The 144,179-nt window shown below is 40.2% G+C and overlaps 1 protein-coding gene, 3 long non-coding RNA genes and 1 pseudogene across 6 annotated transcripts in view; 2 read left to right on the plus strand and 3 right to left on the minus strand.

Annotated features, from left to right (window-relative positions):
• Positions 1-382: 382 nt before the first annotated feature.
• RAB2A (RAB2A, member RAS oncogene family) lies at positions 383-94,777 on the plus strand. Of its 2 annotated transcripts, none has more exons than XM_035011210.1 (8): positions 383-725; positions 35,527-35,598; positions 44,611-44,678; positions 54,015-54,097; positions 54,574-54,666; positions 64,392-64,503; positions 91,316-91,384; positions 93,450-94,777. In XM_035011210.1, the coding sequence occupies exons 1-8, from the start codon at positions 680-682 to the stop codon at positions 93,543-93,545; spliced, it is 639 nt and encodes a 212-aa protein (XP_034867101.1). In that variant the 5' UTR covers positions 383-679; the 3' UTR covers positions 93,546-94,777. The 2 variants fall into 2 exon arrangements, with proteins under 2 accessions (XP_034867101.1, XP_034867102.1); XM_035011211.1 differs by lacking the exon at positions 383-725 and adding an exon at positions 1,285-1,355.
• Positions 68,889-91,086, plus strand: LOC118015350 (annotated as a pseudogene). Its single transcript, XR_004680617.1, has 3 exons — positions 68,889-69,619; positions 86,824-86,876; positions 91,007-91,086. The product of XR_004680617.1 is annotated as a high mobility group protein B1-like (transcript).
• A 1,699-nt stretch (positions 94,778-96,476) lies between the features above and the next one.
• Positions 96,477-100,842, minus strand: LOC118014855. The gene is made up of 3 exons (XR_004680393.1): positions 100,245-100,842; positions 96,894-97,005; positions 96,477-96,786 (listed from the first exon to the last, which is right to left on the minus strand). It is a non-coding gene; the product is annotated as an uncharacterized LOC118014855 (long non-coding RNA).
• Positions 100,843-103,363: 2,521 nt separating this feature from the next.
• LOC118014854 lies at positions 103,364-115,875 on the minus strand. The gene is made up of 4 exons (XR_004680392.1): positions 115,834-115,875; positions 113,666-113,852; positions 111,699-113,331; positions 103,364-103,818 (listed from the first exon to the last, which is right to left on the minus strand). It is a non-coding gene; the product is annotated as an uncharacterized LOC118014854 (long non-coding RNA).
• A 26,258-nt stretch (positions 115,876-142,133) lies between these two features.
• LOC118014857 overlaps positions 142,134-144,179 on the minus strand; it is a 7,819-nt gene continuing 5,773 nt past the window's right edge. The window contains exons 2-3 of the long non-coding RNA XR_004680394.1: positions 144,158-144,179; positions 142,134-143,455 (exon numbers count right to left, since the gene is read on the minus strand). The exon at positions 144,158-144,179 is cut by the window's right edge and continues 218 nt beyond it. This is a non-coding gene — a long non-coding RNA (uncharacterized LOC118014857). The remainder of the gene's footprint in view (positions 143,456-144,157) is intronic.

Genomic DNA, 144,179 nt, shown 5'->3' on the forward strand with positions numbered 1-144,179 from the left:
CACGGAGATACCATCGCCCTCCCACCCACCATTTTCCAACACCTTTTCATAAGCCCAGGGCGGGGCCCCGCACCGAACGCGACCTCCGCCTTCCCACACGTGCCCCGCGCCCCCACTGCAAGGCGGAAAGACGCGGCGCCCATGCGCGTCGCGGCGACGGAACCGAACGTTCCACTTCCCTGCCCTCCCCCGGCGTCTCCCGGCCGCCGGCGTCGCCCGCTCAAACGTGCCGGAACGACCGGCGCCGGGCCTCGCCCCGGCTCGGGGTGGACGGGGCGCGGCCGGGGCGCGGCCGGCTCGGCGCTGGGCGGGGCTCCGGCGGGGCGGGGCGGGGCTCTGGCTGGGCGGGGCTCCGGCCGGCGTGCGGGGTTCCTCCCCTTTCCTCCGCGGCGCCGACGGCCGCAGCACTTCCGGGTCGACGCGGAGGCGGGGCGGAGGCGCCGCGGCGGCTGTTATTGTTCGACTGAGCTCGGCCGGGAGCTGTCTCCATCGGCTCTGCGGGTGTCAGTTTGTCCGGCATCGTCTCGGCCCCTCACTCCCGGCGGCTGACGGCGACGGCTGCGGCGGGCGGGGCCTGGCGTTTCGAGGCCGAGCGGCGCCGGGGTGAGGGGCGCGGAGGAGGAGGAGGAGCAGTAGCAGGAGGAGGAGCCGTGTGCCCTGGCACCGAGCGGCCGCGGCCATGGCGTACGCTTATCTCTTCAAGTACATCATCATTGGCGACACAGGTGAGGGCCCGGGGTGCGGCCAGGCGGGCGTCGGCGGCCTCCGGGCCCGGGCCGAGGGGCAAACGGCGTCTGGCAGGGGTGCGGGCGCCAACGCCGCCCGGCGCCTCCCTGCCGGCCGCGCCGCTCCATTTCCGCAGTGCTGGAGCTGGTGACGTGGGCACTGCGAGCGGCCGCGGCCTGGCCAGGCCCTGTCCGCGGCCCCCGCCCCGGGCAGCCCTGCAGCTGGGGGTCGCGGCAGCCGTTTGCGGCTTAAGATCTAGGAACTGTGTGACAGGAGGAGCGGCCCAGCCGAGGGCGGTCAGGGCCTGACTTAGATGATTGCACCCGCTCGCCAGGGCCCCTTACCTCACCTTGGGCCTCTTCGCCGCCCTCGGGAAAGAAAAAGGCAGGCAGAAGAGAGCAGGAGGTGATGGGAGGAGGGTCTTGGATTTCCTGATCAGTCCCACCTTTTCCGTCCCACACGCATCTGTCAGGGGCTGGGCAAAGTGCTCCTGGTGGGGACAGCCAGCTGAGAAGGAGAGCAGGGAACCTTTAAAAAATTTTTGTTTAACACCCTCAGATCCCAAGTCAGAATAAGTCATATCCCATCGCTTGGCGGCTGGGGAGTCCCTTTCGAGGTCATTAAAGCGTGTAAGTTCTGTCGATTTTGCCACGTGTAAACTGGGGTTATTTGGTAGTAATGCAAGGCCGTTCAGTGCTCTGGGTGTGTGCTTGCGGGTACTGTGCCTGTGCGTGTGTTGGGGGCACTGTGATTTCTTGGATGTATCAGATTGAGGGTCGCAACTGCCAATTTTCAGGTGACCCGATGTACATTGGAAGCAGAAAGAAATTCAGCTGTTCTCACTTGAAATAACATCTGAGTATATTTCACAGATAAGTAAACAAACTCATTGTAAAATATTTAATACCTGTGATTTTGGCATTATTTTGAATCTAATAATAAAACTAAGGCTTGTTCAGGTGTTATAACTATTTATATACCAGAGTCTGATTTCAGTGAGGGCTCTTGCACAACTTTGGGCCCTTTGCACAACTTTGGAAACGTAAGCAGCAGCTTGTGGTTGCACTAGTGATGTAGCAGATTCAATAAGTAACACAGGAAGCATGTTGATTGCAGCCTAAAAAACTTGCTGCTGTAAACATGTCTTTTTAGCAAGGTTTTTTTGATGTGTGTCTGTACAGAGTCTGGATGGTTTTCTATGTAATGTCTTGGGTAGAGGAATGTTTTGCAAATGTTTATTAGCAAATGTATGTACTTTTTTAAAAAAAAGCTGTGGCATGTTTTGAAGGAGAAGGAATTGGGTCCAAAGCCTATTAGAAAAGTTTTATTTAAGCTGTAAACCCGAGTTGGAGAGGGACTTTATGTTAATTATGATATGAATGTGTTTGAGAGGTAGAAAGAAGAGTGAATGTAGACATTTAGCAGTGGTGAAGATGCAAATTATCCTTTGCAGGTTGCCTTCTTTCAGCTTATTAATTGAGCATCTACTGTGGGTAGAGTATTGTTCTGGGAGTAGTGGAGCTACAAACTGTAGCAAGCTGGTGCTCTGTGCTCTTGGAATTTGCCCTCGTTCAAAAATAACCCCCAGGCAGTTTAAAGGGAAGACACTCCTTTCTTGCCATTGCTATTCAGCACTGAATACTTGACAGCCGTATTTTCTCCCCACCCCAGCCAGTCTAGTTTACTGTCAGATTAATCTTCGTGAAACCTGGCTGTTAGGAGACTGTTCCTCTGCTCACATTCTTTAGTTTGACCTTCCAGGAACTCCATTATTTTAGCCTCTGTTTTCTTTGCTAGCCTTCTTTCCCACTATTCCCTGCCTTCTGCCAGTGAGGCCCAGTGGCTGATTTCTGTGCTTTTTCCTGGTTCTTTCTGCTCCCTCTGCTTGGAGTGCCTTCTCTGTGGAAATTCTATCAGTCCTTCAAAGTCTAACCCAGGTCTTCCATAATGCTTTCAGAGTCAGCATACATTAAGCTCTTTTGATGTGTCAGGCTTTTTCTGGTATCCTGGCTGGCAGTGACTACTACTCCTTTATCTGGATGTTTCACACTTTGTATTTTTCTGATATTAATGCCAGACTGTTTTACAGATACTTGTGTAGACATCTGTATTTGATTATGTACCTCTGGAGAGCAGAAAAGATGTTTAGTATAGCTTTGCATTTCAGGAAGAGCCTAGTAGAAGGCCCTGTACATTTAGTTAAATTGATGAAAGAATAGCCAAACAGGCCACTATGTTCATGTTAATATACATTAATAACTTGACTGTAGGATTTTTTAGCCCGATTCTGCCACTTTTTTAACCGACTTTGGCTAAAATCCTTTACCGTGTTTCCTTAATTCCAAATATATGCACAGTTGTAAGGTACACTTAATGTGGCCCTCCCCACAAAAAAGATGATATTAAATCAGTAGTGTGATACCTATCCTGATGTCTTCAAAAGTCATAGTATGAAAAATATGTGTCTTAGAATGAGGAAAATTTCTACTTTTCCTGTTTCTCACTTTCCCTAGTTTATAATCGCTCATTTTTAACTTTTCCTTTTCTCTCAGTAATGAGATAAAATGAGGACAAATGTGAAAGTACCATGCACATTTTGTTTTTCAGAGTTCCAGCTTCATAGAAGAGATTTTTAAAAAAACTTTTCACATGATCATGATGATACTGTTGAAATATTTGTTTTCTTAACTCTGGGGCCAAATGCAGTTAAATGTAGCTTTAAAATTTTTCATTGGAAGTGTCTTGTTCCTGAAAAATCGTTTAGGTAAACGTGTCATTTAAATCTAGATATAAAGTGGAAATTGGTTTTTAACAAGCCTGGCCTAATAGCATAACCAGATAATTATCAAATATGGAAAGAGAAAAATTGTAATAAACCTGTAATTGTTGCTCCTAAAATTCTGGCAACTGCCTACCATTTTAACCAGATTACTAACCGTCCCTTCTCTTCTGTGCCACTCAACTAGGCACACAAAAGCTCAAACCCAGTTGTATTCTATCTGAAATGACCCTCTTGCCTTGCCCCCCCCACCCAAAAAAGAAGAAAAGGAAGGTTAGGTCAAAACTTTTTCACCTGACCAACTCTTGTTCATCCATTCTTTTAAGATTGTTAACAAACCCCACTACTCCCTATTGTGTCATACTCATCCCTTCCACTCTTCCTTCATTCTTTGTTTCCCCTTCTCCCCACTCCCACACGCTTTTATTTTTTTTTATTTTTCTTAAAATCTTTAGAGGACAAGTGCTATATAAGAAAATAAGTAAAATTTATAATAGATAAGTAGCTGGGTCCTTGGAGGAGGTGCTGCAAGGCTTTATTTGGGAGGTGATACTTGAGCTGAAATTAGAAGGATGCGAAAGGATTTGCCAGGTGGGCATGGGGGAAATGTCTGGTAGGTAGTTGGAAGTGCATGTTAGTTGGAAGTGCATGTTTACTGCTTGATCAGTCAATCTCACATATACTACTTACTGGTGATTTTAGAAAATTAAAAATAGAGCCATAGTGTAAGCCATTTTATTGAAGACTGTGAAAGAGAGGGAAAGAGTGAGAAGTGAAGAGTTGACTGCAAGATCAGGCTGGCAGGAATGTGAGAGGGTGTTGAGTGTGTATGTGTATGAAGATAGGGCAGACCTGAAGTTGAAAGGTCAAAAAAAATGCAACATAGAGGCAAAATCCTAGAGGACTTGGGGAAAGATGGCATCAGATTCTCTAGAGCTTTAGAGCTGTGACAGAAGGAAGAACTGTCCTGTGGGAGACTCAAACTTGAGTTTCTTTAGGTTCTTGTGAATCACCTAGGGTGTTTTTTTCTTTTTTTAAAATAAAGATTCAGTGGCCCAAACCCCAGAGATTTTGATTCACTAGGTCTGAAGTGAAGCTCGTTGTTGCAAAACCTGAGGCCAGAAACACCAACAATTTTATTTAATTATATGAACAAGTTTGTTAGATTATCTTCTAAAAACAAACGGGGAAAAACTAAGAAATTCGAAGGTAGAAAAATTCCACTTATTTTATGATGAAATATAGCATGCATATAAAAAGCATATATATGTATATATTATGTATGTATAGTTTAATAGTTTTAAAGAACAGTAATGAATTATTACACACCCATGCTAAAGAAACACAGATCCCCGTCACCTATGTCTTCCTTTCCCAGGCTTCCACCAGCTTGAATTCTGTATTAATCCTTCCCTTGCTTTTCTTCATAGTTGTGGAACTTTTGCATCTCTATATTGTTTCATTTTGTCTGTTTTTAGATGTGTTTGTTTTATTCAGTGAGAGAGCTATAACATGTCTGAAGCATACCTTTTAACATCATCTAGAATTTAGACAGTATATATATTTTTTAAAGATTTTATTTATTTGGGGTGCGTGGGTGGCTCAGTCGTTAAGCGTCTGCCTTCGGCTCAGGTGATGATCCCTGGCTCCTGGGATCGAGCCCCTCATCGGGCTCCCTGCTCGGCGGGAGGCCTGCTTCTCCCTCTCCCACTCCCGCTGCTTGTGTTCTCTCTCCCACTGTGTCTCTCTCTGTCAAATAGATAAATAAAATCTTTAAAAAATAAATAAATAAAATAAAGATTTTATTTATTTATTTTAGAGAGAGACAGCACAGGTGGGAGGGGCAGAGAGAGAGAGAATCTGATGCAGACTCCACGCTGAGCATGGAGCCCAACGCGGGGCTCGATCCCAGGACCCTGAGATCATGACCTCAGCCAAACTCAAGAGTCGGCTACTTAACTGACTGCATCACCCGGGCGGCCCTAGACAGTATATTCTGGTCTACTTAAATTGTTGCTTTATGCATATTATTTGTAGTCTTTCAAGATCTTTGACTAGCCCTTTCCTTTTCTCTTTCTCTTCTAACCAGTTTGTTTGCTGCTTGCTTCCCCTAACATGTATATTGCTACTGAGACTTCTGTTGAATCATAGATGCCATGGTCCTGTTCTTGCCTTTTTTTCCCTCATCTCTCCTGGTGAACCTGCCTCCTCATCTCAAATAATGCCCCTCTCTTCTTCCTCGGTGCTCTTGTCCCTTTTGTTCTCATTCTGTTCCTGCTCCACCATGAAATGAATTTTCTCCTCTATCTGCAGCTCTGATCCCTCTCTCCCATTTTATCTCCCCAGCTCATTGCCTCTTGCAATAGCCAGTAATTTTGCTGTTTTTTTTTTTTTTGAGCAGATCCTAATTTTGCCAGCTCAGCTGTTTTTCCCTCTCACTCTGGCCCAGCTGTGCTTGCTCCATTTTGTTATTCTTTGCTCATCCTGATCTCTGAGGCTGTGTCCTTTGCTACAAAAGCTGCAGCCGAATACTGACCTCCCTTGTCCCCCTTTCTAGCTTTTCTTTGCTTTCTATGTGAAACTTTCCCATTTGGTTCATTTATTTTCAAGTTTTAGAATACATTCTAGCTGCTGTTCTTCACTTAAAAATAAAAGACACCTGGCAAAAAGATGCTAGATTCCCTCTGCTATTATTCACATGTAGTCACCTCCCTTTTAATTCTTACAGAATTTCTCAATGCAAACAGCTTGGGTATTATCCTTGGAGATGCTGTTTAAGACGACCTGCAGTGAATCCTGGACATCTATATTTTTTAAAAGCACTATTTTTAATTTTTTTTAAAGACTTCATTTATTTATTTGAGAGAGAGAGCACAAGCAGGGGGAGAGGCAGAGGGAGAGAGAGAAGCAGGCTCTCCCCTGAGCAGGGAGCCCGATGCGGAACTCGAACCCAGGACCCTGGGATCATGACCTGAGCCGAAGGCAGACGCTTAACGACTGAGCCACCCAGGTGCCCCTACAAGCACTATTTTTAGTGGGAGTACTATGGCATTCCTCTGCAGGTCCGTCATGGGCCTTTGTATATATTTTTCTAGAATTTATCTTTTTTTTCCTATTGTCAAATTTTCTGCTCTCTGGAATTTTAAATTAATCCCTAAAGTATATCCAGGCTGAATCTATATGGAATTCTTCATCACATTAGTTTTGGGTACTGTCTATGTAGTAGATTCTTATGAGCCATTCTTCACACTTCTTCTAGTTTGTACACAGTATCAAAAGCCTTTCATTTTTTTTTTTAAAGATTTTTTATTTATTTATTTATTTGAGACAGAATGAGAGAGACAGAGAGCACATGAGGGGGGGAGGGTCAGAGGGAGAAGCAGGCTCCCCGCCGAGCAGGGAGTCCGATGCGGGACTCGATCCCGGGACTCCAGGATCATGACCTGAGCCGAAGGCAGTCGCTTAACCAACTGAGCCACCCAGGCGCCCAAGCCTTTCATTTTTTATTGCTTCAAAAGATATATGAGGTTACCATTTTGTAGATGAAGAAACTGAGCGTCATTTGGGGCAAGTTATTTATGTACTTCTTCCCTTGTAAGTTTTTACTCTTCACAGCTATGATGTAGCTCTTTAAGTTTCTCCCAGTTTGCTCTTCAAAATGTTCCTATTTTCAGGTGTGGCTGACAGTGTGTTTCTGGTCAAATCCGAGGGAGAAAGGAAGAAAATGAATATTGGTGATGCACACTGTAGTGAAGCTCTTGGAGCAAGACAGTGCCTGGCGCAGAGCTGGTGCTTCAGAAAATCATGAGTGTGTGCTGGGTAGCCTACTGGGTAGGCTACATGCATTGGCCAATTTGTTTCTTTTTGTTTCAAAAAGGATTTAAGGACATTTATATAAAAACTTATGATTGTTTTTATTCAAATGGGAGGAAGAAGGTACATTAGTTTTGCTACCATAACAAACCCCCATACACTAAAGCAGCTCAGAGAACACAAATTTATTATCTTACAGTTCTAAAGTTCTGTATAAGTTCATGTACCATATCAGCATATGTCGGAAGTCTGACATGTTTCTCAGCAGGCTGACATCAAGGTTTCAGCAGGACTGGTTCCCTCTTTGAGGGATTCAGGTTGCTCTTTCAGGTTGTTGGTAGAATATACTTTCTTGCAGCTGTGGGGCTAAGATCTCCATTTTCTTGCTGGCTGTCGTCTTGAGGACTGCTCTCCGCTTCTAGAGCCCCCCGCATACCCACATTCCTTGGCTTCCGGTCCCCTTCCTCCATCTTCAGGCACAGCAACAGTAGGTCAGGTCATCCCATCTCTCTAACCGAAGTTGGGGAAGGTTCTCTGCGAGTAAAGACTTGTGTGATTAAATTGGCTTTATCTGGATAATCCAGGATAATCTCATCTCAAAGTCTGTAATTTTAATCACATCTGCAAAGTGGCTTTTGCCATGTAGAGTAACATAGTCACAGGTTCTAGGGATTAGGGTGTACATTTCTTTGTGGGGAGTGGCATTCTGCCTACAGCTGAGGGGCAAAGGAGAAACCGTAAATAGAAACAGTAAAGTCAGAAGCAACATTAATACTTGACTTTTTGTGTACACCTTTTTGAAGTGGGCACTTAAGCTATGCAGAGAACCCTGCTCATTTACTTTAATTATAGTATGCATTATTTTTTTTTTCAAAGCATGTATGCATATACTTAATTATTCCTGATCATGGGTCTTGAAAGGCATTTTTCCTCTGATTCGTCTTTAAAAGGCTACAGGGTAGTGTAGTAAAGAATGTAAATATACAGCCAGTATATTTAAATATTTATAGGGCCTTTTCTACTGGTACAACTCATTGAATCTGAACAGTAATATCCATGATGAAGGCTCCATTTTATAGGTGAGGAAAGGGAGGCTGTCAGTCACACCACAGAGCTAGTAACTGACTAAGCTGGAATTTGGAATTTGAACCCAGGTCTTTCTGACTCCAAAGTCCATGCTCTACCATATCATGCGTATTTCTTGATTCCCACAAATTCCGTTCAGACCTCTTTTGTTGGCTTACCAACAGCTGCTTGGTTTGTTGAGTTGTTATGGGAGTACATAGTCCCTCAGTCCCGTTTACTAAAACAGACACCACATCCAGTCATGCAAAATGGGGATAAAGGATAAAACAACAATGAAGTCCTATATAAAACAAGAATAAAGTCCTTTCTCTGCTCCTTATCAGCTGTATGAGCTTGGGCAACATCTTTAATCTGCCTTGGTGTCCTCATCTATAAAATGGAATGAATAAATGAGATAAGATACATAATAGTGACTTGAATGAGAAATGGTTACTATTTTGTCTTAACTTTATATCCTGCTTCTTTGAATGTTACCGTAATTTCCCCCATGTGTGTTGAAAGAGTAACATGAACTTGACCAGTGCTGTATAGGTTTGCGTAATGCTGTTCATAGCAAAAATAATTTCTTTTGTCCTCTGTGTATCCTAATATGTTGATCTTTTCCCCCCCACATCCCTGCTTAGCTTGCTAGTTTGTGGCCAGCTGATACTTTGAGGAGTCTAACATCCTTGACTCTTAATCGTTTCATTCCTAATTATATTGGTGTTTTCTTGCACTTACTATATTTTTACTATATTTGTTTGCATGTAGCAGAAAGTTTTTATGGAAAGTTCCTTATTTTATCAACATTGTTTTAACAAGATCCAAAATTATTCATCAAGATTCATTCTATTCCAGATATATATATATATATTTAGCACCTTTGCTTAATTTAGTCTACATGACCATTCAAGTCCACTAATGATTTAGAAAGATTGTAGGGTTTTGTTCTGGAAGGACCTTTTTGATTATAAAGAATGGAAATCTACTCCACCTAGCTCAAGAAAACAAGTTTTGCTAATAATTTAAAGCGTGCCCGTAGGAAACTAAGAAAAATTATAAAGTGTTAGGGAACTGGCCACTCTGAAATGTTTTCCTGTCATGGCTTTTCTTTCGACCCTTGAGATAATTAGGGATGTGTGTTTTTTGGAGGTTTTTTTTGTTTTTGTTTCCAAAGATTCTATTTATTTGAGAGAGAGAAAGAGAGAGCCAGCACGAGCGTGCGAGCAGGGAAGAGGGGCAGAGGGTCAGGGAGAAGCAGACTCTCTGCTGAGCAGGAAGCCCGACCACACGGGGCTCTATCCTAGGACCCTGGGATCATGACCTGAGCTGTAGGCAGACGCTTAACTGACGGAGCCACCAAGGTGCTTTGTGTGTTTTTTGTTTTGGGGGGTTTTGTTTTTTTTTAAGATTTTATTTTAAGTAATCTTTATACCTAATGTGGGGCTCAAACTCACAACCCTGAGATCAAGAGTTACATGCTCTACCAACTGAGCCAGCCATGCACCCCATGTGTTTTTTGTTTTAAACATGTTTTTTTTTTCTTTTTAACAATGTTTTTATTATTGATTTCTGACTTTATTTCACATAGATAAGAGCATGTAGATTGTGTTTATTGATTCTTCAGTTTTTGAAGCTAATTTTGTAGCCAGCTACTTGGTCAGTGTATGTACATATTCTGTGTGTGCTTGAAAAGTGTATTGTGTACATGGTTGGTTCAGGGTTCCATACATGTTCATGAGATCAGACTTGCTATCTGTATATTCTTGATAGTCTCTTGAGTTTTGGGGTAAGATGTTAGCATCTATTATGACAATGGTTTTGTTTTGTTTTAGTTTTAGTTTTGTCAGAGTGATTTTTTACCCCCCCTAAATTTGAGGGCTAATTTGTAAGGTGTATATGGGGCTCAGGTCTTTACATCTCACTGAAGAGTTCTTCTTTGTCATTAAGTTACCCTCCACTTTTTACATACTGTGGAGTTGTTTGTTTTTTACATATTATTTATTTGGTAGTGTAGTTGTGGGTACTCAAGTGTTTGATATTAATTTGGAATCTTATTTTTTGGTTCATATTTGCCTAGTGTATACTTTTTCATCATTTCTCCTTTTTTCTTTGGAAAAGAAAGAAGGGTTTATTTTCTTGTACTTTGTTTAGAAAACAAATATTACAGATACAGTTGAAGCCCCTGTATACCCTTCACTGCCCTTTGTCCCTGGAGGTAACTACTCTCCTGAATTTGGTGTTTATTATTTCTATGAAAGTTTCCAAATGATTACTACATATGTATGTGTGTATTTGTAAACAGTGAACAATCGTTTATGTATTTTTTTCAACTTTATATTAATGGAATTTTACTGTACTTGCTCCCAAACTTTTTTGTTCAACATTATTTTGGGAGATTTATCAGTATTAATATATTTTGTTCTATTTTATTGGTATTAATTGCTAGGTTGGTTTAATTTTAATTACATTCTGTTGGTTTAATTTTAATTATATCCTGTTGTTTGACTATACCACACTTTTCCCATTCTTTTCCCCTAAGGAAATTTTTGGCTGAGTTGTCTGTCATGTTACAAAAGACAGTATAGGGGTGCCTGGGTGGCTCAGTTGGTCAAGCAGCTACCTTTGGCTCAGGTTGTGATCCCAGGGTCCTGGGATGGAGCCCCATATTGGCTCCCTGCTCAGCGGGGAGCCTGCTTCTCCCTCTGCTATTCACCCTGCTTGTGCTCGCTCTCTGTCAAATAAATAAAATCTAAAAAAAAAAAAAAAAAAGGCAGTATACTACATGGATTATTTTTGTGTGTGCCTCCTTGAACATGTATGCTAGAATTCTGGAGATAGACCTTGAAGTGGAATTGTGGGTGCGGGGTGTGCACATGTGCTTTATCTGTGAATCTAAATCATTCTTGGGAGTAGTTATCAGTTAACTCTCATTCTTGTTCTTTCAGCCCTATTGTCATTTTTCTTTTTTTTTTTTTAAGGCCTTTAAGACCTTTTTCTTTTTTATAAAGCCCATTGCTATTTTATTAAAAGATTCAGTCTGAGAGGCTTTTACTAGGAGAATTTAATCATTGGTGAATTTATTTATTTATTTTTAAGTGGAATCCATCTCGGGGCTTGAACTCAGGATGCTGAGATCAAGACCTGAGCTGAGATCCAGAGTTGGACACCTAACCCCCTGAGCCACTCAGGTGCCCAGTCATTGATGAATTTGAATTAATTTTTGCCATCAGGTCCCACCTTTGTTCAGTCACATGGGCAGGGATCAAGGCATAGATCACAAGCATGCCCATTTGCCATGGGCTTTCGGATAAGGCAGGCACTATGTCCTGTTATGTCCTACTGTGTCCCACATAGGAAGCAATATGGTGGTCAGATTTCCCAAGCATGTATAACGTCACCTCTTCTTTTTAGGACAATGTAGAAAGAGTCTAATGGAAAGAGGATACCTGTCACTAAATCTTATTTGCCCAAATGAACAATTAATTAAAATTCCTGAGTTTCCTGTTTATGAAACGAATATAGTACCTGCCAAGTACACCCTGTAGGCTTGTTCACCAATGCTGTGGGTTTTTGTTTTTGTTTTTTTTCAAACTTTATAGCTGTCTTTGAAATTCAAATGTCATTAATTTGTTTCCCTTCATTTATTTACAGTTGATATGTCAGTGTAAGTGGTGTATTCACGCTTGTTCTGCTGCCCCCAGTGTTATTAATGTCGATGAATGACTCCTTTAACATTTGTCCACCTTTAGCAATAATTACTATGCATCTAGGAGGCAAATACAGTTGACCCTTGAATAACATGGAGATTAGGGGCACCAACCCCCACACAGTCAAATCCACATACGACTTTGACTCCTCAAAAATTTAACTACTAATTGTATACTGTTGATCAGAAGCCTTACCAATAATATAAACAGCCAATTAGCAAATACTTTGTATGTTATATATACTGTATTCTTATGATAAAGTAAGCTAAAGATAAAATGTTATGAAGAAAACCATAAGGAAGAGAAAATACATTTACAGTACTTTATTTATTGAAAAAATCCACATATAAGTGGACTCATGCAGTTCAAACCCATGTTGTTCCAAGGTTGACTGAAATATGTTATTCTAAGTTCTCTCTGGTTATTTTAGCTTAGACAGCACTCTTGAAAATTTTCGAAGAGCCTAATACTTGTAATTACAATATCTTGATTTGTTCAGAGGCTCCTCTGCTTGTTACCTTGGTGAAGTTCAAACCTCTTCAAATTCTGCTTTCTCATTCCAGAAAAAGACAGCAGGAATGCCTGGCTTGTATCTACCCCACAGGATTTTTGTATTTGAAGTTAAAAAAAAAAGTGTGCAGGTGCCTTGTAAGCTGCAAAGTGCTTTATTAATAGTAATATCTTAGAGATAATTTTTTTAATCTGTTGAGCATCCTAAAATTAAGTTAGTTGGGGGAGGGGGGAGATCTCGTCTGTAGAAAAAGCTATTCATTGTGCTGACTTCAAACTGTAAATTACTTGAGTTGAAGGAAATAAAATCACGTGTTAATATGCAAAATGGCGATTCTTTGATCCTGAAGTTTTCTTTGGACTCCATAAAGGAAAGTCATTTCCTATCTCAGATATCCTTATAGGCCACTTGAGATTGAGAATAATATCAAATAGGAGGTGCTCTTTCTCAGTAGTCTTCAGGGAAGGGATGTTAAGATCAATTGTTTCCTCGATTTCTTCTACATCCACTCTTGGTACCCTGATACACCTCTTGGATGAGTTCTCTCGATTTTGAACCCCTTTGGAAAGAGGCAGTTTTTTTAAGTCTACAGAAGTCTTCAGTATAATGAATCTGTTGATCAGAGGTTATCTTTTTATCTCCTTGGACAAAGTATTGTTAGTTCAGTTGTAGTCTTAACCATTTCAAAGGTCAAAGTAAATGTACACATTTCCAAAATCACTGTGCTCAAAGCTTTACTTAACTTGATTCAAAAATTAATAAATAGGGAAATAAGTTATTAATTATAAATTAAAGCAATAATTGTATACTTGGTGAATTGATTCACCTGTCTTCAGAGTAAAAGTATGTGTCAGTATAACCCTTGGTATAAGGTGAAGAAATTCTGGTTTCACAGCTAGGTGGGTTTTTTTTTTTTTAAGATTTTATTTATTTGACAGAGAGACAGCGAGAGAAGGAACACAAGCAGGGGGAGTGGGAGAGGGAGAAGCAGGCTTCTCGCTGAGCCCGATGTGGGGCTCGATCCCAGGACCCTGGGATCATGACCCAAACCGGAGACAGATGCTTAACCTACTGAGCCACCCAGGCGCCCCAAGCTAGGTGGATTTTTCAGTGGTTGAATAACTGTGTCCATAAAGGGCTGCCATTGTAGGCAAGCTGGAGGGAGCATGCTGCTGCATTCAGTCCTGATTTTTTTACATTTCATATTAGTAACAACTTGGATAAAATCCAGTTTGGTTAAAAGAGCTAATGTGTGGATTATACCAGATAGAATCCAAAATTACCTTAACAGGCAGAACAATTGGCTAAATTTAGCAAAATGGAAATTAATGAAATTAAAGCCTTATATTTACTTTAAAAACAACTGTACAGGGGCACCTGAGTGTCTCAATCAGTTGAGCACGCGGCTCTTGATTTTGGCTCAGGTCATGGGATGGAGGCCTGCATTGGGCTCAGTGCGAAGTCTGCTTGGGATGCGCATGCGTGCTCTCTCTTTCTCTCTGAAATAAAAAATATATATAAAATCTTTTTAAAAAAATAAAAACAACCATACAAATACAAGATGGAGGTCAGCTGGTAAATAGCACATGTCTAAACACTTAAAGTTTTACATGACTTCATTCAGTATGAGTCAGATGAGTAATAAAACCAACAAAGGAATATATGTGATGCTGGGTTAATAAAAGTATAATGTACAGACAAGGTAGATGATAATTCTCTACAATTCAATTATGGAAACTTGTTTCAGAGGGATATCTGAACATTGGAGTCTATGCTGAAGAGACCAATCAGGGTAGTATGAAGACTGTATCAACCATGACATTGTAGGAACCAACTAATGGAAACATTTTTTTAAAAATTTTTATTTATTTGAGAGAGAGCAGGGGTGGGGGGGGAGAAAGCTCACATGAGCAGGAGGGGGGGCAGAGGGAATGGGAGAAGCAGACTCCCTGCTGAGCAGGGAGCCCCATGCGAGAGTCTGTCTTAGGACCCTGGGATCATGACCTGAGCAGAAGGCAGACACTTAACCAACTGAGCCACCCAGGCATGGGAAACATTTTTGTTTTTAATTTTCCCTCCCCCTGCTCCGAAATAATGGAAACATTCTAACTTAAAAAAAGAGAAGATTTAAAGGAACATATAATAACGACTTTTAATACTTAGGTATTCAAATAAAAGAGATTTAAACCTACCCTTTGTAGGTTTTCATGGGCAGAACCAGGACCATGAGTAAAAGAGATACTTGGACTCCCTATGAAATGGAAAGGGGAGGGGGTGCCTGGCTGGCTCAGCTGGAAGAGCATGCAACTCTTGATCTTGGGGTTGTGAATTCAAGCCCACATTGGGTATAGAGATTACTTAAAAACAAAAACTTAAAAAAAAAAAAAAAAAGAGGGAAAGAATTTGTTAAGTGGTGAGTTGGTTTGATACTGGAGTTGTTCAGATAGAGGTTTGATTGACACATATTAGGGCTTGGAGGATGGAATTTATGCAAAGATTAGAGGATTTGATTAGTTTTTATTTTTTAGTATTGTTTTTTGGGTTTTTTAGAGAGTGTGGGTGCACACACGAGTGGTAGGGGATGGGGAGGAGCTTAGGGAGAGAAAATCCCAGGCAGGCTCCGTGCCCAGTGCGGAGCATGATGCAGGGCTCAATCCCACAACCCTAAGATCACAACCTGAACTGAAATCAAGAGTTGGACACTCAACCAACTGAGGCACCCAGGCACCCCTCATTTTGTTTTTATTTTTTTAATTTTTATTTACTTTTTAAAAAATTTATTTGAGGGGCACCTGGGTGGCTCAGTCGTTAAGCATCTGCCTTCGGCTCAGGTCATGATCCCAGGGTCCTGGGATGAGCCCCGCATCAGGCTCCCTGCTCAGCGGGAAGCCTGCTTCTCCCTTTCTCACTCCCCTTGCTTGTGTTCCTTCTCTTGCTCTGTCTCTCTCTGTCAAATAAATAAAATCTTAAAAAAAAAAAAAAGATTTCTTTATTTGAGAAAGAGAGCATGAGCGGGAGGGGCAGAAGGAGAGGGAGAGAGAATCCCAAGCAGACTCCATGCTGAGCACAGAGCCCCACTTGGGGCTTGATCCCGTGACCCTGAGATCACTACCTGAGCCAAACCCAAGAGTCAGACGCTTAACCAACTGTGCCACCCAGGCCCCCCCCACCTCGTTTTTGTTTTAAAAGAAATTTAAGGTACTATGTGGGCAGTCCTTGTGCTAGAGTTAGAAAAATGGACAGGACTATCTCATCCTATTCGGAAGACCAATTTGCCACAGAAATTACAAGATAATGTAATAGCACTGGGCACAAAGTACTGAAGGAGCATGGAGAGGATTCATTCTAATTGCAGTGAATGGCTTGTAACATACTCAGATTTTCAGCAAACATTGAGCACCAGCTGTGTGCTGAGTGCTGTGCTTTGGCTTTCATATTTGTTCTCACAGTAATCCTAGGTGCCTATTGACTTCATTTTACAAATTATATATCAGGTATGATACCATCAGACATGGTCTCATTTGTTTGAATAATTCCCCCACCTAACAATCCTGTAGAATCAGTTTGTACTTTTGCTCCCACTTTTATATTTGTTATGTGGAGAACAGAAAATTGAGCTGAGCTCCTCGAAGTTAGGTTATACAGAGTGCGGCAGGATAGGGTTTTTTTCAGGATTTTGTGGAGGCTTAACACTAAAGGAGATCTGGGGACCATACTGTGAAGAATACTGTGTGGCATAGTTTAAAGAGTTGGTTTGTTTCTCCTCTGGATAGCTTTACAGAAGCCTTATTCCCTATCTCTAAATGGTATAAATTTCTGCCCTTCACTCAGATTTCTGGCAGGAATTAGTGATCCCTTTCCACCTTTTAATCTTTTTTTTTCTTTTTTGACCTTTTCCCCCCATTCTTTCTGGCTTCAGGTTTCCTTTCTTGGAGAATTTACCTTAGAAATGGAAAAACCATGTTGGATTTGAGCATGAATATGTGAATTTTCAGTCTTAGCTATGAGTAAATCTTGTTAAAAAGTACTACTGATTAGTATTCTTTAGCGGCTTTTAGGAGTTTAAAAAAAGGAAATCAAAATCTTTTCATAGCACATTATTTTACTCACAGGCTCTCATGATTTTCTCCTCAGACCAACATTTAATGTAACTATTTTTGGTCACGCGGAAGTTTGCTAATTATTTAAAAGCCACATCAATATGGAGGTTGTTAGATGAGGCCCGTAAAAGTATTGCTTATGTAGTGTTTGATGCTAAAATAGATCCTTTGAAAAACTTATATATATTTTTAATGGTGCAAGTGATAAATGCTCATGATAAAAAATGAAAATACTCTACCACCTTATGTAAGTATGGTAAAAGATGGTTTTGTGTATCCTTCCAGAAATTTTCTATCCATCTCTAAGCTTGCGTGTATGGGTGTGTCCCAATTTTACCAATAGCATTATACACTTAGTACTGTTCTACGTCTGTATTTTTTTCTCTTGAGGGTACATCTTAGGTGTCTTAACATATCACATATATAAATCTATCTCATTCTTTCTAAACACCTGCATAGCTCAACCATAATTTATTCAGTTCCTGATTCTGTTATTCCTTGTCTGTGGTAGCAAACAGCAGAAACCTACTGTGGTTAATTTAAGCAGAAGCTTTTATTAGAAAGATTGAATATTCATAGATTGATAGGAAAGCAATATAATCCAGCTTGAAAATGGCAAAACCAAGGAAGGCAAGGCACAGTCAAATTCCTGCTGTCGGTGCAACCTGCTGAAGAAGATGCTGGGGACATATCAGTGGTCTCTCATCTCCACTGTAGCCACCATAGATTCTCTCTTTAGGTCCCTGATACTGGAGCACTCCTTCAAGATTCCAGATTCTGGACAAGAGCATCTGTTTGGCTAGTCACGTGTTTATACCCTACCTTGCTGGGGAGTTCAAAGAAAAGTGCTCTGATACTAGGTTGCCCAGAAATAACAAATGTTCACTTACGACCTGTTGATGAATATTGTTTTACACAGTATAACATGATTCTTGTGGATTTGTGTAAGAAGTAAAATCTGTGGCCAACTAGGATTTATATTTGTATTTTGATAGATACTGCCAAATCACCTTTCATTAAAAATAATGGACTTAGAAAGAATATCTAATTTTGAGTGTGGTGTATATTTTGTGTACTTAATTCAATCAACAGGCTAATCTCAACATTGTCTGTGTTGACTGATGCCTAGTCTTTGTTTAGGAATTTAGCAGTTTGATTTAGTTACTCTTATGTCCTTCCTTGGGCTCTTGCGAGTTTCATCTAGCAACTGCATGAAATAGTTCTTTCTGCTTACAGTCTTTAACTTTGATATCATTTATAGCATAGCATACTACTTAGAGATCATGTACAGTAAATTTATTATATAATATAGTGTACAATAATATCACAAAACACCTTCCTTCCTTCCATTACATCATGGAAAAGTATCCTCTGCAAGCTACTTGATTGAAATGTGATTTTGAGATGCTGCAGTTCTTATTTGGAATCTTTGCTTATGAAAGGATTAGGAAAATGGTCAGATTAAAGTGTAATATACCTGGTATATTAACTGAAATGTTGTTTGTTGGGATAAAGTTAGCATCAAGGAAGTCGTATTTTTTTTAAACCTTTTTACATTTCTGCTCTATGAGTCATTTAATTACAGAGTATTTCCTTCTTTCTCTTAGTATTGCTACTAATAATACTTGGAAAGTGAGATAACATAATTTTTCGTTAGGAAAGGTTTTGGTTGCCATCTATCTGAAAAGAATAAATTAAGGAGGTTGGGTGGTAGAGTGGAAAAATATGATTTAAGGGGCGCCTGGGTGGCTCAGTCAGTTGGGCACCAAACTTGATTTCGGCTCAGGTCATGATCTGAGGGTTGTGAGAACGAGCCCGCATTGAGCTCTGTGCTTAGCACAGAGTCCGCTTACGATTCTCTTATCTCCCTCTGCCCCTCCCCCCACTCACATTCTCTCTCTCTCTCTGTCTCTCTCTCTCTCAAATAAACATAATAAAAAGAAAACCCGATTTGGAATTTCAATTCTGCCTTTTACTTGAGGCATATCACTTAAACCTCAGTTTCTTCGTCTTTAAAAGGAGGTTATCATTTCTGCTTTACTAACCTCCTAGGCTTACTATTATGGTCAAATAAGATTGTGTGCGAGGAAGGAGCATATTTAGACCTTCAAACTGTCAAAAGCCTTGCAGATATTTTAAATAAGACAGAAGTATATTAGCATAACTTGATAACAGGACTCCTTAGATGCAATAAAAAAGAAAGGAAAAATATCTGTATTGAAGTGAGTCCTTTGGGTATTTGGCAGGTAGCATGTAGCCCAGCTATTCTAAGCCAGGTAATTGCCAAAGATACTAAGTGGAAACCAGGATAACTATGTTTTGAACTTTACCCCGTACTGTGGGGAAAACGTATCTCCAGTATTTTTAGTTGTGCCCTACCAACCATGTAGGGGTTTCACGTTAGTTATAGCTGAAAAACTAAACTGAAGAGGATTGGTCACTGAAACCAGCATTTTTGTTGGCTATATCTTGGGCACTGCTTCTCAAACTTCAGTGCACATCAGCAGCACCTGGACAGCTTGATAAAACACAGATTGCAGGGCTTCACCCCAGTTTCTGATTCAGTAGATCTGGGGTGGGACTGATTATTTGCATTCTAACAAGTTTCCAGGTACTGCATAAGCTTCTGGTGTGAGGACCATATTTTGAGAATCAGTGCTTTAGGGAAACCGTATAATTTATCATCCAAGCTGATCCATAATTTATTAGGAAAACAGGAGTTACTGAGCCTTCCCTGGCAAACCAGAGTGTAGGGTCATCCTAATTTCACCTAATGGAAAAATCTTTTTACAAAGAGGTTTCTGTAATAGAATTATCACCTGCTGGGTGACTCATGATACTTAAGTTCCTCTATTTGTGTAGGTATGTACATTAAATTGCCAACAGACGATTCAGTCAGATTTTTCCCTTGATCTCTGTCCTTTTAAATGTTAATTAAAAGAGAATATAGGTATTCTGGATTCTTCAGCTGATTTATTTTGCCATGAATGCTAGCAAAAGTATTGGAGATGAGTTCTTTCATTGGATGTGTGGTTGGATTAGACACTGGAGAGTAATTTCCAAGTTTGGTTTTGTAAGTCACGGTAATAGGTACATATTTGATTGCAGCCCAGGGTTAAGATATGTGTGTAAGTGCATATATGTCTTTAAAATAGAAGTCTCCAAATAGTACTCATCCTTGTATAGTACATACAGTCTCATATTTGCTATTTTCTAGGTCTTTTTTAATGCTGGTTGTGATCCACTAAATTGATTTCATGACCTAACTGGTACAGTCTACTACTGTTTAAAAAACACAGCCCAGAGGACCTCTATGGTTCCAGCAAATTGTGACACTCTTTAAGATTCTGAGAGGTAGTTGTACTTCAGCTTTCTTCATTCTGGTTCTTCTCAAACACTCCAGCCTTTTTCCACCATTAAAACAAGTGGGAGAAAGTCCCAGGAGTTGGGGAGAAGAAAGGAAAGGTATGTTATTTTTACCACAGGGTGCTATCTTACTTGCTATTAGATTTAATATTTTATCAATTATTTCCTGTGGAAATTAGCAAATGCTCCATTTTACTTTACAATTTTTAACAATTTAAATTGCATCTGGCTTTGTAGTTTTTGAAAATATTACACTAGAAAACAAAAACAAAAAAAAACCACCTGGACCTTCCCTAAGAAAATCTAAACTTGCTTAGATTCAAAAACCTTCTACTTCACCAAATTAAATTTGGTTTGTCTTAATGAAGGATCTATTAACCATACTGGTTGGATCAGTCAGAGCCGAGCTAAGAGACTGAAACCACACAGGAATCTGCATAGGGAAAATCTAATGTAAAGAATCATTAACTATACCATGGGAATAGAGTAACAGGGAATTGGCTCAGAGGTAAAGAGAACTCTTAAAGAGTACAGTAACAGCAGATAGAGGGCACAGTCACTCCCCCAAGTCCCAGGCAGAGCCTGGAAGGAAGGAGCCAGTCTGGCATCCAGAGCTTTTTGGAGGGGCACGGCTGAGGCCCGATGGGTGGCGGAGAATTTCACTGAGGGGCTGTGATGGATTGGAAGACTGCCGTCTTTGTGCTGTGGGAAGCCTTCCATGAGGAGGAGCTGTGTTGGGACCTTCGTGGGAAGCAGCCCGAAGGAGTGCCGGGGAAGTTGGCTGCGGAGAGGTGTGGAGGGCTGCCTTCTGCGGGTGACACTTGCTGTCTTGCCAGCTGGCCAGGGGGAAATGTTCTGGCCTCTCCGGCAGGGCAGTGAAGGTTTGGAGCTGGGAGGCCCTTGATTGGTAACTCCTGTACACACTGAAACGCTGAACTCCTCAAAGGAAAATCACACGTAAGTTAGGGGCCGATGATAATCAGAGATGGAATTCTAATTCAGCACAGTAAGGTTTTCATTCTCTGGCCTCATTTTCGTCTCTGAAAAATTCACTGTTGAGGAAAAAATTTTTATTTATTATTATTTTTTGAGAAATTGAATTTTTTTAAATGTAGACTAGAGTTTGTCATTACGTAGAAAAGGCTAGTTTCACTTTGTGACCTTTTCAGTGAGCATGCGGTACATTAAGCTAGTATTCACTGAGCATCTGCCTTCTAAATTGGGCCACAGTGCATCGTGGTTTTCAAAATACAAAAAGGTGAATGTTACTGCTCCTGAAGGAAGAAGGTAGATGTGTAAACTGATAATAAAAGTATTTGTGATAAGTGCTTAATAAAGTATGTATAGAGTACTATGGCCTTAGCATGGGATAAAGTGTCAGCCTGCCTTTCAGCACTGGCGAAGGAAAAAGCAGCACAGACATGTGATCTGTGTGCTATCTCTTGTATTCCTCAAATAGCCTTATGAATAAAGTAGGTGGTATGATTACCATTACACAAAGAAGCAAATAAGGTCTAGAGACCTGAAACAGCTGTTCCTTCCAGTGTCACACACAGGATCCTAATCTAGTCCAGAAGATTTGTTATCTCTTAAATTAGTGGTGTACTTTGAAATGCAGAAGGCTTTACAGTAAAAGTTTCCAAATGTAAAGCACGGGACTACTACTGTGAAGGATTTAAAAAGTGAATTACATATGCCTCTGCTTTTAAGGGGTGTATAGTCTAGCCGGGCTGATTGAATACAAGAAGGGCTCTGATGGAGGTAATGGAGAAAGCTTGGGATTTCATGAGAAATTCCACAATCCAGAACGCCTGTCTTCCTTCTTGGAAACCTTATGGTAAGATGACATTTGAAAGAAAAAAATTTGAGCATTGAAAGAAAAGAGAAAAAAAAAAAAAGATGGCATTTGACCTGGTCCTTGAAAAATGGGTAGAGTTTAGACAAGTAGAAATGGTAAATAAGCAAAATGTAAAAATAGGGGGAAAAAAGTTGTCGTTTATCATGTATCTGTTAAGTGCCACACCTTGCACATTCCTCAGTATAAACCATCCAGTTTAACTATAGTAGAGTCTCATATCAAACAATTACTGGAAATAAGACTGGAAAGATAAATTCATTAAACATACTGGACATAGGTTGTGATAGAGCGTGGTTGAATTTGAACTTTATTCTGTAGGCAGTAGAAAAGGTAGAAGTTTTTTAAAAGAAGAGAGTACCAGACTGGAGTTATGATTCCATTAGAAACTAAATACACATATGTGTATATTCAGATTCTAATACAGTAGCAGAGACATTCTAGATGTTAAATGCAATCCTTTCCTTCTGTCTTCTTTTCTCATCCATCCCTGGTACAGTCATATGTAGGATAGATTAGGAAGCTGGAGTGTATATAGTTAGTTGGTTATTACACTGGTCCAGGTAGGAGGTAATAAAGGTCTTAATGTAAGGCAGTGGTAGTGAAAATGAAGAGGTGGTTACTGGTGAGAGTTGGAATTAACAAGGTTTAGGGAAGGACATTGTAGGGAGTGAAAATAAAGATGAAAGTAATTTTCAGGCATTTTTCCATTTTAGAAGAGTACTTCAAATACAGGCTATTTTTCATTTATTTTTAAATATAAAAGTAATAAGTACACATGATAACGTTAAAGCACTGTGAAAGGGCAGAAGATTTGCTAGGGGCAGCAGGACATGGTGGTGAAAGATGACAACATAGAAAGAGAAACAGGTCAGTGGTTAAAACTTTGGTAAAGTCCACTCCCCAAAGGAGTGGGCTATGGAAAGAGTGTAGTGTGGAAAGAGAAGGAAACAGTTACTTTACAGTGGAGAAACCTGTCAGACTACCTCAGGCAGGTGATCAAAGTTAATGTCAACAATAGTCATGTCGATGGTATGTACCCTTGTTATGATAGTGGGTCCACCTTTGTACAGGTGAGAAAATCTACTTACCTCTGTGGTCTTCCCCCCAAATGTCAGTAACTCCAGTCAGTCATGGGGGAAAAGTCCAACAGATCCCAATTGAGGGACACTCTATGATGCCTTGACCAGTACTCCTCAGTAATCCTCAAAACTGTTATGGTCATCCCAAGTGGGATTTATCCCTGGGCTGCAAGGTTGGTTCAACATCCGCAAATCAATCAATGTGATACAGTACATTAACAAAGGAAAGAACAAGAATCATATGATCCTCTCAATAGATGCAGAAAAAGCTTTTGACAAAGTACAGCATCCTTTCTTGATCAAAACTCTTCAGAGTATAGGGATAGAGGGTACATACCTCAATATCATAAAAGCCATCTATGAAAAACCTACAGCAAATATTATTCTCAATGGGGAAAAACTGAGAGCTTTCCCCCTAAGGTCAGGAACGCGGCAGGGATGTCCACTATCACCACTGCTATTCAACATAGTATTGGAAGTCCTAGCCACAGCAATCAGACAACAAAAAGAAATCAAAGGCATCCAAATTGGCAAAGAAGAAGTGAAACTCTCACTCTTTGCAGATGATATGATACTTTATGTGGAAAACCCAAAAGACTTCACCCCAAAACTGCTAGAACTCATACAGGAATTCAGTAAAGTGGCAGGATATAAAATCAATGCACAGAAGTCAGTGGCATTCCTATACACCAACAACAAGACAGAAGAAAGAGAAATTAAGGAGTCGATCCCATTTACAATTGCACCCAAAACCATAAGATACCTAGGAATAAATCTAACCAAAGAGACAAAGGATCTGTACTCAGAAAACTATAAAATACTCATGAAAGAAATTGAGGAAGACACAAAGAAATGGAAAAACGTTCCATGCTCATGGATTGGAAGAACAAATATTGTGAAGATGTCAATGCTACCTAGAGCAATCTACACATTCAATGCAATCCCCATCAAAATACCATCCACTTTTTTCAAAGAAATGGAACAAATAATCCTAAAATTTGTATGGAACCAGAAAAGACCCCGCATAGCCAGAGGAATATTGAAAAAGAAAAGCAAAGCCGGTGGCATCACAATTCCGGACTTCAAGCTCTATTACAAAGCTGTCATCATCAAGACAGCATGGTACTGGCACAAAAACAGACACATAGATCAATGGAACAGAATAGAGAGCCCAGAAATGGACCCTCAACTCTATGGTCAACTAATCTTCGACAAAGCAGGAAAGAATGTCCAATGGAACAAAGACAGTCTCTTCAACAAATGGTGTTGGGAAAATTGGATAGACACATGCAGAAGAATGAAACTGGACCACTTCCTTACACCACACACAAAAATAGACTCCAAATGGCTGAAAGACCTCAGTGTGAGACAGGAGTCCATCAAAATCCTAAAGGAGAACACAGGCAACAACCTCTTTGACCTCAGCCGAAGCAACTTCTTCCTAGAAACATCGCCAAAGGCAAGGGAAGCAAGGGCAAAAATGAACTATTGGGACTTCATCAAGATAAAAAGCTTTTGCAAAGCAAAGGAAACAGTTAAGAAAACCAAAAGACAACCGACAGAATGGGAGAAGATATTTGCAAATGACATATCAGATAAAGGGCTAGTATCCAAAATCTATAAAGAACTCATCAAACTCAACACCCAAAGAACAAAGAATCCAATTAAGAAATGGGCAGAAGACATGAACAGACATTTTTCCAAAGAAGACATCCAAATGGCCAACAGACACATGAAAAAGTGCTCAATATCGCTCGGCATCAGGGAAATCCAAATCAAAACCTCAATGAGATATCACCTCACACCAGTCAGAATGGCTAAAATTAACAAGTCAGGAAACGACAGATGTTGGCGGGGATGCGGAGAAAGGGGAACCCTCCTACACTGTTGGTGGGAATGCAAACTGGTGCAGCCACTCTGGAAAACTGTATGGAGGTTCCTCAAAAAGTTGAAAATAGAGCTACCATATGATCCAGCAATTGCACTACTGGGTATTTACCCCAAAGATACAAAAGTAGGGATCCGAAGGGGTACGTGCACCCCGATGTTTATAGCAGCAATGTCCACAATAGCCAAACTGTGGAAAGAGCCAAGATGTCCATCGACAGATGAATGGATAAAGAAGATGTGGTATATATATACAATGGAATATTATGCAGCCATCAAAAGGAATGAGATCTTGCCATTTGCAACGACGTGGATGGAACTGGAGGGTATTATGTTGAGTGAAATAAGTCAAACAGAGAAAGACGTATCATATGATCTCACTGATATGAGGAACTCTTAATCGCAGGAAACAAACTGAGTGTTGTTGGAGTGGGGGGTGGGGTGGGAGGGATGGGGGGACTGGGTGATAGACACTGGGGAGTGTATGTGCTCTGGTAAGAGCTGTGAATTGTGCAAGACTGTTGAATCTCAGATCTGTACCTCTGAAACAAATAATGCAATATATGTTAAGAAAAAAAAAAAGAAGAAGAAGAAGAAGGTAGCGGGAGGGGAAGAATGAAGCGGGGGAAATCGGAGGGGTAGACGAACCATGAGAGACGATGGACTCTGAAAAACAAACAGGGTTCTAGAGGGGAGGGGGGTGGGAGGATGGGTTAGCCTGGTGGTGGGTATTTAGGAGGGCACATTCTGCATGGAGCACTGGGTGTTGTGCACAAACAATGAATCATGGAACACTTCATCTAAAACTAATGTTGTAATGTAAGGGGATTAACATAAGAATAAAAAAATTAAAAAAAAAAAACTGTTATGGTCATCAAAAACAAGGAAAGTCTGAGAAACTGTCATAGCCAAGAGACGCCTAAGGAGACATCACCAAATGTAATATGGTGTCCTCTATGGGATCCTGGGACAGAAAAAGGACAGTAGGTGAAAAACAAGTGAAAAAAAAATCAAAACTTGGGGAGAGGTAAAAGCAAAGAGGTTCCATAAAGAATGCAGGGTAAGGAATAAGCTATGAAGATAAGGCTTCTTCACTCACTATTATGTGTCCGTCATAGGTTCTCAGCAAATAGTGGCTGAATAAATAGTAGGGTTGGAGCTCTTCCTAAGCCTGTTTTTAAAAATGAATTGTGCTCCTCAGTGAGGCCTGACTTCATCTTTTGGTCTTGAGCTCAGGTCTAGATTTGGTTTCCTAGAGTCCATGCCACACCCAGGGCAAGTGAGGTCATCATAGAAGGCCATCAGTGTTCTTCCTCCCCAGCATTTACAGCAGAGGATATTGTTTTTTTCCCCTGAAACCAGACAGTTATATTATTGATTTTATACACACAGCCGGAAAGTCTCCATATTTTAAAGTTAGAAGAATACCTAGCTCACTTTGTGAAGGTAGGTTATGTATTACGGAAGCTTCCTAGGGGTTATGGCACTTGAGTTAAGTTGTAAAGATAAGTAGCTATTAGCTAAGTGGAGCAGTCACTGAGTATTGGGGAAAGAACACTTAAAGTATGCTAAATAAATATGTGCAAACAGCCAGATGTGTAAGAAATACTGGCATTATCTGCTTTAGTCATTTTCATGGTTTTGGTCTCATCCCAGGGGTGTTTAAAGTACTTAGTGTACTTTAATATTTTAACACCAAAGATAACAGAAATGCGAGTAGATAATTTGCTTCAAGGGAAGGAGGACTGTATCCTGACAACTTCCTATTTCCTTTTCACTTTATCAGTTCTTTTCTTTCTTTAAAGCTTTATTTATTTATTTATTTATTTATTTATTTATTTATTTATTTATTTATTTATTTATTTATTTATTTAAGAGTGAGTGAGAGCATGTGCCTGTGTTTGTGTGCTAGCAGAGGGAAGGGCAGAGGGAGAAGGAGAGAAGCAGACTCCCCGCTGAACACGGAGCCCCATGCAGGGCTTGATCCCGCGACCCTGAGATCATGACCTGAGCTGAAATCAAGAGTCCCGACACTCAACCGACTGAGCCATCCCCCCTCACTTGATTGATTCTTTAGCAACTCTTTCAGCCTTGTCAGCATACTTGTTTCCAAACCTTCCATTTTCAGGGAAAAGATACCTTGTGTTTTGAAAGCTACATGCTCTTGGAAACTTTCTTTAATTTCTTTATTTTAATTACTAATTTATTTTTACTAGTGCCTGGAATATAGTAAGTACTCCATAAATGTTGAGTATCTCTAACCTTTGCTCCTAGCCTTCACTGACGGATTTCTCAAATAAATGTTCTATATTTCCTGTTTCCTCTTCCCTTACTGCTCTTAATATTTCTGGTGTTTGAGGCACTTTACTGATTACAGTAGGAATTATTACAGATGACGTCAACAAGCCTGGAAGACTAACAACATAAAAGTCCCAGGAGGAGGAGGAATGAAAGATGACTCTTGATGAGTGTATTGGTTTCCTAGGGCTGCTGTAACAGATTATCACAAACTTGTTTTAGGGCTTAACACAACAAAAACCTCTTCTCTTATAGTTCTGGATGCCAGAAGTCCAGAATCCAGGCATCTGCAGGGCTACTGTCGTTCTGAAGGCTCCAGGGAAAATCCTTTCTTGCCTCTTGCAGCTTCTGGTGGCTCCGGGTGTTCCTTGGCTTGTCATAGCCTGACTCAGTCTCTGCCTCTGTCTTCATGTAGCCTGTCACCTGTGTATCTGTCTTTGTCTCCCCCTGCCTTTCTCTTATGAGTACGTTTGTCATTGGATTAGCCAAATCCAGACTGAAATTATCTCAGAATCCTTAATTATATATGCAAAGATCCTTTTCCTAAATAAGGTCACATTCACAGGTTCTAGGGGTTAGTGCTTGGACATATCTCTTTGGGGCCACTCTTCAGCCTACTATAGTAAGGAACCAGATCAGTATCTAATTGAAGTAGTTGAGAGGACTGCTGTCTTAGATGTGAGGGAGGACGATGTAAGGAGAACCAATAGCATAAGAACAACTCTGAAATCATTTTATTTAAAAGAAACTTAGAGATATGTGAATATTTTCTTCAGTTCATTTTAGAAAATATGTATTTAAAATTTTGAACTCAAGATCAGATGGGTTTGGTGGGAGATTTGCTCCCTAGCTGTATTCATCTTGAAGAATCCTTAGCATTTCTATTAAAACTTCTGAATTTGCAAAATTTGAAATTTTCACATTTGAGCTTTATAGTATTCCTTTGAAGTAGGAATACTATATTTTCTTTTTCCATTTTATAGATGTGGAAATGGAGCATAGTTTCTGTATCTAATTTGTCCCAGTTCACAGGTTATGAAATGATACAGGTGGACTTGAACACTGGTGTTTCCACTGTAAAGCTTAGGTTCTTTCTAATACACTGCTGAGTTTATTAATTTTCTGTTTAAAAAAAGCAGACTTTAGGGCGCCTGGGTGGCTCAGTTGGTTGGGCGACTGCCTTCGGCTCAGGTCATGATCCTGGAGTCCCTGGATCGAGTCCCGCATCGGGCTCCCTGCTCGGCAGGGAGTCTGCTTTGCCCTCTGACCCTATCCCCTCTCATGTGTTCTCTCTCATTCTCTCTCTCTCAAATTAAAAAAAAAAAAAAAATCTTTAAAAAAAGCAGACTTTATTGTTTTTTCATTACGTGTTTCTCCATTTGGAATGTTAGTGCAAAGAAGAATAAAATTTTCTTTTATTTTGCAAAATAATCTAATATTTCAGCCAGCTCACCACATTTCTGAATGATCTGTGTTGGAGGTCTATCAGTTTTTTGGTATGACTTTAAAACATACAGTTCTTAAAACAAAAAACCAAACATAACACCCCACAAAAAACAAAGAACGGTAGAACAGATCAGTGAAACAAAGCTGGTTCTTTGGAAAGATCAGCAAAATTGATAAACCTTTAGCCAGACTCATCAAAAGAGAGGCCTCACATAAACAAAATCAGAAAAATAAAATATACAGTTCTTCAGTGGGTTACTTTTAGTCATTCATTCATGGAACTTTTGTCACATTTTGTTTTTGAGAGCCAAATGTGGTAGATGAAAATATGCAGCCATGATTTCAGAATGATAGTTGGACAAAATTTTTCTTGAGTGGTTAGGAATTGGCTCTGGGAGGGTGCCTGGGTGGCTCAGTTGTTAAGCGGCTGCCTTTGGCTCAGGTCATGATCCCAGGACCCTGGGATCAAGTCCCGCGTTGGGCTCCCTGCTCTACAGGAAGCCTGCTTCTCCCTCACCCACTCCCCCGCTTGTGTTCCCTCTCTTGCTGTGTCTCTTGCTGTCAAATAAATAAGTAAAATCTTTAATTAAAAAAAAAAAAAAAAGGAATTGACTTTGGCTCTGGTACTTTTCATATGAACCTCGGTAGACTACCTGGCACTTGAACTGCAGTAGAATACCTGGCACTTACGCCATTGTTTCTTATGGAGAAGAACACCTTGCCTAAAAACCCCTGGAGGGCTTATTAATTCGATTTTTGGTCCAAGCAAAGAGTTCCTGAGTCAGAAGCTCTGGGGTGGGGCTTTAGGAATGCAGTTTAATGAATATTACTTGTAATTGTTTGGCATTCACGTGGTACTTAGGTACTCAGTTCTCACCACAGTACTGTCCTACTGAGTGGATGGCAATGTGGACCTAAAGTAAAAGAAAAAGTTAAGGTGACTTCATGGTAGGAACTCTGACAGTGGCATTATTAAGTATATTTGTATTAATCAAAGAATGAATAGCCAAAGCGATCTTGAGAAAAAACAAAGCTGGAGGCTTCACCATGCTTCCTGATTTCAAACTATATTACAAAGCCGTAGTAAATCAAAACAGTATAGTATTGGCATAAAAACATAGACAACGGTCAATAGCATAGAGAGCCCACATAAACCACACATATATGGTAAACTCACTCATGACAAAGGAGCCAAGCATATACAATGAGGAAAGGGCAATCTCTTGAATAAATGGTGTTAGGAAAACTGGACAGCCACATACAAAAGCATGAAACTGGACCACCAACTTACATCATACACAAAAATGAACTCAAAATAGATTAAAGACCTCCTCAATGTAAGACCTGAAACCATAAAATTTATAGAAGGAAACATAGGCAATAAGCTCCTGGACATTGGTCTTGGTGATGATTTTTGGATGTGACACCAAAAGCAAAGCAATGAAAGCAAAAATAAACAAGTGGGCCTACATCTAACTCAAAAGCTTCTGCATAGCAAAAAAACCACAGAGGTCAGTGGTTCATCCAGGGCCACCCAGCTAGTGCTTTTAACCACTACATAGTGCTGGCAATTCATTCAGAACCTCTGGGGTTGAGACCTGTTTTGGATTTGGTGATTTTTTGGGTAAAGATCAAAAACTTCAAATGGGTAGAAAGTGGGAGCTACTTTACATAGAATGGTCAGGGAAGGAAGGCATCTGTGGTGGTGAAAAACCAGCCATGGGAGTCTGTCTGCGTGGAAAGAGAGAGAAGAGGATGTTTGAAGGCCTTGCAGGTTCTAGATACAGAATGAAAACCAGGAGTAGAAGGATTGGGAGAGGACACTTTTATTTTGTTTCTGTTTAATTCTGCTATTACATAAAACAAACGTGTTTTTATAAAACATGTCTTTTTGCTGGTTCCTCTCTTTCTGTGGCTTTAAATACCATCTTATGCTGACAATTCTAATTTATATCTCCAACCTCAATATCTTTCCTGAAGTCTAAACTCATATATTCTATTGCCTACCCAGTTTTACCACTGGGATGTCTAATATCTCAACTCAAAATAACTGAACTGGAATTGATAGTCCTTCCTGCTCCACTTAAAATTTTCCCCATCTTCATTGATTCTTCCATTTGATCAGGCAAAAATATTGGAACCATTCTTAATGCCGTTCTCCTTCTCTCAAAACCCAAGTCCACACTGTCAACATATTCTCTTGCCTCTGCTTTAGAATGTTTATAGAATTCAGCCTCTTCAAACCCCTCCACTGCTACCACCCTTGTCCAAGACACCATTTCTTGCCTCATTGAGAAGCCTCCTTAACCAATCTCTGCTTCTCTCATCTGCATATACTTAACAGATCATTCTCAGTGTAGCAGCCACAATGATTATTTTAGAATTAAGGTCAAATTATATTACTCTTCTGCTTAAAACCCCCCAAAAAATCACCCATTTTATCACAAGTATTTTTTAAAATTCCTATGGAGTCTGCAAGATCAGGCCCTATGATGCCTGCAACCTCACGTCTTAGGGACAGGGCTCTCCCTTGCCTTCTGAGCTGTAGCCATATTTGGCTTCATGGCAGTTTCTCCAACACATTCCACATACAGCTTTTTCTCTAGCCCCCCCCCCCTTTTTTTTTAAGATTTTATTTCAGAGAGCCCACGTGTGAGAGAGAGCACAGAGGGAGGGAGAAGCAGGCCCGATGCTGGACTCGATCCCAGGCCCTGGGATCACAACCCGAGCTGAAGGCAGACACTTAACCGACTGAACCCCGCTTTAGCCCTTTCCTTAGCCTAAAGTGCTCTTCTCTCAGTAATCCACCTGCCTGTTTCCTCACCTCCTCGAGTCTTGACTTCAATCTCACCTTCCCAGTGAGAGACCACCTCATTTAAATACCTTTTTCCTTTCCCCCAGTATTCCAGGTCTCATATATTTGCTCAGCTTTTTCTCCGTACCATAACACATAACACTCTGCACTACCACGTCCACTTCATCCATCCATCCATCCATCCATCCATCCATCCATCCATCCACACTCCCCACCTCCCCAGTATATACACATACATACAAACATGCACACACACATTTTTAAAAAAAAGTTTTTTCATAGTCTCTTCTCACTCCAGAAGGGCAGACACCTTTATCTTATTGTTTACTGATATTCCAGTTGCTTAGCCTTAGAACATAGTACATACTTAAATATTTCTAGAAAGTTTGAATTTTGGCATGCATTGGAAGTACATGTTGTGAAACTAAAAATGAATAAAATGTGCTTCTTGCTTTTAGGGAGCTTGAAGTATACATAGACATAGTAATAAGTAATAGCATTAATAGTAACAAACATTTATTGAATTCTTTATTGAATTTTATTATGTGCCAGATACTGTTTTAAGCACCTAATGCATGAACTCATTTAATAATCCCAATAAACATCTGGGATAAGTATTATTAGCCTACTTTTTACAGATTAGGAAAGTGAGGCCCTGAGAAGATAACTAATTTGAGGTTCTGTTGATAGTGATTGGCAAGGCTGGGGTTGGAACCCGAGGAGTGTGGTACGGCTTTGGAGTCAGAAATGATAACTGCTATGTTATGCTGTTCTTAAGCATTAAATGAGCTGACATATGTAAATTGCTTAAAACAATATCTGGCATGAGAGAAGCTTTATATAAGTTTATTTGTTGTTGGGAATCATAAATTTTAAATATTTCAAAGTTCTTGACAGTACAGTTAAAATAACATGAAAATATTCATTGGCCACTTAAACTATTCTTCATTCTGTATCTTTTCTAAGTGTCTCCCCTCAGGAAAATCAACATATTTGACTATCATTCTCTATGAAAATGAAGGACGAATCAGTTACAAGTCCCGCAAAATATATAGGATTTCATGAAGTATGTAAAAATGTTGGAGCACTGCTTGAATTCCATATAATGCCATTGATGAATGGGGATCTGATATTTAGACTAATAAATAGCTGAAGAAGAGGAAAGATATGGAGGATGCTTTTAAAGAACTATCTGAATATCAAGGATTAAGAGAGGTTCTTAGGAAAATTGGTGAAAGAAGCCTTGGAGATTTTTGCCAATTTTATATTATAAAAAGGACAGGTATTAAATCAAAGATGTCCTGCAAAGGATGCAAATTACCCAAACCCTCTAACATGAAAGATACTTGATTACCTGAAGAAGGAATATGGAGTTTTTAAAGTGAAGAACCAATCACCAAGCCTTTTCTATATTTAACTAGCACTTGGTCAGAATAAGTGGTATCACTTAAAGTATCACTAAAGCAATACATGTTCTGTTGTGAGGTAAGAAAGATTTTTAGGCTCTTGTATTACTTAAATAATTGCCAGTCTGTTAGATTGTATTACTTAAATAATTGCCAGTCTGTTAGATGATTCTTGAGGTTTCACAATAAAATCAATAAATCACAATAAAATGTGATTTCTAATTGTAATTTTTTTGTATACCACATGGGAAAATTTGGATGTTTAAAAATAGAAATGAAGAAAAGACACAGGAATCTTAAATACATGGTACTGAGTGAAAGAAGCCAATCTGAAAAGGCTACATATACTGCTGATTCCAGCTATATGATGTTCTGGAAGAGGCAAACTATGGAGACAGTAAAAAGATTAGCATTTCCCAGGGGTTGGGGGTGAGAGAGGGACTAATAAGCAGAGCATAGAGGATTTTTAGGTCAGTGAAACTATTCTGTATGATACCATAGTGGTAAATACATTATATATTTGTCAAAACCCGTAGAATAGACAACACCAAGAGTGAACCCTAATGTAAACTATGGACTTTGATAGTTATATGTCAGTGTAGGCTCATGGATTGTAGCAAGTGTGATGGCTCTGGTATAGATAGTATTGGTGGAAAAGGCTGTGTTCCTGTGGGGCAGAAAGTATATGGGAACTTTGTACTTTCTGCCCAGTTTTTAGTTTTAGTGAACCTAAAATTGCTCTTCAAAATAAAAAGTCTAAAAAAAAAAAAAGTCTACTTAAAAGGGGTGTGGGGCTGCCTAGGTGGCTCAGTCAATTAAGCGTCCAGCTCTTGATTTGGGCTCAGGTCATGACCTCAGGGTTGTGGAGCCTGCTGAAGATTCTGTCTCTCCCTCTCCTTCTGCCCCCTCCCCCTCCCAATCTGGAAAAACAACAGCAAACCCTTGGGGCACCTGACTGGCTCAGTCCTAGAGCCTGTGGCTCTTGATCTTGGGATCGTGAGTTCAAACCCCATGTTTGTACTTAAAAATATTTTTTTTAAATCTTAAAAAAAGAAAACCTGAAGATTCGTATCTCAGATGTTCACTTATTTTGTACCTTCACACTTAAAAAATTATTTCCTTTCTATCCTAGATCTGAAAGGCTATTCAGAGGAGCTAGAAATCTGATAAAATGAGTTTGGCTTTACCCCTTTTGTAATGTAAAAAAGAAATCATGGATAAAAGAAAAGAGAAGAAAATTAAGGTCAAATATGTTTATTTTTAGTTAAAACATTCAGAAAACTTTGAACAAATAAAGTATTTCCCGAAGCATAACCATATACACACACATTTCTTTGAGTTGTTTACTGGGCATTTTGACAATCTTTGTAACATTTGACACTAGGGCCAATCATTCAGCAAAATCATTAATTGCCTTATCTCTGCCATAAGACAGCAAGGTATTCATTATCTTCTCTCATTGAGTTTATAATCTAGAAGACCTTGAACAGCTTAGTTTAAGTGTCACTTCTTCAGAAAGACCTCCAGCCCTTCAGTCTAAATTGATCTTGTTACTCTTCCTCATAGTCCTCTCTTCTTTCAAATGGCAGTTATAATTATTTCAAATTACAGTTCATATAGGTTATTTGTCATTCGTAATGTTTAATTTTTCTACCTGTACTTGACTGTAAGGAAGGAAACATTCCACATGATTGTATCTTCAGGTCCCAAGTGCAAAGCACAGTTAGCATTTCAGTAAAGTCTTTTGAGTGCAAGAATGAAGGAAGCACAGGATGCTCTCAAGTAAGCAGAGTTAGTTGAGTGTGAAGATAAGGGCCTGCAAATGAGTAGGAAGATGGTGTGGTATTCAGTTACCAGTTCTCAGAGGATGAGTAGGATGAATACAGAAAATTTATCTTTAATTAGGGCTGTGGAAGTTATTCATGACCTTAGGGAAGTGAAATTTGGTGATAGAGTGAAGGGATGCAATTCAGATTAGAGTTGATCCTGGGGGCGCCTGGGTGGCTCAGTTGGTTAAGCATCTGCCTTTGGCTCAGGTCTTGATCCCAAGGTCCTGCCAACATTGGGCTCCCTGCTCAGCAGGGAGCCTGCTTATCCCTCTGCCCCTCTCCCTGCTCCTGCTCTCTCTCTCTCTCTCTCTCTCTCAGATAAATAAAATCTTAAAAAAAAAAAAAACAGAGTTGATCCTGAAATGAATTAGCCAGAAGATAGAGCAAAGTAGATCCCCCACATTTAACTGCCAATTTGGTTGGTTGGTTGGTTGTAGGAAGGTAAGATAAACTACAAAAAGAGATTACTTTGTTTTTAAATATTTTCACTACTACACAAAAAAACAAAGGCATTAACCCTTAATTGCTAGAGTACTGTGGTAGGGGCTACTAGGGGGACCTGCCTGGTTGTCTCCTAAGAGTTCTTGCCAGTTTTATCTTTCAGATTAAAATGTCGAATGAATAACGAAGGATGAAAAGGTGTTTTGGATTGGTTAACACCTTCCACCTGAATCATCAATCCCATAATTTCCCAGGAAATCAGAGCACCGAGAATTTCTGGTTAGATTGTTCACAGAGCACCAGAAACCCTAGCTGCCTCTTTTCTATGTGCTTTCGTAAAGTGTTTCTTAATTTTTGTGAGTTTTGTCTCATAATATATATTTTTTTTAACTTTCAGGTGTTGGTAAATCATGCTTATTGCTACAGTTTACAGACAAGAGGTTTCAGCCAGTGCATGACCTGACTATCGGTAAGTTTTATACAAGAGATGAGAAACATTCAGAAGTTTTGGGTAGTAGAAATGGAATGTGCTAAAGGGGGTCCATTCTATTGATGATGAATCAAAAAGAATCCATGAACTAGATTTGTTGCTGTGCAGTTTCATCCCATCACTTTTTAAAAATATGTGAGTATGGTAAAAATATTATCCAACTTTGTAAAAGTGGTCAGAAAACAGGAAGACATAAATATTTTAAGATTTTGATTGTATTTAACAAACAAATGATTGCAAAACAATATAGCATAGGGGTATGATCAGAGACTAGACCAGCTTGCCAGGATTCAAATCAAGGCTGTGCAACTAACTAGCTGGGTAAGCCACATTACCACTCCATGCCTCAGTTTCTTTTATCTGTAAAATGAGAATAATAGTGGTACCAATTTCACAAAGTTATTGTGAGCAATAAATGAGTTAATAAATGTGAAGCATTGGAACAGTGCCGGGTAACATGGTAGATGCTTTAGGTTTACCTATAATTACTAATTGAGAAAAACTGCCAGCAGGCATTTTTAGTGTCCTAAGTTGCAAAGAATAAATGAGACAGTTACCAGTAACTGTTAGACTGAAATCTACTTTGATTTTATAACTGATAGCTTGGTGTGTCTTCTCAGCCGGTGACTGCTTATTTTCTACAGATATCTTTAAATCATCCTTAAAAGCAAGTTGAGTCTCATGCCCTGTGTATTTTTAGAATATCAAATCAAACATAGTTTGTTAATCACATTATTAGATGAATTAATAATTTTCAGCCAAACCACATGTACTTTGTGGATATATGGAAATCTTTTCCCAAGTGGCTACTATCAATGAGAGTATTCAGATTCCATTTTAATTTTACTACTTTTAAGTATATACAGTAATGAAGGGTAAAACAGGTACTATTGTTTCATGCTGGTCCTTATTTCATTTCATAGTTTAACTTCTGTGAGCTCAGTTTTGTGTAGAATCTGCTCTTTGCCCAGATGGTCTAAACCTGGGTAGCTGTCTCTTAGGCCTGACTCCGTTGGTTTTAATATAGGGAACTAACCGAAAGTGTCTCCCTTTTCGTGAAGTTTCCGTATACATTTCTAAGGCACCTTAGAGGGAGAGGGTGGGCTTAAGCCTGCTGTCAGAAATCGGCAAGGCCTGTACTTGTGGAGAGAGAGGAGGTGGACCAAAGGGGGTTGTTTGGAACTGTAAGTCCTGCAGCCGTACCAGCTGGCTTCCCTCTGGGTTTGCTGGTGGGTGGCTTTGGGAGGTCGGAGGCTAAAAGCAAAGGGAATCCAAGCGTCTTCTTTTCTCTGTCTGCCTGGATTAACTTTATGTCCTCCAAGACTCTAGCCCCAACCTCTGGTGGTGACAGGCCCACTGATGGTCTGGCTTCTTAGGTCTGCCAACCCCAGATTCTCTGTTCTCCCAGCCTCGGGATGGTAGCACTTTCCCGCTGGTGTTAATCTCTCGGCTTCTTCACCATCCCTTCTTTGAGCTTCTTAGCTCTTTCTTTCCTGTAACTAACTCCCTACATTAAATTCCCTCTGTTTTAAATATTTAAATATGGTTTCTGTTTTTCTGGTTGGACCCTGACTGCTATACCTTATGACACCCATCATGGCAATTTATTTTTCAGGTTAGTGGCATGTATTTGTTTTAAAGGAACATTGGAGTGTTTGCTGAAATAGGCATAAGACATTATCTTGATTCTGCTGCATACTTTCCTTTGTGTGATGAATAGAAGAAGGTGAAAAAGCTAAGGTCGGGTCATGACTAAGAAGTATTAAACAGGGGAGCAGAGAAAGTAAAACACAAGGATGAGTCTATGAAATACCCCTTACCCTTTGACTACTGTCTCAGTGAGAATTGTTAACGTAGGAATCAAAGAAGCAGTTTACAAATAGCATCCTGGATCCAGTTACACTGAAGGTCTAGACTAGAGCCTTGCTACTCAGAAGGTGTGTTCAAGCGCTATTGCACTGACCAGCAGCATCAGTATCCTGTGGGAGCTTGTTAAAGAGTCTACGGAGTCAGATTTTGCATTTGAGCAGGATCTCCAAGTGATTCATATGAAAAGTTTGAGAAGCACTGGAGCAGTGGCTTTTAAATATTGATTACCCAGCTAGGAATTTGTTTTATATTATTGACTTATGCATACATGTGAGTGCACCCCCTCATGCCCCCCCGCCACACACACACACATCCTGGCCTCTCAGTTGCTTTACTTCCTCTCCTCCTGTGATCTTGCTTCCCCTCTGCCTCAGCTACTCACTGCCATAGTCATGCCCAGGACCTGTTCATTACCAGTATCCGGAAGCACTCCAGAATCTCACTTTCATGCATCTGGCCTTTTGACTGTTCTCCCATCCTTCCAGCTCACAACCTCTAGTTGCTAACACTATTTATTTGGCCCATCAGTCCTATAATCCATTGATTCTACTGTCTTTCTACTCTCACACCTCTGGTGGTCCTGCTTCCCTTCTTACCCAGCTTTAATTCTAGCCACTGTAATTAAGTCATTCTAATCACTCCTGCATGCGCCCTCAATCCCCCGCCCCCTCCTTTGCTTCATCACATTCTTGTGGCTAACCCATAAGTAAAATCTGACTACCCACTCCATCCTGCTTGGAGAAGAACACAGAGCTATGCTAACTAATGTCCTGTTAATTTCTTAGACACTAACTTCCAGCTGCTTGACAATTACAATTTATTTCCAGTCCATTCATTTTCCACTGTCCTGTACAACTGTGTTAGACCTTCTTGCTCTTGAAGCATGCAGCACCTTTCTTTCTCTCATATAATAACCTTGGTCTCTATTTCAGAAAATAGAGGCAAGCAGAGGAGCATTTTCACAAGTCTCCATCACCACATAGACCTACCTACCTGTGTTGGGCCCATAAACTCCACCTTTTCCTTGCTACCTGGATGAACTAGGAGATGCTAGCCAAGGCCTGCTCAAGAACACTGCTTCAGCAGTTCTTTTTTCTCCTAGGTGTCATTCATTTTTCCCTTTTTGATTGTCATTTTTCATGACTTACCTTTTCCAGCTTTCAATCCTTTTGTTCCCTTTTAGCAAAAATCCTCAGAAAGAATTGTTTGTATTTTCTATCTCTCGTTTTTCTCCTCCCCTCATTCTTTTTTGAATTCACTCCGACTAGGCTCTCTCCTCCCCATGTGTACATATCCAGCTGCTGCCTCAACATTCTCCTTTCTCTTAGATGATCATTTAACATGATCCAAACAGCTCCTGATTTTTTTCCTGCTACATCTTCGCAAGTGTACCTGTATGCACGCACACACCCTCATACCCATCCTCTCGCCTAGATTTTTCTCCTTAACTTTTTATGTAAGTGATTATAAGTGTATATTGTCTCCCTCCAGTATAAAAGTTAAGTTCATGATAGCACAGTTATCTGTTTTGTTCATTGCTGTATCTCCAGGGCCTGGTACATATAAAGATTCTATATTTAGAATATACTATCTGTCTGGGTAGAAAGCTTCATAAAGTAACATTTAACATTACAGTTCTTGATGGGTACATTTGTTTAATGCTGTTTAATTACATTGTATAGAGATAATTCTAGTTACAGCCCACTAATTCCCACTACCATTTATTTGACTACCTACTAATGGACAGTTTGACAAACACTGGTCTAGAGGCCAGGCCATTTATATGTTGATGCCATCTTCCTGCCTATCTCCCCCACGTCCTTAAACTAGTCATCCTATAAGAAATGACTGAGAGTAGTCATTGTGGGGAAAGGTGGTAGAATCAAAGCATTATTTCTTGTATCTGGCTTCCCACAAATCAGTTAAAAACGCACCTCATTTATTTGGGATTCAGTTTTCTGAGATAACTCTAGTTACCTAAAATAACATTGCCAAGAACTAGGAAGGTAGCTTAGAGGACCTGTGAACATCTAATTTAGAGCTCACAAAGTCTCTGTTACCTGAATAATAAAATGTAAATGTATTTTCTTGACAGGGTGTGGTTATTATGAAAACATTGTTAAAAATCCAGAGAAAGTTAAATTCCCCGTATGACTTGCCTTTGGCCCTCCAGCATCCACTGGTGTGTATGTCGCCGTCTAGAATTTTAAAATGTATTCATAAACAATCACACAAAGCTGTTCTGGTTTGCACTCCCTCCACCGGAGTACTGAAAAAAGTACCTGTTGCTGTTTGTCCTTGCCCTTCGCTGCTGCTTCTGTGTTATTACTCTGTGAAATGGAGAGAGAAAAGTGGGTTTTTTTACTTTCCAGTTCCTGAATTTTTAGTGAGGCTGAGCATTTTTTATATGTTTAAGAACTACTTCTATGTCTTTTCTCTTTGAATTGCCTGTTTTTATCTTTGCTCCTTCTAGTACTAGTTTTTTTGTTTTGTTAGATCCTTTGATGTTTTTCTTTATATCTTTCAGGCCTTATTAAGGAAGGCTCCCCAATACAAAACTTATATAATATTCTCTTAATTATTTTTCCTTTTTTTTTTTTTTGAAAGATTTTATTTATTTTTCAACAGAGAGAGAGACAGCGAGAGAGGGAACACAAGCAGGGGGAGTGGAGAGGGAGAAGCAGGCCTCCTGCCGAGCAGGGAGCCCGATGCAGGGCTCGATCCCAGGACCCTGAGATCATGACCTGAGCCGAAGGCAGACGCTTAACGACTGAGCCACCCAGGCGCCCCTCTTAATTATTTTTCGAATACTATAAATTTGTACCCTGTCTGGTATATGGCCATGTATATGATTTTCTTTAATCCACATATAACATGTGGCCCCATACTATTAATTAAATAAGCCATCTTTCTTTCCTGTTTGAACTATTACCTCTATCCTATGCTAAATCTCCATATGTAAGCAAGCCTGTTAGGGTGCTCTCAAATCTATTCCATTTATGTTTAGGGGTTTTTCTTTTTGTTTTGGGGTTGTTTTTTTTTCACCCTCTATTTCATGAGAAAATATCACAGTGATATTTATAGTAACTGTAGTCTACTTAATTTGTGATGGGCATTTTTCCTTTTCTAAGTTTTCTTGATCATTCTTGTGAATTTGTTCTTCCAAATGAAATTTAGTCTCAGTTTGCCAAAATGCAGAATTTCTAGTGAGGCTTTTAAAGGTTGAGAAGAATTTTATTTATGGGTTAATTTGGAGACAATTTACATTTTTTAGTATATTAAAATCACCTGTTTTTATACACATGTGTTTTCATTTTTTCCAACTTTTTTAATGCCCTTCGGTAAAGTTTTATAATTTTCTTCATACAGACCTTGTGCTTTTTTTAAGTTTATTTTGGTATTTTATAGGTTTCATTACTATTGTGGATAGAGGTTTTTTTCCACCATTATTTTTGTTTACTTAGTTTGCATGCTCTGGGTAGCCTGGTCATATCTGTAAGTCATAATTTTTTCTTTAGGTAACATTTGCACCTTTTAGTTTTGTTCTTGTAATTTGTGACCAAAATCTGTAGAATAATTTACAAGTTGAGGGCATTATAATCATTTTCTCTGTAATTTGAATTCCTCTAGTGGTTTACCTTTAAGTATGGCATGTGCTGTTCATTTTTCATAGAAAATTAGGGGAACTGGGCGCCTGGGGGGCTCAGTTGGTTGAGCGACTGCCTTCGGCTCAGGTCATGATCCTGGAGTCCCAGGATCGAGTCCCACATCGGGCTCCCTGCTCGGCAGGAAGTCTGCTTCTCCCTCTGCCCCTCCCCCCTCTCATGTGCTCTCTCTCATTCTCTCTGAAATAAATAAATAAAATCTTTAAAAAAAAAAAAAGAAAGAAAATTAGGGGAACTACTCTTTAATATCTCGTTTTCCTCTTGTTTCCAGAATTAGGGGAATAAAGTCTTCTTCCCACAAGTCCCTGTTTTGAACCTCTGTAACGTCTAGGTCCTGGAACAAGTCCATATGTTCTCTTGCTGGTCTACCTCTGCTCTCTGCTTTGGCAGCCCCACAATCACCTGGCTCCAATAGGTGGCTCTTTCTCAAACAGGCTGTCATCATTAGTTTATATGAGTGGTGGTTTAGAAATTTTGGTGTACAGTATGGAATAATAATAGCTCACACATACTGAGTACTTACTGTATGCCAAACACTGTTGTGTTTTTGTGTGTAATAACCATTTTAATCTTGAAAAAAATCTTAGGAGATGGGTATCATTAATACCATTTTACGATAAGAAAACTATGACGCAGAAGAGATTTAACAATTTGCCCAAGGTCCCACAGTTAGTAGGTATCGATCATTGAATGCTCAATAAATGGTTACTCTGCAAGGTTTCAAGTTCTTACTATGTAAGGATGATAATGATCTAGAGAGAGGTAAAAAGTGTATGTATTTACATTCAGAGTATTTTGTTCTGGAAGGTTGCAAGTGAATAACATATCTGAAAAAATCAGAATCGCTCCCTAACAATGTCAGGTAAATGAGGCCTTCTTGCATTTGGCTCCACAGACAATTTCTCTGGCAGCCAAATTGGCTGTTAATTGAAAATGTATCTGGGAAGAGAGCCTCAAGGGCATAGAGGATGATGGTTTATCCCTTGAAAAAAAGATAGGGAAAATGGGATTCTCAAGCATATGTATATACTTAAGGAAAAAGATTAAAAAATTTTAATAATGCAGAAGGGAAATAAGGTTTTCAGTTTTTTGTGTGTTACCGAGTCTTACAGGACATTTAGGTTTCAGTATTTTCTTTTGCCACATAGACTACAAAGGTAAAACCCACATTGAGCCCAGTTACAAGTAGGTAAATGAGAAAGAGTTACGGTTCTGAAGCTGAAATCAGATTGTTTTTGTTTTGTTTCAAACAACTTATTACCTTGAATAAAGAGATAAATGTACCAAAATGCAATTGTGGCTAAGTTAAGCAAAAGGGGATATATATTAGAATACCTGGAGTTTTATATAGAACCTACAGAAGAGAGAAGCCTTGGACTTGGAAGTGGGCAGGAATGAAGCATGTGAGGGGCCAGGAAGCAGGAGCTTTTCTGCGCTTTTCATCTGCTGGGACAGAATGCATGCCGGTCACTTGTCATATCTGCGTCCCTGTGCTCAAGATGTCAGTTCCCGAGAAGGAGCATCTGCTTGCCCTTGCTTGCCTTGCCTGTCCAACCTTGGTATCAGTCCAAGGGTCTATTTCTAGTTTTTAGTTGTTGTTGTTGTTTGTCAAATTTGACATTATGCGTTGGGTTGAAGAAATCTTTAATCCCAGTGAACAATACATCATTTTTGGATTATGGTTAAAAGCTCGCCTATGACAATGAAAGGAAAAACAGGATTTCTCTCTCTCGTTTGTGGGTAGAAACAATAGAGTCATGAAAAGGCTCCCACCTACTTAAATGTCTAGCTATGTAGAATTTTGTATATTAGTACATTCCTTTTAAATACTGACACCTCAAAGAACATTTGTATAATATTTAGCCACTGGTTTCTCCCCTCAGCTACTCTCGTTTTCATGTCATTAATGGTAAGCTGATGGGTGGTTGTTTTGTGTGTCTCCCACCCTGCAGCACAGAATACATGTGAATATATGTATGTATGTATTTACATGTATTTGTAATGAATATATAGTTAGGTAGATATAAAAAATGATTTTATATGGCATAATTTTGGAATTTTGCTTTTTTCATTCTAGTACATCATGACTCCTGAGCCTAGTCTCTACCTTTTCTTTATTTCTGAGGCTGAGAAACATACCATTAGTTTTTTGGTATTGACTATGTCCCTAGGATGGAATCAGTATTAAAATGTAGACTAAAACCTTCAAGTTACATATCATGAAAGGACAAATTACCTGTCTGTCCCATCCTCCTGATCATGGTTGGGGGAATTACAGGAGATGCTGAAGTGGAATTCTGACACTGGGCAGTATGCCCTTCCCTGGGCAACTAGAAGCTGTTTTTCTGCCAGGATGACATCTGGTTTCTGAGGACCATGTGTGTCTTCCCTTCACCCTGACTCTGATCTAAATACTGATAGAGCACACTTCAAGCAGTAATGACTTGGTGTAATATATGTGATAGACTTCTTTCAGAATCTCCTTCACAGCTGTGTGCTGTTCTGAAATTATCCTCTTTTCTCCTCCTCCTGTTTTGATGATTGCCTGAGTGCTTTCAAAAAAAGATGATAAATGAAGGGAAAAAGCCTAAGTGGTTAACTTATAAGTGTAAAGTATATACTCCCTTTGACCTACAATTCTGTTTCCTGTAATTTGCCTAAAATCATAATCATTGGCTGAAAAAAGTATGCAGAAAGTTCATTTCCATTTTAACTACTTAGTGAAAATTTGGGAATGACCTGAATTTGTAGCAATAGAGTACCAACTCAGTAAAGTTGGCTTATTATGCAGCCATCAAAAATAATGGCATAGTTTTATATATTTATTGATGTGTAATGAGATTTGTGATATGGAATAATGTTTATGTTATTGACTGAAAAGCAAATTGCAGAACAGCATTTATATGGTCCATTTACATAAATTGTATACTTTTGTGTGTATACATAGAATGTGCTACCTATGGAGCAATGTTTGGAAGTATGTTTAAACAGTGGTTATCTCTCGTGGGTAGATTTGGAGATTTCTTTTCTAGTTGATAACCCACACTGGGAACCAAAACTGTGATGTTGAAGTGCATTTATCCCTTCCAGTGATTTTTATACCACATTAATAGTTTTTAAGAAATTTTAGTATTTGTTACTAATAATTATGGTTCTTGAATCTCATTTCTAGTTGTTTTTATATTATTGAGCCTGTGAAACAGGAAGACCACAGTTTGTTTTCTAACTGTACTAGACTTGAATATCTTAGTATTTTAATTGTGTCTTTACCTTATGCTTTTTAGCACCTCTGCCTTCGATTATATGTTTTCTAAGGATAGGAGCGATATTTGTTAAAGTTTATCTATGTATCACCTGGCATAGTATGTCCTGGAAAAAGACATCCTTTTTAAAAAATCCTTAAATGTGAAATATAGTCCCTCTAGTTTGTGTAACAAATCATTTTTTGTCTGTTCAGGTGTAGAGTTTGGTGCTCGAATGATAACTATTGATGGGAAACAGATAAAACTTCAGATATGGGATACGGTAAGTATAGTAAATACATTGTATGCCCTCAATAAAGTTGTTTTGTGAAAGTATAGTATATGTTTTGTTTTGTTTTAATGTCATTTTATGCCTATTATGGTTTGTTGGATACCAACACCCCTGCAGTCAGGAGATGAAATGTGGTGTCAGAAAAGATTAGGTTATCTTATGCAGCGTTTTTCAACAGGTGTACTGCAGGTGTTGGGTGTTAGTGAACATATCTGAACAAATGCTCAGGCTATGTGGTCTTAAGTGGAAATGCTCTAGAAACTATGTTTTTAAGAAAATAAAGCAGCAGCGTATTTAAAGTACACATATGAGATAAAATAACGAATGTAAACCCTGTAGAGTCACTTGATCTGACAGTTTGTTAATATTAAACGTTTGATTTAAAAATAGAAGTTTGCGAGGCACCTGGGTGGCTCAGTCGGTTAAGCGACTGCCTTCGGCTCAGGTCATGATCCTGGAGTCCCGGGATCGAGTCCCGCATCGGGCTCTCTGCTCGGCGGAGAGTCTGCTTCTCCCTCTGACCCTCCTCCCTCTCGTGCTCTCTGTCTCTCATTCTCTCTCTCAAATAAATAAATAAAATCTTTCTTTTTTTTTTTTAAGATTTTATTTATTGGGTGCCTGGGTGGCTCAGTCGGTTAAGCGTCTGCCTTCAGCTCAGGTCATGATCCCGGGGTCCTGGGATTGAGTCCCTCATCAGGCTCTCAGCTCAGTCAGGAGCCTGCTTCTTCTCTACCTCTGCCAGCCTGCCTGCCTACCACTCCCCCTGCCTGTGCACGCTTGTGCTCGCACTCTCACACACTCTCTCTCTCTCAAATAAAATTTTTTTAAAAAAATTAAAAATGAAAAGTTTGATTTAGTCCCAACCACTTGAAGCCACCTTGCTTCTCGCACTTACAGTCACTGAGTGCCTGTTCCATTCCCTGCCAGGCTGTATGGCCTTTTGTTTTTTCGGATAGAGAGAGCACAAGCCAGAGGGCAGTGGGGGAGGGAGAAGCAGGGAGCCCGATGCGGGGCTCGATCCCAGGACCTGAGCCAAAGGCAGCGCTTAACTGACTGAGCCACCCAGGCGCCCCCATGCACTACGGCTTCTGATCACAGTTTGTCATCTGAACCACAGAACAGGATTTGAGCGACTGTTTTCTCTATTCTCCCAACTTAAATTCATAAAAGAGAAGTTACTTTATTACATACAATGGATGCCTTAAGGTAGTGGTTCTGACTTTTTGGTCTCAGAATCCCTTTCTTTATGCTTTTAAAAATTAACGAGCACCCCAAAGGGCCTTTGCTTATGTGCCTTATAGCTATCAGTATTTACCTTAGTAGAAATCAAAATTGAGAAACTTTTTTTTTTTTTTTTAGAGAGGGATAGGGAGAAAGGCTGGGGGAGGGGCAGAGGAGGAGGGAGAGAGAATCTCAAGCAGGCTCTCTGCCCAGTGCAGACATTTAAAAATAACCATAATGGGGCATCTGGATGGCTCAGTAAGTTAAGCGTCTGCCATTGGCTCAGATCATGATCCCAGGGTTCTGGCATCGAGTCCCTCGTCGGGCTCCCTGCTCATCGGGGAATCTGCTAACCCCCTCTCACTCTGTCCCTCCCCACTTTGCCGTGCACACTCGTGCTCGTTCTCTCTCTCTCAAATAAAATCTTTTAAAAAATAAGCATAATAAACTCATATGTTAGGATAAGCAAAGCAGTTTTTATGGGAATTGACTGTGTTTTTCCAAAACAAAAAATTGACTTTTTCGAAAACAAAACTTTTATTTTTCTAGTGAGAAGTGTTGGTTTGTTACATTTTGAAAAATCTCTTCACTGTCTACTTAACAGAAAACAGCTTAGATTCTCATATCTGCTTCTTCCTTGAGGCTTATGTGTGTTTAGTTGGAGTGTAGAAGAAAATACACCCTCACACAAATAGGTAGTTGGGAAACAGAGGACCTCGTGGACCCTTAAAGACTCAGGGACTCCGAGGGGTCCTGGGATCACACTTTGAGAACCACTGCTGTAGGGCAATTAAGATTTTATTCTTCACGGATCCCCAGTTGAGAAAGATCAAAAAAGGTCACCTGTTAGGACAAAGAGCATATTCTCTAAACTATTAAATGAAATATAAAATATGGGGAATTTTGGGGCACCTGGGTGCCTTCAGCTCAGGTCATGATCCCAAGGTCCTGGTTATCGAGCCCCACATCAGGCTCCCTGCTCAGCCAGGAGCCTGCTTCTCCCTCTCCCTCTGCCCTTCCCCCTTGTGATATCTCTCTCTCTCTGTGTCAAAGAAATAAAATCTAAAAAATAAATAAATTTAAAAAGTAAAATATGGGGAATTTTATCATTATATACCCGTTGTTTTTTTTTTTCTCTTGTCACTCAGTCTTGGTTTCTTACCTGTCACCTATAATAATTACTGAAGGAAGCAACCTTGGAGAATATTCAGTCTCACAGACTTGATTCTCAAGAAGACCAAGAAAGTTGCTGCAGGCTGTCGTGAGACCGAGGTTTCCTTACCCTTTCTGCGTATCACATAATCGTCCCTGAAATGGAAAATCCTACATCTCTATCTTGCTCTGTCCCAGAGTTATACATTGGACTCTAGGTTCTTGTGGTTTCTCACCTCTTCTTTTTAAGTGGAGATTTATGCTTTTACTGTTTCTTAGGGTCCCTCCCTGACCCCGAGCCTGTAGTGTCTCATAACCTTTTTGATTTATATTCTCTCAGGCAACATGATTTCAAAACTGCATGGAAAAGAGAAAAATGAAATATGCAAAGTCCCTTCCTCCCTAGAGATTTAAAATTAATGCTCTCCAGCCAAAAGGAAGTATTTTCTACTTCTATATTAAAAGAGTTTACTCTTCTTTTTCAGAACTGATTGTTTTGCATAAGCTAGGTTGCTTTTTTACCTAATAAACCAACCAGTACAGTGAAGTGTGAACCAGACTACTTGCTATTCTATAATAAACACGTTTTTCATACCTTGTACTGTGCATGAATACTTGCTTTACTCGAAATACTTCACTCCCTTTTTCCATTTAAGACCAGCTCAGATGTCAACTGTTGTGGAGCCTTTCTGACACCCATGGGTTAGCTGAGTCTCCCCATAGTATTTTATGCATATTTTTGTTGGAGCTCTGACCCTGCTGTTACTATAGTTGTTTGTTTACCCTCCTCAGAATAAGCATGAGGGAAAGGACCATCTGTATTGTACTCAGCTTTGTGTCTACATTCATAGATTGTTGACTGATAAAATGTTTGGTAGATTTTATTGAATGAATGAGTAAAGCATCTCATTCTAAGCAGCTGGTAGGATCATTGGATATGTTCAAGAGACATCATTACTGGGGTGCCTGGGTGGCTCAGTCGTTGAGCGTCTGCCTTCGGCCCAGTCATGATCCTGGGGTCCTGGGGTCGAGTCCTGCATCGGGCTCCCTGCTCGGCGGGAAGCCGCCTTCTCCCTCTCCCACCCTCTTGGTGTGTCTCTCTGTCAAATAAATAAATAAAATCTTAAAAAAAAAAAGACATCATTACTAAAGTACATAGTTCCAGAGGGAAGATTGATACTGTAATGAAAAGTATGTGACATTAGAGGCACAAACGACTTCATTGTAGTTTATTCTAGTGTATTCAGTCATTCTTCTATCCCTAAGGTGTTCTATTAAATAATCCCCTGCCCTCCAATTTTTGAAACTTGAACAAGTCATTCATTCCCCCAGTTGTTTCTTTTATAGATTAACTAGTCCTGCCTCCTCCCCCCCTTAGCTTATGAGTTGATTATTTTATACTGCAGTGATCTTTCAGAAGAAATCTGTAGTAATTACTTATTTTGGACCAGTATGAACGGGAAATAGAGAAGAAAAAAAACAAACAAACCTTGCTCACATTTCCTCTGTAAAGGCAGAGGAAGTCTTCTCTCGATCTAAAAGAGAAGACTAGTACCTTTGAAGACATCATGACTCCCAAAAAAGAATTCCGGGGCTTCCACATGGAGGGTGCTAGGAACACAGTAGCCTGTTTCAGATTTTAAACAATGTTCAAACAACTCTGTTTATTTACTTTTGAAAATTGCTTCTTGAGTCTCTGCCTTAGAGGTTTGCCTCTTACTGTCCATGGTTTTCTTCTTACTTTCACCTAACTTCCAAAACTCTCTAATAGACATTATCTGACACACATTAAGGTTGGTTCCACATTTAGTTTTATATCTGAATGGAACACGGTTTCCCATATCATCAAATGTCTATACCTTTGGATAGGAAACTACATTTTTAGTAGCAAGGATCATGTCTTTTTCTGGCCCAGGACATTTACAAAACCATCCTAGGATCCTTCAGACAAAAATTTGCCAAATATTATTGTTTCATCAGCCTTAAAAAAATGATTTTTTTCCCCCCAGTGACTAAGTCCCAGTATCTTGGGATGTTTGTCATCCACTGTATATCCATTTCCATTCACAAAAAGTAAAAATAAGTTTTCCTTGCAAGATTTCCACATCCACCATCCAGCATCTTTGCTTTGTTTTGAAAATAGTAAGTATAGTTGCCAGCAGATCCTCCCCAGAGGCCTTGCTGCAAGCTGTGGTAACAGTTTATCAATGCCTCCCATAAAGCACTTTCCTTTGGCCCTGTGTAACTTTTTTTCTTTGGTCGAAAGTCAAATGTGTGATATTTATTCTTAGTCTCTGTCAGGGTGAGTCAAAGAAGAAAACAAGTTGCACCCAGTTCTTCCTCCTTGACTGATGGAACGAGGGCCTAAGAAGTCCATTCTCACTCTTAGACCCTCATCCAGCCTTTCCCCGCCTTTTTTTATTACTCTTTTTGTTTTTTGTCAGATTTTCAGTTGCCTTCCTAGTATATCCAAATAAATTTTATTCTCTCCCCCCAGATTTATAGTATGGATGGTTTTTTTTTTTTAAGATTTTTTTTTTTTTTAATTTATTTGAGACAGAGAGAATGAGAGACAGAGGGCATGAGAGGGAGGAGGGTCAGAGGGAGAAGCAGACTCCCTGCTGAGCAGGGAGCCCGATGCGGGACTCGATCCCGGGACTCCAGGATCATGACCTGAGCCGAAGGCAGTCGCTTAACCAACTGAGCCACCCAGGCGCCCCAGTATGGATGTTTTAAGTCCATGTTTCTGCTCAACTTCCCTCAAAATATTTTAGATTTACCAATATTTCCCCCCTCAAATGAGACATTGGAACTGTATAAAAATAGTTGTGTGCGACCTATATGCTGAAAGTACCTTCTCAGCAAATCACAGGCATTTTTTTGGTCCTTTGTAAAATGTATCCATTTATACCCAACTTCTTACCCCAAACAATGAGTGTTTTTATATATCAGTGGGGTGCTAAGGATGGCTGACCAGAATTCAGTGTGACCAGGGAAAGGGCCTGGAACCAAGCACCAGGACCCAGTTCCACCTCTGCCACTCCTTTCCACTCCCAGCCCCACAAGCCCAGGGGTGGAGAGGCTTTGCCTCCTGCGGCAGCTTCTCTTGAACAACTACAGGGACGGGAAACTATCTTAGACATTTCATTCTACAAGAATGTTTACTTCCCACCTGTAGTCTCCAGTTTCTCTTATTACGGCAGTGTTAAAAGAATCTGAAATCCTTTCTTTTTCAAAGTAAATATGCTTAATTTTTTAAAGAATTTAAAATCGCTGTTCTTTCTAGATATTAACAATCCTGTTTCTCTTCTCAGGGTGATCCACTTTTGTTTCTGCAGGAGACTCCCTTAGAAAGCCTAGACTTAAATAGTCCAGGTTGACTTTTTATCTTGCTGTGGACCCAGGCAGCCTAAAAATCACTTTGACTTTTACTAATGTTATTGTCATCCAAAAGAGAAGTCTTGTTCATGTGTGTTCATTTCAAAATCTTTTTTCCTGAATGATAGCAGTTACTTGATTATAGGTCTAGATTTTTAAGTTGAATCTTTAGTAAAAAGTACCCAAGATTTTATTCTTGGGCACTGGACAACTTACTTGGCTACTTAGAAGTCCTTTTCTTCTTTTTGGTTCTTGGCTGGGTTCTTTGTAGCTGGAATTGTTAGATAAATCATCAACAATGAAAGTAGAGGTATTATCTAATACTGATTCTCACAGATTTTGATTTTCTAACTTTATTGGCCCTTTGGGATCAGTCAGGATAACATAATGTGAGTGCCTACTGTATATACTTGAGTATTCTGAGTTAGGCTATCCCTCAAAGAGAACTAAAGAGGAAACAAGACCAGCATTTGAGCAGCGTGTACCTTTTATATAATCAATAGTACTAGAACCAAATGATCACATGGAAGTGCTCTTGGGTTTGTGAGGAGAAATGGGTAACTATGGGCTATAGTAGGCAAGCTTCCTAGCTTTGTGAGAGAATCAGGGAGTTTGAACAGGTCCTCAAGGAGAAGGGAAATTGGGTAGGTGGAGGAAAATAGTTTCTCAGGCAGAGTTACAAAAGCCCAAAAGCAGGAATATTCAGAGTACGGGCAGGATATCAGTAGGAAAACAGATTGGCTTTATGAACAAGACTTTTATTAAAGAAGATAAGGTTCTAGAGAAACAAATAGCAGATTCCCAAGAGCTTAAGACTTAAAACCAGGGTATTTAGAAATATCTGAGCAGTAGCTCACTGTGTATAAAGTTGTATGTTATGGAGGTAACAGGAGAGGAAGAGGAGTTAAATTCCCAGCCGGGTTACCACAAAAATTGTTGGCAAGAGAAAGACTCAGGCAAATGGGGAAGTGAAATTGGGGGATCTTTATTAGGCAGTTGGAAATCACTTTTAAAGGTACAGGCTAGGGGTGCCTGGCTGGCTTAGTCAGTAGAGCATGCTACTCTTGATCTTGGGGCCATGAGTTCGAGTCCCACGTTAGGTTGACTTAACTGGGCAAGATTTGTTTCAAGGCTATCAATACCATTAACAGAGAGACTAGGCCAGTGTGTGGGGTGTGTTTCTTACCAGGCAGGTCTCAAGAATTCAGAAACTACTCTGAATACTGATCTTTGCTTATTTTACAGTAATCATAGATTTTAAGATGCATGGTTATGTTCATAGACCTTACTTGGAATGTTTGATTTTTATTTGCTCGAGTATTTGCTTAATTTGTAATGGTAGGCAAAACCAGATTGAATGGATTCAGTATAAAGTGATCCATTATATACAGTATTTTCATATTATAACATGTTCTTGGTAAAGCAATACAGGAAGAATGAGAATGGTGTATAGACATGTGCTTTTCTCCTTTTTAAAAATCTGTTTTCCCAGGACGCCTGGGTGGCTCAATCGGTTAAGCGTCTGCCTTCAGCTCAGGTCATGATCCCAGGGTACTGGGATCGAGTCCCGCATTGGGCTCCTTGCTCAGCGGAGAGCCTGCTTCTCCCTCTGCTTGCTGCTCCCCCTGCTTGTGCACTCTCTCTCTCTGACAAATAAATAAATAAAATATTAAAAAGAAATAATAAAAATGTGTTCCCTTTTACTGTTTTTATCTGAGCTATAAACACAGAAGTTTTAAATCTTACAGTGGTGTTCCTCTTGACAGTGTATTCATTTTAACTCATTTCACAAAATGTCCCTGCAAGATTGTTTTAAAGGACTTTTGCCTTTTCTCAATATTTAGAGCTCTAAACCTGATGATTAACTAAAGAAAAAATTACCTTTTTTGTATTACCAAGACTCCTTAGTTGGTATATGTAATTCCCAGTGAAATAAATCTCTTAAAAATGTAGTCCTTAGTTTTCCCGGGCTAAGCAATTAAAGAAATTCCCATAATGCTTATATTTTGAACTTGGATTCATTAAAAGAACTTTTTGGAAAGATACATCTCAATAAATTATATAAAAATAATTTTAATGAAATGTCGTGCTTCCAACTAGTATCATCTAATGTTTTAACCTCAAACTATGAAATGAGTTGGTTATTTGTACAGTTCTTTTGTGTGATGGCTTTCTCAGTTTTTCGTTTAGCCTAAGACATTATTTGAATGTGCCCGAATTGCTTGCAAGTTACCAAGAGAGGGCCTAAGCTTTAGTTTCCACTTAAGAGAAGTTATTTTTACTGTATCTTAGCATGTTAGTATTTACTGATGTCCACTTATTTAGGTGGGATGGGAGTAATGACCATTTTGTGCACTTGATTAAGACATTAGGATTCATTCTTTCATTGGAAAGGCTTTCTCTGCATGCCTGCCGTGTGCCATACCCAGTGCTAGGCGCTGGGGTGGGGGGTATGGGAGGGAGAGGAGAGGGTATGTTGCCAGGGCCAAGAAGAACAAGGAAGTACAGTGTGGAGTGTTAGAACAAGGCAGAACTTGGTCTGTGTGAGTTCTGAGGGGTGGAAGGGCTTTGTAGTTACACTGAAAGATCAAAATTCAGCATACAAATATGAATGTTTTCCAGGTTAGTGGATTTGAATACAAAAATTGTGAAAACTGGCTTTGGGTCTACTTCATTTACATATTTATTTTTTTCTCAAAAGTAGAAAAGTGATTAAAAATGCAGAAGTATTTTTGATAAGAGCCGTCTCCATTTTAAACTCAGAGGCAGTATGTATATTCCTCACCAGCCTCCTTAAAAACCAGAACATTGTGCCACCAGTAAAAGAGAGAAATTAACTAATTTTGCATAATCTCTGAAGTCTGTTTTCACAAGTGGATATAAAGATGACTTCTACATCCTGTTGCCTTTTGACAAGCATTATATATCACATACAGAGGAAATTGATTAAGTGTGGAGAAAAAAATATATAAATTAAATTCAGAACCATTTTCTGTTTTTCATAATAAAATGATTGCTCAAAGAATTCCATCTGATGACTGTTGAAAGCTCACTGCAGTTTATGATATAACTGATAAAATCTGCATCCTTGGCCTTCCAACAACCTTTACACCAGCAGATGGTGGGCGTAAAGATGTCATTCATCATTTATTTACAATGGACTTTATTTATTCTAGTGTCAACAGCTGCCCCAGGGAGTGGGTTATTGAATTCAAATGTGAGGCTCTGGGTTATTTGCTTCCTTTCAAATTTGTCTTCAGAGCTTAGTTGCTAGGAGTCCATTCTGTGTCCTAATAATGATTCATGTATTGTGAAGCCATTCAGTAAATTGGGTTGTCAGGGATTGCCAAAAAAGGTTTAGAGGTCTTGTTGGGGGTGGGTGGGGGGTGCATGTGCGTCTGGTTGACTTTGAGCAATAGTGGTATTTTGTGACTTTTTCCTAAGACTGGTGAAGTTAAGTTTTCTTTTCCTTTACACGCTCATTCCCTACATGCCCATATCCTATATATGAATAAAAAGAAAATGTAGATGACAGTTTTTATTAAAGAAAACTCTCAACCTTTTCTTTCCTCACAGGCAGGTCAAGAGTCCTTTCGTTCCATCACGAGGTCATATTACAGAGGTGCAGCAGGGGCTTTACTAGTGTATGATATTACAAGGTGAGAACTTGAAAATGTATCCGTTCATTTGGTCAATGCAGAGACTTTCTCTAAATAAACATGATTGCCTCATCTAAAACTAATGATGTAATGTATGGGGATTAACATAAGAATTAAAAAAAAAAACATGATTGCCAGTTATAAAAGTATGGTTTTGCCTTTATTCCCTGGCTATCTGACTTTAAAACTTGTGTGTCTTTAATTAAATTTAAATTTACTACAGAGATCTGCAACGAAATTGTTTTCTTATATAAATAAGCACCCACAAGTTAATCAATTTGGTAATATGGTTTATACATTGGAATTTTCCAAAGCAAGGTTACATTTAATTTCCAGATACTGTACTTGAGATCTGTTTCTCATTACATAAGTGGATATGGCTAAAAATAGTTACTTTTAATGGAATGTATACTGTTCATTGTACACTACTGGGGAAACACTTTGAAAGTAGTAATCAAATTTTCTTTTATATTTAGGAGAGATACATTCAACCACTTGACAACCTGGTTAGAGGATGCCCGCCAGCATTCCAATTCCAACATGGTCATTATGCTTATTGGAAATAAAAGGTAAAAAGACTAATTTAAAACTTTTTGTATTAATGATGAAGACTGTGGATAGCTGTTTATGCAATAACTGCTTATCTTACATGTTTGTCCAAATGTAAGTTATTGGTTTCTTAAATTACAAAATTTTGAAAATCCTGAGGTGGTTCTTTTGGTTTTTAAAATACAGATAATAAGCTTTGTTGGAAATCATTATCGTCATCATCATCATCGTCGTTATTATTGTAAGAAATAGTTTTTGTTGGAAGGTAAACGAAAGAATAATCTGAAGGAAGTTCATCTGATTAGTAATTGAAAGAAAACCCACTGATTAATTTGGTGGATGGGTCACTGTTAAATATTGTCCAAATTACTTTAAATACTTCACAGTTGAAATACATGTGCAGAACTCAGAGAAATACTTTTTCTCTTTTTTATGACTTAATGTGAATTACGAGTTCGTGCAGTACATCTCTTAAATCAGGTTTATTTCTACTTAAAGTTCTGAAATACTTTTAATATTGTTTAGTAGTAAGGCTTTACATTAGTGTCATCCTGATGTTGGTTTTTTGTTTTAATCTTATTTCATTTTATAACTCCTGAGAGCATTATTTGCAATGAATGTCCTTGTGCTCTACATTTAAAATAATAGTACATGGGAAAAGAGTTTTTTGGCCATAGTTTCTCTAAACTTTAAAGATTGTAGGAAACTTTTCACTAATTTTAGTTGAAAATTACAGTGGCAACAAATAAAATTAGCACTTTTAAATGTTCATACTTTTATCTTACCGGTGTTTTCCTTGTGTGAAACATGGTGAGTAACATCTTACTGATGACTTAAAATTCGTTGTTCCCCATGAGGACCTTATAGTCCCAGTATGAAAAAAGAAAAGCATAATATGTACAAAGATGTTTCTCACTACAAAATGAAATAATTATGTGATGTGATGGAGGTGGGAGAGGGAGAAACAGACCCCCTTTGGTGGTAATCATATTGTGTTATATAAATGTATCAAATCAACACGTTGTACACCTTAAACTTACACAGTGTTATATGTCAATTATATCTCAATAAAAAATAAATAATCCCTCGGGCACCTGGGTGGTTCAGTCTGTTAAGCGTCTGCCTTCGTTTCAGATCATGATCCCGGGGTCCTGGGATCAAGTTCTGCATTGGGCTCCCAATGGAGAGCCTGCTTCTCCCTCTCCTTCTGCCCCTCCCCCCAGCTCATGCTCACTTTCTCTCTCTCTCTCTCCCTCTTTCTCAAGTAAATAAAATCTTTAAAAATAAATAAATAATCCCTAAATAATTTTTAAGAAAGTATTTTTTTCACAGCTATTTGATCCCCCAACTGTAAGCTGTAGTTACCACGGTCTTCCTAAACTTCCTATGTGAGATGACTACTTTCTGAACTGTAGAGTCCTTCAGTCAAAAACAAAAACAAAAACAAAAAAACCCTGAATTAATGGAAGGATATACTGTATTCATTGATTGGGAAACGAAATATTTTTAAGATGTCAGGTCTTCCCCAATTGACCTAAAGGTTCATTGTAATCCCAGTCAGAATTCTTTAGGCTTTTTTTAAGGAGGTAAAAATTAACAAGCTGTTTTTAAAATTTGTATGAAAATGCAAAGGTCATAGAATAGCCAGAGTTGGGGGATTTATTGGTTTCACTATACTGATTTCAAGATTTATTATAAGGTACTGTAATCAGTTTTGGCATAGAAAGAGGGAAGTCCAGAAATATATTCATACACACACACACAGTTAATTTTTTGACAAAGGTGCAAGGGCAGTTCAGTGGGGAAAGGATAATCTTTTCATCAAATGGTGCTGAAACAATTGAATAGTCATGTATCAAAAAATGAACCTTGACCCTTACTTCACACCATATACAAAAGTTAACTTGAAGTGAATCATGGACCTAAATGTTAGAAATACAAATATTTAAAAATTCTAGAGGAAAACAATTTTAGTGACTCTGGTTTTGTCAAACTTTTTTTTTTTTCTTTCAAGATTTTATTTAAATTCAAGTTAGTTAACATACAGTGTAGTATTAGTTTAAGTGGTAGAATTTAGTGATTCATCACTTGCATATAACACCCAGTGCTCATTACAAGTGCCCTCCTTAATGCCCATTACCCATTTACCCCATCCCCCTACCCACCTCCAGTCCAGCTACCCTCAGTTCCCTGTAGTTAAGAGTCCCTTATGGCTTGCCTCCCTCTCTGTTTTTATCTTACTTTATTTTTCCTTTCCTCCCCCTGTGTTCACCTATTTTGTTTCTTAAATTACCCACAAATGAACTCATATATGGTATTTGTCTTTGACTGACTTATTTCACTTACCATAATGCCCTCTAGTTCCATCCACGTTGTTGCAAATGGCAAGATTTCATTCTTTTTTATGCTGAGTAATATTCTATTGTGTGTGTGTATATATATATATATATATATATATATACATATATATATCCATTCATCCATCAAGGACATCCGGGCTCTTTCCATATTTTGGCTATTATGGACATTGCTGCTATAAACATTGGGGTGCATATGCCCCTTCGAATCATCTAGTAGTATAATTGCTGGGTCATAGGGTAGTTCTATTTTTAACTTTTTGAGGAACCTCCATACTGTTTTCCAGAGTGACTGCACCAGTTTGCATTCCCACCAGCAGCATGAGAGGGTTCTGCTTTCTCTGCATCCTCACCAACATCCATTATTTCCTGAGTTGTTAATTTTAGCCATCTGACCAGTGTGAGGTAGTATTTCATTGTGGCACTTTTGTTTTTCTTTTCTTTTTTTTTTCTTTTTTTTTAGATTTTCTTTATTTATTTGAGAGAGAGAGCAGGGGAGAGAGGGAGAAGCAGATCTCCTGCTGAGCAGGGAGCCCAACATGGGGCTTGAGACCATGACCTGAGCTGAAGGCAGACTCTTAACTGACTGAGCCACCCAGGCACCCCCTCGTTGTGGTTTTAATTTGTATTTCCCTGATGATGGGTGATGTTGAACATTTTTTCATGTGTCTGTTAGCCATTTGTATGCCCTCTTTTAAGAAATGTCTGTTCATGTCTTCTGCCCATTTTGTACCTGGATTGTTTATTTTTTGGGTGTTGAGTTTGGTAAATTCTTTATAGATTTTAGAGACTAGCCCTTTATCTGATATGTCATTGCAAATATCTTCTCCCATTCCATTGGTTGCCTTTTAGTTTTGTTGATTTGTCAAACATTTTTTAAATGGGACAGAAAAAAGGCATAAAAGGGAGAAAAAACAACTAAACTTGACCCTTGAACAACACACAGTCAAAAACTTTGTAACATGTAACTTTGATTCCCCAAAAACTTAACTGCTAATAGGCTACTGTTGACTAGAAACCGGAGAGCAAATAGTCGATTAACACATATTTTGTATGTCTTAAATTGTATTCTTACAATAAAGTAAGCTAGAGAAAAGAAAATGTTATTAAGAACATCATAAGGGAGAAAAAATACATTTGCAGTACTATACTGTAATTTGGGGGGAGGGGCAGCGGGAGAGAGAGAGTCCTAAGCAGGCTCCACACCCAGTATGGAGCCTTATGCAGGGCTCAATCTCACAACCTGGAGATCATGACTTGAGGCGAAATCAAGAGTCAGACACTTGACCAGCTGAACCACACAGGCACTCCCCTGTACCATACTGTATTTACTGAAAAAAATTCACACGTAAATGGACCCTTGCAGTTGAAACCCATGTTGTTCAGGGTTCAAATTCAACAAAATTGAAAACTTTTGCTCTTAAAAAAAAAGTTTCTTTTTTTTATTTAAAGGTTTTCTTTTTTCTTTTTTTTTTTTTAATTTATTTGACAGACACAGCGAGAGGGAACACAAGCGGGGGGAGTGGGAGAGGGAGAAGCATGCTTCCCACTGAGCAGGGAGCCCCATGCGGGGCTTGATCCCAGGACCCTGGGACCATGACTTGAGCCAAAGGCAGATGCCTAACAACTGAGCCACCCAGATGCCCCCCCCCAAAAAAGTTTCAAAAATGAAAGAGAAGCTACAGACTAGGAGAAAATATTATAACATAAAACCTATATCCGACAAAATGTTTGTATCTAATATGAAGAATTGGTACAATTCATTAATAAAAAGATAACCCAGTTTTTTTAAATGAGCAAAAGATCTGAACCAGCACTTTACTAAAGAAGATATGTATTGTTGGCAAGTAAGCACATAAAAATATTTAACACCACTAATCATGAAGGCAATGCAGATTAAAACCTCAATGAAGGGGCGCCTCGCTGGCTCATTTGGTTGAGTGTCTGCCTTTGGCTCAGGTCATGATCCTGGAGTCCCCAGATCGAGCACCTCGTCAGGCTCCCTGCTCAGCAGGGAGTCTGCTTCTCCCTCTGCCCCTCCCCTCCACTCATGTTTTCTCTCTCTCTCTCTCACTCAAATAAATAAAATCTTTAAAAAAAAAAATAAAACCTCAATGATATATATACCATTACGTATTCATTAAAATAGCTAAAATTAAAAAGATTAACATACCAAGTGTTGGCAAGGATATAGAACTGAAACCCTTATACTGTTTTTGGGAATGTAAAATGATAGAACCACATCGCAAAACAATTTGGTGGTTTCTTTAGAAAGTAAACATACATCTAATGTACTACCTGGGCATTCCATTCCTAGATATTTATCTAATATAAACATGTTTTCATAGGGCCACACACAGAATTATACACAAATACTCTCCCAGCTTTGTTTGTAATAGCCCAAAAGTGGGAAACCAACCCACATTTCAAATAATAAGTGAATGGGTAAATTGTGATATAGTCATACAATGGAATACCACTCAGCAATAAAGAAGAATGAGCTATTGATACGTGCAACAAAGTGGATGAATCTCAAAATAATTATGCTGAGTGAAAACACCCAGACGAAAATGAAGACATATCAAGTGATTCCATTTATATAAAATCCTGGAAAATGCAGAAAGCAGATCATTAGTTGCCTGAGATAAAGTGGGAGGAAGGGATGGATTACAGTGGGGTATGAGGAAACCTATGGGAGGTGAATGGCTTCATAGGTAAACATGTCAAACTCATCATTTTATATTAGATGTGCAGTTTCTTTTATGTCAATTAGACTGCAGTAAAGCTGTAAAAATAGTAAGATAGCAAATAGCATTTTACTGTATTGGTTTAATTTTAGAAAGAGTTATTTTAATAGAAATCAAGATTTGCTGTTAAGAGAAAATATTTACTTAAGTGATATTTCAATTGTAAAAGGCCAATTACTGATTACTTCTTTGTAACTGGAAATATCTATCATCTTGGCCTTTGCTCAAGGCCTTTGATGGTTATTCTTTCCTCATTTAAATTATCTCAATAAAGCTTTTAAGATTAAGACTATTGTAGGGAAACTTTAGTCTTTGTGATATAGAAGTATTCATACTACCATTCAGTGGTGATATGTGAAATAATAAGAGGAGAATATTTGGAGAATAAAGAGAATTTTCATACTTTTAATCTTACCAGTGTTTTCCTTGTGTCTCAAACATGGTGGGTGGCAACTTACTGATGGCTTAAATTTTGTTCCTGCCCATGAGGAGCTTATAGTCTAAATGTAAAAAAGAAAAAGCATATTATATACAAGAGGTGTTTCTAATGATTGTAGGTGGGTGGCCCTTATAATTAAGAGTATAGTAGCTATGGAAAGACATTTTAAGGAAGAAACTAGGAGAATGGAACAAAGAATGTATGACATGCAAAGAGTGAATGGGAATGAACAGAGATAAATGAGGTGATTATTATTAGATGAGGTGAATTGGGGTAGACATGGAAACAGGGAATAGGCAATTTTTGAATTAGATGCATTAAGCAGTAGGGAGCCAGTGAAGGGATTTGAGAAGGGCAGTGACCTAGTCAGAGTGACAGATGATACAGATTTTTCTTACTATGGCATTTTAAATTGGTTATACAAGAAATAGGAAGCAGAGTCTACAAAGATGAAAAATTCTTAATAGTCAAGGATTATAATACAAACCTTAAACAAAAAGGGGGTGTGAATTAAGAGAATGGTTTAGGAAAGAAGGGTAATTAAGTAATGAAAACAGTTTAAATGTTTTATTTATGCCTGGAAAACTGAAGAAACAACCAAAGTAAAGAAGGGTGTGATTAAAAAAAAGATCATGCATCTTAAATTGCCACTTCTTTTTTTTTTTTTTTGAACAATCCCTCAAAGGTACAAGTCTTTAACCCTCTTTGCTAAGATAACATTTGCAAATGCAAATGTAATCAGAGATAATGGTATGGAAAACAGTAATTTTATCCCCAAATACAGTATTGTTTAAATAAGATACGGCATAAGCTTAAAATAGGATAAAGGGTACTTAAGGGGAGAGGTGTTTTCTTGAAGATTTTGTGTAATTGAAAGCTAATTTTCCCTTAAGAATGACTGTCAGATAAGGGGGCTGAATTCCAGGAGCATGTTACCACATCACTGTTGCTAGTGTTTTCCCCCCATTTTTTATTCTTACTAGAATATGAGCTCCTTGAGGCCTGTGGGGGTTTGGGATTTTTGTCTGTTTTGCTGAGTAGTCTGTCCCCAGATACAGGATAGGGCTTGGCACACAGGAGGCCCTCAGATTATAGTTGAGCATATTATCCCTACCTATGCTATAGTATTTGTAAGCTTAGTTTGTCTTCCTTTTTGTTCTCATCTTACCACTAGTATTTCATAGCATGGGCATCTAAACAGCATGTCAGATTCTTGTGGTTCCCTTTGTAATATTGTATATCAAACTTTCTAACATTTCAGGATTTTAGGAGTGTTTTTTGAGCACTTGCACCACTAAATGCTTAGATGAATTTTTATAAATTGTAAATTATTTTTAAAGTATAACAACTGTGAAAGTTACAAAATCACTCAAAAGTTTCAATTACATAAACAGTGGTTACTGATAATGAGCTAAGTGACAACTTTGTAAACATAATTGACAGCTCATCTGGTCAGCCAGCTTTAAAGGTATCCAATTCCTGGTGAATTTTGTAAAGTTGAAACAGTGATAACAACTTAACACTAGGTGGATAAGACTTTAACATCTTTGTTTTGTTTTATCCCTAATTTGTGTGATGTCAGTTTGCATAAAATACCACCATTCTTTATGCTCAGTAAAAATAGTATTGTAAAAGACTGCAAAATGGGAAAATGATCCACAATATACAGTAAGTGAAAAAAAGGCAAAATACAGTCGTGGGTATGAGCATCTTCCAGTAGGAAGAAATAGCCAGTAATAAAGGAATAATATAGAATTGTATTCAAGATATTAATTACCTGTGGAAATTGAAATTATGGGTAGTTTCTTTGTATTTTTCCATATTTGACAGAAACTTCTTCAATTATTATGAGAAGTAATCCTTGTAGAGCACAGTGATCCAGATGGTGATTCTACCTCCTCCATCAGCTCCTCCTAGACTGTGAACTTGGTGGTTTTGCCTATCCTCTGTTCTTTCATTTCCTCATCTGTCAAGTGCATTAAATGAGATAATCCATGTAAAACACTTCACAATGCCAGTTTTATACTTTATTCCTCATCATCCAAGGACATGGTTAAGTGAATTGTGATGGGATATTATTAATTAGTCACTAAAAATCGCGTTTATGGAAAAGATACAATGATACAGACCCTAATATTAAGTGAAGAAAGGACATGAAATTGCAGATATAGCATGGTTATGCATATATGTGAGAAAGGTCACTCTCAGGTAGAAAAAAACAGGGCCGAAGAAGAAAGATTAAGTAAGTCAGTTTCAGGGTGACTACACTATAGAGTAACCTTCCTCCTCTCCCTGGCATTCCTGATTCTGCTTACTCTGCTTTTCCACATTTACCACTTTCTAACATACTATATTCTTTACTCAATATTATTGTCTGTCCTCTACTGGAATGTACACTTTTTTGTCTGACTTCTTTTTAATACATCCCAAGCGCTTACTAAAATTCCTGGCTTATAAAAGGCATTCAGTAAATATTTGTTGAATGAAGGAATGATTTCCTTTTCTTGGATTTTTCTGTATTTCTAATTTAATAATGATGATAATAGGCATTTATGAAACTAATACTGAACTAAAGGAAAATTAACATAAATGTACAATACCATTCACATTCATCAGAGTGGCATATATTAACAAGTGTGATCTTACCATGTGTTGGGGAGGATGTGATGCAATGGGAACTTTCACACATTGCCACTAAGAGTATAAATTATACAACTGTTTTGGAAAGACGCCTTTGTACTAAGTATATATAATCAAGTGCAATGGCTTTTGAGCTTTCTGATTTGTCTTAAATACATTTTATATCATATCCTGGTACACAAATATATGTATACCTACATCAAAAACAAAAATTCCATGAAACAGTGGGTAATACACTCTGATATTTTCTGTCTTCTGTTCTGAGTCATGGCACATGTACACCAAATACTGTACTTGGAAAATACAGTACTTTCTAACATTTCACTATGTGGGAAAAGTTTTGGCATATGTACGTGAAAAAAATGTATAAAATTTTTATTGTAACATTGTTTATAATAAAAAATTATAAATAACTTTGTCAGATGAACAATTAAAAATGTGTTGCATTCATTCAGTAGACTATATAATATAGCAATAAAACACTAAGAAACTAGATCTACATATATTACATTGATAAATCTCAAAAGCATCATGTTGACCCACATCAAAATTAACACATTGCAAAGTAATAGCTACATCTGAAAAACCCTCTATTGTATGGCTATAAACATGAGTATACATATAAAAAACATGCATGAGAGTGAAAACACCAAATACAGAGAAGTGGTTACCTTTGAGGTGAAAGGGGGAAGAATGAGATCAGGAACAGACAGGTACACAGGAGGTAAATCAACTGTAACTTGATTTCATTTCTCCACAGTGAAGAAATCTGATATAAATGTGTCAAAATAATGTCAGGGTTAGATGGAAGTACATGGGTATTCTATTATTCTCCATCCTTTTTTGTGTGCTTAAAATATTTTATAGTAATAAAAAATACTTTATAATAAAGTTTTAAAATTTTTACAGTAAAACACACTTGAAAGAGACCACTACTTTCCCCCCACCTTACTAATATAGTTCCCATACGATAAAAATGAATACTGTGCTTTCCCCCAAAACTTCTAGCTTAGACTTTTGTTTCACTCTCTTTTTTTCTATTAACAGTTTTGCTAGGAGTTAAACCAAGTAAGATTAATAATCTAATTAATGTGTCTTTAGTACTTTGGATTTTATTAAGCAGTTTCCTAGAGCTTCTGGAAATTATGTGATTTATTTTTAAATCACATTCATAGAAACTCAGTCTGGCTGAACGATTAGACTAGTGTAGCTCTACTCTCTTGAATTATTATTTTGAGTAAAACGGTTCCCTTCTTTGGGAACCTACTATAATCAAGAGCAAGGTGTTGGGTAGATGTTCCATCTAGGTTTCTCTACTTTTAGTGTTCTAGGACTCTAACTCAGAACCTTCTCCTTTTGGATCGTTTGTTTCTTGACACTAAGCACTGTGTTCTAGCCATTTGACCTTCATAATACCCGGAATAATGCAGTTGATTATTACGGGTTAAAAATTAATTGAAAGAATAGTCAGCACAACTTTGAATCTTTTGGTACACTTTCCACAGATACCTCTATTTATACTGTAATGGTTAATAATACGGCCTTTTATTTCCTATGTTTAGTGATTTAGAATCTAGAAGAGAAGTAAAAAAAGAAGAAGGTGAAGCTTTTGCACGAGAACATGGACTTATCTTCATGGAAACTTCTGCTAAGACTGCTTCCAATGTAGAAGAGGTAAATAAGAGGCCCTTCTAAATGTTCATCATCTTCTCACTTAATTGAAATGTATTGTATACTTTAATATTCACTTATTGATACATCTTCCATAAGCTTTTTAGTCTTTGAATATCATAGAGTAGGAAAATTTCTTCTGTTTGAAATGCCTTGCCTTGTAACATTCATCTTAAATCAGATTCTTAAATAATATTCCGAGCCTTCTCTTGAAGCCAAAATTCTTTAACACATCTTTGCATATATTTATCTTAGAGGGAAAAAATGAACACTAATGAAATTTGGAAATGTATCAAGATACTAAACATTTGTAGCTATTTTTTCTACTTTTGCTTAAATAGGGAAGGTATTACATTATTTCTTTGTAACATACAAAGTGTGGGAATTCCGCCATCTTTAATAAAATTTAAAGTCTCTCAGTTATTTCCATTGATCAGCCTGAACTGCTACAAGTTTTCTGAACACATCATGTTCTTTTTATGCTTTCTATATTTGGATATGGTATTTATATACTATACATAGATGAGTAGATAATTATCTCTAAGGTAAAAGTATTGCTACAGTCTATTTTGTAAAAGGCAGGAAAGATGCTAAAAAAAATAAGTAGTTTGCCTAGAGTAATGCTGTACTTCCCACCTTCTGGGTAAGTATCTTAGCAGCTACAAAAAGGGAATCTAGAAAATAAATGATTTTAAAATGTCATTTTTCTAAGGATAGCAGAGAATAAGATGTTAGGCAGCAGCTAACACTATGCCTTTAACATAGTAAACAGTGAGTAAATTTTTATTAAGAATATACTTGGGGCTCTTCTAATTAACTTTTGAACCTAGAAATTGACTACAGTAATTCAACAGCATTGGTATATTCACTGGAAAATTCTAAAGTATGATATTATACTTACCTATACTTGATGAGGTGCTCATCATTTCCTACAGCCACCAGTTAATGCTTTACTTATTGCCAGTAATTACAATTTGATAACATACAAGAGTAATATTGCACTTTGCACAATGAACCCAGAGAGAAATTTGTTCTCTTTGTTCAACTTAAAATAGGTCAAGCTGCCTGTTTCAGAGAGGTGTTGTATTTGGAAACCATAATAGCCAATGTGTTGTGAGGATTTCAAGACCTCTGAAACATATCCTTATGGATTATTATTGATTTTCTTATTGATTTTGAGAACCCTAAGGCCAAAATTGAATACATTTTGATTTAAAAAAACTCATACTATGAGGCGCCTGGCCAGCTCAGTCCGAAGAACATACAACTCTTGATCTCCGGGTTGTGAGTTCGAGCCCTATGTTGGGTGTAGAGATGACTTAAATAAATAAAACTTAGGAAAAAAAAAAAAAAACATACTATGAAGTCAAATGACAAAACATCAAATACTAGAAAGTAATCATAGATTTCTAGTTTTGTTTCTGATGCCTTTGTGTTCATTTTCTTTATTCTTAACTAGTAACAGTAGGTATTTGTAAGCAGCAAATTACTATTCTCATTTGGCTGAACACTTAAATAAATTCCATTAATGTTTTGGCAGCACTTATTACAGAAATTCTGTGTTAATAATAAAAATAATTGTTTAAATTTGATCTGGGCAGGAATTTCCTATACTCATGAGAGAACTTAATTATGTAAATTAATTTGCTTCTCAGAAACCAAGGATATTAAGAAATAATCTTTTTTAATCCCATTTTTAAAAGATTCATAGACAAGCATTATATAATATAATCATCCATGAGATTTTACCTAAAAGCTAAAAATATTTCATGATCAAGTATTCTGAGAAGGTGGAGGACCATTTTGTGATCCACAAAGGGCAAAATCAAATCTGAATCTCTACATGACTTAGGAACTGATTGAGCATGAAAGCAATAACCAAAGGGCTTCAGCATCTAGAAGAATGGAGTAGACTTCCTTTCACCTCTTCCACCTGCCAAGTACAGCTAGAACTCTGAAATATTGTTTGTAAAACAATTACAAGAAGACTGAAAGGCAGAGGGAGGAAGGTTGACCAGCTTAGAAGCCTTGGGGTCTGAGGAAGGTGACACAGCAGTGATTTCCCTTGGTTTTCTTCAGATTGGGTTCTAGAGAAACTGGCAATCCAGAAAAGCCAGCAGGTGCAGGTGGAAAAAAGAAGCCTACTTTCTAGCCAAAGGACCAGGAAAGCCTAGCAAGACAGAAAGCTTTTAGAAAATAACCATTCTACTATGGCCAAACAAGGCAGAAAAAATTATGGTGCTGCTTCTACCATCAGCTTACTTTAATGAGGTTTTCCCGTACTCATCATTTTCCTGTGGGATTGGTGTCAGAAAAAGCCAGCAAAAGTATAGGTTTAAGTAAGATCCAGAGTCTCGTAACACAGTACCCAAAATGTCCAGATATTAGAAAATCGCTCTTCATACCCAGAACCAGAAAGATCTCAAACTGAATGGAAAAAAAAAAAAATCAATAGATGCTAATAGCAAGATGACAGAGATGTTAGAACTGACAAAGAATTTTGTAGGCAACCATCATAAAAATGCCTCAACAAACAATTAGCATTGCCGGGCACCTGGGTGGCTCAGACGGTTAAGTGTCTGCCTTCGGCTCAGGTCATGATCCCAGGGTCCTGGGATCGAGCCCCGCATCGGGTTCCCTGCTCAGCGGGGAGCCTGCTTTTCCCTCTCTCTCTGCCTGCCGCTCCCCCTGCTTGTACTCTCTCTCTCTGTCAAATAAAAAATTAAAAATCTTAAAAAAAAAAAAAATAGCATTCTTGAAACAAGTGAAAAGTAGTCTCAGCAAAAGTAATACAAATAAGAACCAGATAGAAATGTTAGAACAAAAAATATAATTAACATAAAAAAAAGCTCAGTGGATGGGGTCAACAGCAGAATGAAGGGGACAAAGGAAAGAAATAGTGAACTGGTTGATAGAAAAATAGAAATTACTCAGTCTATACTACAGAGAGAAAATAGACTGGGAAAAAAAATGAGCAGTGCATCAGGGACCTGTGGAACCATAACACAAACTCTAACATTGTGTTATCAGATTCCTAGAAGGAAAGCAGAACGAAGATGGCTCTAAAATACTCAATGACCAAAAACTTGCCAAGTGTGGCAGAAGACATAAACCTAGATTTAAGAGGCTGAGCTAACTCCAAACAGGATAAAACCCAGATAAATCCACGCCACGCCAAACTTCTGTCCACGGTCAAATCTCTGAAAGCTAAAGACAAAGGAAAAATTACAAGAGCAGTAAGAAACTTACCAATTCAAATGACAGCAGTTTCTCATCAGAAACAGTGGAGGTCAGAAAGAAATACACAGCAATTTCAAGAGCTGAAAGAGAATAATTTTCAGGATGGTAGAACTAGCAAAAATACCTTTCAAGAATGAAGAAAAGTGAAAACATTAATCAGGATGAAAGAAAGCTAAGAACTTATTAATAGCGGATCTACAAAACAATGGCTAATGGAAGTTATCTAACAGAAATGAAATAAAAGAAAGAATCTTTGAAGGAACACCAGTAACCAAAAGTATGGATAATTACGATAGATTTTTCTTAAAACATTTTAAGTCTTATAAATTGTTTGACAAATGAAGCAGAACAATAATGTCTAATGTGTTCTTGATGTATGTACAGGAAATACCATGGTGAAGAAGGGGCTATCAGGGGAGGTAAGGGTACTGTAATATACTATACTTCACCTGATTTGGTAAAATTGACAACATTGGTAGACTGTGATTAAGTTTTATATATATATATAGATATATAGATATATATTAAGTCTTATGTATATAAATGCAATATCTGGAGTAACTACTAAAAAATATACAAAGAGATACACTAATAAACAATAGGTAAATCAGTATGAAACTTTTAAAAAGGTTCAAATTAACCCTCAGAAAGGTAAGAAAAAGAAAACCAAAGCCAGCCACAAAAAACAAAGTGGCAGATGTAAGCCCTCACATTGTAATAATGACATGAAATGTACATGATCTAAATACACAAATCAAAAAAAATTGGCAGAGAGGATTAAAAAACATGACCCAACTATATGGGTGTCTATAAGAAACTCACTTCAAATATAATGATACAGGCAAGTTGAAAAGAAAATTATTGGAAAAGATACATCATACAAACATTAATCAGAAGAAAGCAAGAGTGGCTCTATTTATATCAAATAAAGTAGACTTAAGAGCAAAGAAAATTGCCAGAGATAGAGTGGGACATTATATGAGTCTGCCAGGAAGACATAGCAATCCTAAATATGTATATATCAAACAGTAGAGCTGCAAGATATGTGAAGCAAAAACCAATAGAAATCTGGAACTAAACTAAGCAGTGGAATTAAACTAGAAATCAATAATAGTCTCCAATTTGTCTATTTCTCCTTTCAGTTCTATTAGTCTGGTTATCAATAAGCGATAACTGGAAAAAAAATCTCCAAAGACTTGGAAACTAAACAACGCACTTCTCTGTGTCTAGCGGACATCTTAAAGGAAACTTAAAAATACACTGAACAAATAATTAAACATGGGCAAAGGAGATCCGAAGAAGCCGAGAGGCAAAATGTCATCATATGCATTCTTTGTGCAAACTTGCCAAGAGGAGCACAAGAAGAAGCACCCAGATGGCTTCAGTCAACTTCTCAGAGTTTTCTAAGAAGTGCTCAGAAAGGTGGAACACCATGTCTGCTAAAGAGAAAGGAAAATTTGAAGACATGGCAAAGGCGGACAAGACCCGTTATGAAAGAGAAATGAAAACTTATATCCCCCCTAAAGGGGAAACAAAAAAGAAGTTCAAGGATCCCAATGCACCCTCCTTTGGCCTTTTTCTTGTTTTGTTCTGAGTATCGCCCAAAAATCAAAGGAGAACATCCCGGCCTATCCATTGGTGATGTTGCAAAGAAACTGGGAGAGATGTGGAATAACACTGCTACAGATGACAAGCAGCCTTATGAAAAGAAGGCTGCTCAGCTGAAGGAAAAATATGAAAAGGATATTGCTGCATACCGAGCTAAAGGAAAGCCTGATGCGGCAAAAAAGGGAGTTGTCAAGGCTGAAAAGAGCAAGAAAAGGAAGAAGGGGCACCTGGGTGGCTCAGTCGTTAAGCGTCTGCCTTCGGCTCAGGTCATGATCCCAGGGTCCTGGAATCGAGCCCCACATCGGGCTCCCTGCTCCATGGGAAACCTGCTTCTCCCTCTGCCTCTCCCCCTGCCTCTCCCACTACATGTGCTCTCTCTCTGTATCTCAAGTGAATAAATAAAATCTTTAAGGAAAAAAAAAAAGGAAGAGGAGGAAGATGAAGATGAAGAAGAGGAGGAGGAGGATGAGAAGATGAAGAAGAAGATGATGATGAATAAGTTGGTTCTAGCACAGTTTTTTTTTCTTGTCTATAAAGCATTTAACCCCCCTGTACACAACTCACTCCTTTTAAAGAAAAAAATTGAAATGTAAGGCTGTGTAAGTTTGTTTTTAAACTGTACAGTGTCTTTCTTTGTATAGTTAACACACTACCGAATGTGTCTTTAGATAGCCCTGTCCTGGTGGTATTTTCAGTAGCCACTAACCTTGCCTGGTGCAGTATGGGGGTTGTAAATTGGCATGGAAATTTAAAGCAGGTTCTTGTTGGTGCACAGCACAAATTAGTTATATATGGGGATGGTAGTTTTTCATCTTCAGTTGTCTCTGATGCAGCTTCTACGAAATAATTATTGTTCTGTTAACTGAATACCACTCTGTAATTGCAAAAAAAAAAAAAAAAGTTGCAGCTCTTTTGTTGACATTCTGAATGCTTCTAAGTAAATACAATTTTTTTTTATTAGAAAAAAAACCAAAACAGTGAACTGGGCCAGGGTGGCTCAGTCGTTGGGTGTCTGCCTTCGGCTGGGGTCGTGATCCCGGAGTCCTGGATTCGAGCCCAGCATAGGGCTCCTTGCTCCGGGGGAGGCCTGCTTCTCCCTCTCCCACTCCCCCTGCTTGTGTTCCCTTTCTCGCTGTCTCTCTCTTTGTCAAATAAATAAATAAAATCTTTAAAAAAAAATATATTGAACTGAATGAAAATGAAACTATAGCATATCAGAAAATAACAGGTAATTCAGGTACAGAGAGGGAAATGTATAGCATTAAATGCCTACAATAGAATAGAAGTCTCAAAGCAAGAATCTTAGCTCCCACCTCAGAAACCCAAAGCAAATAGAAGAAATAATAAAGGTAAGAGCAGAAATCAGTGAAATTGAAAACAGGAAAATTATGATAGAGAAAATGAATGAAACACTGTGTTTTTTCAAGGTCATTAAAACTGAGAAACCTCTGTCAAGATTGACCAAAGAGAGAAGGCAGAGATTACCTTACCAGTATCAGAAACAAAACAGAACATAAAACTACAGATCTTGCAGACATCAAAGGAACAATACATAAATATAATAAATCACATAAAATGGACAAAAAAACACAGACTACTACAACTCACCTAATGTGAGATAGATTATTATTTTTTTTTAATTTGACTTTTTTTTTTTAAGGTTTTATTTATTTGTCAGAGAGAGAGAATGAGCACAAGCAGGGGGAGCGGCAGGCAGGGGAAGAAGCAAACTCCCTTCTGAGCAGGGAGCCCGATGCGGTACTTGATTCCAGGACCCTGGTATCATGACCTGAGCCAAAGGCAGACGCTTAGCCAACTGAGCCACCCAGGTGTCCCTGAGATAGATTATTTGAATAGTCCTATATAATTATGAAGGAAATTTGAATTCATAATTTTAAAATTCCCTAAAAGGAAATCTCTCTGTCCAGATGGTTTCACTGGAGAATTCTACCAAACATACAATCACTCATTCATTTCTTTTTTTCAAACATTTAAAGAAAGAATGAACACCAATTCTACAACATCTTTTCCAAAAAAAAAAAGAAGAAATGGGACATTTCCCTATTTATTTTATGAAGCTTATATTACACTGATAACCAAAACCAAAGAAAGTACCAAAAAAAAGTACAGACTGATACCTCTTATTATGTATAAGCAGAATTCCTTAACAGAGTATCAACAAATAGAATTTCAACAATATATGAAATCATACCCATGTACATACATAAAGTATATATATCATGGCCAAATGGAATTTATTCCAGGGATGCAAGGCTGGTTCAGTATTTGAAAACCAGTCGATATATTGGGCGCCTGGGTGGCTCAGTCGTTAAACGTCTGCCTTCGGCTCAGGTCATGATCCCAGGGTCCTGGGATCGAGTCCCACATCGGGCTCCCTGCTCAGCGGGAAGCCTGCTTCTCCCTCTCCCACTCCCCCTGCTTGTATTCCTGCTCTCGCTGTCTCTCTCTGTCAAATAAATAAATAAAATCTTTAAAAAAAAAAAAAAGAAAGAAAAAACCAGTCGATATAATCTCCATTTTAATTAGGTGAAGAAATAAAACCACATTGTAGCAATTAATGCAGAAAAAGCATTTGACAAAATTTAACACCTGTACATGTTTTAAAACTTAAAAAAAAAGGAATTGAAGAATACTTCCTCAGCTCGTTAGAAAGCATCTACAAGGGTGCCTGGGTGGCTCAGTCGTTGAGCGTCTGCCTTTGGCTCAGGTCATGATTCCAAGGTCCTGGGATAGAGTCCTGCATCGGGCTCCCTGCTCCATGGGAAGCCTGCTTCTCCCTCTCCCGCTCCCCTTGCTTGTGTTTCCTCTCTGGCTGTCTCTCTCCCTGTCAAATAAATAAAATATATATATTTTTTAAATCTACAAAACAACCCACAGCTAACATTACACTTATGATGAAAGGCTAAATGCTTTTAGTCCTTGATTGGGAACAAGGCAAGGATGTCTGCTCTCACCATTTAAGATATTGGTGGGAAGTTCTAGTTAGTGCAATAAAGCAGGAAAGGGAAATAAAGGCAGACAACTCAGAAAGGAAGAAATAAAACTTTTTATTTGTGACTGACATGATTGTCTCTAGGAAATCCCAAGGAATTTACACACACACACACAAACTAGTTAATGAATGAGTTCAAGAAAATTACAGGATACAGGGTGCTTGGGTGGCTCAGTCGTTAAGTTTCTGCCTTTGGCTCAGGTCATGATCCCAGGGTCCTGAGACTGAGCCCCACATCGGGCTCCTTGCTCCGTGGGAAACCTGCTTCTCCCTCTCCCACTCCCTCTGCTTGTGTTCCCTCTCTCAGTGTGTCTCTTTCTGTCAAATAAATAAAATCTTAAAAAAAAAAAATTACAGGATACAAGACAAATATATAAAAATCTATTATATATATGGGGCTCCTGGCTGGCTCAGTCAGTAGAGCATGTGACTCTTGATCTCAGAGTTGTGAGTTTGAGCCCCATGTTGGGCACAGAGTTTACTTTTTAAAAAAATCTATTTGTGTATATAGCAATGAACACCAAAATTTAAAATACAATGCCATCTATAATCTCACAAAAAGAAAATGAAATACCTAGGTATAAATCTAAAAATAACATACAGAACAGGACATATATGCTAAAAACTGCAAAATGCTAATGAAATAAAGATATAAATAAATGAAGAGATATACAATGTTCATTGTTTGGAGTACTCAATCTAATAAAGATGTCACTTCTTCACAGATTGATAAAGAGGTTTAATCCAATACCTATCAAAGTTCCAGTAAGATTTTTTGGTAGGTATCTGACAGTATTGTTATAAAATATAGATAGAGGGGCAGAGGACCTGGAATAGCTAAAACAATTTTGAAAAAGAATAAAGTAGGGGAATCACTCTTTGATTTCAAGCCTTAACGTAGACTGTGTGATATCAGTAAAGGAATAGATACTTAACAGCAGTGGGACAGAATAGAGAAACAATAAATAGACCCACGCAGATATGCCCCAATAATTTAACAGAGGTGCAGAAACAACTTATAGAGGAAGATAAGCATTTCAGTAAATGGTGCTCCAGCAATTGGACATTCATAGACAAAATAAATGAACCGAGTCTCACATCTTATACAAAAACTAAAAACAGATCATGGAGTTAAATGTAAAACATTTAGCTATTTATCTTTTGGGGGGGGAGGAGAAAGTCTTCAGGATGTAGTGATAGACATGCTTGTCACTAAAAGCATGATCCATAAAAGGAAAAATTGATAAGTTTGCCTTTTCAAACTTTTGCTCTATGAATGAGCCTGGTAAAAAGATGAAAATGCAGGCTACAGACTGGGAGAAAATACTTGTAAACCAAATACCAACAAAGGACTAGTATCTAGAATAAAAAACTCGCAAAACTCAATAGTTTAAAAAAAAAAATCAGTCCAATTAGAAAACGGGCAAAAGACATGACCAGAGATTTCATCAAAAAGGACATATAAGAGGCATATAAGCACTCGAAAAGATACTCAACATCAACCAGCTGTTAGGAAAATGCAACTTAAGACCTCCATGAGATATCACTATACGTCCGTCAGAATGGTTAAAATTTAAAAAAGTGACAACACCAAATGCTGGCAAGGATATGGAGAAACAGATCACTCATACATTGCTGGTGGGAATGTAAAATGATAGGGCCACTCTAGAAACAGTTTGACAGTTTCTTTAAAAACTGTACATTCAGGGACACCTAACTGGCTCAGTCAGTAGCGCATGCAACTCTTGACCTCAGGGTCATGAGTTCAGGCCCCACATTTGGGGTGGAGTTTACATAATAAATAAAATGTTAAAAAAAAAAAGGAAAGAGAGAAACTAGACATTCACCTACCATGCTACCTAGCAGTTGCACATCTGAGCATTTATCCCAGAGAAACAAAGATTTCTGTTTACCCAGAAACCAGTACACAGATGTTCATAGCATCTTTATTCACAATATGGCCAAACAGTGAAAACAACCTAGATGTCCTTCTACGGATGAATAGTTCGACAAAGTTACATAGTACATCCACACTACAGAATACTACTCAACAGTAAAAAGGGATGAACTATTGATACATGCAACAACCTAGATGAGTCTCCAGAAAACTATGCTTAGTGAATAAAGTCAAACCCAAAAGATTGCATACCATATGGTTCTATTTGTGACTTTCTTGAAATGACAAAATTAGAGAAATGGAGAACAGGTTAGTCATGGCCAGGTTTAAGAGGGGGTGTCAGGGTGGAAGGAAAGTGGGTATGTTTATAAAAAGACCAACACGAGGGATCCTTATAATGAAATGTTCTGTATCACTTATCAACATTTTGATTGTAACAATGTGCTATACGTTTCCAAGATACTACCATTAGAGGAAACCAGGTAAAGGTTACACAAGATCTCTCTGTATTCTCTCTTAAACCTGCATGTGAATCTATAGTTACCTCAGAAAGTTTGATCAGAACACAATAATAATAATAACCACACACAAACAACTTTAAAGTTAACCTGTTGTTAAAAATCACAGTGGCAATTTTTTTTTTAATTAAAGATTAAGAAGCCTCACAGTTGTATTATAATAAAATACCAGTGTGAGAATATGGAGCATAGTTATAAAAGCTTAAGTGATATTTTTTGAATTTCCAAAAACACAATTTCTTTTTCAAAATATTAACTTACTAATTTTTTAAGTATGGCTCTTTGGTGAGTCTCTGTCACATTTTTGCACAAAGCAAAATTTTTTTTTTTTTTTTACAACAACCAGGTTTTTCCATGCTGAATATTATGTTTTAGCTTATGCCTAACAAATAATAAAGTCATTGTTGAGATTTTTATTATGCATACATAGACTTTCTTAGTAAGATTGTTCAGAAGTAACTGAAGAAAATTATACTAATATTCATAAAAGAGACAGCTGAGCTATATAGAATAAGAAAGACCTGGTTGGAAGATAATAATGAGTTTTATGTGGAGCAAAGTAACTAAGGGAAGAACTCCAAAATTGGGCAAAACATTAGATGTTTTGCACTTTCATAAATAATCTAGTATTTTTTTTTAAACTGACTTCATTCATGACCTTTTCTGCATGTCAGACGTTAAAACCCAATTAAGTACGTCATTAAGTAAAGAGAATTTATATAACAGTATATGTTTATGCATTTTTCTACATCACCCATATTAAAGCATTTTGGTCAGTTCACAGTAAGGTTGGTGGTGCTATTTTAAATCAATTTAAATAGTTGTCACCACTTAAAAAAGTAAAAAGGTAAATCCATATATCTACCATCCGTCATCTGGCTTCAGAAGTTATCACCATTTTGATGATGTTTTTTATTATGTCCTCTTTTTTTTTTAAAGGAAATTCCAGAAATATTTTACCTATAAATATTTCAGTGGCAATAATTTAAAAAACATACAACCATGATACATCGTCCTATACTGTACTCACCTTTGTGATGATGTGAGACAGTACAATGCCTGTGTTATAAGATGAAATGAGGTGCATGACGTAGGCATTGTGGTGTAGCGTTAGGCTGCTCTTGACCTAACTGTACATCAGAAGGAGGATCATCTGCTTCTGGAGCATGGTTGACCGAGGGTAATAGAAACCATGGAAAGCAGAACCATGGTTAAGGGGGACTACTGTATGTGAAAAAAATAGAATGATTTATACAGAGCCAGTGTCCTGATCATGGACCATTTGACTAAAAGTTCTTTTTAGAAATTTAAACCTAGGGGCACCTGGGTGGACCAGTCGGTTAAGCATCTGCCTTTGGCTCAGGTCATGATCCCAGTGTCCTGGGATTGAGCCCTGCAGCGGGCTCCTTGCCCAGCTGGGAGTCTGCTGCTCCCCCTGCTTGTGCGCACACGTGCTCACTTTCTCCCTCTCTCTGACAAATAAATGGAATCTTAAAAAAAAAAATTTTTTTTAAACTACATCATTATTCATTAAGGTTAAACCTGATGGAGTGATGATTCCTTTCTGTTTATTAACTAGACCTGTTGCCTTTTGCTGTTATGCTGCAATCTATTTTTATATTTTAATCAAGATCTAGTTACTATAGTGCCAAATAGAGACCATGAAGTTTTTAACTCTTATACTTCCCTGGAAGAGATTGGTTAATTTGCAGCATCAGATGACAGCATTTTTCCAACATTAGTTGTGTTGTTGCTGGAAGTAAGTTTACTATTAGTCCATGGATTTACTACTCAGTTAAATGATTTCATCTATGAAGGATCTTTTGAGGGGAAGAACAGCCAAACTGGTGTTAGAGAAAAATGCATAGGATAGCTCCCCACAACAAAGAATTGTCTGGTGTAAATATCAGTAGTATCGAGGTTGAAAAACACTGAGCCAGAATAACAGGATACAGTTAAAATCAGTGAAGTGAAGCACGAACAACTCTGTGTCATACATGAATCCTCTTTATTCATTTAGAAGTAGGTGGGATGGTGTATGATGATCTTCAAAATGCTTTATTTCAGAGGGCCTGGGTGGCTCAGTCGGTTAAGCGTCTGCCTTCTTGTCCTTCTACCCCTTCCCCCACCAATCATGCTCTTTCTCGCTTGTGCTCTCTCTCAAATAAATCTTCTTTAAAAATGCTTTATTTCAGAAGCTCCTGGGTGGCTTAGTTGATTAAGTATCTGACTCTTGATTTCAACTCAGGTCATGATCTCAGGGTGGTGAGATTGAGGCCCCCCTCCCCCCCGGCCCCAATCAGGCTCCAGGCTCAGTGCAGAGTCTGCTTGAGATTCTCTCTCTCCCTCTGCTCCCCTCACCCCCGTGTGCACACGCTCACTTTTGCTCGCTCACTCTAAAATAAAATCTTTTTTAAAAAGTGCTTTATTTCAGTGACAGTCTGGGGAGAGAGTGAGGACAGAGTGCTATTAGAAAGTGACACCACTTCTGCTTCTGTTTGATGGGCTCTCTCTGACCTTTGACCACTAATACCATCATTCAGCACTGCTCTACTTAAAATACTTGAACTTTATTTTTTCCTTAACTCCACCCTCTCCGATACCAACTGTTTTGCTCTTACCTGAATTTATGCTGCTGATCTTCAGCTGGGATCTTAAATTTAAAATGATACCAAGACTGTACTTTCAAATATTATTTTTGGGGGGCACCTGGATGGCTCAGTCAGTTAAGCATCTGACTCTTGATTTCAGCCCAGGTCATGATCTCAGGGTTGTGAGATTGAGTCCCACATCAGGCTCCATACTGGGCATGAGCCTGCCTGGGATTCTCGCTCTCCCTTTCCCTCTGCCCCTCCCCCCCTCAAAAAAATATTTTTCAAATTATTTTCTAGAGAGCATAAAAATAAAATACCTTAAAAATAAAATTCCTCAGACAAGATCTACTATTTATAAAATCATATATAACATTAATACCACACACATATAAACATTTATTATCTACACACAAACAGCTTTCTCCATGTAAAACCTCTCTATTAGCAAACTACTATAGTATACAACTACTGTGTTTAAGTATATTGGTTTCCAAACTGTAAGTTACAATTTCTGAGTTACAAGTTATAATAAAGGAATTCATCCTTCCTGTGAAGTAGATTTTAGTCACTTCATAATACAACTTTGGATAGCTCTAAACGTGCTATTATAATTTGTCCTTTTTGTTATTCACTGAGGAAATACACCCATAAATGTGATAGTAGAAATACACCCCGGAGTTCATCCCCTAAATGTCAATGAAATCAGAAAGCCAATTTCAACCAAAACAGTCTTGTCTATATGGTATTCCCACGGTAATAGGAGACCAGAACTTAATTCTTTACACTTTCAGTTTCTAGTACTGATTTTTTAAACATGATACTTGAGTTCATAGCACATGGAGGGAAAAACCCATTTAGTTGCGTATGGTTTATTCAAGTAATATTTACGCTGAGTATACAGAGCATTTTAGGAAAATGAGATTTAGGCTCTTTTATCTCTGGCTGACAAAAAAGAAAAAAATTACTTTGACCTCCATTTTACTGCAGATTTTGCTGATAGGAAAATTAAGAATCAGCTGTGTGACTGGCAGTAAATATTTTTGAGTATTAGTTTTGATTTCTGTTTTCAACTGAGACCTGAAGGTCATTGAGGACGCCAAGATACCATGTGTACCTGGTAACTGTCCTGGCTCCTCATGGAAACACCTCCTCAGCTGCCATCCTCTGGCAGATCATTCTAGAACCACAGCTTTGTTTAGTGTCCTACTCCGCGGTGTCCCAGGAAAATCTGGCCTCTGTGGTCTGCCCTGTGACAAACTGAGGTGTTGGTATGAAGGTTACATACAAGAAGCTCCTTCTGTCACTCAAATCAGTGATGTGCACATATGTGGTGTCCGCATTTAGAAGAGTGTCTCATAAGTGGAAAATTTATTTCAGAAGAATTTTCAGGTGATTAAAACATGCCAAGTACCTGAAATAATGCTGTTGTATATTTGTATGGCACATTGTCAAAGTTCTTTCACATTTGTTATCCCCTTTCTATTGTGCCATACAGTAGAGAATAGCAGTATTGAAGACTATTCTATCCTTCTTTGAGGAGCATTAATTAAAACGAGCACCTCTATGGACACCTGGGTGGCGCAGTCGGTTAAGCATCTGCCTTCAGCCCAGGTCATGATCCCGGGGTCCAGGGATTGGGTGCTGCGTCAGGCTCCCTGCTCAGCAGGGAGTCTCCTCCTTCTTCCACCTCTGTCACTCCCCCTGCTTGTGCTCTCTCTCTCTACTCTCAAATAAATTAAATCTTTTTAAAAAATAAAATAACAAAATGATCACCTCTGCATAGGGTTCCGTGGTCAGACGTGTTTAGGAGGAGCTGGTGTGTATCTCCCTTATAGAAAACCAGAATTCACAATAGTTTATTAGTTTCTGAGAACCCCCTGTTAAGAAGCTTGTTCAGTTTTATTTAACCTAGAGGTTTCCAGTGTGATTTAACCATTCTCCCCCCGAAAATGGAATTGGGATAGGGGATATATAATATCTGAAAGATGAATGTCTTTCTTATTTTGCTTATTCTCCTACTTCATGGTAACATATGGGTTGCAGTTGGTGGTGTGGAGATTGCTTTTTCCTTAGCTCAGAATATCTTATAAAAACATTCTTTTCCAGGGGGACCTGGCTGGCTCATTCAGTGGAGGATATGACTCTTGATCTTGGGGCCATGAGTTCAAGCCCCACATTGGACATAGAGCCTACTTTAAAAAATAAATAAATAAAAATAAACAATTTTTTCCCTCAAATCAGTTGTATTTAGAGCTGTGCTTCTCAAACATTAATATGCACGCAGATCACCTAGGAATCCTGTTAAAAGGAAGATTCTGATTCCATAGGTCAGGGGTGTGGGCTGAAAGCCTGCATTTGGAACCAGCTGTCTCATGTTGTCCATGCTGCTCTCCTGGGCGGGCTTTGAGGAGTGTGGAGACTGAAGTTCCTTCAGCTCTATTACCTAACGGAAGAACCTGAGAGACTACTGTCTTTTTCTGTTCCTCAGAAACATTCCTTCAAATGATTTCATCCTCTCCTTCTCTAGGCTATCAGCATATAATTACATAATCAAAGTTAAACCATTTTAAAACAAAAACCTGTCATTCCCAGTTCTGGATATGTTCTCTTCTAGTAAGATCCATCTCCATTTCCTCATTCATTTTCACACCGCAGTTCACAGGTCAACTTCCTCTACCATGGCCAAGGTTACCCTGGACTTCCTAAAATTGCCTATCCTAACAAATACTTTTCTGTTCTTACCTTAAACAGTTCCTTCCGGATATTAGAATCTTCAGTAGCCTCTGTCCTGAAGTGTTTCTTTTCCCCTACCCCTTTATAGTCAATTATAATGACATATATAATTCAGTGGTGAATATATATTGCTTTCCACTGTGTCTTGTGATTTCTACCTGTTAAGTATCTCCCCAAGTCGTTCTCTTCTATCATTGCTCTTGGATTCCCTGTCCTAATTTTTCAATCCTCTAAATTGTTGCCTCTGAGATCTTCATAAAAATGAAAATTGAATGTCACTCCCCAATTTTATTAACACCATGTGTAGTGGGCTCCTCACAGCTTCAGAATCAAACTCATTAGCTTGGAAAACAAGTCCCCTTATTGGCCATCTCCTTACAATGTGCTCTCTATATTATACTAAGAGCTCATCAGCTGGGTGGTGCTCTTTCAGCCCGCCTCCGCAGAAAGTATTCTCGACCCTTCAAATGCCCTTTCTTCCTACCTGATCCTTCAAGGCTATAACAAAGTCTCATACCTCCTCTTGGAATGCCATGACACACAACACACCCTCCCTGCCCCCTCCACCACCAGCCACCACACATGCACACATAGCAATTATATGCTCTCTTCTCTGTGTTCATTCCTAAATCTTCCTGAGCATGAATTTATCTTAGCACTCTGTCATGACGCTTGTTTTTCATGTTGGTTCAACATAAGGGCAGCATTCTTTGAAAACGGACTATCTTTTCATCTCTGCATTCCCAGCACCTAGCATAGTTTCTCCTCTGCATAGTAGATAATAAATGTTTGGGTGGTTAAGTATTTATTTAATTACTTCTCTCTTGTCCTTTTTCCTTCAGTCTTTAATCTTTTATGCTTTGGTCCCACTTGGTTATATGTAGGTGGAATTCTGTCCTAAACCTTCTTTGCTCTAAGCATTCTAAAACTCATGAGATTTTTGAAAACCCAGAAGAACAGATTGGCTTCTCCTTTTATAGGAGCTTCCTTCAGTAGCTACCTAATGTCCTAGTAGTTGGAAAAGATTTTTTTTTAGACCCAGGAATAAATGTCACAAAGATTACAGCAGGCTAGGAAAAATGCCCCTTCCCAAAAGCCTCATGCTAACTTCATGAAAATTTCAGAATGCCCCAGAAGTGATGTATTACTGTATTATAATTATATATGTAACTCTGTTGTGTGTGTATATGTAGTTACATATATCCTTCCCTGTCTTTCTCTGTGTATTTTCTCTATAGAGTAAAATTCCATTTTCTCAGAGTTGTATATTACCAAAACTCAGTATTATATTCCCTCTAGGATTCCAAAGAGGATTGTGGTGTGAATTGTGGTTAAACTTGCCATTTGCTTAACAGTTGTCTCCTTATCAGATATTCTCACTCTCTTAGCCATTTGATGGGTTATTTTTCCCTATGTTCATCAATTTTACTATGGGAACCCAGAAAAATACATAAACATCAAACAATGTTGAGGCAAAAGTCTAATAACTTAAAATATCTTAAAAAAAACACCTTAAGCTCTTGGGGTACCTGGCTGGCTCAGTCAGTGGAGCACTTGACTCTTGAACTCAGGGTTGTAAGTTTGAGCTTCACGTTGGGTGTAGAGATTACTTAATATCTTGAGGGGCACTTGGCTGGCTCAATTGGAAGAGGTTGCGACTGATCTTCATCTTGGAGTCATGTGTTCAAGCCCCATGTTGGGTGTAGAGATGACATATTAAATGAATAAATAAACTTAAAAATCTTTAAATAAAATATCTTAAACTATTGAAAAATCAAGGCTGGCAATTCCTGGCTTAGCTGCTAAAGTACTAAAAGATAAACCAAGGGCACCCGGGTGGCTCAGTCAGTTAAGTGTCTGCCTTTGACTCAGGTCATGATTCCAGGGTCATATGATCAAGTCCCGCATCAGGCTCCCTGCTTGGCAGGGAGTCTGCTTCTCCCTCTACCCCTCCCCCTTGCTTGTGTGTACGCGTGCTCTCTCTCTCTGTCTCATACTCTGTCTCAGGCACACTCTCTCTCAAATAAATAAAATCTAAGCAAAAACAAAAGATACAGCCAAGATAATAGTTGGAAAGCATAGTCAACTAACTAGCTGGCCCTAAGACAGATTGCAGTAGCTTGCCGAACCATCTAAACTGACAGGATAGGTGGAGTTCTATGTTTAGGGAAAACACATGACTTGTGTAACTAAGAACACCAATTTCAAGGCCCCTTGAATATGCTCATGTCCTGTCCCAGTACCTCCAGACTTAATTTGCATTGAGAGCACATCTTTCTTGCCTTGGGCTGTATTAGAAGTGGTGGAACAGGTAATTCTATAAAGCTGGAATGTGGTGTAAACTGAAGGCTTTCTTGTCCCCTTCACCCTGTTCTCAGTGTCAAGGGTACCATACGAATTTTTCACTGGAAATTTGGCCTGACCGTATCAGGTTTCCAGCATCCTTGGAGGAGTGTTTAATAAATATTTATTACTCTCTTCCCCTAATGGGAAGATTTTGCTGATAGCATCAGTTTCTCCACCCCTTACTTGGCCATCACCCAACAGAACTTGGCATCCAAGCCAAACTAACTTTGAAAGTTACATCTGCTTTCTCTACTAAACTAAGGTAGCTGAACATTACTGGAGAAAGTCCTGCTGATATGTGCATATCACACACTTACATACTCACACATTTATAGTGCATATTCATATATAAGCACACAATTATCTAGATCACCAGCTACCAAGACCTTTCCTCTTGTATCTGACATAAGCATTGGAATTCCATGTGTCTAAAATAAACTCTTCATTCTCTCCTTGAAACCTGATTTTTTACCTTTTTATTTTTTTTTTAAAGATTTATTCATTTGTTTTAGAGAGAGCACTAGCAGAGGGAGGGGCAGAGGAAGAGAGAGAGAGAGGCAGACTCCCCACTGATCGCGGAGTCTGACACGGGGCTCAATCTCACAACCCTGAGATCATGACCTGAGCCAAAATCAAAGAGTTGGACGCTTAACTGACTGAGCCACCCAGGTGCCCCTCCTACTTTATGTATCTCAATTCATGGCATACCCTTCCGTGTCAGTCACTTTAGCCAAAAGTGGAGTCACCCTTAAATACCTTACCATTCTTTCCCTATTATTTACCAAGTCCTGTTAATTTCACCAAAGTAGATACTAAGTTTGATCTTTGCTTTCCATTCTTGTTGCCACAGTTAATTTGTCAGGCCTTCATTTCTTAACTGGATTATTGTTTTAGACTCTGTACTGGGCTCCCCATGGCCAACCTTGCCTCCTTATAAATTCATCATAAAATAAAATGAAAACATAAAAAAATGAAAATTCCTTTGAGTTGTGTTAAAGATAAGTGATCCTGATAAAGGGAAGATAAATGTGGGCAGAATGTCAGTCCTGCTAATCTTGCTTCTGCTGCAGTTGTGCATGGTCTTGGACAAGTCTTTTCTCCTTCTGCAGCTCAGTCCTATCTATAAAGTGAGAGTTACTGTAAATCAGTAGATTTAGCAGTGGCCCTCTTTCTTCTAATGAAACACAGGAAACCGTATGAAAGAAAAGCAGAATGGGATGCCATGGAAGATGAGGGGGGAAAAGGGATTTCATTCTCCTTTTACTGGGTTCTCCCTACTTCCTACCTCATCCCAAGAGGTGGCCCCTGCAAGATGTCTGTGAGATACAATATGAAAGCCATTGTATTGGATGATGTATGTATGAGTTCTCTTACTGAAACTAAGTCCGATAGACTTTTTTTTAAGATTTTACTTATTCATTTGACAGAGAGAGAGACAGTGAGAGAGGGAACACAAGCAAGGGGAGTAGAAGAGGGAGAAGCAGGCTTCCAGAGGAGCAGGGAGCCCGATGCGGGGCTCGATCCCAGGACCCAGGGATCATGACCTGAGCCGAAGGCAGACACTTAACGACTGAGCCACCCAGGCGCCCCTAGACTCAGAGCATTTTAAAGCCAAAGAATTTGAAGGAGTTTGTGTTTAACTTCTAGTCTGGTGGTCTTTTCACAAGACTTTCCTGTCTTTGCATAATATTTAAGCCGTATCTCAGTATAGTTTATTTTCAGGGCTCACTGTACACGTTGTATATTGCTAATCTACTTTTCTAATGTTTAGTTTTTATTTAACCAAGTTATTTTAATTCACTGAAGAATATTGGTTACCATTTTTTTTACCTTTTTTTTAAAGATTTTATTTGAGAGAGAGACAGAAAGAGTGAGAGATACAGCACGAGTGGGATGAGGGGCAGAGGGAAAAGTGGTCTCCCCGCTGAGCAAGGATCCCGTTGCAGGACTCCATCCCAGGACTCTGGGATCGTGACCTGAGCCGAAGGCAGACGCTTAACCAACTGAGCCACCCAGGCACCCTTGATCACCATTTCTCTCCTTGATCCTGTCTGTCATGTTTCAGGACACATTCGCATTTCACATGTGTACCCTCTTTTGTTGTTCCCCACATATCATTGCACTCACACATTTATGATGCTGAAGGTTAACAAGCCATGAGTGCTTACCACTTGCTAAGCACTGTTCTCAGTGCTCTACACATTCATCCTCCCAACGATCCTATGAAGTAGGCACCATATTATCCTCATGCTACAGAGAGGCTAAGCAGTGGGTCCAAAGCAACATATCTAGTAAGAGGTGGTACTAGAGTTAGAACCTACACAGTCTGGTTCTAGAGCTCCACCCTTGGCCATTCTATTAATCTTACAAGGATAATTTCATCCCACAGATCTTCTTGGAAGCAAATGAAAGAAAATTAAAATGAATTTCCTTACTTTTATACATATTTTGAATTTCTTGCAGAAATAATGAAAACCTATGTAAATGACTTAGCATAGTGACCAGCCCATTAGTGAGTACTTAGTAAATATTGGTTATTATTAGCATCGTCACATGGACACCTGTAATGTTCATAGCACTGATTAGGAATTGAGAAGAAAATTAAACAACATTTTAGTTACCTCACATTTTCCAGTTCTAAGAAAATAAAGACTCACTGATTTCACAGGGTACTTTGCTGTTTAGCATCTATCTGTTCAAGATGTTTATTTATTTAAAGACTTAATTTTATGCAATCTCTACACCCAACATGGCGCTTGAACTCACAACCCTCTGATCAAGAGTCACATGCTCTACCAGCTGAGCCAGCCAGGCATACCCCTGTTCAAGATGTTTAAATGAAACTGAGATACTTTGATTTATTTGGAATTCTTACCTATCAGATGTTACACTTTTTATCTTGCCACCAGGTGGCAGCATGTGACATAAAGAAATAATTTAGATCTTTTACTCTGTTGTAGACAATCTATTTTCAGTATTTTGCTTTAAAAACTGTTAAACCGGGCACCTGGGTGGCTCAGTTGGTTAAGCGACTGCCTTCGGCTCAGGTCATGATCCTGGAGTCCCTGGATCGGGTCCCGCATCGGGCTCCCTGCTCGGCAGGGAGTCTGCTTCTCCCTCTGACCCTCCCCCCTCTCATGCTCTCTCTCTCTCTCTCTCTCATTCTCTCTCTCAAATAAATAAATAAAATTTAAAAAAAAACTGTTAAACCATAATAAAAATGAAACATTGTTCGGTGTTCCCCTTTGCCTCTGTTCTCTCTCCTCAGCTGTGAAGGAAGGCCCTCTAAGCACATTGTCCTTGGCCTACATCTAGACCTGCCTCAGTCCTGCCCTGCACACCACTCCCTCTGTCAGTGCAGAAAGTTTCTTTTTCCTGCATCTTCAACAGAGATTTTAAGCCCTTGTGCTTAGAATCTCCCAACTAAATTGTTGTAGTTCAGCAGCAGTAGGAACTTTATCCTCCTTTCCCCTGTATCTCCCATAGTACCTAGGGCTGTGCTGAGTCTAAGTAACAATTTAATAGGTACCCCTGGGTGAATGACAAACGATAGGATATGCATCAGCTTGTGTGTTGAATATTTACTTGAATTATAATGCATTTATGATTCTTTGTGATTATGTTTCTTTTAATTTTTGCTAGGGAAGTCACTGAAAATTGACTTAATTTTAGGTATTAGGACCATTCAGATGACTACTGCCCAGGGCTGAAAGATTAGTGTCTGAGCTGGAGGCAGTTAATGGCCAATGAAGGTAAAGAACTGACCATGGCAATTAATCAAAGTAGGGCAAAGGGGGAGAGTTAATGGTGAAATGAGAGAGTCAGGCCTCTGATCCTGGAGTAGAGTCCTGCATGGGAGAGCAAGAGGCTCCCCAAATTAAATTGGCTACACAGAAATCTGTTTCTACTACATAGTTGTGGATCTGCCTAGATATTGTTTCATGGTGCTAATAATGAAATCTTTCGACATCAGTTTCTCAGCAAATTTTTTTTTCCTGTTCTATAACCCATTTGTTAATATTCAGATTTGATTGTATTTGTGGAGTATAGAAGTATACAGTGTTGTTTTTTTTTTTTAAAGATTTTATTTATTTATTTGACAGAGAGACAGCGAGAGCAGGAACACAAGCAGGGGGAGTGGGAGAGGGAGAAGCAGGCTTCCCACAGAGCAGGGAGCCCGATGCGGGGCTCGATCCCAGTACCCCGGGATCATGACCTGAGCCGAAGGCAGACACTTAACGACTGAGCCACCCAGGTGCCCCAAGTATACAGTGTTTTTGCTTACAGTTCCGACTTCAGTGTCACAAAACAGTGATCTTTAGGTTGTTATGCTTTGAAAGGATTGCACTAACTCATGCTAAAAATTTTCTGTAGGTGTGCCATCAACTTGCTTCATTTTTCTGATAATAAAGAAATAAGTATTCCAGGTAGATTAATTTACCAGGTTACAGCCTCTCTCCTTAATGACATGGACCATCATCATTAGCACTTGTACTCCGCCATCAGGAGCTGTTGAGTTGTCCACAAGTTTGCTGTCCCCACAGCTACCGCCATGTGCAGGCTCCCCCATTGCCTCTGCCCCTAATACTGCACGGGTTCGTCCCGCCTACCACTCACAGGCACGCCCTCATGCATGCTCCCCTTTCCTTTCCTTTCTTTCCTTTTTTTAAGATTTTATTTGTCAGAGAGAGCGAGAGCACAAGCGGGGAGCAGCAGGCAGAGGGAGAAGCAGACTCCCCCCTGAGCAGGGAGCCCGACCCGGGGCTCGATCCCAGGACCCCGGGATCATGACCCGAGCTGAAGGCAGACACTTAACCGACAGAGCCACCCAGGCTCCCTTCCCCTTTTCTTTATCCTGCCCCCTCCTCAGAATTTGTATAGCCTGAAAAACAGAAGTGAAACTGGTTAAAGTTATGTTTAGAACTGGAAGGAATTTCAAGTTAAGACTATCCTATGAGGGCGCCTGGGTGGCTCAGTTGGTTAAGCGACTGCCTTCGGCTCAGGTCATGATCCTGGAGTCCCGGGATCGAGTCCCACATCGGGCTCCCTGCTCAGCAGGGGGTCTGCTTCTCCCTCTGCCCTCTTCCCTCTCGTGCTCTCTCTCTCTCTCATTCTCTCTCTCTCAAATAAATAAATAAAATCTTTAAAAAAAAAAAAAGACTATCCTATGAAAACATGAGAGCTTTAGTGTAAAGGCTTTGTAGTATCTAGTTAAATTGTTGCTCATTTCCTCATTGTTGTCTGTGTTCTAGAGGTATTTCACATTAAGTCGCTACGTTGAAAAACAAATGCGGGGATTGCTTTTTAGTGACTAGAGTGAAACGAGCAATTAAAATTCTAGCCAGTTATTGTAAGAGGCATCCCTTGTCTTTCCGAGTTCTTGAAATGCTTGCATCTGTAGGGATCAGAGATTGTCTGTAACACCCAAGGCTCTTCTCTTAGAAGTTTCATTTCATCTCTAATAAGCCTTAAAAGTATTTGGTTAATGTTCGTTATATTTGGGGATTCAGCAGTTTCAGTCGATAGCCACGGGCTTTTAGAACATGTGAACTAATGTCTGCATTTGTCACATCGGATTTTAAACTAAGGATTCGTTAAAATTGATCATTAATTAATCATTTAATAATACAGATTAAATATAATTAATTTTGCCATCATGTAAACAAAACAACCCATTTATATAATACTCTCTTTATAATGTGCCCAGAGGAGTGGAAGATATTTTATTTCAGTGTTCTCAGCATATAAGCATGAGTTGGATGGCAAGTAAATGTAGCATTGTCTAAAGACTGTTTCATTGACATGATGAGAATTATGAAAGGAAATATAACCATTTGTATATAATTCAGTTGATTGCATGTTCTTCAGATGTAAAATACATCTTAAGTCCATTGGGTACAACTGTTCTTAAAGGTGTTTAATAATATTAAGTACTGTTCAGGTCATAAAATTAGTAGTGACTTAGAAAATTTCATATAGCATAGCTTTCTTGAGCCAGTTTTTACAGTGATTTCGTCAACAGATTAGCAAAAATGTCCACTTCTTTCCATAAATTGGCACATTTAATGTATTTTATAATACAGATGCTGTTTATATGAAGTTTTAACTCCTTTATGGGATCTTGTAGTTCTGTCTGATGTTCAAGGGAGATGTACACATGCGGGAGCCCCTTTAAGGATTTTGAGCCCTGTGAATTTATGTCTGTTGACTTCAATATTTAGTTAGCCTGGTTTCTAAGGCCATCACCGTAATTGACATGTTATTGGAAATAAAGTTAAGTTTTGCCTTATTTATAAGGGTAACTTCAATTTTGAGGAATGTGAATTAATTCAGAGTTGGCTGGAAGCCAATTTCTCCTTCACTGTAACTCCCGTGCACATGAAAAGCGCACTCGCTTCCTAAGTGCCTTGTGAATCTGCAGTGATTAATTCTTCTCATTATTTTGCTGCAAATTCTCATGACCCTCTCTGATGAGTCGATCAGCCACTTAGAGTTTATGCATATTCATATCTCTGCGCTCCTGCCGCAGTCACTCGCGTCTCAGACCGTCGCTGACTGGTGTGTTCTTGGTGCAGTAATTGAGCTGCAGTAGATTGATTACTCTGGGGAGCTGTAAGGCCTTTAAAGGTGAAAACAGATCAGTCCTGTTAATTAGGAAACAAAAGCTCCGGTGGCAAGTTCAGCAGTCAGATGTTTCCAGTGTGGAAAAGACGAGAGGTAGGATTGGTTCCTCTCCATGAACCTGTTTACTTTTTCTTTTTTAAGATTTTATTTATTTATTTGACAGAGAGAGAGAGACAGCGAGAGAGGGGACACAAGCAGGGGGAATGGGAGAGGGAGAAGCAGGCTTCCCGCCGAGCAGGGAGCCCGATGCGGGACTCGATCCCAGGACCCCGGGATCATGACCTGAGCCAAAGGCAGACGCTCAACGACTGAGCCACCCAGGCGCTCCGAACCTGTTTACTTTTTTTTTTTTTTTTAAGATTTTATTTATTTATTTGACAGAGAGAGAGATAGCTAGAGCAGGAACGCAAGCAGGGGGAGTGGGAGAGGGAGAGGCAGGCCTCCCACTGAGCAGGGAGCCCGATGCGGGACTCGATCCCAGGACCCCAGGATCATGACCTGAGCCGAAGGCAGATGCTTAACCATCTGAGCCACCCTGGCGCCCCCTGTTTACTTTTTAAATTTGGAATTAAATCTGTGGCAATGCTAGCGGAGAATCGCCCTGTTTTATGACTTTTCAGAGAATGCTCACTGAAGAGGACCTGACTTAGAATGTGAATGCTATTATCTGTGCTCTCTCAGATGGGATAGTTTAGAACTTGAGTTTATAAACAACCTTCGGTAACATGGGCACTATTTGTATAAAACATCTTAATCTTTGGGGCGCCTGGGTGGCTCAGTCGTTAAGTGTCTGCCGTGGGCTCAGGTCATGATCCCAGGGTCCTGGGATCGAGTGCTGTGTTGGGCTCCCTGCTCCACGGGAAGCCTGCTTCTCCCTCTCCCACTCCCCCTGCTTGTGTTTCCTCTCTCGCTGTGTCTCTCTCTGTCAAATGAATAAATAAGATCTTTAAAAAAAAATCTTAGTATTTTATTTGTATTTATTTGTGTTTTTAGTACTCTCTACCCTCAACATGGGGCTAGACCTCACAAACCCGAGATCAAGAGTCACATGCTCTGCCGACTGAGCCGGGTGCCCCCTAGTAGCTTAATATTTTACATAGATAGAGAATGCTTATGGATTCATTTGGTATTTAGAGGCTTAATTTGGTCAGTCTTTTAACACTGATTTTTTTGTGTGTCAATTTAGTAGTATGCTATATGGGAAAAGGGTGAAAATTCATTCAACATGGCACAGAAGTTGAACTGCTTTTTATGTCTTTGTCATAAGCATCCTTTGATTCTTTCCCTCTTAAACTGTATATGAAGTAATACATTGCCCTGGTGAACAGGATCCTGTGTGGAACAGTGTCCTCTAAAAGTAAGCTAGTTTCAACATGGAAGTTTATGCAATGTATCAAACTGACATCTTTTTCTTATGTGTGCTGTTCTCACATTATGGTATCCCTGCCCGCTCCCTCCAGTGATGAATTCTTCTTTTGGAATATAGTTCATATACCATAAAATTTACCCTTTTAAAGAGTACAAGTCAGTTAAGTTTTAGAGTTCTCACAAGGTTGTGCAACCATCACCACTATCTGATTGCAGAACATTTTTATCACCCCAAAAGAAACCCCATACGCATTAGCAGTCATTCTGCATTTCCCTAATCCTTGGCAACCAATAATCTACTATTTCTCTCTCTGGTTTGACCTCTTCTGAACATTTCAATAAATGTAATCATGCTATGTGTGGTCTGTTTTCAAGGTTCATCCACATTGTAGTATGAATGAGTACTTCATTTTTTTTTATGGCTGAGTAATAGTGCATTATAAGGTTATACCACCTTTTGGGTTTTCTTCATCAGTAGATTAACATTTGTGTTGTTTCCACTTTTTGGCTATTGCTGCTAATAATGAACATTCATATACATCCTTGCCTTGTTCTTTATCTTTAGGAAAGCTTTCAGTCTTCACCACTTGGTATGATGTTAGCTGGGAGTTTTTCATAGAAGCCATTGAGGAAGTCCCCTTCTAATCCTATTTTGTTGAGTGTTTTTATCATGAAAGGTTGTTGGAACTTGTTAAATGCTTCTTCTGCCTCTTTTGAAGTGATCATATGGTTTTTGTCCTTTATTAATAAACAGGCTGTATTACATTGACTGATTTTCTTATATGGAACCTTATGATATTCTACAGAGTTTTTACATAATGTTCTTTTACTACTGTGATTTTAAATAATTCAAGTCAATTTCTCTATATTTCAGGCATTTATTAATACAGCAAAAGAAATTTATGAGAAAATCCAAGAAGGAGTCTTTGACATTAATAACGAGGTATATATATTATGCATAAATAAATACTATTGGCTAGTATTAATTTAGAGTTGAATTTTAGCTACTACGTGGATTCATGAGTTTATATTTTTTTTAATTCCTAAAATGGGTCTATGATGTCAGTTAACACATTATTAGTTTATAATCCTCTAACGAAAATTTGTCCTATGTTCTATAATAGGTAAATGTTTTTATGTTCTTAGTAGAGCATCACTTTGTGAAAATGGATTAAGATAAGTGACCATTTTGCAAGCAATGCAAAAAAAGATAAACCCTCCAAAGAGAGAAGAAAATCCACTTTCATCCATGCCTCCATATGGTGTCATCTGCTTTGGGGAATAATTTTCTAGTGTGCACATGCACGTACTATGTTACTAATGCAGGATGCTCTCTCTGTTGTCTAGTATGAAAGAGAGAAATAACCAGTTTGGAAATGACTCCCAGTATAGCATAGCATGTTTTCAGGAGACTAATATATATAACTGGCAATTGGCGTTGTTTTTGGTTGTGTCTCCTTTGTAAAATTACTTGATGAATATGATTAGGATAAAATGTAAAGCTTTGAAGCATGTAATTCAGAGTGTTTACCAAAGGTTATCATTCTGACCTAAATCCCCACCTTGCATTGATTTCTTTCAGAATGTTTGTGTGGATGTATGGTAGATTATTTGCTTTGACACAGATATTTCTGCCATTCCGTATTGAGACTGCTTCCAAGAGAAAGCCCTTAGCCCTCCCACAGTCGCGATTAGGAATGCCTGGCGTTAGGGATCCCTTATTGCGTGTGTGGCTCTTGGCCTGTACATACACGAGGCTCTCCGATACCCGCCTCAGTATTCTTTGCTGAAACAACAGTTTTGCCCAAGGTTTCCCAAAAGTGCTTGATCTTCTCATCTCTTTTAATTTGGAGTACTCTGTTTTCTAAATCCTACCTCCTGGGCTCCTAGGGCAGTAGATTCGGAGTTACTTTGAAGCCAGCCCCGTGCAGAGACTAAGGCCGGGTAAACGGCGCAGCGATCGGGCGTGTGTGTACGAGGGCACGCTCAGCGTTGCTGTCGGGTTCCATATAGTAGCTGACTGCTTTGCTGCGCGCCGTGCAGCTTCCATTGTACGGCGCTGTCAGGAGCCAACAGGCCGTGCGATTTATTTGGCCTGCTGCCAAGTCTGACTCCTTGATTCCTCAAGAAGTTGCTACCAGCCCAGAGGGGGCAAAACCAATGAGCCATAGGGCATGCTTTTTATTAAAGAGGAGTCAAAAGAGCGAAAAGAAACCACATCAGCTGCTGTCAATACCGAGCGAGTGCCAGAAACCCCCAGGCTACTACTGTTGCAGAGCAACTGCCAAGCGCTATAAATCTGAGATTTACTGTGACGTAAAGTTTCCTTAAGAGCTTAATTTCTGAAGCTACTGTATTACTTTTCTCAAAGTGTTGTATTTGTAGGTAAAACCCACTCGAGGGAGTGAGGGCTAAGACAGAAGTGTGAGTTTGATGAATGAAAGCACTACTCTGTGTGTGGGTTCTTGGCAAGCTGCCATGTCTTTGGGGATCATAGAAATTATTGATGACACAGAACACTCACATGCCCTCAGCCTGCACAGCTGATTCAACATGGACCAGAAGCGCTGTCTCGAGAAAAGCTTTGACGTCGTATTAGAGCGGCCTAGGGCTGGGCCTGTTTTTATCCTTTAGAGATTACTTGCAGTCATCGTTTTAAACAGCGTCTCCATCGTGAGAGCGCCTGGGGAAGTGGCACTGCCCGGGCTCTGTCCACGCACGACGGCCTGGGAGGGTAAAGAAATCTTTTCAGAAGGATTTCCACGGTATTATTTTTACAAGGAAGGAACATGCCCTCAGAGATACGGTTGTAATTGTCGCAAAAATCTGCTTCGTGTCTTTTTTTTTTTCCCAAGTCGTTTGGTAGAAATTACATCATGAAGAATTCAGTGGGGGAAAACAATTTTTTAACACAAAAGGAATTCAGCGGAGTTCTTCAGGTTTAGTGAAGCTGTACTGGTTGGACGGGTCCGGTTAACATTTGTTATCCCTTCCCCCTTCTGTTCCAGGCGAACGGCATTAAAATCGGCCCTCAGCACGCTGCTACGAACGCCACACACGCCGGCAATCAGGGAGGACAACAGGCTGGGGGGGGCTGCTGCTGAGCCCGTTTTTACTGTCTCGCTGCCCAGATGCGGCCACTCACTTCCTCTTTCGCTCTCTCCTGCTCAGCTGAGACGTGAAGCTGTTTGAAATGGCTTTATGTCACAGGAGACTCTTAATCCTTCAAATTCTTGTATAACTTTGAATAAATGGTTAATGTTCACTTAAAAAGACAGATTTTGGAGATTGTATTCATATCTATTTGCATTTGATTTCTAGGTCAATTGATGTGATTATTTTTGTTAAATGTTGTCTTGTGCCCTTACCTACGAACTGAAAACTGTATTAAAACACTACAAAGTCATCTTGAGTATTTTAAATCAGTTTGTGTGGTTAGGTTTCACACCTGTGGTGACCTACTGTTTAATATTCTAGAACTGTCCTCAAAAAGTTTGTCAATTTCCAAGGCTATAAGGAAAACCAGAAGGACTCTTTTAATTCTGTATTTATCATTTCCTTTCTGTATATACAGTTTAACCTGCTTGGGTGTAATTTGCCAAGCTTGAATTCTTTAATGCATTTGCATAAATTCTATACTGTTTAGAGCTTAAAGCTACAGAAGCATTGTTAGGAATTGCTTGGACACTGAATTTTAAACTTTTTGACATTGTTAACAAGCATGTTCATCTTTTCTTGTCACTAGTCCAAGAAAATATGCTTAATGTACATTACTAAAGGCTATGTATGTGTTAACCTGTTTTAATGCCAAAAGTTTGCTATATGTCCACAATTTCTTTAAGACCTCTTCAGAAAAGGATTTGTTTGCCTTAATGAATACTGTTGGGTAAAAACACAGTATAATGAGTGAAATGGGCAGAAGCAAGAACTCCCTACACCTAAGCGACTCCAAGAAGAATGAATGTCCACATTTAGATGGCACATTATGAGGACTTTAATCTTTCCTTAAACACAATAATGTTTTCTTTTGCTTTTATTCACATGATTTCTAAGTATATTTTTCATGCAGGACAGTTTTTCAACCTTGATGTACAGTGACTGTGTAAAATTTTTCTTTCAGTGGCAACCTGTAATCTTTAAAATATGGTAAGCATCTTGTCTGTTTTGAAGGGGATCTGACAATAAATCTACCAGATGGAAAATCCTGTCAAAAGTAGAAAAGCTTTAGTAATTTACTCAGTGTGGTGGTTTTATCCTTTTTTTTTTTTCTCCCCCTCCCTTGGTCTATAATGAAATTGTTACAGCAGTGCAAAATAAAATCCTATGTATAAAAGTGTTCCTTTTTTATTATGACCACATCATTTTTTTAGTCTGTCCACATGTATTTATTTGAGCATATTTTTTAAAGGGTCAGCCTGTTTAACACCCTTTTTAAAAACTTTGTTTAAATGTGATCAAACTCTTCACAATATTGAAATTCTTTTTGTGACTGATGATGTAAGCAAGTATTTCCTACCTCTCAAAACCAGCACAAAGGCGCATTCAAACTACGAGAAGGGTTTATAAAGAAGTTCTAAGTATGAAACACCTTTCAGTTCACTCACTGACTTCAACCTTCTGCGGGTCTTCCCTGAAGATTCGGCAATACTCTGTCAAAGCTCTGCCGTTACTCTTGTGGGAAAACACCTAATGTTATCTCAGGTTTGTTTTAACGAACTCCTGGAGGCCAGAGGGAGAGGTGAGAGGAAATCAAGTTTCTTGAGTATTGTTATTATAAACTTGTCTCTCCTTAAAGTGGTCATATAAAATTCACTGATCTTACCATTCACTGTCATTAATGATGAGTAGAAAAAGTTTGAACGACTAAGACTTGTTCTGCTCTATCCCGGGAAGGGGATGATTCTTTGGAAATTGTTCGTTTTAAGCCACCGTTAACTTTTCCAAAAGTTCAGTGTGTTTGTTTTCCATGCCATCTCCCCTAATTCTTTTATAAATCATGTATAGGAGGAGAAACAAATGGTAAAAACAAACAACAGCAGACTAGCACGTGTATTTTAATACCCTAAGGAAAGATGGAGCTCTCCTACAGCCCCTCCCACAGCAATCTTAATCCGCTTCCGTCTTGGGCAGCAGGGGTGAGTAGTAGACTTCTCTATAATTCATTACCACTTTCTCCACAAATCTCATCTACCGTTAAGGAATATGTGTGATGAGTCCTTTACTACGTCGGTTGACAAAGCAGTGTTAGTGTCTGGTTTCTCCTCTTTGCTCATTTTATTAGCCCTATCATAAATACTATAATATCGGCACCTATAATTGAATCTTTAATACCATAATTGAGTCTTTAATTAATATTTGATCAATTTTTGCAGCATCTGTGAACACATGTAAGAGCTAGAAAATCAGTCCTTAAAAAAACTAAATACAACTTTTAATGTCTTACCAATGTAACATTCCAAAGTCATAATCTTCATAAAGACAGAGCGTCAACTATTTGTCTTCTGAATTTAAGACAACTGAATCAGAAGCAAATTTTTGAAAGAGTAGCATATAATTTGATACATAATCCAAACAGCATGAGAGCTGAACTGAATCTTTATACACAGTTTGTTCTTAATTTTAAAATAGCCTGTTAACAGGAAAATAGTCCCTATTTATCTTCTCATAGTCAAGAGAGTGGGAATGTAAATGATACCAAAATGTGTCTAATCACTCAATGATTTATGTCTGGCTTTGGAACACATTACAAATCTCTCATAGGTAATGGAACCCTTTCGAAGCTCAGTACTAAGGTTGACAGGATAGGGTTTGACTATATAAGCTAAAAAAAATAATATAAAGAAAATGTTACTTCATAATAAGAATTGACTATACAAAGAGACAAACTGAAATACCAACCTGAGTTTCTTAGGAAAAAAGAGTTTACAATGTGCTTTGGTGTTCAAATGAAAATGGAAACTAGCCCCATGGTAGGTTTCATATTACACTGGTATTTACTAGATAGTAGTACTTACTTGGTTGAAGTCATGATGGGGAACTTTAAAGGGCCAGTGTGTATATTTCAGTATTCATAAGCTTTCTTTTTTTTTTTTTTTTAAGATTTTATTTATTTATTTGACAGAGACATAGCGAGAGCAGGAACACAAGCAGGGGGAGTGAGAGAGGGAGAAGCAGGCTTCCCACGGAGCAGAGAGCCCGATGTGGGACTCGATCCCGGGACACTGGGATCATGACCTGAGCTGAAGGCAGACGCTTAACTGACTGAGCCACCCAGGCGCCCCTCATAAGCTTTCTAATGTCATGAGGCCAACTCCTACTAAAGTTGAAGGACAAAGGACCAAAATCCTGATAGGAAAAGAAAAAAAAAGGAAAAAGTTCATCCTTAAGATTTTGAAATATCCCTAAAATATAAAAATTCAAACATACAGAAATTAAAACATAACATTTCTCACCTGTGAGATTGGGAAAAGTTTAAAGTATGACAACACATTCTGTTGGCGAAACACTCTCATGTTGCCAGTGGAAGTGCAAACTAGTACTGCCTGGAGAGGAACTTGGTCATACCTAAGAAAACCAAAATGTACTTACTTACTGACCCCGCGATCTCACTTCTAGGAAAATACCCTGACAATAACCTTCCAACAGTGCAAAAAGCACACGCATAATGCACGAAGTTGCTCACTGCAATATTATTGGAGATGCTCTAAATGTCTACACATAGAGTGAGTGAATAAACTATGGTACATCCACCCAAGGGAGTCCTACACAGCTTACAAAGCATGAGGAAGAGCTCTATGAATTGATGTCATCATATCCAGGATATATTAAGTGAGAAAAGCAAAGTGCAAGGGTGTCTACAGGTTACCATGATATAACAAAGAAGGTAATATAAGAAAATATGCATGTATCTCCTCACTTGTGTAAAAGAAACACGGCAAGAATAGAAACTAATGAGACTGTTTACCTACAGAGGGTGAGTGGGTTCAGTGTGGAAAGTAAGGAGGATTGGGAATGGGGTATTTGGGACAAGTGACCCCTCTTTCAGTATACATTTTTGTTTAGCTCTGACTCAGAACCATAGTAGTGTTTTCCGTAGTCCAAAAATAATTGAAACCAGCCATGGTGTTCAGGGAACTCAAAATGAAATAAAAAGTAATGAACGAACCTGCCTATATTACAAATGAGTGACATTACCACACTGAAGGGGACAGGAAAGAAAACTAGCATACAACCAGCAACTTTGAGAACAGGATGTGACTGTATAAGGCTAAAGACATAACAAACTATACACAATTATACTGTAGGTAGTAAAGGGTTATGGGTTAGCAATTCTAAAAACACCTTTAGCATATTTGGATTGAGCAAATAAATATACTGTGGATAATGAAAGATCCATAATGAAAACAGGTTTTCATTATTGGAGAAAAGGAGTCACAAAGGTTGAGAAAGACTAGAATGAACCCTGTGGTGTTGGATTGAAATAGGAGGTTTTTATATGTACAGATGCTTTGATAAATACAGACGGATGAGTGAGAATATACATATACCTTTGCTAGTTTTGTCCACTGAGAGAAGGGCCTAAAAGTAAAGACACCCCAGCAGCAGTCAGTACACCTAGTACACAAATACTGGTTTCTAAATACCTTCTATAAAGGGAACTAGGGCACCCTGGAGAAATGGTTGATTCCAGGGCTGGGGCAGGGAAGTCATAAAACAAGTCCGGAATATCTGTGATGCCAAAAAAGGGAGTGCTCATAAAATGGTGGGGATGGAAAGGGGGGCATGACAAGGGACTCAGGAGCCAACTTAATGCTTCTGATGGCCAAATCTGGAATGCTTTGAAAAAAATAACTCGGGACGCCTGGGTGGCTCAGTCCGTTAAGCGTCTGCCTTCGGCTCAGGTCATGATCCCAGGGTCCTGGGATCGAGTCCTGCATCGGGCTCCCTGCTCTGCGGGGAGCCTGCTTCTCCCTCTGCCTCTGTCTCTCTCTCTCTGTCTTTCATGAATAAATAAATAAAATCTTTAAAAAAAGAAGAAAAAAATAACTCAATGCTAGCAATCAATTGTAAACCGTGCAACCAAACATCCATGATATAAGTGAATACTTGCATAAATAAATGAGGGAAAGAGACAGCTTTCCTTACAGTAGAATACCAATTAATAGAGCTAGAAGGCGTGATGTAAACAAAATCCTCAAAAACACAGTAACTGTTAAAGACAGGAATCATTAATGAATGTTAAATGCAGTGGGCAAAAGAATGACAAGATATGTACATAGGCTCAGCTCTGTGCTCAGGGTAGAGTCTGCTTGTATCCCCACAAGATATTATTGGAGACGGAAGAATACTAACTTGGTGGTTAGCCAACTTGACACCTCCTTCATCAAATGATCAATAAGATGTGAGGACATCGTGTACCATCTGATGGATGTGCTGAGAAGGGCATGATTCTGTGGGACTCTTGCCAAAAATGTATAACGTCAACCTCAAGACAAACCCAAACTTTGGCACGTCCTACAAAATAAGTGACTAGTGGGACACCTGGGTGTCTCAGTCAAGCTTCTGACTCTTGATTTCGGCTCCAGGTCGGTCCTGGGATCGAGCCCCATGTTGGGCTCTGTGCTCAGGGTAGAGTCTGCTTGTCCCTCTCCCTCTGCTCCTCTCCCCACTCCTGCTCTCTCTCAAATAAATAAGATCTTTTTAAAAAACGACTAGCATTCTTCAAAAATATCAAGGTCATGGAAGATAAAGAATGAGGAACTGTCACAGATTCAAGGAGCCATGACAACTAAATTCAATGTGGGATGCTGGATGGACCCTGGAGGACGGTTCTGACAAAGGAGGGGTGCACAGGGGGCTTCTCTGGTACTACCAAGATTCTGTTTCTTGACCTGAGTGGGGGTTACATAGATATTTGCCTTATGATTTTTTAACTATGCTTATATGTTTTACGCACGTTCTTGTAAATAAGATGTCTCATTAAACAAAAATGCTGCCTTATGAGTTGCCCTCAAATCTGTGAGGTTTACCTTATCCCCTAGTAATGGGTTGAACTGCACCCTCCCACCCCCAAAAGAATATACTCAAGTCTTAACCCCAGTACCTTAGAATTTGTCTTTATTTGGAAATAGGATTTTTACTGATGTTAATTAGTTAAAATGAAGTCAGTGTGACCAGGGTCCTGAGAAGAAGGTAGCCATGTGAAGACACAGAGACACACAAGGGAGAAAGAAGGCCATGTGACGGTGAGGGTGGAGGCTGGAGTTCTGCAGCCTCAAACCAAGGAATGCCAGAGATGGTCAGCAAACCAGCAGAAGCTAGCATGAGGCAAGGAAGGGTTCCCCTCCAGGTACCAGAGGGCGCACAGCCCTGCTGACATCTTCACTTGGAGCTTATTCTAGCCTCCCGAACTGTGAAAGAGTATATTTCTATTTTCAGCCACGTCATTTGTGGCCCTTTGTTACGGCCACCCTAGGAAATTGACACACCCCTTATATCTTGTGAATGGGGACATTTTTGGATGGGTTGTCTGTGTACCTTCAGTAAAAGGTCGCGTTGAATCCATGGGCTTATGGGAGGGTAAGAGCCGCTTCACGGCCCAGCACATGTAGAGCTCATCCTGAGAGAAACATTCGTCTCCGGGGATATTACATCTTCCTGCCTCAAATTAACTTAATCTACACCTCAAGATGCTCTTCAGAACATGAAATAGTTGTACACAGTGATTGCATGAAAAATCATAGATAGAACACATAGGACTTTCTTGATAGGACATTAAAGATAGAATTTTTATCATTCCTTACGCCCGGAATTCAGCTCCAAATCGAAGCGGGTGTCAAAGGTATACAACTGATCTTCCGATGGGGATGATGATGAGATGCAAGTGGAGATAACACACAAATTCTAGAAACGATGTCCTTCCTGTTGTGGAAATAAATGAGAAAAAGAAAATTACAAAGTGGGTGGGAGCTGACCAAGAGGGTTGTGTTTTGGGTTTGAGATGCTGAAATCATTTATGATAATGCGAATACTGCTAGCAAACTACGGAGCATTGAGGACAGAAGGCCGGCACCTAGCGAGAGGGTGAGCTGGTCACCAGAGAGCAGGCCCGTGCAGTCTTATATCTGACAATTAATTTTGCATTAAAATAGCCACGTTCCAGTCCCCAGGAGCTGCTGCCCAGAATTCACATTTACAGGAACTTGGTAAAGGGCCACAAAGTCAACCCTCTGCTGCGTCCTTCCACACAGGCCCGTGCACGACTTGGGAGCCGCTGGTGTACAAATCAGCCAGACCCCACGTTACACCTTTCCCTCAAGCAGTTGCTGACTCATGTGAAAGCACGGATATTCCAACATCCTCCTTGCAATTAGTATAATAAAAGTACTTATGGAGGGGGCACCTGGGTGGCTCAGACGGTGAAGCGTCTGCTTTCGGCTCAGGTCCTGATCTCAGGGTCCTGGGATCGAGTCCCGCATCGGGCTCCCTGCTCAACGTGGAGACTGCTTCTCTCTCCCTCTCCCTCTGTGCTCGCTCGCTCTCAAATAAATAAATAAAATCTTTAAAAATAAATAAATAAAAGGACAGTGAGTTTATTCCATTGACCAACCATTGCACGATGGGCAAAGTATTTATGCAGACAATGGGCACATTAGGGATGAAAAGCAAGGATTATTATATAATGTATCATTAGTTTGCTAGGGCTGTCATAACAAAGTATTAAAAACTGTGTGGTTTAGGGGCACCGGGCTGGCTCAGTCAGAGGAGCATGTGACCCTTGATCTCAGCGGTTGTGAGTTTGAGCCCCATGTTGGGTGTAGAGCCTACTTAAAAAAAAAACAACTGTGTCGTTTAAACAACAAATGCATTGTCTCACAGTTCTGGTGGCTAGAAGTCTGAAATCAAGATGTCACAGGATCGGTCCCTTCTGAGGGCTGGTGAGGGAGAATCTGCTCCCAGCCCCTCTCCTTGTCTTGGAGAAGGCTCTCTGTCCCTGTGTCTCTTCACATCATCTTCCCTTTGTGTCTGTCTTTGTATCCCCACTGCCCCTTCTTATAAGGACACCAGACATATTGGATTAGGGCCCACCCCTCTGACCTCAAATTAACTAGATTACCGCTGTAAAGATTCTATCTCCAGATAAGGTCACATTTGGCTGTACTGGGGGTTAGGATTTCAGCATATGAATTTGGGAGGTGGGGGAACACAATTCAGAGCATAACAAATGTGGTTGTGGATTATGGATTTAGAGAGTAAGAAAGAGAAGCACTTAGCTCTTTAATCGGCCCAATATGTGTTTATGATGAAGTTGGGATTTGGGGAACACCCATGGGACATGAACAAGCTGGCGGTAAAGAGATTTTAAAGAATGCTCCCTTAACGTTTCTTATGTTTATCTGTGTCTACTAAATCTAGACAGAAACTCAGCACATGGAATTCTCTTCCTGATTCCAAACATCTCACTACATAATCAAGACCCATTGGAACCCAGGCCTTTTGCCACTGGAGCTTCCATGACTTCATGGGGCTGGCACGTGTATGTCCCATGGGGTGGCCTGTTCCGAGGGCCTCGTGTCATCCTGTCAGGCAGCATCACCTGTCCGCATAACAAAATTTCTCAGAACAGGACATGTGCAGTGGTGCTGTGCTTTCCAATTCTTCTTGCCTTCCCACTCCTTTCTCAGCCTGAATGCTTTTTTCTTTCTTTCTTTGTTTTCTTTAAAGATTTATTTTAGGGGTGCCTGGGTGGCTCAGTCAGTTAAGCGTCTGCCTTCAGCTCAGGTCATGATCCTGGCGTCCTGCGATCGAGCCCCGAGTCGGGCTCCTTGCTCAGTGGGGAGTCTGCTTGTCTGCTTCTCCCTCTCCCTCTGCCCCTCCCCTCCGCTCCTGCTCTCTCCCCCTCAAGATAAATAAATAAATTCAAGATTTATTTGGAGGGAGGGGCAGAGGGCGAAAGTCTTCAAGCAGACTTCCCACTGAGCATCGAGCCCCACATGAGACTCAATCTCATGGATCATGAGATCGTGACCTAAGCTGAAACCAAGAGTCGGACGCCTAACCAACTGAGCCACCCAGGCACTCCTCTTTCTTTCTTTTAAACTGAGGTGGCATTGGGGCGCCTGGGTGGCTCATTCGGTTAAGTGTCCAACTCTTGGTGTCAGCTCGGGTCATGATCCTAGGGTCGTGGGATCAAGCCCCACGTCAGGCTCCTTGCTTAGTGTGGAGTCTGCTTGAGATTCTCTCTCTCCCTCTCCCTCTGTCCCTCCCACTCGTTCTCTCTCTCTGAAATAAATAATTTAAAAAAATAAACTGAGGTGACATTCACATAACATAAACTTAGCCATCTTAGGGTGAACAATTCAGTAGTATTTAGCACACTCACAGTCTATGCAACCCCCCCATCTAGTTTCAAAACGTGTTTATCACCCCAAAGGAGACTCTATACCTATTTAGCAGTTAATCCCCATTAGCCCTTCCACCCAGCCCCTGGTGACCTCAAATCTGTGTTCTTTCTCTATGGATCTACCTGTTCTGGACATCTCCTATAAATGGAATCATACAATACGTGGCCTTCTGTGTCTGGCTTTTTTCATTCAGCACAACGTTTTCGAGGTTCATACACATTGTAGTGGATATCAGTACTTCATGCCTTTTTATACTTTAATAATCCACTGCATGTGTCCACCACACTTTACTCAGTCCTTCAGTCACTGATGGACATTTGGTCTGTTTCTACCTTTTGACGATCGGGGCTACTGCTGCTATGAGCAAGTGTGCGTGTGTATCAAACGGATTATCTAATGGCACTCAGCACCAGTCTAGTTCTGATTTTCCCACATCTAAATGATAAAAATATCCCTTCGGTCTTTTATTTAAAAATTACTAATATATGCACATCGCTTCCAAAAAGTTGAATAGTACTAGAAGGCTTATAATAAAAGTGACCATCCCTTGTCCCACCTGTCCCCACCTCATAAGTGACTCCCCAGAGTTCTCAAACCCAGCCTGCACCCCCTCCTTGGTACCCGCATCCACCGTCAACCTCCAGTTCCTGTGTGAGGAGCCATGGAGTTTGGACCCCTGGCCCTGCAGTGTTGAGAGAAGACACGGAGCCACCTTCCATGGTAGCTGCACTAGCTATTCACGGACATTTCACTTTGCCAAGTCCACATGGTGGTGGCATTTCCTCTCCTCCTTGCCCTTGTGTATTTGCATATTTTATTCCTATAATGGCATTAATTGAGGTCTTGGGAGGGAGATAAAGGCATGTGCTCAACCCACCTTGTTTAACTAGAAGTCCAGGGAGTTCCTTCCTTCCTTTGTAAAGGAAGACAACAACGCTGTCTTCCTTTATAACTTGTTAAAATGCAGTGCCTACTGCAGTAAACAAAGAAAACAAACAAAAGGTGGAAAATTAAAATTAATCTCCAGGTTCGGATTCCCCACAAAGCCAACTCTGAGACAAGATTTAGGTGCAAGGAATTTGGGGAGTGCTCCCAGGAGCATAGTGAGGGCGTGAAGAAATGAGATAGGGAGAGGAGGAGAGAAAGCTAACAGGAGCGCCCGGTTAAGTGTGTGACTTCAGCGCAGGTCATGATCGCCAATGGAGCACCCCCTCCCAGTATCGGGCTCCATGCTCAGCTGGGAGTCTGCTTGTCCCTCTCCCTCTTCCACTTCCTCAGCTCATGCTCTCTCTCTCTCTCTCAAATAAATAAATAAAATCTTTAAAAAAAAAAAAGAAAAGAAAAAGCTAATAAAGGTGCATTGTTGGATGCATTACTACTATGTGTACCCCAGGGCTCTTTCCCATTGAGGACCCTCTGGGAAACTGACAAGGACACACCCCAGCAAAGGGTGACTTCTGTTGTTCCAGAACCCGGACAGGATCACCTGATGGAAGAACCAAGCAGCACCCGGAGATCTTGGAGGATCGGAGGTTTATTTAACACCAGCAGGCTCAGAGGAGAGTGATCTCCAAAGGTCTGAGCCCTGAGCACAAAGGCGGCAATTTATGCACTTCTACTTCCACATATTTGGCACTTTTGGCACGTGTGTGAAGCGGGGCAGGGAGAGGAAACTGGAAGCAGAGCAGGGAGAAGAACCCGGAAGAGCCCCGGGGCAAGGACTGAGACTCTCTCACTGGCTCGGTCAGCCATCTTAGGACACAGATTTTCCTTATCTCTGTCATTGGAGGGAGTTGCTCTGGGGACATCAGCTCCCAGCACTCTAGCTTGCCCCGTACACCACCAGACATGCCCTTAAGCAGAGAGACTAGAAAACTTATGGCCTGTGATAAAGGACTCCAGGTGATGACTTGGGGGTGGGGACCAAGGCACCACCAGCATCTGTTCAAATGACCTAGAACCCCAGCTCCCAGAGAAAACGACTTGGCATTTTACTGTATTTCTTTCCAGGTTCTTTCTATGATTATACACTCGTATGTTCTTTTATGAAAACAGAATCATACAGCATATACTATTCTTTTTCACCTATTCTATTATATAAATTTTCCATTGTTGTTACCTAATCTCCTCAATTGTAATGATTAGGAGTATGAGCTCAGGAGTCCCACCGTCTAGTTCTGACACAGGCGCTACCACTTACTAGCAAGAGATCAGACCCCCTCCTTCAAGTTCTTCATCTATAAAATGGAAGTAATAATTGCCCTGCCTCATAGGGTGGCGGGGAGGTGAAATGCACCATTACATGGAAAGTTCTTAGAAATTACTTGGCATGTGGCGAGTACTCAATAAATGTTACCTCATTGATTTTCTACATCATTTTGATGGCTGTATAGTACTTCATTGTGTGGATGTGCTATAATTTATCTATTCCTCTCCTTCCGTTGACTAGGTTTATAAATAATTTAGACAGGATAATCAAGACTCAGTTAACATTCTTATAGCTAAATCTTTGGACACATAAACAATTATTTCTTTAAAATACATTCTTAGAAGTAGGGGCACCTGGGTGGCTCAATCGTTAAGCATCTGCCTTCGGCTCATGATCCCAGAGTCCTGGAATGGAGCCCCACATCGGGCTCCCTGCTCAGCGGGGAGCCTGCTTCTCCCTCTGCCTGCCATTCCCCCTGCTTGTGCTCTGTCTCTCTCTCTCTCTCTGTCAAATAAATAAATAAAATATTTTAAAAATAAAATAAAATACATCCTTAGAAGTAGAAGCACTGGTTCATAAAGTATAGACATTTTTAAAGATTCTATGTATGTAATTTCTCTCCAGAAATGTATCAGTTTAGGGGGGGCACCTGGCTGGCTCAGTCTGCAGACCTTGTGACTCTTGATCTCAGAGTTGTGAGTTTGAGCCCCACATTGGGTGTGGCCATTGCTTAAAAATAAAATCTTAAAAAAGAAAAGGAAAAGAAAAAAGAAATGTGCCAATTTATATTCCAACTAGACCTCAAGAGTGTTCTGTTTTCTGTACTATATTCCCAACCATGGAAATTTTTATTTAAAAAAAAATTTTTTTTTTGCAAGTTGATGGGCCACCTCCAAATCTTTGGTTTGTGTCATTTATTAAGCAGTTCGTCTTTTCCTCATTACATCTAAATGCTTTAATTTCAGATGACAAAAATTTAATATGCATATTCGGACCTGTTTCTGATGTTTTTATTGTGTCACAGATTTTTACATTTCTGTTACCACTACCCCTCAAACTCCCCAGATTCTTTTTTTAAAAAGATTTATTTATTTATATGTGAGAGAGATAGAAAGAGAGAGAGCATATGGGGGAGGCATAGAGGGAGAGAGAATCTTAAGCAGATTCTACCCGGAGCGGGGAGCCCATTCGGGGGCTCGAACTCACCGCCCTGAGATCATGACCTGGGAGGAAGTGAAGGGTGGGTCGCTTGACCGACTGCACCACCCAAGTACCCCAAAACCCTCCAAACCCTATTGGAATTTTTTAAAATTGTGCTTAATGTATAGCTTATTTGGGGGGAAAGTTGATATTGTTGTGATATTAAATGTTCCCATCCAGGAACAAGAAATGTCTATCTGTGCAACAAGGACTTTTAAGATAATGATGTTCATTCTAAAAATAGAATTTTGAGGAGCTCAGTTTTTTCAAAATCTAAAATTAATCCCACTTCCGCATTTTCAAATTCAGTGCAACTTAGGGAGGAAACTTCTGCCCATTTTGCTTTTTGTTTGACCAGTCTAAGACATTTCACAATTTCTACTAATTTTTATCATTTCTCATCTACTTTTATTTTTCAACTGCTTGTTTTCTCTTTTATATATCTCTTAGTTCCTTATCCTAAAAAATAGCCTTTCTCTTCTTTTAGCTATAAAATGTCATCCAAAAAGAAACAGCAAATATTCACTCTGTATTCATTTCATTCAATTCAATATGAGTGAACTTTCCACAAATACTGAGTATTTGCCAAGTAAACAGAGTAAAATCATATTAATATGCTACTTGATAACATAATGTGATATTGTTCCATATTTAGTCCCCTAATTATTGAAAAATAATGACTATCAGAGTCCTCGCTTGTGGCTTAATAATCAAGTTTTCCACATGGTAGCCTGCCCAGCAGGCTGGCTCTTGTTGACCTTGTCCTCAAGACAAATTGCATTTCGTTGGCTCCATGGTCTATTCCTTCCTTAGAAAAGCTATAAAGATGTGTTCTTTCTGGAGACTGTCTATGGATCATATCATGTGCCCTTAGCCCTTCTTTCTCCTGCCTGTTTTGGCACCTCCTTCCAACTTTCTCGGCCCCTCTGGACCTGACTTCCTGCCGCTCCCTTACTCAAGCTTCTCTCTGGCTCCCTGGGATGTTTATTGCAACACTATGCGAAAGAGCAAAAAATTGGAAACAACTTAAGCCTATCAATACGGGAATTGTCAAGTCAAATTTTAATCTATTCTGTAACCGACCAGCAGCGTGATCTTGATTAAGTACTTAACTTTTTTGTAACTTAGTTTCTTTGATAAAAATGGGGATCTCGGGCGCCTGGGTGGCTCAGTTGGTTAAGCGACTGCCTTCGGCTCAGGTCATGATCCTGGAGTCCCAGGATCGAGTCCCACATCGGGCTCCTTGCTCAGCAGGGAGTCTGCTTCTCCCTCTGACCCTCCTCCCTCTATTGCTCTCTCTCATTCTCTCTCTCGCAAATAAAAAAAAAAAATGGGGATCTCAGTAATATCTACTCCATGGGATAGTTGTGACAATGAAATGGGCTAATTTTTATCAAGCACTAGAAGGGTACCTTATGCACAGTAAGTAGTATATACTTGTTCATTAAATAGGAAGGAAGAAAAAGACAAAAAAATTATGGAATACTAAATAATGGTAAAAAAAATCAGGATTCTATATAGATGTATATGGCATCTTATTAACTAAAACCATTTATATAATATATAAACCTATACAAAATATATTGTTAAGTTAAAAATGTGATGGAGAATAATATATATATTGTGATCGCATACGCATATATACACACATATGCACATTGTATATGTATGTATCCCACACACAGGAAATTAGAGAAATACATCCCAACTTTTGACTATGATAACTAATTTCTTTTTTTAAAAAGATTTTATTTACTTATTTGACAGAGAGAGAGCACAAGCAGGGGGAGCGGCAGGCAGAGGGAGAAGCAGGCTCCCCCACTGAGCAGGGAGCCCAATGTGGGGCTCGATCCCGGGACCCCGGGATCATGACCTGAGCCGAAGGCAGCTGCTTAACCGACTGAGCCACCCAGGTGCCCCTGATAACTAATTTCTGGGTGGAGAATTTTTATCTTTAATTCTTTACACTTCTACACTGTCTGAATTTTTAAATCATAATATTATATTAATATATGACTTGTGCAAACGAAAATTACATGAAGAGAAAATATAGGCAAACGACATGAGCAGACAATTCACAAAAGATGAAATACAAATAGCTTCCAAGCATATGAAAAGACATTCAAGATCAGTAAATATCAGTTGAAACAAAGAGATACACATTTTTGTCTTTCAAATCAGCAAAAAATAAAAATGCTTAATAACATTCAGGATTAAGGATCTACTTGTTCATGAAATGTTGATGGAATTTAAAGGGGGGAAATCATATATATGAGTGACTGTGTGTGTGTGTGTGTGTGTAAATTGACCAGATGATAACAATTCTAGTCTTCTGACTCTATCCTACAGAGGTTTTAGCACAAATGCATAAAGACGAGTATGTAGGATGTTTACTTAAACATGATTTTTAATGCAAAATTGTTTAAATTTCCACACCAGGAGAAGGGATAGATTAAGGAATACATTCCAGCCATTACAAAAATAAGGTTTAGGGACACCTGGCTGGTTCAGTTGGTGGAGCATGCAACTCTCTTGATCTCGGGGTTGAGAGTTCAAGCCCCATGTTGGGTGTGGAGATAGCGTAAAAATAAAATATTTTAAAGAATAAAGTTTTTATGCCTAAGCTGAAAAGTTCATAACATAAAGAAAACAAATTATGCTAGCAGGACACTATTTATGGTAGGATCCCGTTTTTGTGAAAATAAGGGCAAAACCCTACTTTTGTGTAAATATGCTTGCAAAGCATGGGAAAATGATGTCAAGCTTACACAGGAACTGAGTGATGACCAAGACAGGGGGTGGGACAGAGGAAATGATGCTTATGTAACACAGGTGTGCATTGTGTATACTTGTTTCTGTGAACTGCTATTGCTCTTGAATTTTAGAAGTTGTAGGGTTTTGGGCGCCTGGGTGGCTCAGTTGGTTAAGCGACTGCCTTCGGCTCAGGTCATGATCCTGGAGTCCTGGGATCGAGTCCCACATCGGGCTCCCTGCTCGGCAGGGGGTCTGCTTCTCCCTCTGACCCTCCTCCCTCTCGTGCTCTCTGTCTCTCATTCTCTCTCTCTCAAATAAATAAATAAAATCTTCAAAAAAAAAAAAAAAGAAGTTGTAGGGTTTTTATAATCAACATTTTCATTAATAAATCTACATGTTACTATATTTTTATAAATGACAGCATTAAAAGGGACACCTGGGGCGCCTGGGTGGCTCAGTTGGTTAGGCGACTGCCTTCGGCTCAGGTCATGATCCTGGAGTCCCGGGATCGAGTCCCGCATCGGGCTCCCTGCTCGGCGGGGAGTCTGCTTCTCCCTCTGACCCTCCTCCCTCTCATGCTCTCTGTCTCTCATTCTCTCTGTCTCAAATAAATAAATAAAATCTTAAAAAAAAAATTTTTTTTAAAGCGACACCTGAGTGGCTCAGTCAGTTAAGCATCTGCCTTCAGCTCAGGTCATGATCCCAGGGTTCTGGGATCGAGCCCCACATCAGGCTCCTTGCCCAGCAGGGAGCCTGCTTCTTCCTCTGCTGCTCCCCCTGCTTGTGCTCTCTCTCTCTCAACTCTGACAAATAAATAAATAAAATCTTTTTAAAAAGTGACAGCATTAAAAACAAATGTGGGGAGGGGTATATGGGAACCTCAATTTTGTTGTGAACCTAAAAATGCTCTAAAAAAATAGTTTATTCTTTAAAGCCAAATGCCCAAGAAGTTATGCTAAAAACATTTTTTAGCTTTGTGTTGTAATGTGAAATACGGTTTCCTAAACTGACGACCTCATATCAAGAAAAAAAATTACATGCAACATAGTATTTTAAGACAAAATGTTATGCTGCATTTTTTTTCTGCCTTCAAAATTTTACACAAAGGGAAGAGTTTCTTGAAGGAAAAGTGTAAAGGTTAAACATTTTTTCATCATGTGCTCCTACAATAACTCTCCTTAGCATTTACCCACATAAGTTGAAAATTTATGTTCACACAAAAACTTGCACACGAAAGTTTATAGGCAGTTTTGTTCATGATTGCCAAAACTTAGAAGCAACCAAAACGTCCTTATAATGGATGAATGGAAACACGAATGTGGTCCATCCAGATGATGGAATAATATATAGTGTGAAGAACAAATGAGCTTTTAAGCACAAAAAGACATGTATATCTACATATACATATAGCATATACATTAAATGTATATCACTAAGTGAAAGAAGAGAATCTGAAAAGGCCACATATTGTATGGTTCCAGCTATGTGACATCCTGGAAAAGGCAAAAACTATGGAGATAGTAAAAAGACCAGTGGTTGTCAGAGGTTCAGGGGGAGGACAAATGAATAGGCAGAGCACAAGGGATTTTTAGGGCAGTGAAATTATTCCATAGGATGCTACCATGGTGGATATATGTCATTATACATTTGTCAAAACCCACAGAACGTGGGGCGCCTGGCTGGTTCCCAGCAGATGAGCATGTGACTCTTGATCTCAGTTGTGAGCAAGCCCCGCGTTGGCTGTAGAGATTATTTAAAAAAAAAAACAAAAACAAAAAACCCTCACAGAATGTACACCACAAAGAGGGAACACTAATGTAAACTATTGACTTTAGTTAATAATCATGTGTCAATATACATTCATCAATTGTAACAAATTATCACACTAACACAAGATGTTAATAATAGAGGAAATTGGGATGGATGAGGGCATATACAAAAACTTTTCTATAAACCTCAAACTAGGGATGCCTGGGTGGCTCAGTTGGTTAAGCGTCTGCCTTCGGCTCAGGTCATGGTCCCAGGGTCCTGGGATCGAGTCCCGCATCGGGCTCCCTGCTTGGCGGGGAGCCTGCTTCTCCCTCTGCCTCTGTCTCTCTCTCTGTCGCTCATGAATAAATAAATAAAATCTTTAAAAAAAAAAAAACCCTAAAACTACTTTTTTTTTTTTCTAAAACTGCTTTTTTAAAAAAAGCCTATTAATTTTTAGGAAGTGTAAAGATTGAGGTCGATGCTTCCCACCCAATGTCCTGATCGGAGAGCCATCGGCAGAGACCCAGTAATTTATCATAGCTCAGTGGCTACCTTGGTTGAGGGGCACGCCCAGATACTGGAATAATGAAGAAGAAAGCGTGCAAATGATAAACAGATTTAGCTAGTTTCTTTGCATGAACAGAAACCCTATTTAAAAAATTAAAATCGGGCGCCTGGGTGGCTCAGTTGGTTGAGCGGCTGCCTTCGGCTCAGGTCATGATCCCAGGGTCCTGGGATCGAGTCCCACGTCGGGCTCCCGGCTCAGCGGGAAGCCTGCTTCTCCCTCTCCCACTCCCCCTGCTTGTGTTCCTGCTCTCGCTGTCTCTGTCTCTGTCAAATAAATAAATAAAATCTTTAAAAAAAAAAATTAAAATCACTCTCCTCTGCTCCTGAAGATCCCTTCCATCTCACCACCCATCTCTTGCACTTGTACTCACATCTGGATCAAACTCTATTGTCAGGCTCTGCTTCTCAAGTGCCGATGAGACCCGGACATGCAGTCCTTCACCTGGTCTGACTGGCGTATCCTCTGAGCAGTCCTGGGCATGGCAGGTGGCGATTTCTAACCTCATGTCCACCTTTGTACCCCTTGCGCCTGGAGGTCACCGGGGGGCACTTGGCTGGCTGGGACATCCTCTTCCTTTAGCTTCTGTTGGCTTCTCCCTTTTCATATGACTTGGACTTCTGTGTCCCAATTTCAGATTCAGTTCCCACAGGAATGTAAGTCCAAAAAGGCAGGGAATGGTGTTTGCATTGTTTTGTTCTCTGATGTACTCCTCCCACCTGGAACAATGCCTCATTCATAAAAGGAGTGTGGAAATACTTGGAAAAAAGTGATGGATGAATAAAAAAAAAGGAAAAATATATACACATATTTTTTCCCCTAACTGTTCCCTTTTGGGAAAAGCTCTCTTTTTTCTCTAAGATTATGTCCTTCTTACTTCTTTGGTGTTAAAATGGCTTTTCTCAAGTAACAGCAGTCACCTCTGTGGGAGAGACATTCACTTTGTACCGTCATCCTTTGTACCTTTTGGTTTTACCTATTCAGAAAAAAATACATACAAATGTAAAATAAAGTAATTGATGTCCTTGCTGTGATGATGACAATTTTTACATGTCCAAAATGGGCAAAATCAAAATGTGTTATATTAATTTCCTAAATTTATTAAATTTTTTTAAATTAAGAGCAAACCCCCCAAATCCCAAGGCACTGAGTACAACTTGGCACTGAAGTATTGGATGAATGAGTGAACCACCTCTGTTTTGAAATGCTTGAGGTTAGTGTATAGAGTTCGCCACAATAAAAGTGTCTGTCATGACACTGTGAGTGAGGGCTCTTGTCACCTGTATTCTAACAACCAATTCCTGATTGCTTTCTCCACAACTAGGGTCTCCTGCTCAGATTCATTCTTATATACGCGCACGTGCACACAAACACACACACTGTCGTCTGTCAGCAAGCACACTTGGGGGCCGCTCTGGGCGAGCTGGGAGGCATGGGGACCTCTGCTGGGATCCTGATGCCTCTGGCGGGGGATTGCAAGTGAGGCTGTCTGAGTCAGAATCGCTTGGGATTTGTTACACATCCAGGTTCCAGGGCCACGGAATCATCGTGGGGGTGGCCTGGAGTCTGGCTGGAAAGACACCCTGGGAACCCCTCCTGCTGCTCTCCCGTCTCCCTCCTGACCGGGATCTCCTCCAAAGGCCATGTCTTCTTCATCTCGGGATCCCCAGGTCTAGCAGAATGTGGCCTTACTTGGAAAGCACAGCGTTGTGGGTGAGGCCATACTGGAGTTGGGGGAGAGGGGGCTTAATGATCACCGGTTTCCACAGAGGAGGAAGAGAGCCCCAGGTGCGGAGGCAGGCACCCACAGAGAGTGCCATGTGCCGAGCCAGGCACGGGGCAGAGCCAGGCAGCTGCAGGCCAAGGATGCAGGAGCTAGGAAGACGCAGGGAAGGGCTATCCCCAGAGACTCAGAGGGAGCGAGGGTCTCAGACTTCCAGCCTCCGGAACCAGCGGATGCTCTGTCGCTGAAGCCAGCCGGCCTGTGGTACTTTGTCACAGCAGCCCTAGGAAACCAACACAGATCCGAAATGTAACACCTCTCCACCACATGACACCTGTGCCCACCATAGTGTTTCATTTTGTTTACCATGAAGGTGATCATATAATTTGAACTTTATGTATTGATTAGGCTTAGTAAGGTGAGTACTCTTTTTTTATCCCCCCACCCCAAATCTTTCCATTCCCTGGAAACGTAGGCTAAAATATAAAAGGGGGTAAAATATACTATATATAAGGGGGTTCCCACTTCCCCAGGGGCGGCACTCTTGGTTTATCTTCATTTGGGGGTGCTCTAAGCCAGGCTTCTCATATCAGGGTTGCCCTTGGTCCCCCAAAGACCTTGTGAAGATGCCGATTTGGATTGCAAAGGCCCAGATTCATCCTGAGCTTCTTCATTTCCAAAGCAGTCACCGGTCATATGGATGCTGCTGGACCCCAGAGGGGCGTGGAGCAGCAAGACCTTTAGCTCACGGTATGTCCAGGTCCTGTGGGAAATGGCGGGCTCCTTCAGCAGAGACAAGTGGATCTGGGGAGAGGACGAAACAGGTTTCCAAACATGGGTGTGAGTCGGGGGATAGAATCCGCCTGCTCTGGGATGCTCACTCTAACAGTGACGCAGAGGGCAACATCTCTTCGCCATGGTTATTAGTTTTATTTCCCCGGGCTTATCTTTTGGGTTTTTAAAATTTTTTTTATTTAAATTCAATTAACTAACATATAATGTATTACTGGTTTCAGAGGTAGAGGTCAGTGATTCATCAGTCTTATACAATACCCAGTGGTTAAAAGTCTCTTATGATTTGTCTCCCTCTCTGATTTGTCTTGTTTTATTTTTTCCTCTCTTCCCCTATGATCCTCTGTTTTGTTCTTAAATTCCACATATAAGTGAGATCATATGATAATTGTTTTTCTCTGACTGACTTATTTTGCTTAGCATAATACCCTCTAGTTCCATCCACGTTGTTGCAAATGGCAAGATTTCAATTTTTTTAAAGATTTTATTTATTTATTTGAAAGAGAGAGAGAGAGAGGGAAAGAGAGCACAGAGAGGGAGGAGCAGACTCGCCGCTGAGCAGGGAGCCCGATGCAGGGCTCGAATCCAGGAGCCTGAGATCATGACCTGAGCTGAAGGCAGATGCTTAACCGACTGAGCCACCCAGGCACCCCAAGATTTCAATTTTTTTGATGGCTGAGTAATATTCCATTGCATATATATACTACATCTTCTTTTCCATTCACCTGTCAATGGACATCTGGGCTCTTTCCATAGTTTGGCTATTGTGGACATTGCTGCTATAAACATTGGGGTACCCCGGGCTTATCATTTGGATTCTAACTCACTGATGAAGAAAAGGTTAAAATGCCTTGCACAAAATCATAGAGACTGTGTTTTCGGCTCCACAGCTACCTGCTTGCCCGTGCCTCTGATTTCTCTCTGGGATTTTAAAGCTCTTCCCAAGTCCAGATGCCCTAAATACTTAAAGATCCTTCATTCATAATAACAGTGGTGGTAATAATAATGATGACTACAACACCAATAAATCAAGTAACAATTTTAAAGGAAATCTACATTTTTTTCATTTGTCCAATATCTAATTATTAAAACAGAGAAAGTTATTTTGGGACACCTTAACCACCTCCTAGGAGTGATGGGGGGGTGGATAAAATATAAGCTAGTGTTGCTTTTTTATGTTAGCATTTGACAACGTGAGAAACAAATTTCATCAGATTAAGAATAGCCTTCCCAATATATCAGAAGCAGGTAGCTCAAACACACTTTTGTTCCTTCTGAGGATACGGCATTAAATTTAACCGGAACGTCCCACTTCCAACCCAGCAAGAAGAGCTGGACACTGAGGTGGCCATAAATCCCGGGGTGGCCTCAGCAGGTAACTCTCACCCTATGCACAAGGTGCACAGAATCATTGATTCTAGTTCTATAGTGGGTTTTATTACTGTGAAGAAAAGCTTTTTATTTCTACCACATAATTTGACACTAAAAATTATTAAAAAGAACTTAACAAACCAAAGCCACGACAAAAAAACAACAACAACAATGTGTTGTGTATGGATCATTTTTATGCTTGGGACCAGCTTTATTATTTTTGGAACGATTACAAGACTTCTGTTAAACATGTTGAATGTTAAGAGGAAACAGACTCTTGGCAAATGTGGAAAACCAATTACAGAAAACGTCTCTGCTAGAGCTAGAGAAACACAGGGAAGGGACGGGAAGAAGCTGGTCCGTCCCCTGCTCTTGCTGCCAAAAACACATAGACAGTGGAGTTGCCTTGAAAAGAATAGGACTGTTACATTGTTCTCGATATTTTTGTATTTACAGGCAAAAAATAGCAAAATGATACTTCTCAGTTGTAGTGGAGTACAACACAGAATTACTTTTAAGGCAAAGCTGATACAAGGAAAGCAGCATTTGCCAAATAAATAACCTAGAAAATGACTGTTACACAAAAGAAAAAGCTTCGCTGCTAATGAAGAAATCAGATTACCTTAAATTGTAAACACTTGAGGGGCGCCTGGGGGGCTCAGTCATTGGGCGTCTGCCTTCAGCTCAGGTCATGATCCCAGGGTCCTGGGATCGAGCCCCGCATCAGCTCCCTGCTCATTGGGAAGCCTGCTTCTCTCTCCCACTCCCCCTGCTTGTGTTCCCTCTCTCGCCGTGTCTCTCTCTGTCAAATAAATAAATAAAATCTTAAAAAAAAAAATTGTAAACACTTGAATTAGAAATATTAATTTACTCAAGGTTTGAGAGATCTGGTGTATCCAGTGTAGTAAAAGCATGCTACCACGTAAATGTTAATTAGAGGGTATCAATCATTTTATCTACATCAATATTGACAAGATTGAAATAAATGAAACTTCAATTTTGAATTGATTAAATTTTGAAAAAGCCAGACAGCTGATCTGGATAAAGAATCAATAAAGGAAATGGCGATCTGTATTTAGCTATTCCTTCATCATGTTCTTGTATGTGTTTGGCATGGTGCTAAGCACCAAGATGTGCAGATGAATGATGTGAGCTCTGACCTCAAGGAACCTCATTTTTCAAAGGGCCAAGCAGCAATTCCAATACAATGTGGTCAATGTTGTAAGAGACGCAGCCCATGTGGAAGGAGCCCAAGGAAGTCTTCATAGAGTTTTCCTGACAGAAAGAACAGCATCCTCGAGGGTCAAAGTGTGTGGGGGACAGTAGTAGTTTGCTGTGTGAGAGGGGGAAAAAAAACACAGCAGGGAAAGGCCACAGATGAAACTGGAGATATCAATAAGGGGCCACATCATGATGGATGTCTGAGGCAGGCCCCATCCAAGAAGGGAAGGAAAGGCACATTCACTTGGACTTTCGGAAAAGACTTTTAAGAAGTGTGGGCCAAGTGAAAGGAATCAGCAAGGTGAGGCATCCGGGGGCGGCCGCCATGGGAAGCCATCCCCACCCCAGGCTGAGGGGTTAAAGAAGGAAGATGGCGTGCCAGAATCTGGTTGTGTGCTGGAGCCCAGGAAGAGAGGGTGGCCACCTGTTGAGTGAGAAGTACTAGTACAAAGATACAGGAGTAGGTGCTTGCTATTAGATTTAAAATAGTTTTACACATTCATAAGATGTTTAAATATTTGGATTTGAAAAATATCAGATGGAGGGCATCTGGGTGGCTCAGTCGTTAAGCGTCTGCCTTTGGCTCAGGTCATGATCCCAGGGTCCTGGGATTGAGCCCCACATCGGGCTCCCTGGTCCGCCGGAAGCCTACTTCTCCCTCTCCCACTGCCCCTGCTTGTGTTCCCTCTCTCTGTCAAATAAATAAATAAAATCTTTTTAAAAAGAAAGAAAAATGTCAGATGGAAAGAGCTTCGTTATGGAACACTGTAAAACTACAATAAAATAAAAAGACAACCCCTGGCTAATGAGACCAGGCTTCAGTCAGACCTGCCCCTCTAGGCGCCTTAGGGACTAAGACACTGATGGCAGCAGGACTTGTGGATCGGGTCGCCCAAAGCTGGCCTGTGCTCCATGCTGCGCTGTCCACCTCCCTGTCAGTGTTTTACGGGAGATGGAGAAGCACTTGTTGGCCAAGGACAAAGAGCACTGGGTGCTGGCTGTGGGGCGGGTGGGGGCGGAGGACAGCTGAACACAATTCTTTCATCCCTCTCTGTCCCTGGAACCTCAAATCCTAGCGCTGATCCTTAATCACAAAAGTTAAACAGACTTAGGCAACTCAATTTTCAGTGATAATGAGCATCAGAAATCACATGGATTAATGAGTCGCAAGTGATCCCCTTCAGAATAATTTTATTTCTAATTTCTTAACCCTCCCGATACAGGCACCGTGAACAAGCAATGACAGGGAATGATTTGAGACTGAAAGCCCCTTTCCCCCGGACTTTGGCAGAGCTCCCCAGGAGCATGACCTGTCTACTGCCTGTAGCACCAGGTCTCTAAGGCCAAGGGGAATGTGAGAGGCAGCAACCCTCTACCCTTGATTGTCATGAAGGATGTGCCACTTCTCAGCCGAAGGTACAGACTGAAGAAGAAAGGGGAGAGGGGGAATGTCTTGAAAGTACCAGCCCTTTCTCTCAGCTTTATGCTACTGAACCCCCAAATTCCTGTCACGCATTCTTGGTCTCCCCTCCTTTCTCTGTCTTCTGAAGAACTGAGTGACTTGGCAGCCTTCGGCCGATACTGACTATGGACACCAGCACCTCTGCTGGGATGGACACCAACCCGATGTACCCAACATGGCCAGCCGGTATTCTCGGGGTCCCATGAAGCCATAGGCCTGAAAGAAGAAAAAGAACAAAGAGAAAGAGAAAACACCGAAAAGCAGAAGGTGAGCAGACTTTCCCATGTGCTACTGTCCATGTCCATGTCTGGTTAAAAGAGAATAGAGATGCAAATTTCTGGGGGTGTTTCTCTTCAAAGGTGACAGACATGCTTGACTTTCCGCAGCAAACTAAGCACAGACGGCTCTCCGGCAGCCACAGGCTCACCTGAAATATAAAAGGATGAAAGGGCAAAATATTTAAATGTGTATCTGTTGAAAAAAATCTGATCAAAAGTGCATTAATAATCACACCCATAGAAATAACTAAGCCTGCTCAGGGATTGAGAACACATAGCCACATGACTTTGAGCAGAGTCAGACAGGATTCTAGGCCCGATTCCCAGCTCTGCCCCCCAGCTGTCTGACTTCAGGCAAGCTACCTAACCTTTCTGCATCTTTAAAATGGGGATAATAGGGGCACCTGCATGGCTCAGTCCATGAAGCATCTGCCTGTGGCTCAGGTCCAGATCCCAAGGTCCTGGGATGGAGCCCCACATCAGGCTCCCTGCTCAGCCGGAGGAGAGTCTGCTTCTCCCCTTCCCTCTGCCCCTTATCCCCTACTCGTGCTCTCTCTCTCAAATAAATAAATAAAATCTTTAAAAAAATAAAACATATCCTATTAAATAAATAAATTAATTAATTAATTAATTAATAATAAATAAAATGGGGATAATAATGTACCTGCTCCCTAGGATTTTTGTGAGCCTCTAAGAAGATACTTAAAACAGTGCTTGGTATATACCAAGTGTTCGGTAAATATTATGATTCTATACAGCTTATTCTATAGTTACATATGGAATACCAAAGCAAAAGTCCTAAGGAAAAGACTTGCTGGAAAAGTCTCAAACTTACTTGGCTAGTCATTTCATGCCTTATAGACTATATCATACAACCTGCTGCTTATGTTTATTACAAACAGCTTATTTCACTCAGCTTAATCCCTAACTTTTAATCATTTATTCAATAACTTTCAGGTAAAATTAGTTTAATTCTACAAATTAACAATTCAAATTCTAGAAGTTTAAGTAATCAAAACTAAATTCGCATCACTCACAGACATCCACACAACTATTCACGTTTCACTTCTGGAGACAGCTAGAATCTTTATGCCGATTATTTCTGCTTTTATTCCCATATTATGATGGGTGAGGTAGAGGAGGAGATTGGAACAACTGTCATTTAAGGAAGTTGCAACAATGTTTTAAATTTTTCATTGTATCTCTTCTCTTTTTTCCTTTTCCATACCACAAAACAACAATGATAACAATGAAAAAACATATTAAATTAGTATAATTTTGAGGAAAGTCTGTACGATAAATTTATTTAACATCAAATCTGGTTTAGTGGAAATCCCTCTAATAAGGAATGAGGTCATGTCTCTTGCAATGAATCATGTCCATTAAATTTATCTTGTTTTCTGGATGTTTTCCTTCCTTCATTTGTTTGTCATTTCCAAGTCTCTAATTCTTGTTGATTGTTCAATTAAATGAAATCACTGACTTTTTTTTTTTAATTTTGAAGAGGGCATTAAACTGAAGCTATAATATATTATAATCTACATTGGTAATGTCTGAAATTGTTGAATCACTATTTTGTACACCTGAAACTAATATAACACTGTATATTAACTATACTGGAATTAAAATAAAATCCTTAAAAAATTAAAACAGATTTAAATATATGCATATGTATACATATACATACATATATAAACACACAGGTAATCTGTATTAACACAAGTCTGCTTTTAACTCTACAATAATTTTTCCTACCCAGCTTTTTAAAAAGCAAATGCAACTTAGTTTTATTCAAAACTCTCCAAACATTTTCCATTTGTGTATCTCTTATTTCATATGTGTCTTCTTTCCTTTGCCATCTTTCTACTCCTTTGATACTGGGAACAAAATAGGAAAGACGGCTATTCTTTATTATAATGTTCCATTACCTAGAAAACTTATTTAGGATGAAAGAAAACCCTGCTCTTCACATTGACTAATAACTGATTGATCTCCATACATTTCTCCACTGCTCTCATTTCCCTTTACTCCAAAATTACACACTGAAAGATTACAACTCCACTTAAATAACTCCCACATACATTCAAAGATGATCTGAGAACTGAAATCTCCTCGAGGGCTCTTTAAAAGATCTCATTTATTCCAAGACCTTGAGATGTGATCCAACACACAGGACATGTCAGGAGTTTAAGTCTAGATTTAGAGTCAGAGTTATTTTAACAATAGAAACAAACTTGGAAAGCTACCAGTCCAGTCTTTTTTACAAATATGGAAACTAAGACCCACAGAGGCTGTACTATCCAGAACAAGGTTATTTCATATACATATGAATATGTATTAATATACAGCTTGAAATTTCATAAAGGATATTCAGAAGAATTATCATAGGTCTTAAAGGACTCTTGAAGACAAAACGAATCCGTTTTTATGGCAGTCGGCCCTTTTCAATTACCTTAATATTTTTAATTTTAAAGGAAACCTTTACATCAAACACAATTTTATTTCCTTGTTGAGAATGATTTTGTATTTTGAAACAGCACCTTTTGCCATTCTCAGAATCCGTGATCTCGTAAAAGTTACGTTTTCCCACTGTGGTGTTCCCACCATCGAAGGCACTCCCCGGCCGCGGGCACCTTGGCGACCGGAGCCTCGCTCCGCACCCATCTTGGTCTGCGGAAGGGCGGCGGGCAGGGACAGAGACGGCCGCGACCAGACAATGTCCTGCATTCACGGCGGCCTCGGCCAATCACAGGCCGGCGCCTCCCGGCCCCGCGCGGCGCCACCGGCCACGGCTCGGGCCCGAGAAAACCCGGCCTCTGGGCGGCCATCTGCGGCCGTCCCGGGGCAGGGCGCGCCGCGCTCCAACGGCGCCCCGCCCGGAGGAGGGGCCCCTGGCGCGGGCGCCGCGGCGTCCCCTCAGGACACGGGTCGCGCACGGAGGGCAGGATGCGCCGCCCATTCCGGCACGAACTCGGCACTGTCCCTTTAAGACGAGCCTCCTCCCGGGGCCTAGAGGAGCGTCGGCGGCCCCGCCGCGGGGGGCAGCGACATCCGGGCTACCGGGCTGGCGACGACGACGGCCCCTCGGGCAGCTCCCAGTCCCTGCGGGACGCCCGACTGGCCGCGGCTAGGGAGCGCTGCCGGGGCAAAGGGGGGGGGGGTGCCCTTCGGGGCCACGTGAGTCCCCAGCCCGGGTACAGCCCCGCCGCCACCGCCGCCCGCCCCCACCTCGCGGACGCCCGGGCCCGGACGCTGAGGCCGGCACGCGGGTCACGGACGCTTCGCCCGCGGGACCGCGCCGCGCGCGCCCGCTTCGGGGCCCGCCCCACCTCCTGCGCGTGCACAGGGGCGGGGCGCTGGAGAGACAGCCAATCAGCGCCGGCCGGCCAGGGACCGCCTCTGAAGTCCTCGCGGGGGGCGGTGCGGGAGGGAGAACTTCGTGGGGGGCGCGGCGCCCGAGGGCGGGCGGGGAAAAGCAGGAGTGCGGGAGGGGCTGGGAAGCTAGGCTTGCGGCGGTCCGGCTCGGATCCTGAAGCACCGAGGAAGTGAAAGGGGTGGGAGCGGCGGGGTGGGCCGCGGGCGGTGCGTGAGAACCGGCGCGGGCGGGCAAACGGGAGGAGAGGGGGAGGCGCCGGGAGCAGGTGGTGCGGCCGGAGGGGGGCGGGGGAAGGAGGGAGAGGGACGGGGGGTGGGGGAGCGATTAGGCACGTCCTCGAGATAGGAGGACTGGGGATGGACTTGCCGAGTTAATAAGCGTAAAGCCAGAATCTGTCAAGGTTTATTTATGCAGCTCAGAGAACTTGAAGAAGTTGTGAGCTTACTGGTGGAGATAGGTTCTTAAAATTTTCCTCTATCCGAATTTTTTTAAACATATTTTTAGTATCTGGTGGTATTTATTAAAACAAAGTTGATCACAGTATTTCATGAGGGTTGGGAGAAAAGGAACAAAAGGCATTTAAAAAGAAAAATCGTATTTCTTGATGCACTCTACCGAAATTTTGAGAAAGAATATGTTTCAGCAATCGGATACATTGTGTTAATTTTTAGGTTAGAGTAGGGGCTCTGTTGGTTGGGAGACGGAAAGGCAAGACTCACCGTCAGGTGATCATGAACAAGCCTTACACTAAAGCCTCGTTTTTCTCCCCTGAAAAAAATTAGAGCAATGAACTCCCCCTACTGATCTCGCAGCGTGTTTTGTAATTCAGCGTATATTTGATGAAAAGTGGGATATAAGCATTGTCCAGTTGCGTGGGTGGGGTTCCCTGGGGAGCGGTCCTGGGCCGTCTTCTCTGTGCGCTCTCCGGATGGTGTTCGGTCCACTCGCAGAGGGCCATCCTGCTTCCAGACCGCCCTGTTCTGAGATCCGGGCATATCTAACTTGGGTGCCACAGAAATCTGACAACCTGTGTGTCCTAAACGGAGCTCCGCACCTTCCCTCCAAACTGCCCGAGGCTCCCACCCCAGCAACTGCCTCACTACAGCTTGGACATCAGCTCCCAACCGCATCCCGCAGTCATGAAGCCCCAGGATCCGTTTTACTTCCGTCCTTCTGGTCGTCTGGTTGTCGCTCCTGCCACGCGCTGACTTCCTCTGTACAGGCCACGAGCGTCCTCCACCTGGACTACCGTAGTTTTCTGCTTACTGGTCTTTTGGCCTCGGGCTTCGCCCCACCCCCATCTCGACACTGCAACCGGAGAGGTATACTTTATTGGAAAGTAAATGCGATCGTGTTATTCCCGTTTGAAATCTCTTAGACTATCTCCGTTGCCCTCAGGATAAGTCCTATCTCCTTAAATTCGCTTTGTAAGGCCCTCCTAATCCTGTTTCCGTCCCGGTCCCCAGCAGGATCGTTTACGACCGGCCCCTCCTCCCACCCTTCCCCGAGTTACAGCCTACCTGAATTGCTTTCAGTTCTCCAAGGCGAGAGAGTCCTCTAGCTTCTGCAACACTCCCCGGTCTCCTTCTTTCTGAAGAGGTGGCTTCCTTCCCTTCCCTCACCTCCTATCCCCAAAGTGAGGGACCAGTTGCATCCCTACGTCCACGGTGCACCCATCGCCCTACGCTGCGGTCGCCTGTTGTGCCGCCTGAGTGTTACATCCCACAGCAGCTCTTCAGAACGGGAGCCGCATCCTGCTCACCATTGTTCCCAGTTCCCAGGATGGTCCTCGGCAATACTGGTCGGAGCCCAATTACCCTTTAAGAATACACAGTGATCGGCTCAGGAAAACAAAAATCAGGGTAGCCTTAGGTATCTACTGATAGATTTATTTTATATTGCTGTGTTTTTCAGTTTTGAATGCTCCTCTCTTAATAAGTTTCTCTATTAAGAACCAATTTTTTTAAAAAAAAAAAGGTATAATAAATTTTACTTAAACCATTCGGACGTTTTTGTCACAATTAACTATAAATCTCCTTTAGCAGCAATACTGTGTGTGGTTTGTGAAGTGAAATTCTGGAACAGTGGCTCCCTGTTTAATGCTAATGGGCAGAAATGTTCATTTTAAGCCCAGGCTCTGAAATTTTAAAACTGAGCTGAAACTAATGCCCCAGTAATGATAGTGGAAGGAAAGAGTATCATGGTAAGAGTTCTGATCCTTGATTCTTATTATTAATTTTTAGAACAGCAATTATCAATATGTTAACGAATTGTCCTGATACTGACTTAAAAAAAAAAAATCCTGTACTCTTAATATTTTTCTTTTGTTTAGGAGATGTCATGGTAACAAACTGAAATTCTCATTTTCCTTGTGCTCACTCAGAGCTAGCAATGCTACATATGTACATTTAGATTGGTAGTATTTCTAAACACCACCCTGCTACACACTTTCAATAAAGTTAAACAAGAATTCTTTGTTGAGAGATGTAATATTTGGAGGGGAGGATAAGGGAATAAATCTTAACTACTACAAATTGTTTCCCTTCAGCCTTACTCTGAAGGAGATCCTTGTTGGTTTTCTCATTACTGTACAACTAGCCTGTTGACTTTGTTACACTTTGGTGGAAGGGAGTATAATTTAGTAAGAAATAAAACTTTTTAAAAGAAGAGAAAGTTTCTTTAGTAAAATAAGCAAAAAATAAATGAGATTATATAAAGGTAAAAGCAAGTAATGTATTTAAAATATTTGAAGCAGAAAAAAATATGCATTATAATTATTTACTATTTCTGTAGGTAAGTATTCTCCCAGTTATGTATCATATCTGTTTACAGGACAAACCAAGTGATTATTGTAAACAAATGATAGGGGAAAAGTAAATCCCAAAGAGCTTCTCTTCGTGTATGTAGGCTTGCATAATTTTGAGTTTAAGAAAACATTTTAGGCACTGATTTGGTAAAAGTCCTATAAGTACACTTTACTGACATGTTGGCTAGCTGCATTTTTCGGTTTTAAACCTTTTTAAAAATTTTATTTCCAAATTTTGTGGCGTGGTAAATGACATTTAAAAGTGTTTATAGTGAAACATTTTTTAAAAAATAGCCCATTTTAAGAGTGTATCTACAATGAAATACATTTCAGCCTTATTTGAGCATGGAAAACCTGATTAGGCGACCACTTGAAAGAAACACACATTTAAGATGAGATCTAAGATTGCCATTTGCTACATTTGTTGGTTTTAGCAGAGATTTCAAGTTAACTGGGCATTGAGAATAAACTGCCAATCTAGCAGAGATATGCAGACAGTGATGACTAGCACATAATATAGTGGGGAAAGGTTGGGATTTGGAATTAAGACTCAGGTCCAAATCAGCTAGTTTTATGCCTTCTGCCAGTTATGTCTGAGAGTTTCCACATTATAAATTAGCAACTGTTTACCATCCTGACCAGCTCACACTGCTGATGTGAGAATCAAATGAGGATAATGTATACCACCAATCTTAAAATACTGGCCAAATAGTAGTTACCCTTACTGTTCTATACATTATGCTTTGGACCTGGAGACATTTGGTTTTCACAGAAATCACACACACAATGAAAAAAATCTAAGAAGAAAATAAAATTACTTTTTCATAAACTGATTCCCTAAGTAGGGATTATGTACTGGCATTTATTCATGGGTAATCCTGATATTAGAGGAAACTGGGGGACTCTATATAAAAAATAACTATTGGAGTAAGTTTAAGAGGATTCTGGTACAGTCTGGATTTTGTTATGCTCTACATATTATACAAGAGCAAGGTGTGTCTGTGTGTGACACTAATAAAAATGGATAAAGAAAAATAAGGCAAATAATGAAGCATACTTGCTTCAGTGCTCACTGTCAAAGGTTAAAAGAGGAAGATGTTCTTCAATGACAATATTTACGTATTATTGACTCATGATAAATCTGAAGGATAAAGTAGCAACAAAAGCCCTTCTATTATTCCTGGCTCCTTCAAGCAAGTCTGAAATATTTGGCCAGTGGTTAATCGTCCTCCCAGGTTTGACTGAGAACTTACTATGTGCAGAAAGGGACAATGCACACTGTATGGATGGCAGAAGAAACACAAGATGCATTTTTTCTCAAGGAAGCTAAAATCACATTTTGAGAAAGAAAAAAAGCAAAGCCCTAATGCGTCTGTGAGTGAGCCTCCATTCTTTCGAGGAATGGGTAGCTGGGCAGACACTTTCCCATCCACCTTTCTCTGCAACCTTCTAACCCCACCAGCAAGCAGAGGAGGTGACTCCCGCCTTGAATACAGCACTCTCACCCCCCTGCCATTCCACTGTTACAGCCCCATTCTCTTGGCTCCTAAAATTTTCAATTTTCTAAAGCTGCCCCTTAAAATGTAAATCTCCTGGGAGGGGCACAGATGGTGCTTTAAGTTAACACCTAAATAATCTTTCACCTGGTCAACAGAGATGGGTTTTATCCTGCTGAGATGAAGAAAGGGAACAAGATGGCTAAGAGACCGTGAACAGCAAAGGTAGAAAGGAAGAAAAGATCAATGACCCAGTGAGGTGGGACCCAAAAGAGCTTTGACAGTTTTGCCTGGAGCTTCTCGGGCTCCATTTCTGTGCTGGTGTGGCGTCATGCTGTGGGATTCCAGCCTCGCTCAGACCTCCAGGATCTGTTCATCTGCCCCACCCATATTCCTCCTCGGTCAGGGAATTCCACTGAATTCAGACCAGCTTGGGGGTAAACACGGGACTAGAAGAAAAAGCAGTCTGAAGGTCAGAAGACTTGAATTCTTTTTGACTTTGAGCCATTCAGACTTTCCATAGACTACAATTTCCACATTTTTATGTAAAAGGAGAGAGTGGATTACATTCCTATTCTGCTCTGGGTTTCTCCCTTTCCCTGTGAACTTCTCCAACTCTTTTTACTCCAAAGGCGAAACACCCCAAAAGTCCATGGATGAATGCATGAATCAAATGTGGTATATACATACAATGAAATATTGCTCAGCCTTAAGAAAGGAAGGAAATCCTGACACAGGCAGCAACATGGATGAACCTTGAAGGCATGATGCAAAGTGAAATAAGCCAGACACAAAAAGAAACATTGTATGATTCCCCTCATAGGAAGTACTTAGAGTAGTCAAATTCACAAAGAAAATAGAACAGAAAGTAGAACAGAGGTTTCCAGGCACTGAAGTGGGGAGGTAATGGGGAGCTATTGTTTAACGGGTACAGATTTTTAGTTTGGGAAGATGAAAAAACTCTGGAGAGGGCTAACGGTGACAGTTGTGGAGCAATGTGAATGTGATTAATGTTGCTGAACTGTACACTTAAAAATGGTTAAAATGGTACATTTCATATTATGTATATTTTATCACAAAAATTATTTTTTTATTTTAAGGTCTTATTTTTTATTTGAGAGAGAGAGCGAGCACAAGCTGAGGGAGAGGGAGAAGCAGGCTCCCTGCTGAGCAGGCCCAGGACCCTGGGATCATGACCTGAGCCAAAGGCAGCCGCTTAACCGACTGAGCCCCCCAGGCGCCCCACCACACACACACAAAATTTTTAAACAAAGAGACTTGGAAGCCCACAGTGGGATCCCTGATTGAAGACCTGTTTTGTGTCATCTGCCTCATGCCTTGCCCCTGACTTTCCCTTGTGGCTGTTTGAGTTTTGACCCATCCTCAACCTCTGCCTGCATGACAGGACCCCCTCCCTAGCCCCCTGCAGGGAACGCTCCTTATTCTCCCTCAAACCCACTCCTGGACTCCCCTAGCTCTTCTCAAGCAAACTCCCTTCGTACAGTGCTCCACCACGACTCCAGAGCTGTCTTCCCAACCCTGAGCCTTGTTCTCCCATGTTCACGCGGGACATGGCCTGGAACCACCCCACTTCTGAAGTGCATCCACGTGTAGTCTATACCCACAGCCTTCGTTCTTCCCCCATGGCTTTGATTTTTTCTTTTAAAGAGTTTATTTATTTATTTGACAGAGAGAGACACAGCGAGAGAGGGAACACAAGCAGGGGGAATGGGAGAGGGAGAAGCAGGCTTCCCGCTGAACAGGGAGCCCGATGTGGGGCTCAATCCCAGGACCCTGGAATCATGACCTGAGCCGAAGGCAGACGCTTAACGACTGAGCCACCCAGGCGCCCCTTTGGCTTTGATTTTATTACACCTGCTCTTCAACCTCACGGAGACCCCATCCCCTTAGCCTCTCCCCCAGCACTGCTCTGTACTTCGGGGGTGGATACGGTACCCTGACACATGGGCTTACTGGCTGCAGCCCCAGCTGAGCCCAAAGTGAAGTCTATCAGTGCTTTTCTCCAAGGCCCTTAATGATTTCCTCTTACACTCTAAAACGGCACTCTCGAAGCCTCATTCCGTGTCACCTTTGGCCTCTCCTCATGCCATGCGACAGAGCACTGCCCCGTCATGGTCCCGCATTGCCCTGCATGAACGGACCTCATTTGGCATTGCCCATGCTGAGCGCTCCAGAAGTGCTACCCTCCCTCTTGTTCCAAGTTTCTGCACCAGCAGATCCCACTGCCTGCCAAGCCAATTCTTTCCTCTTCTTTGTCTGGCCAGATCCTATTTGTTCTTCGGGTCTCAGCTGGGACCTCATTTCCGAGAAAGCACTCACTGGGCCCTACCTCAGTCTGCAGGAAGGGGGTGCGTGTGCCCCTAGTACCTGCTGCTTATCCCCACTATTACAATCAGACTGCAATCTCTCCAGATGTGGGATTCATGGGGCAGAGACTGTGGCTTATTCATAGGGCATCCTTCGAGTCCAATACAGGGCCCAACACAAGAAAATTGGTTGGAAATTGGTCACTGAATATACTTTTAAGAACACATGGAAAAAAAAAAAGAACACATGGTTATAGGTTTGATCTAATAGACGATCATCTGGCTTACAATTTTACTTCTGTGATTTTATTATATTCTTATAAATAGCAAATCATTACCTTTCACATTAACTTTTTTTTTTTACCAACAACTAGTTGATTTTAATACTTTGTATAACAGTTAGAATTAGGTTTGACTGCACATAACAGAAAATCCTCAAATAACATTAGCATAAACAAAATTGAAATTTTATCCCAGATCTGTACAAGTTCTGGGCTTGTACTATGTACTTCCGGGCTGATGTGTGTCTCACTTCAAATCTTTAGGCATTGATTTTCTTTGACTTCGCCATTCAGAAGCTTTGCCCCTATCTCTGTGGTCTGAGATGGGGGCTAGAGTCAAATTCGGGGCAGCAGGGTGGAAGGAAGAATAAAGAAAGGGTGAAGGGCATGCACCAAGTGTCTTTCTGGAAGTTCTTCTGAAGCTCACATCCAACGTGTTTGCCTATGCACTGTTGGGCTGATTTAACCACCCCTAGCTGCAAGGGAGGCTGACATACACCCTCTTTGTTTTGAGCAGCCATGTGCCCAGCTAAAATTTCTATTGGTATGGAAGAAGAGGACCAACGAGTATTGGGGGCCAAAAGAAGGGCGGGCCATCCCTGAATTTGAAAAGTTATAGATATGTCAACATCATCATCCTGATGAATCTAGATTTGAAACATCTTCTTCCCAAATCTTCATCTCCTTTGTCGAAAGGTCATGACATTTAGACCCAGGAGTTTTTACAGCAAGCAAGTTATTAAATTTCCAGGGTTTTTCGTATTAGCCAGTAATGTAAGAAACAAGTGCTACCAATTCGTCCTCAGAATGAGGCTCAGAGATGAGGTGATGGGGGGTTGGAAGTGAAGGGTGAAAGTAGAGTAGAGGGCTCAGAAATAATAGAGAAAGGATTGCACATTTTCACACTCCTAGTATGGCCCTGAGTCTCCCTGGGTGCATTTGTTTTGTGCTGTGTTTCCCCCTTGGCTCTCTGGGGAGTGTTCTAGCCCTTCCTTCCTCAAGGCCCTGCAGTTCCTCCTCGGGAAGCTGGAGGTGTCTATTCCACCACGGGCCACCTTGGATGCTGCTTTAGACCAGGTGCCAGTGCCCTTCTCCCATTGCCCCAGTGGAGAGGTCAATCAGAGCAATCTCTGCAACAGGACATGGTGCACACGCTACTTGCTTGGGCCTCAGACAGTGCTTGGGACCCCAGTCTGCACTCCATAAATCTGCTCTCGCTCATCCCCAGCCTGGTCGTCCTTGTCATCCTCAGCCCCTCACCCAGACACCAAGCCCCGTGCTCAGCTAGTCTCTCTTTCATTCTCCCTTCCGTGCTTCTCTGGGCTTCTCCCTTGCCTGTCTGAGCTCCCCTCCCTCTCCCCACAGTCCCTTCCAGTGCTCTTGGAAACCCTGATTCCTCTGGAAGCTTCATCCTGTTTTTATTCTCCACACCTCACTCACTGTGAATCAACTTCCCTGAATAACCTCACCCAAAGGTCAGCCCTCTGTCTCTCTTCCTGAGCTGAGGACCCTGCTCCTGCCTCAGCCCCTCAGCTACTCCCCCTCCATGGGCCGCAGACTTGCCAGAGCTCCTTCACTTGGAGAAAGGGCTCCCTTGTCTCTGCTGCTCTATCCCTTTCCTTTCTTTCATGGCCAAATAGGGAGATATACAGAATCCACCGCCCCTACCCCCCCTTGCTTCCCCAGCACTCCAGCTCAAATCCCAGTCATCAGGTTGTACTGGCCACATCTTTATGAAACTAAGATGTTGACATCATCCGTGACCTCCAAACCACCTAATCAGATAAAGGCATCAGATCCCTGGATTGTAACCTGGCACCATTGTCATTGCCCTTTCATCAGAGTTTTCTCTTGCCTTCTGTCAGGCTGCATACTCCAGTTCTTTTCTTACCTTTTACGACCACTAATCAAACAGCAAACACCAATAGCGAGTGCTTAATGAGTGTTTATTTTGTGTCAGGCGGAATATAAGGTGCTTTATACACATTATTGCACTTAACTTTTGTATTAACTCTAGGAGGCAGATGTAATTATTATCTCCACTTTATGGATAAGGAAACTGAGGCTTGTACGCTTACGGAGGAAGATGATGTGCTCAGAATGATGACGCTGGTCAGAGAGCTGGACTCAAACCCAGATTTGTGGAATGCCAAAGCTGTGCTTTTGTCCATAGAGCACATTGCTTCTACTTTACCCGTTGTTCCTCTTTTCCTGATTACACCCTAACTGTGAGACTTCCCGGGGTTCTGCTTTGGACTACCTGCTCATCTGTCTATAGATATTTACTTTAGCAAGGAAGTGTTTGACTTTCATGGGCTGAACTCTCTCATTCATTCACTCATTCATTTTTACCTATTTACTATGGAACATTTTATTTATTTATTTTTTTGAGATGTATTTATTTATTTGAGAGAGGGGCAGAGGGAAAGGGAAAGAGAGAATCTTAAGCAGGCTCCACACCCAGTGGAGAGCCTGACAAGGGGCTCAATCTCATGACCCTGAGATCACGACCTAAGCCAAATCAAGAGTCTGATGCTTAACTGACTGAGCCATCCAGGCACCCATATTATGGAACAGTTTAAATGTATGCAATGGTAGAGAGGGTCTCCCCAGGTATTCTCAACCACACCCAACAATCATCCATTTATGGCCACTACCATTTCATCTCTACCCCCCCATTCCCTATGTCCTACTCCTACTGGATTCTTTTGAAGCAAATCTCAGAAACTCTATCAGTTCATTTATAAATATTTCAGTATATATTTTTAAGTTTTAAGGACTCTCTTTTTTTAGTCTTAACTACAAAAATATCCAAATATCTAATCAGATCAAATTTCCTCAGTTGTCTCATAAATTTTTAGAAGAGTCAGTTTGTTCAGATCAGGATCCAAATAAAGTCCACAAATTGCACTTGGTTGATGTTGCTTTTTATTTAAATCTCTTTTAATCTTTAGATTCTCTTTCCCTCTCTCTCTCTCTTTTTTTTTTCCTTGCTATATATTTGTAGAAAACACCAGCTCATTTGTCCTGTGCCATGTCCCACATTCTGGAGTTTGCTGATCAGATCGCCACTGTGTTGTTTAACACATTCATCCCACCACCCACCTAAGTTTCCAGTAAACTGTAGAGGTGTGATCTGATTCAAGTTGATTTTTTGGCAAGAAGATTTCATAGGTGAAATGATGCACTTCCATCAGGAATCTCATTCATTTAGATAGCTTCATTCTTTTATCATCAGCTAACTGCTGGATCATTTCGCTGGGATAATCTGCCATCATCTCAAAATCAACATGTCTAAAAACAAATGTATCCTCCCCCACACAAACTACCCCTCTTGACACCATATCTGTTTCTGCAGTTTCTACAGTCCTCTTAAATCACTTGGCCTCCAGGTCTCAGAGCCATCCTCCACTTTTCCTCCGCTCTCATATTCAGTCATGAAGACCTGTCAGTTCTCTCTCTATAGAATGTGAACAGCTTTTCCCTTCGATTCTCACACCTATTGCCCTATTGCAGGCTTCAAAAATATTACAATACCTTCTCCCTGCTGGTCTCTTTTTCCTCAATTCCACTCGAAACTGCCACTGGATTGACCACCTACACATCATGTGCTCCTTACCATGTACTTCCTAGTCACGAACCTTCAATGGCTACCCATTACTTTTGGAGTAAAGTCTAAACTGCTGAGAGTACTCTAACACAGTCTGGTCCCAACTTATATTCCCAGCCTCCCCCCACAGTTCATCTTGCTTAGCATTAGATGTTTTTCTACAGCCATGAAAACCAAGTGACTTGAAGATGTGTAGACCAGTGTCATATCTGACATCCTCTTTTAGTGCTGAATATCAGAGAGTCAAATGAACAATTATCCAAGCACCGCAAGAAGGCAAAGCTTCTCTCTGAGGATGATTCTACATTTGTCTCAAGGGACACCTGTGGTCCCATGCTAGGGGAAGGGGAAATTGCCTGTCACTCTGGCAAAACACTGCTTGCTAGCTTTCTCAGCTTTCCTAATAAGATGTTCACACTTCTACCTGTTGTCTGGTCTTAAAACATGTGACTGGCCATTGACCAGTAATACAGAATGCCAGCCACTTAGGCTCTGTCCTCATGTCACCTGTTCTCTGGCTCTAATTATAAGTCAAACACACAACCCCCCTCCCCCAACAACACAAAGAACTCCCAGCTGAGAGAAGGACATTCAGGTAAAATTCTCTAGGAGACATGATATTCATCCACTCTTTCGAGAACTTTGTTAAGGTAGACCCCTGAACGTCTGCATCCTGGATGACCTTCAACCAAGATGCTCCTGATCATTACCCTGGCTTACACAGATCCTGCTCAGGGTCACGACTCACTGTCTCCTATGTGAATTCTCATGCGAGACTTTCTTACAATTTTTTAAACAAGCTTTTATTTGTTTGAGAGAGAGAGAGAGAGCGCGTGTGCGTGCGGGCAGAGGCGGGGCAGAGGGAGATGGAGAGGGAGAAACAGACTCCCTGTGGAGCCTGAAGTGGGGCTCAATCCCAGGACCCTGAGTTCATGACCTGAGCCGAAGGTAGACACTTAACCAACTAAGTCACCCAGGCGCCCCGCTTTCTTATAAAATTTGACAGAAAGAACTGGTACTCAGAAAGCTGTTATGCATCCTTTACATAGCAAAAGCCATGTATTTATGGTTTTGCTTCTTTACTCTGGCCATCAAGAGGCACAGATACAATTGCAAAGCTTAATAACTGGTTACTTCTCTTGATTAAAAATTTGTTATTTTCCCCTAGGTCCTGATTTCAGCTTCTATTTCTTTCTTTCTTTCTTTCTTTCTTTCTTTTTAAGATTTATTTATTTATTTATTTGGCAGCGAGAGTGAAAGAGCACACGCAGGGGGAGCAGCAGAGGGAGAGGAAGAAGCAGTCCCCCTTCCGAGCAGGGAGCCTGATGTAGGACTCGATCCCAGGACCCTGGGATCATGACCTGAGCCGAAGGCAGATGCTTAACCATCTGAGCCACCCAGGCGCCCTCAGCTTCTATTTCTACTTTAATAATTTTGTGTTGTTTTTCACCTTATAAGTGTCTTAAAATGCATGTTGGAATGAGCCAGTGTATACATTACATAAATAAAATATTGCTACATTCCTCCACCCAGGCAAAGGTCAACTGATTTACTTCATACACTCGACGTTTGCTTATTGTGTGCCTTCTCTTTGGAATGCCATCCCACCCTACCTCCCACCACTCCTCCCTCTGCCGAAAGCCTGCCTGTCTGCCCATCTTCCTTGAAGGACCACTCCACTTCCATGAACTGTCCTGACTGCCCCAGCCTAGAGCCAGCCTTCCTTCCTCTGAGAGCCTTTCATGTTGTTTATACACTATTCATTTACTGTTTCCCATACTCTGTCTTCTATTGTTAGTTTTAGAAACATTTTTTTAATTGAAAGTAATATGTGCACACAGTCAAAAATTTAAACTGTACCAGAGAGTTTGCCCAGGAAAAAGGTATTCTGTCATCCGCAACTGCCTGAGAAGCAACCATGTTTGTTAGTTCTTTGTGTTATCATTACAGATATAGCTATGCATTTACAAACACACGCATATGAATACACATATATGTATATATAAATCTTTGGTCCTTTTGCCCCCAACTATAAACATACCATATACATTCTTCTGCATTCTTCTGCATCTAGACTTTTTTCCCCCATATAACAGTATAGCTTGGAGATTATAGCACCTCAGCACAAAAATATATACCTTATTCTAATAGCTATGTAGCTTCTATTATAAAGATAAACCATAATTTATTTGAATAGTTAGACCATCATGGTCCATGTCTTGGACTAAATGTACTCTCTCTGAGGGCAATGGAAGGGATATGTCTACATTTAATATAGTCCTCCACAAATCCCAGAGGAAAAGCTTAATAGGGCGCTGGATGGCTCAGTTGGTTAAGCATCTGCCTTGGCTCAAGTCATGATCCTGGAGTCCCAGGATTGAGCGCCATGTTGGGCTCGCTGCTCATTGGAGAGTCTGCTTCTCCCTCTCCCTCTGCCCTTCCCACTTCTTCTTCTCTCTCTCTTTCTCTCTTTCACTCATTCTCTCTCTCAAATAAATAAATAAATAAATAAATAAATAAATAAATAAAATTTTTTAAAAGGGGAGGGCTTAATAAATGATTGTCAATTTTTATCAGTAAATAGTCAAGTAGCAAGCAATCCTATTTTATAAAAATATTTAACTTGAAAAAGTCTTATAGCATTATCCAATCACAACCACACCTGCCTTTCACTAAAATTTTCCATGTTGTGGTGTACTTTAGCTCTTATCTACAGCATGTTTTGGAAAGGTCTGACCTTGAGGCGTACGAAACTTTAGCTCATGAAGAGAAGAGAGAGACTGATCCTGTGACAGTGGCTTCCAGGGAAGACAATGGGTCCTGCCAAGCTCCCACACCCAGAGACAGGAGCAGGGAATCTGCAGCGCCAAGTGCAAGAGAACCACTCCAAGGAGAGAGCACAGCAGTACATGAGGAAGCCAGCCTCAGTTCTGCTCACAGGATGTAAGGCCTTCACCGTGGAGTAGGCAAAGGGACAGGGGAGCTGGCATGAACAGGACTCAGGGAGGGAGGAGTTACAGAGTGCCAGGACCTTGGTTGAATGGGTCCTAGTCTTAAAAAAGATGAGGCTATACCCATGCTGATAACAGTGGTGTTCACAGTAGCTACAAGGTGGAAGTAGTCCACGTTTCCATTAACAGATGAATGGATAAGGAAAATGTGGCACATACTACAATGGAATATTATTCAGTCTTAAAAAGGAAGGAAATTCAGACACATGCTATGACATGGATGAACTTTGAAAACATGTGCTAAGTGAAATAAGCCAGACACAAAAGGACAGGTATTATATGATTCCATTTACATGGGGTACCTAGATTTGGTAAATTGACAGGAGAGTAGAGAGTGCCAGGGGCTGGAGGGAGGGCAGAATGGGGAGTTAATGTTTAATGGGTACAGAGTTTCCATTGGGGGTGACAAAAAAGCCTAGAGATGGATAGTAGTAATAGTTGCACAACATTGTGAATGAACTTAATGCCACTGGCTTGGACACTTAAAACTGGTTTCTTATTATGTATGTATGTATGTATGTATTAGAGAGGGAGAGAGAGGGGGGAGGGGCAGAGGGAGAGAGAATCTTTTTTTTTTGCTATCAAAAAGATTATTTTTTTAAATTTTATTTTATTATGTTACGTTAATCACCATACATGACATCATTAGTTTTTGATGTAGTGTTCCATGATTCATTGTTTGCGTATAACACCCAGGGCTCCATTCAATATGTGCCCTCTTTAATACCCATCACCAGGCTAACCCATCCCCTCACCCCCTCCCCTCCAGAACCCTTAGTTTGTTTCTGAGTCCATAGTCTCTCATGGTTCGTCTCCCCCTCCGATTTCCCCCCCCTTTATTTTTCCCTTCCTACTATCTTCTTCTTCTTCTTCTTTTTTAAACATATAATGTATTATTTGTTTCAGAGGTACAGGTCTGTGATTCATCAGCCTTAAACAATTCACAACGCTTACCATAGCACATACCCTCCCCAGTGTCTATCACCCAGCCACTCCATCCCTCCCATCCCCCACCACTCCAGCAACCCTCAGTTTGTTTCCTGAGATTAAGAATTCCTTATATCAGTGAGATCATATGATACATGTCTTTCTCTAATTGACTTATCTCGCTCAGCATAATACCCTCTAGTTCCATCCACATCATTGCAAATGGCAAGATTTCGGTTTTTTGATGGCTGCCTAATATTCTATTGTGTTTATATATATATATCTCACATCTTTATCCATTCATCTGTTGATGGACATGTGGGCTTTTTCCATAGTTTGGCTATTGTGGACAATGCTGCTATAAACATTGGGGTGCATGTACCCCTTCAGATCCCTACATTTGTATCTTTGGGGTAAATACCCAGTAGTGCAATTGCTTGGTCGTACGGTAGCTCTATTTTCAACTTTTTGAGGAAGCTCCATACTGTTTTCTTTTCTTTTTTTTTTTCTTTTTTTAAAGATTTTATTTATTTATTTGAGACAGAATGAGAGAGAGAGAGCACATGAGAGGGGGGAGGGTCAGAGGAAGAAGCAGGCTCGCTGCCGAGCAGGGAGCCCGATGCGGGACTCCATCCAGGGACTCCAGGATCATGACCTGAGCCGAAGGCAGTCGCTTAACCAACTGAGCCACCCAGGCGCCCGCAACCTCCATACTGTTTTCCAGAGTGGCTGCACCAGCTTGCATTCCCACCAACAGTGTAGGAGGGTTCCCCTTTCTCCACATCCTCACCAACATCTGTCATTTCTTGACTTGTTAATTTTAGCCATTCTGACTGGTGTTAGGTGGTATCTCATTGAGGTTTTGATTTGGATTTCCCTGATGCCGAGCAATGTGGAGCACTTCTTCATGTGTCTGTTGGCCATTTGGATGTCTTCTTTGGAAAAATGTCTGTTCATGTCTTCTGCCCATTTCTTGATTGGATTATTTGTTCTTTGGGTGTTGAGTTTGATAAATTCTTTATAGATTTTGGATACTAGCACTTTATCTGGTATGTCATTTGCAAATATCTTCTCCCACTCTGTCTGTTGTCTTTTGGTTTTGTTGACTGTTTCCTTTGCTGTGCAAAAGTTTTTATCTTGAAGTCCCAATAGTTTATTTTTGCCCTTGCTTCCCTTGCCTTTGGCGATGTTTCTAGGAAGAAGTTGCTGTGGCTGAGGTCGAAGAGGTTGCTGCCTGTGTTCTCCTTTAGGATTTTGATGGACTCCTATCTCACATTTAGGTATTTCATCCATTTTGAGTCTATTTTTGTGTGTGGCGTAAGGAAATGGTCCAGTTTCATTCTTCTGCATGTGGCTGTCCAATTATCCCAACAAAATACTAGCCAATAGGATCGCAGTACATTAAAAGGATTATTCACCACAACCAAGTGGGATTTATTCCTGGGCTGCAAGTTTGGTTCAACAAACTTTGTTGAAGAGACTGTCTTTTTTTCATTGGACATTCTTTCCTGCTTTGTGGAAGATTAGTTGACCACAGAGTTGAGGGTCCATTTCTGGGCTCTCTATTCTGTTCCACTGATCTATGTGTCTGTTTTTCTGCCAGTACCATACTGTCTTGATGATTACAACTTTGTAATAGAGCTTGAAGTCTGGAATTGTGATGCCGCCAACTTTGCTTTTCTTTTTCAACATTCCTCTGGCTATTCGGGGTCTTTTCTGGTTCCATACAAATTTTAGGATTATTTGTTCCCTTTCTTTGAAAAAACTTGATGGTATTTTGATAGAGATTGCATTAAATGTGTGGATTGCTCTAGGTAGCATTGACATCTTCACAATATTTGCTCTTCCAATCCATGAGCTTTGGGGTAAATACCCAGTAGTGTCTTCCTCAATTTCTTTCATGAGTATTTTATAGTTTTCTGAGTACAGATTCTTTGCCTCTCTGGTTAAATTTATTCCTAGATATCTTATGATTTTGGGTGCAATTGTAAATGGGATTGACTCCTTAATTTCTCTTTCTTCTGTCTTGTTGTTGGTGTATAGAAATGCCATTGATTTTTGTGCATTGATTTTATATCCTGCCATTTTACCCAATTCCTGTATGAGTTCTAGCAGTTTTGGGATGGAGTCTTTTGGGTTTTCCATATAAAGTGTCATATCATCTGCAAAGAGTGAGAGTTTGACTTCTTCTTTGCCAGTTCGGATGCCTTTTATTTCTTTTTGTTGTCTGACTGCTGTGGCTAGGACTTCTAGTACTATGTTGAATAGCAGTGGTGATAGTGGACATCCCTGCTGTGTTCCTGACCTTAAGGGGAAAGCTCTCAGTTTTTCCCCATTGAGAATGATATTCGCTGTGGGTTTTTCATAGATGACTTTTACGATATTGAGCTATGTACCCTCTATCCCTACACTGTGAAGAGTTTTAATCAAGAAACGATGCTGTACTTTGTTGAATGCTTTTTCTGTATCTATTGAGAGGATCATATGGTTTTGTTCTTTCTTTTATTGATGTATTGTATCACATTGATTGATTTACAGATGTTGAACCAGCTTGCAGCCCAGGGATAAATCTCACTTGGTTGTGGTGAATAATCCTTTTAATGTACTGTGATCCTATTGGCTAGTATTTTGGTGAGAACTTTTGCATCCATGTTCATCAAGGATATTGGTCCGTAATTCTCCGTTTTGATGGGGTCTTTGTCTGATTTTGGGATCAAGCTAATGCTGGCCTCATAAAATGAGCTTGGAAGTTTTCCTTCCATTTCTATTTTTTGGAACAGTTTCAGAAGGATAGGTATTAATTCTTCTTTAAATATTTGGTAGAATTCCCCTGGGAAGCCATCTGGCCCTGGGCTCTTGTTTGTTGGGAGATTTTTGATGACTGCTTCAATTTCCTTGCTGGTTATGGGTCTCTTCAGGTTTTCTATTTCTTCCTGGTTCAGTTTTAGTAGTTTATACATCTCTAGGAATGCATCCATTTCTTTCAGATTATCTAATTTGCTGGCATATAGTTGCTCATAATATGTTCTTATAACTGTTTGTATTTCTTTAGTGTTGGTTGTGATCTCTCCTCTTTCATTCATGATTTTATTTATTTGGGTCATTTCTCTTTTCTTTGGTAAGTCTGGCCAGGGGTTTATCAATCTTATTAATTCTTTCAAAGAACCAGCTCATTGATCTGTTCTACTGTTCTTTTGGTTTCTATTTCATTGATTTCTGCTCTGATCTGATCGTTACTATTTCTCTTCTTCTGCTGGGTTTAGGCTTTATTTGCTGTTCTTTCTCCAGCTCCTTTAGGTGTAGAGTTAGGTTGTGTATTTGAGACCTTTCTTGTTTCTTGAGAAAGGCTTGTATTGCTGTATACTTTCCTCTTAGGACCGCCTTTGCTGCATCCCAAAGATTTTGAACAGTTGTGTTTTCATTTCCATTTGTTTCCATGAATTTTTTAAATTCTTCTTTAGGGGTGCCTGGGTGGCTCAGTTGCTTGAGCGACTGCCTTCGGCTCAGGTCATGATCCTGGAGTCCTGGGATCAAATCCCGCATCGGCCTCCCTGCTTGGCGGGGAGTCTGCTTCTCCCTCTGACCCTCCCCCCTCTCATGTGCACGCACTCTTTCTCTCTCTCAAATAAATAAATAAATAAAATCTTAAAAAAAAATTCTTCTTTAATTTCCTGGTTGACCCATTCATTCTTTAGTAGGATGCTCTTTAGCCTCCATGTATTTGAGTTCTTTCTGACTTTCCTCTTGTGAGTGAATTCTAGTTTCAAAGCATTGTGGTCTGAAAATATGCAGGGAATGATCCCAATCTTTTGGTACCAGTTGAGACCTGATTTGTGATCTAGGATGTGATCTATTCTGGAGAATGTTCCATGAGCACTAGAGAAGAATGTGTATTCTGTTGCTTTGGGATGGAATGTTCTGAATATATCTGTGAAGTTCATTTGGTCCAGGGTGTCATTTAAAGGCTTTATTTCCTTGTTGATCTTTTGCTTAGATGAACTGTCCATTTCAGTGAGGGGGGTGCTAAAGTCCCCTACTATTATTGTATTGTTGTTGATGTGTTTCTTTGCTTTTGTTATGAACTGGCATATATAATTGGCTACTCCCATGTTAGGGACATAGATATTTACAATTGTTAGATCTTCTTGTTGGATAGACCCAAAGAGTGAAAATCTTAATCAAGCTCCACACCCAGCGTGGAGCCCGATGCCAGGCTCAATCTCACAACCCTGAGATCATGACCTGAGCCATAGGCAGACACAACCCACTGAGCCACCCAGGCGCCCCAAAATTCAATCCCTCTTGTGCCACTGCCTCAACCTGTGCCATCTCTGAGCCTGCATGTACTATTTTACCCTTGCTGAGTCAGGTCTGGTAATGAGACATTTTCTTTTCCTGAGAGGCAATAAACGAATAGGCTGTTGGTGAAACATGTGAAATTATACTTAATCGACTGTAGACCCAGGTGACTTCGAAGTGATTCAAGGGCTGTGGCTTATGAGGGCCCCACAACGGAACTGTTAGGACGGGACCAGGAATGGGATGGTGTACTCCTCTGTGGCCAGTTGGCTTCTGTCTTGTTGATCTCATGAAGCTCTACCCTGTGAACTGAATTTACAGCAGCTTACACCACAGAGAAACTCCAGAGAGGAGCTTAGGAGATGGGTTAATATGAATTCTTGCTAGCTATATAAATGAAAAGACCCAGTATAGCAGCTCAATCATATTATAAACACATTAGAAACATATTAAAAAGTAATTACTTTGGAGGAAGTTAACTATGTTAAAATACAAATTAAGATAAAATTAGGAATGTTTTCTCCTTTCAGATTCAAGTACACAGAATCTCTTTTAAAAATTAGTTTTGTCTTTCTGTGCCCAGTCATCCCATCACCTTAAATGTAACCCTCTTTCCATGAGCATTTGTCGTTGCTGGCCTCCTACATGCCAGACACTGTCCTAGGTTCTGATACTGAGCCCAGCACTCCCATATCTGAGTGGTGCGCTGCATATGTGCAACCCCATGACCACCACATTTCAATGTGGAGCAGTTAGACAGACAGTAGTTAGCAATTCTACCCAGGAGAAGGGATTAACCGGCACTGGTTGTCCAATTCTCAAGTCCGTCCTATCCAGAGCTGCAGCGTAAGGCAAGATACTGTGACAGGGTACAGACTTGTCTGTCAAATGTGACTTTTCCCCCTTTAAAAAAGCAGAGGAGGGGCGCCTGGATGGCTCAGTTGGTTAAGCGGCTGCCTTCAGCTCAGGTCATGATCCCGGGGTCCTGGGATTGAGCCTCACATTGGGCTCCTTGCTGGGCAGGGATCTTGCTTCTCCCTTGTCTGCTATTCCCCCTGCTTGTGCATGCTCTCTCTCTCTTTCTGTGTCAAATAAATAAATAAAATCTTAAAAAAATAATAATAATAAATAAAAAAGCAGAAGAAAGGGCAAACAGTTGGACGTAAAGGAGTTCAGTCCGCAGTGGATCACAGGAAAGGCAAGTAGTCTTTCAGCCATTATTAGATTTCTGTTTGGGAAAAAAACACTAAGCAGGGGTTTAGGAGGTCTGGGTTTCGATTCCACCTTTGCCTTTCGCAGTAGGGCAATCTCTCAAGCCTTTGATCCTTCATCTATAAAGGTTGTGTGTACACGATTCACAAAACCCAAATCTTATATTCTATCCACTGTGAATATTTTGACCAAGGAGGAAGAAGCCTGGAGCATCCTGTGCTAGCAATAATTATTGGCAAATATCTAAACCAGAGTAGAATGTAGGCATATCATGAGATCTGACACATGAGATACAGAATTAGGTGACCTTAAATTATGACCTGTTCTCATTTTACATCTCAAAGTACATCTTTGAGTTTGACATAGTTTAGCCTAGAACTGTCTAAGAACTTGCAGCGATAATGTTATGTCCCACTGTTTGACATTGACACTCCTGAGGTCACCAGAACAAAAACAACACTCAAGCCTTTGGCCTGGTTAACATTGGAATTCAACCAAATGGGCCAAACAGCCACCCAGAGTCTTAATGAAACAGAAGGAAGAGGAGACATACTTAGTTATTTCTTTGTCGTCGTGAACATATCTATTCCCAAAAAAAGGATTTGAGATGGCCAGAAATCTCTCACATTATTTTATATGCAACTCATGTCCTACATTTAAACGAAGACCGTGATTGTGGCTACTTCATGGCTCCAGGTAACAACGCAAGCTGATCTGGCATGGCTCTGGGGGACCCTACTTTGGCTATGTGGCCAGTGATCCCTCTTGGTCTCCATAAAAGAGAATGACTTCCCCGGGTGAACCTGGCAATCCACCACTTGTATTCCTTTTCTCCAGGGGTGAATGTCACTTCAGAAAGTTGTGTAACAGCTTAGAGCTGCTACAATCTCATCTCAGGACTCAATGAGAGTCCTTTTACTTGGTTTTTGCAGCTTCTTTCTTCCCTGTAGGGACTATTCCAAAACTTAAACTCTTTCCTCAAATCTCGTGACCATCCATGAACATTTTGATCTCAGCAAATGATTAGCCACTGAATTAATAAGAAAAACAGAAGCTACTATAAAATGAATCTGCTTAACTTTCTGTCATCTCTCCCTGCCCCAACCTACAAACTTATTGCCATTTTTACCCACCTTTCTTGGGTTCCAGAAAGACAGGTGTTTTTTCCTGTCGTCCACCCAGGGCTTGATGACATCTTCCCCATGAGCCTCACTCCCTGATGTGGTTGCCCACTCCCCTCCTGCTCCCATCTCCTACTCTACAGGGATGCTTATCATTCTGATGGTTGTTTTCGTTTTGTTTTGTTTGTTTGTTTGTTTGTTTTTTAAAACTGCTACCCTCTCTTTGATGTGAGGTCTCCTCTAGCTACCATCCCATCTCTCTTCATTTCATGACTACACTACTACAGTCTGAAGTCTACACCAACTGCCTACACTTCCTCAGCTCCCATTAAATTTCTCACCCCTCTGCAATCTAGCTTTTGCCCTCAACACTCGAAACTGAAAAGGTTAACAAAGACCAAATCCAATGAACACTTTTCGTTCCTTTCCTTCTTGCTCCCTCTGTGACATTTGACTTGTTGCTCTTTTCCTTCTAGAAACTCTCCTCTCTTGAGGTCTTATTTTTCCTTTCAGATTGATCTTCATGAGTTGTCTTCAGTGGCTTCTTTTTTGATGTCTCCCTTTATTATTTTTTTCTGCCTGTCTCCTAACAGTTCACATGGATAAGTAATGCTCCCCAGTGAATTACTCCTCAGGGTGGTCACGTAATTTCCCACTTTCCTTCTCCTGTCACATCGATTCTGGGCTTGACCTTGTGACTTGCTTTGGCCAGTAGAACATCAGTAAACGCAAAGCCAGCAGAGGCTTGATAGGTGCTTGTGTTTTGGGGCTTGCCTTCTTAGAACACTCCTCAGAGACTGCCATGTCATCTGGATGACTAAGATAAAGACCAAGGGGAGAGAGAGAGTGAGAGAGACAGAAAGATCTACCCCAGGTTTTCCAACTGAGCCCAACCCCCAGTCAATCCACCAGATGAATAATACATTTTTGTTTTAAGCCACTACTTTTTGGGGTGGTTTGATACATAGTAATAAATAACTGAGAAAACATGGTGTTTTAAAGATTCCTGTTAGCCTGTTTTTGTCTCATGTTGCATGTCTTTCCAAACAATGCCGTCCATGCTAACGGATTTTTTAAAAAGATTTTATGTATTTATTTGACAGTGAGAGAGGGAACACAAGCAGGGGGAGTGGGAGAGGGAGAAGCAGGCTTTCCGCTGAGCAGGGAGCCCGATGTGGGGCTCGATCCCAGGACCCCGGGATCATGACCTGAGCCAAAGGCAGACGCTTAACGACTGAGCCACCCAGGTGCCCCACTAATGGATTTAAGTACCATTCATACCTCATGATTCTTACACCTACATTTCTAGACCAGATCAGTCTTCTACATTCTCATATCTTACTTGATGGGCATCCCCACTTGAATATTCCACAGATCACCTCGAATTCCCACCCCAAAGCACTGTGTTCTACAAACTGCTCCTGCCCCTTATTCTTTATCTTGGTTAATGATGCAACTGGCTACCACTCAAGGAGGACACTTAGAAGTGAATCTTCACCCTTACTTTTTATTCACTTACCAATTATCAGTCATTCACCAAA

The sequence above is a fragment of the Mirounga leonina genome, unplaced genomic scaffold (genome assembly GCF_011800145.1).
Source record: "Mirounga leonina isolate KUSES-001 unplaced genomic scaffold, KU_Mleo_1.0 Mir_165, whole genome shotgun sequence".
NCBI lineage: Eukaryota > Metazoa > Chordata > Mammalia > Carnivora > Phocidae > Mirounga > Mirounga leonina.

What these genes read in the sequence shown, in the direction of transcription:
- RAB2A (XM_035011210.1), top strand. Translation starts at nt 680, where the DNA reads ATGGCGTACGCTTATCTCTTCAAGTACATCATCATTGGCGACACAG. An exon ending in AACTTCAGATATGGGATACG is followed by an intron (nt 44,679 to 54,014) that starts GTAAGTATAGTA and finishes CTTTCCTCACAG; the next exon opens with GCAGGTCAAGAGTCCTTTCG. An exon ending in CTGCTTCCAATGTAGAAGAG is followed by an intron (nt 64,504 to 91,315) that starts GTAAATAAGAGG and finishes TCTATATTTCAG; the next exon opens with GCATTTATTAATACAGCAAA.